This window comes from Sphaerodactylus townsendi, linkage group LG12, assembly GCF_021028975.2.
Source record: "Sphaerodactylus townsendi isolate TG3544 linkage group LG12, MPM_Stown_v2.3, whole genome shotgun sequence".
NCBI classification, from domain to species: domain Eukaryota; kingdom Metazoa; phylum Chordata; class Lepidosauria; order Squamata; family Sphaerodactylidae; genus Sphaerodactylus; species Sphaerodactylus townsendi.
Window position 1 is genome coordinate 23,541,343 of NC_059436.1, and position 113,770 is coordinate 23,655,112.

General features: G+C 48.3%; 4 protein-coding genes across 13 annotated transcripts; 1 reads left to right on the top strand and 3 right to left on the bottom strand.

Annotated features, from left to right (window-relative positions):
- Positions 1-14,157: 14,157 nt before the first annotated feature.
- Positions 14,158-30,541, bottom strand: ZW10 (zw10 kinetochore protein). Of its 2 annotated transcripts, none has more exons than XM_048512787.1 (16): positions 30,319-30,541; positions 29,158-29,292; positions 28,385-28,486; positions 28,195-28,272; positions 27,310-27,469; positions 24,709-24,858; positions 24,118-24,309; positions 23,737-23,900; positions 22,485-22,667; positions 21,324-21,562; positions 20,316-20,384; positions 18,836-19,005; positions 18,504-18,634; positions 18,234-18,365; positions 16,297-16,499; positions 14,158-15,163 (listed from the first exon to the last, which is right to left on the bottom strand). In XM_048512787.1, the coding sequence occupies exons 1-16, from the start codon at positions 30,454-30,456 to the stop codon at positions 15,043-15,045; spliced, it is 2,367 nt and encodes a 788-aa protein (XP_048368744.1). In that variant the 5' UTR covers positions 30,457-30,541; the 3' UTR covers positions 14,158-15,042. The 2 variants fall into 2 exon arrangements, with proteins under 2 accessions (XP_048368744.1, XP_048368743.1); XM_048512786.1 differs by having other exon boundaries at positions 20,316-20,387.
- A 2,316-nt stretch (positions 30,542-32,857) lies between these two features.
- Positions 32,858-54,378, bottom strand: LOC125441843 (G protein-activated inward rectifier potassium channel 4-like). The gene is made up of 4 exons (XM_048512788.1): positions 54,107-54,378; positions 38,938-39,217; positions 36,384-37,647; positions 32,858-34,131 (listed from the first exon to the last, which is right to left on the bottom strand). The coding sequence occupies exons 2-4, from the start codon at positions 39,154-39,156 to the stop codon at positions 33,761-33,763; spliced, it is 1,854 nt and encodes a 617-aa protein (XP_048368745.1). The 5' UTR covers positions 39,157-39,217; positions 54,107-54,378; the 3' UTR covers positions 32,858-33,760.
- Positions 54,379-61,776: 7,398 nt separating this feature from the next.
- CLDN25 (claudin 25) lies at positions 61,777-63,137 on the top strand. Its single transcript, XM_048513157.1, has one exon. It carries the CDS (start codon positions 61,839-61,841, stop codon positions 62,526-62,528), a length of 690 nt encoding a protein of 229 aa, XP_048369114.1. The 5' UTR covers positions 61,777-61,838; the 3' UTR covers positions 62,529-63,137.
- A 2,062-nt stretch (positions 63,138-65,199) lies between these two features.
- On the bottom strand, positions 65,200-107,274 carry USP28 (ubiquitin specific peptidase 28). Of its 9 annotated transcripts, none has more exons than XM_048512989.1 (26): positions 107,136-107,274; positions 101,849-101,926; positions 100,905-101,037; positions 99,907-100,024; positions 98,449-98,611; positions 97,610-97,696; positions 88,029-88,166; positions 87,185-87,258; positions 85,860-85,936; positions 84,693-84,841; positions 82,260-82,387; positions 82,008-82,103; positions 80,692-80,835; positions 79,634-79,839; positions 78,506-78,576; positions 77,052-77,280; positions 76,337-76,531; positions 76,032-76,171; positions 75,713-75,931; positions 74,504-74,599; positions 71,535-71,713; positions 70,806-70,884; positions 69,712-69,791; positions 69,338-69,461; positions 68,257-68,452; positions 65,200-66,553 (listed from the first exon to the last, which is right to left on the bottom strand). In XM_048512989.1, the coding sequence occupies exons 1-26, from the start codon at positions 107,205-107,207 to the stop codon at positions 66,378-66,380; spliced, it is 3,447 nt and encodes a 1,148-aa protein (XP_048368946.1). In that variant the 5' UTR covers positions 107,208-107,274; the 3' UTR covers positions 65,200-66,377. The 9 variants fall into 9 exon arrangements, with proteins under 9 accessions (XP_048368946.1, XP_048368945.1, XP_048368953.1 ...); XM_048512988.1 differs by having other exon boundaries at positions 85,860-85,939; XM_048512996.1 differs by lacking the exon at positions 74,504-74,599.
- Positions 107,275-113,770: the final 6,496 nt, after the last annotated feature.

The following is a 113,770-nucleotide window of genomic DNA, read 5'->3' on the forward strand; positions in this document are numbered from 1 at the left end:
CCTGCTCAAGCAGGTGGGGCGGAGGAAAAGGGAGCCAACTGGTTTTTTCTAAACTAAAACCTCAGTATTCAGGTTAAATTGCCGGGTTGGCACTTTGCGATAAATAAGTGCGGTTTGGGTTGCAATTTGGGCACTCGGTCTCAAAAAGGTTCGCCATCACTGTTCTATAGGCTTCTGGCTCTAGGGCAGCTCCCAGTAATTAAGGGGCCCAGCTGGGCGAGAAATCAGCCCATAATATAATTAGGTTCCTTTGCACTAAGGGAGGGCCCCATGTTCCTGCTACTCTTAAGCTGTTCCAGGCCAAAATGGTGGCACAGCTCTTGTACAGGACCTTTGCTGGATCTCAGTCACTTGTTCCAGCTCAATACAGTGGATGCAATCCAAATTTCTTAGGGCCACTCTTCAAATACTCCACTGCGCTGTGCATCCAACCCCATGATGCACCTGGAGGCAGGCATGCTACAAGTAGGAGCAAGGGTTTGCCTTTTATCTTTGTGGCTTAAAGTAAACTTTAGTTTCCAAGACCCTTTGATATTGTTGGATGACGTCCAGTCAAAGTGGTTCAAAGACTTGAGAAACTGGAGTTTTCTGCTCACGTTCTATTAGGGTTAGGATGGGATTGGTTGAAACAAGTCCTAAGGCAAAGACTCAGAGATATCGAGTGCTAGATTGATCTTGTGAGTTCGCCTGCCTTTACGCTGTACATCCTCACAGCAGCTGCCGATCTTTCATCTTTGGAAATTAACACCTCTAGAAGGTTGCCTTTACCAAATACTCTGCTACCATCAGCAGCTGAGGAGGGGATGTGTGGGAAAGTTCGTGGATCAGAAAGGCTACATCCGGGAGTTTTAGGAGGTTCGAAACCTTTGGAACATGTCACTCTCCACAGAGACTGCTTTTTTTCGTTCATTTTATAATTATTGTTACACACTAACAATAGTGTGGTGCATTGACCTCTGATGCCAGCCACAGATGCAGGCAAAAGGTTGTGAGGAAACGCAGATCCACCAGTGACCACGGCTGGCCACACAGCCCGCTGGAAAACCCACTCAGAACCAGCGTTGAATCCTCGAAAAGCCTTTCGAATCTGAAAAGCCAGCTTGAATCTGGAAAGCCTTCGACAATACATTTCTCCACAGTTTGTAATCTACAGGAGTTTGGCTGGAGCAGACTGTTTCCATGAGCAGCCCTCAGTCTGCAAGATCAAAGCCGCGGAGGGTCCAGGGAGACCTCTCGAAAGCATGCAGCAGCCCAAAGACATATGCCTCACCGTGTCTCCTTCTTTTTCTGCAGGAGTAACAGTGCCCAGACCACTGGTTTGATATAGCAGGGCAGACATGGCACTTGGTTGGAATTGGGAACAGGGGCTCTCCGTGGTGCACATCCCAGGCCGCCTTCTTGGCTGCCACCAAGGTGACAGAATTCCTGGATTGGATCCATCATGTCATGGGAGGTAAGTGGGTCACAGGGAGGGGGAAGCTGGACTTCTGTCTAAGAATTCAGTGGGTGGGACAGTGCATGCCAAGTCACATGCAACCTACATCTGCCCTGTAGGCATAAGAACACACTACAAGAACATAAGAACAAGCCACAGCTGCTGGATCAGAAACCAGAGTCCATCTAGTCCAGCTTCCTCTGCTACTCGCAGTGGGCCCACGCCAGGTGCCTTTTGGGAGTTCACATGTAGGATGTGAAAGCAATGGCTCTTCTATGCTGCTAAGTTGCTCCCGAAAGCACCTGGACTGTTAAGGCATTTGCAATCTCAGATCAAAGAGGATCAAGATTGGTAGCCATAAATCGACTTCTCCTCCATAAATCTGTCCAAGCCCCTTTTAAAGCTGCTATCCAGGTTAGTGGCCATCACCACCTCCTCTGGCAGCATATTCCAAACACCAATCACACGCTATGCTGAAGAAGTGTTTCCTTTATTAGTTCCTCCTAATTCTTCCCCAGCATTTTCAATGTATGCCCCCTGGTTCTAGTATTGTGAGAAAGAGAGAAAAAATTCCTCTCTGTCAACATTTTCTACCCCAGGCATAATTTTATAGACTTCAATCATATCCCCCCTCAGCCGTCTCCTCTCCAAACTAAAGAGTCCCAAACGCTTGCAGCCTCTCCCTCATAAGGAAGGTGCTCCAGTCCCTGACAATCATCCCTCAAGGTTGCCCTCTCTCTGCACTTTTTCTATCTACTTCAATATCCTTTTTTTGAGATGTGGCGACCAGAACTGAACAACACAGTACTCCAAGTGCTGGGTCAGCATTCACTGCTTTTTATATAAGGGCATGACAATCTTTGCAGTTTTATTCTCAATTCCTTTCCTAATTATCCCCAGCATAGAGTTTGCCTTTTTCACAGCTGCCATACATTGAGTTGACATTCCCATGGAACTATCAACTAAGACGCCCAAATCCCTTTCCTGGTCTGTGACTGATAGCACTGACCCCTGTGAAGCGTGGTAAGCGTGAAGCTCTTGGATTTTTTGCCCCTATGTGCAATTCTCTCACTTTTTACATTTTGCTACATTGAACTGCATTTTGCCATTTCTCTTAGCCCATCACTCACCTAATTTATCAAGGTCCGCTTGGAGCTCCTCGCAATCCTTTGTGGTTCTCACCACCCTACATAATTTGGTATCATCTGCAAACTTGGCCACCACACTACCCACCCCTACTTCCAGGTCATTTATGAATAGGTTAAAGAGCACTGGTCCCAATAGGCAAGAGATATACAGAGGTGGTTTGCCATCACCTGCCTTCTGTAGCAACCCTGTACTTTCTTGGTGGTCTCCCATCCAATACTAATCAGGGCTGACCCCTGGTCAACTTTCAAGCTGTTGAGATAAGGATAGCCTGGACCCTCCATGTCAGGGCAAAAGAGGAATAGATGTGGTTGCCCATTGCCTGTCTTTCCATTGTAACCCTAGACTTCCTGGGTGGTCTCCCTTCCAAGTACAAACCAAGACCAACTCTGCTTAGCTTCCACAAGACTGGGCTAGCCTGGGCAATGCAGCTCTAGGCAAAAATTCAGTGTCTTCAAGTCACAGCTGATTTACAGTGACCCTGTCAAGTTTTTAAGGCAAGGAACAGAGGTGATTTGCCACTGCCTACCTCTGCATAGCAGCCCTGGACCTTTTTGGGTGGTTTCTCATCCAGCTATTAGTAAGCAGGGCCAACTTGGCTTATCTTCCAGATCTGATAAGATCAATATAGCCGGGGCAATCCAGGTGAGGGTGTGCCCTAGAGTCACATGTCATTTAATCCATCACTGGAGCCAATTCAAATACCATTTGATGGAAAGTTGTGAGCAGTCTTGGACCTGCATATCCGAGGGACTGTGTCTCCCCGTATTGCCCCGTCAAGTCCCTCCACTCTTCAGAGGAGAGGTACCTGGCCTGAAAGACATTTAGCTGGCTTCCACATGGGCCCTGGCCCCTACCTGGTGGAATAGGCTCCCTAGGGAGATCAGGGCCCTGCTGGATTTGCAGTTCCCACAGGGCCTGCAAAATGGAACTGTTCCGCCAGGCGTTTCCATCTGGCCAGCTACGTTGATCGTATTGACCCCACATTTTCATCTTGGCAATTCGTGGGGGGTGGGTTTGTCAGCACCTGCTATTGTTATTGTTTCCTGTTTCATGGTATTTTATGGTTGATTTTATTGGGCGTTTCCCCTCACACCCTGATCCCCCCTATGCCGCGCGCTGCTCTCAGCGCACGGCATCCCAGGCACGCGCCCAGGCATCCCCACGACCCCGCGCCCGGGCGTCCCCATGACCCCCCTGTGGTGTGGAGTGCCCCGGGACACCACACTACTCTCCTCAGCGCATGGATTCCCAGGCACGCGCCCGGGCATCCCCACGACCCTCCTGTCGTGGGGAGTGCTCCGGGACCCCGCGCTACTCTCCTCAAGTAGCGCGGGGCTTAAGGTAAGTGGGGAAAAGCCCATTGTTTTATCCTTTTGTTGTTCACTGCCCCGAGCCCTGCGGGGGGGAGGGTGGTTTATAAATTTAATGAATAAATAAATGAATAAAATGTCTGATCTGCCCACCTCCTCCAATATCCACCCAGGTTTTTAAAAACTCTCCCCATGACCATATAGTAACAGACTTTGTGCCAAGTTCAGACAGCTTGTCTGTTTAGGTCTGTATTGCCTACATCAGGGGTCCTTCATGGGTGCCACGGTGCTGTCAACCCCTTGCCTGGCACCCGCCAAGTGTTTTTAGGACACAGGTGGGGCTAGGCAGGGCTTTTGCCCAACAAGGGTTTCAACGGCTATTGCTCAGAAACGTTGAGAAGCGCTGGCCCGCATGCACCGGCTGTGACTCTGAAGCAGAGAAAGGCCGTTCCAGACATCTAGTGACTAGAAATTCAACTTGGCACCTACTGTACGCAACTCCAGTGCCCCACCACAGACCCATGAGCTCATTTTATTATAACAAATGAGAGGAAAAGTGATCCCCTTGTTTGAGAACACTGGCAAAACAAATCGTCTTGTGATGCCCTACAGGAAGAACGTTCCTTCACCCAGTAGCTAAATTATAGAGGAAAGATGGAACTCCTTCATGCGTCATAGTAGATGAAAATGAAGAGAAGAAGAGGAGTTTGGATTTATATTCGGCTTTTCTCAATTGTAAGGAGTCTCAAAGCAGCTCACCAACTCCTTTCCCTTTCTCTCCACAAAACAGACACTTTGTGAGGTAGGTGAGGCTGAAAGAGTTCCAAGAGAACTGTGACTAAGAACATAAGAACTAGCCTGCTGGATCAGACCAGAGTCCATCTAGTCCAGCTCCCTGCTACTTGCAGTGGCCCACCAGGTGCCATTGGGAGCTCACATGTAGGATGTGAAAGCAATGGCCCAACATCACTCCGCAGACTGCATGTGGAGGAATGGGGACTCAAACCCAGTTCTCCAGATTAGTCCACTGCTCATGTGGAGGAGTGAGGGATTAAAATTGGTTCTCCAGATTAGAGTCCACAGCTCTTAACCACTACACCACACTGACTCTCTAGGAGACACAGGACTGATTTGGACAAGTTCTTTCCACACTGTCTGATGTGTGGCGGGACGCAGACTCTTCAGAAAATTTCAAGCCGTTTGAGACACTCGAGGGTCAAACACTGAGAAAACTGTCCTGTTGTCTTTCAGACCTATTAATGGCCGAAGGGCAATCCCAGAAAGGGAACCTCTCCCTTGGAGGCAGGTGGGGGCACAGCCTCAAAGCCAAGGCTGGGACCTGGAAGCTCAGAGAAGCCAGAGCTCCAAGAAGGAAGAATTTCCCACCCCACCTCGGCATCCCCAGAACTTCCTTCACTTTATTGTCTCTGAAGTTCTCCTGGACTGTTGGTTCTCCTTCTGCATCTGGTTTCCTGCTTCAAACTGACATCGTCCACTAGGGACTGAGCATCACTCCTTCCTCGACCTCAGAGTAAATCCCGGTTTGTTATTAAATACATTTTTGAAGTTTGGTCAGTTAACTGGACGAGCTCCCTCTTGTTTTCCGGATCCAAAGCCCTTCTCTGCTCCAGCTGCTGACCTGCATGTGAGAATGAGAAACTTCCTTTGTCATCACTTCTGCAAATTCCTTCCCTGTTGAAAGGTTATGCAAATCACCTGAGAGGTGATCCAGCAGCAATTGGCCTTCATGGGTGAGGTCATTCTTGCAACACGTTTGCATGATGTAGTGCCAAACCCTGAGCTGATGCAAATATTTAATCATTTTGCTTATTAGCTAAGGATCAAGGGGGGGGGGGGGTCATGACTGTGATTTTTCAGTCCCCTGGAAAATTGAATCTTTTTAGCAGGAGCTTTTCCTGAGGTTTGGGGCTTGGAGCTGGTTTACCCAAAAGGCAGAGTGTCCTTTTTCTATCTGGCCTTTCCTCCAAGGAGCAGGTAGAAATGCTGGCAATAGTCTTTCTGAGGGTGTCACCAGACTTCTGCCACAATGCCTGTGGAGACACAATCACCAAAAAGAACCAGCAACACAGAACGTGTTGGATAATCAAAGAAAACCGTGTTGAGGCTAAGAAACCACTTATGAGATAGCATAACTGATACCTACGGCTAGTACATTAGTCAAAATGTATTAACTCCCAACTACATTATTTTTGTGAAGCGAAAATCAAATATGATATTATTAAGTACAGCCCTTTTTGACACGGTTGAAGCTGCCATGCTACACAGGATTCTACGAACTGTGATTTAATCTTGAGGCCTGCATGTTACATATGATTCTTGGAACTGTGATTCAATCTTTAGCCTTGTTTGTTGCACGTGATTCCAGTTACTGTGATTCAACCTTTTGTTTACATTCATGGCATGTTTGTTATATAGAGCAAGCAGGCCTGTACTAAATATTGCGTTTGATTTTTGGGTTTACAAAAATTATATAATTGGGAGTTAATAAATCTCAACTAATGTACTAGCCATAGGCATTCTCTCATAGCCCTATCTGACAATGCTTGTGGGGTCAGGGGAGCAATTCAGCAAGTGACACATCAGGGCAGTGTCCGTTTCAGAGCAGACGGGGAGAAGTGTGCTCTGAGGCTGGAGTTGGTTTGCAAATTAGGGTGGGGGGAGAGAAGGGGCAAATTTGGAGATCGCATTTAAGAAGTCCCTATATTTCATATTCTGCGGTTCAGCTGCAGCCAAATTTCTGTCAAGTTACTCCAGGAAGAGGCAAGAGAACAAAGGGGCTGGAAATGTTGTGGAAGACCTCCGAGAACTTTCCTGTTGTGGGTGCCTTCTGGCTTTCAATCCCTGCCCTGGCCCTACAAGCCAGCCTTTGTCCGACCTGCAATTTTTACATCAGCCACATATATATTAGCAGAGTAGAACAGAAGAGACAGATTCTCAGTTGCTTTTTTATATATATGAGTTTACTGACTATAAAGCAGAGGTGTCAAACTCTGGCCCTCCAGCTGTTCATGGCCTACAATTCCCCTCAGTCCCTCCCAACATGAACATTGGCCCTACTGGCAAGGGCTGATGGGAATTGTAGTTCATGAACATCTGGAGGGCCAGAGTTTGACACCTGTGCTATAAAGGGAGGGTTACATGGAGATGAGAGATCCTTTCTTCCCTGTTACACATCTGCATTACTGTACGTTTGGTTACATCTTGGTGCCTATCTGCTGTCTCGTGCTCGTGGTGGTGGTGTTGTGTCAAACAAAGAAACAGATGGACGTGCTCACTAACGTGTCAGCAATGACTATCTCACTGACCAATAGCTTATCAATAGACCAGGTCACAAACAGTGACTTCAGCAACTTGTTTGCAGACAGTTAACCCTTTTATAGCTGAGCTGTGACAGACACCTGCAAACTCCCAACATGTCCTTCCGACTTGTTTTTTGATTTTTGGACCAGGCCTGGGCCCCACCCTGTCCTGCCATTCATGGGCCATCTCCTCCCAATGTGACCTAAATCTACAGTGGAAGCTCCCAAAATTTGTTTTGCCATTTTGAAATAAGAGGACTGGCAGCAATGTGCATCCAAACACCCCCAGCTTCAGGGAGTGGGATTTGCCCAGTTTTCCCTCCCGCTGCATCCAAAGAAACCTCTGAATTTTTGTTTCCATAGGGCAGCAGCAGCAGTGGTGGGATCCAAAATTTTTAGTAACAGGTTCCCATGGTGGTAGGATTCAAACTGTGGCGTAGCGCCAATGGGGCTGGGCGGGGCACGACGGGGGCGTGGCCGGGCATTCCAGGGGCGGGGCATTGCTGGGCGGGGCTGTGGCAAGGACGCAGCCGCTGCGCCGGTCCTTGGGCGGGAAACGAATGCACGCAGGCGCAGGCTGCCACGCACGCCGGTGCACCTCCTGCTAGACTGCTTCTAAGTTCTGCCCTCGCCTCCCTGCTGAGAGAGTGAGGGGGGGGGGGTGTAACTACAAGGCAAAAATCACGTGGCAAAATCACCAATTAGTAACCCCCTCTCGGCACACACAAATAATTAGCAACCTACTCTCGGGAACCTGTCAGAACCTGCTGGATCCCACCTCTGGGCAGCAGACCCTCAGGAATTGCATAGGTGGGGGGAGGGCCGCGGGGGCCTGCAGGGAGGAGGGAAGAAATTGTCAGAGATGATAACCCTTCTTCTGCAAACAGAAATGCTGTTTGGTCAGAGGAGCTACGCAGATGCTTACATCCTACGGTACACACACAGCAAATAAAGGAAAACAGTGAGGGGATGGAGCAGTGTTTTCTTTGACAGACTCTGAGATTATCAAGGAACGAGGAAGTGTCGAAGAAATCCTACTGTACACATAAAACGGAAGAGGCTGAAAACACCTCATGGGAAACTCAACAGGTTTTGATTGAAGCAGAGAATACTGGTTTGACGTGCCAAAAATCATAGGCTGGGAATCAAAACGTTCCACAGCTCGGCTGGGGTTACACGGGCCTGCGAAAGCAAACACCTGCCTCCGTGGGGCAAACCAAGCTGTTTGTGGTAAGCCACAGGAAGGAGAGGAGTCGGCGGTTGAAACCGAGGAGCCATAAATCTCAGGGGTTTGTGCATCTCTCGGCATCTTCGCCACTGTCTCAGAGAGAGAGTTCAGCTAAGGTTTCTTCTAGAGTTTTTACAAGGCTTGGTCCCTGACTCAACCCTGCACCCCAACCGGGTCACAGAAAAACTAAACTTGCATCTCCCTGCTCGGACAACCAGTGTGCTGGTCTGGGGCTGCGGAGATCTGTGTTCAAATCCCCTCCCTGTTATTCAAGCCCCTGGGGGACCTCGGCCCAATGCCCCTCTGCATCCAGTCCGCCTCATGGAGCAGTCATGAGAATCAAATGGAGAAAGGGAGTCCTGTACAGTGGTTGCGTTCTGGAAGATTGATGCATGATAAGAAATTGCTGTGGCATCGCCCGTAAGAAAAAAAACGGAACAGAAGCAAGAAATGTTCCTGACCCCATGGGGTGGCTGCTGTTAGCTCCTACAACTGTGTTGTCCTAAGAACGCAGAGATCTCCATTCCTACTTGTATCTGAGGAAGGAACGTTTGATTGGCTGCTGTGGGTTTTCTGGACTGTCCGGCCGTGGTCTGGTATTTTTTGCTCCTAAAGGTTTACCCGCATTCTATGGCTGGCGTCTTCAGAGGAATGTCACAGTCAAATGTGTTTTCTGTCCACGGCACAGTCGCATCTTACCGCGACTTGCCTCTGAAGTTGCCAGCCATAGATGCGGGTGAAACGTTAGAAGCAAAAACTACCAGACCACGGCCACACATCCTGCAAAACCTACAGCAGCTAATCGATTCCAATTGTGAAAGCCTACGACAATACACTGAAACTTTGACTCTCACACACTCATACCCTGAAAATCTTACCAGTCTCTAAGGTGCTGCTGGACTCAAATCTAGTTCTACTACAGACGACTTTCAGAGACTTACTGCAACTATTAGCTTAAGGCTACCCATGTGTCATAATTAGCCCCCCCCCCATTTGATCCTGCCATGTTTCCTGTCTTCTGCCCTTCTCCTTTTCTTCTCATTCCCCCTCCCTGCTGTGTTTATGTTTTTTTTCCACCTTGCTTCTCAGGCAATGCCTTATCCGCTCATGAGGCACCTGCTGTTGTTGTTCTGTGGAATGTTGGTTGTTTTAACCCCCCCCCCCCCCAGGGAGGCTGCTTTGTCTCTGGACCACAGGACTGGAGGGGTGCCATCCCCCTTGGGAACTGGGAGTCAAGGGCGGGGTGATATGGCATGGTGGATGACGTGGGGTATAATGGAGGCCTCGCTGCTGGTGATACTTAGTTCTGGCAATAGAAGTCTAAATGCTTATTCCTGATGCTGTTTCATAATAAAGAAATCCAACTGAATACCGAGTCTTGTTATTTAACAGTCCAGGGGCACGACACCATGTACCTCTACCAATGTTTCATAGAACTGGTATCAATCATGGTACCATCCACATCCTTCAAGGCGAAAGATTCCAATTTAATAGAACAGTTTGCATTTGGTACACAAAATGTACACGGAGCCAGCGCCAAACAACAAGGTCCTTCTCAAGAGCAGCGGCCATGCGGTTAGTCTAAGATGGCTCCCTCCTGGCACAACGTCTTCACCACAAAGTTCGCCAATCCAGGAAATCGCGCGTTGGTTTTCCGTGAGCTTTGGGGTGGTAGAGGAGAGGCAATGTTTAACGGCCAACTGGCCCCTTCCCACACACTGCCGCTCGAACCAGGCAACCTTGGCTGGCGGAGCTCCAGACCCGGCAGGCAACAGCGGGGAGGCTTTTCTTCTAGCAGGAATTACTGTTTAATGGCTAACTGGTTTTGGTGACCACTGATTGGACTGGTATTCTGTCCAGCTTTTCACCACCGGTTCAATTTATTTCTGGCCAGTGTTCACTGTGACACTGTCTGTCCTGTGAGCCACACTGGGTTGGAGAACACATTTCAAATGAGATGAAATAAAATGCCTCACCTCTGAGCCAGATGTCATCCTCAAAGGTTCCGGTTGCAGCTGCTGGGGACGGAACCTGCGACCTTCAGTACATCAAGGAGATTCTCCAGCAGCAGCGAGTCACGGCCCCTTCCCAGAGCCCTGGAGGCTCTTTGGGAAAAGAAACCCCCAAGTAACCAGTGGAAAGGGACAACCACGTTCCTGTGACCTACAAACTAGTGTTTCTCATGCCGAAGGCGACTCAACAGAAGCTGGATTTAAACCCAAGAGGAAATAATGCAGACAGCGTGGATATTTGGGTATACATTTTCAATACAACAGATGGGCAGCTCAAAGGAAACATGCACTGAATACGGCCAATTGCAGCTTATTCAGGGCAGCTGATATGTGCCTGCAACCATTCGTGTACGTAATGCTTACACCCACTGCTCAAATATCACATGGCACCTGTATTGGGGTTACCGCATTTAACGAGCTTGCTGAGTAGATCCAAGATTCCTTCTTGGGTGTTGCCAGTTGTGTAGGACACGCAGCCACGTGTTCAGAGAAACAAGAGCCTTTGAAACAAGAGCCTGGCGTCAGTCTTTTAAATTCTGGCGGCATCTCCACTTTATAGCTAAATAACCTACTTTTGTGCGCATTATGTTGTCTGAATCTTTTTCAAGAAATGGGTCGTATTTAATTTTGCAGAAAATCAGGTTAACTGGCAGTCCACTTGACTTGCTTTTCACACCGGAGAAACAACAAGCTTTTAGCGTGTGGCCCCAGAGACTGTTGAATATGGAGCTCAACAAATGGGGCCCGTCCCCATCGTGAGCGCCAACGGATTCTTCCCCCATATTGACAAATCTGAGAGGAAACTCAGCACAGTCTTGCATTTGCCATCTGCAGAAGACATGAACTTTGGGATCACACTGGAGGTAGCAAATTTTTTGGCAGAGCTCTTCAGAGTTAAAAATCAGAGAACGCCAGGTGGTGACGTCTTGCATTAATAGTTTATTCATTTTACTGACAAAACCTGTTTATTAATTCGTTAATTTTGTCATTTGTAAAGGGTCACTTGTTTGGGTCAGTGGACCGTAACAACCTATCTAACCAACTTGTGCGTGGCATCGTGCCCGATTATGGGGTTCTAGTTGCCGTTTCTTGCACAAATCCAGGGGACATCTGTGCTTGCCAAGTTCAGTGTTTTGCCTTCAGCAGCCCCGTACAACAAGTTCTTGCGAACTCCTAATCAGGGAAGACTTTGTTCATGCAGAGCTGGAGATCCTGAGTTTTTATCTCATGTTTGCTTTACTGTAATATTCATACTGAGTTGAGGAACTCTTTAATTGACCCTCATTTATTGAAGTTTAAAGGCCACCCTGATGAGCAACTAGTTTTATATCTTCTATCTGGCAAGAACCCTCATATTACTCATCAAAAAGATAGGTATTTCCTAGGGTCCGGGAATTGACTGTCAATAATCCTGGATAATTTCCTTTTTCCTCCTCCTTTAAAGTTTATGACTGTGCATTTGTGCATGATCAGTTTGCCTGATCTGGTTATGTAACTTGCAATAATAAAACGTCAGATACGATCTGAAGCCCAGAGGAAACCCTGCCTCCCCCTTGCAAACTATCCTAAAACAATGAAAGCATTGAAAGGTTAACAAAATACTCCTCTGATGTAGATAAACATGGTGGCGAGCCAAACATTTCATGGGAAGATGGAACACCCGATAAACCCCGCAGTTGTGATCGTGGTGCCTCTGCCTCAGCACAGAATGGTGGCCACTTCCGGGCTGTGGGTTCCATCCTCATCCCTTCATCCCAGCAATGCTCTTCACTACATAAGGCACAAACAGTTTAGGTATGGGCCCAGCGTGGAGAGAACCAGTGTGGGAGAGCCAGTGTGGTGTAGCGGTTAAAAGCAGGCGCACTCTAATCTGGAGAACTGGGTTTGATTCCCCGCTCTGCCACTTGAGCTGTGGAGGCTTATCTGGTGAACTAGATTAGCTTGTGCACTCCAATACATATGCCAGCTGGGTGATCTTGGGAGTTCTCTCAGCCCCACCCGTCTCACAGAGTGTTCGTTGTGAGGGGAGAAGGGAAAGGAGTGTGTAAGCCCCTTTGAGTCTCCTTACAGGAGAGCAAGGGGGGATATAAACCTAAACTCTTCTTCCCCCTGTAGGCTTCCTGGAAGACCTGACTGGTTCAGAGAAAATGGCATGAGTACGTGTCAGCCAGCCACTCTGTAGGCAGCAGCTGACATTGTTGATGCTTAAAGTTCTTAAACATTCAAATCACCCCACTAGAAAAGCAGCAGTAAGGAAACCTAACATAGAATCAGATGGTTACGAATCTGCGTTCTCACTCCCGGCACTGTGGCCCTTTTTTACAAGCTGATACAAGACCTCCTGTTCAACCAGCATGGCCTCTACACACAAGCTGGTGCCTGGTTTTTAGCTGTCAGGAGGTTAATTTTTAAACACTACAAAAACAATGTGTGTCTCTTTTATAGGCATTATTGAGATATCAGGCTGATCTTAAAACGTTTTATGAGACTTATCACCTTGTACCAGGATCAGTATGATCTTTTTGCTTGAAAAAAATAGCCCATCCCTTGAAGCAAAAATAGCCCTTGAAGCAAAAATAGCCCATCCCTTGAAGCAAAAATAGCTCATTCCATGTGGGGAAACCAGCAGTTGAAGCTTATCATGGCAGGGAAGAAACAACATCACCTGGTATTGGCTGCAGAATCAACTGAGATTAAAGGGGCAGACAGAGGGACTCATTCAGAAGGGAGCAGCCCACCCCTCTCTTTTCCCTTCACACTGGGAACTTCCATTTTGAAGACTTACGTTTGTACTTTTTTTGCTGTCAGGTCACAGCTGACTCACAGCGACCCCTGGTGGGTTTTTCAAGACAAGAGATGTCCAGAGGTGGTTTGCTGTTGCATCACATCCCCTGGCATTCCAGTATTCCTTAGGGCAGTGATGGCGAACCTATGGCACAAGTGCCAGAGGTGGCACTCACAGCCCTCTCTGTGGGCACATGCGCACAGAGTTCATCATGTGGGGGGGAGAATCACCCCCCCCCCACACACACACACACACACATCTAGGCTGGCCTGGGCCGCTGGGCACAATGCCCTGCGGCAAGCAGGAAGAACTCAGCTGGCAGGCCTGGTGCCTGTGCTCTGGGTGGCTGATGCCCGAGGGGGGGCAGAGGAGGCGGAGATGCTAGAGAGGCACAGAGCGGTGCGTGTGGGACTTGCTGAAGGCTAGAGCAGGCTGGCCCCTGCTTGAGCAGGTGGGGCAGAGGCAGAGGGGTGGGGTGGGGTGGAGGCACTGGAGCAGCGCAGGGCAGAGCAGTGGGTACACGCAGGACTAAAACCTCAATATTCAGGTTAAATTGCCGTGTTGGCACTTTGCGATAAATAAGTGGGTTTTGGGTTACAATTTGGGCACTCGGTCTCAAAAAGGTTTGCCATCACTGCCTTAGGGTCTCCCATTCAAATACTCACCGGGGCTGGGGATAAGTGTGTGTGACTGGCCCAAGGCCAACCACAAGCATCTGCAGCAGAGTGGGGGTTCGAACCTGGGTAGCTCAGATCCTAGACCTTAACACCTTAACCACTACACCACTGTGGCCCTCCTTGAAATTCATACCAAGCCTTGATTCCTCCGCCAAAAGCTTCCCCACGAGATTTTCCCAGCATGATTTCCCCTTCACTGTGACTCACGAAGGCTCGGAGTGAAATAAACATTAAGTCTTCAAGGAGTCTCGGGCTTTTGTTTTTATTATATAAAAAGGGCCCTCCACATCCCCAAAGACGAAAGGTTCCCATGTTAACAAAACAGCTCGCATTTGGTACACAAAACGCAGGTGGCTGGTTTGGGGAAGGGGGTGGGGGGTAGTGCTGCACAAACCAACAGGTGGAAGTTGAGAGTGTTCAGTTGTGGCCACTTCTGATGAACGACACGGCCCATAAAGGAAATAGAGCTGCTGTTTAGAAGCAGCGAGTCAACTTTGACCGTTTGGCACTTTAGAAGCCTTCGAAAGGCCGTTCAAGGGATTCTTCAAGTCTTGGGGGCTTCAGAGGCCAGTTGCAAAAGAGAGAAATGAGGTACCGAATGCAGAGGCCGCATCCCCTTGAAAGAAGCTGCATAGATGCTTGTCTAGAAGGACCTCCCAGCCAAGAAGTGCCTGAGCCCTCTCTCCCCCCTACCCCCCAGAGCAGAGGGGTGCCAGAGCTGACTGACTTAGAGTCCTCCTGGACCCAAAGAAGTTCTTCAAATACCCAAAGCAGAAAACAAAAAGTATGGGAAAGGTCTACCAACACTTCTGATGCCAAGGAACTAGAAGAGAAGTTAAAATGAGACAAAATTAGATTTTTCTCTGAGTGGCAAATGGACCGGGACCCTGTATTGTCAGGCACCTATCTTTGGGGGGGCCATGGGACAAGTGGTTGCCACATCGCTCTGGTGACTGCATTAGACGATGACAGTCTCACTTTCTTTGGGTCTCCAGGAGTACCTGCACACAAAGCCAGAGGAGGTCCTCAGGTGGAGAGGAAAGGTCAAATCCAAGGAGAAGGCCACGGCCCAGGTTGGCTGCCGGGCTTCCTGGAAGACGTTTCAGGTATAGAAGTGATGGTAAAGCTATTTGATTTTTGCCAGGGCAGCTGCCCTCCGCTCTGTGTTCTGGAACAAGGCTCGGATTAGATTCTTCACCTCGCTTGGGGAGAATTCAGCAGCCAGGGGCCCTTTGCTATCGGCCCACCTTGGGAGTGAAACAGAGAAAGGCGGTCATTCCAGAACGGCAGGGGAGGGGCCAGAAGAGACCGGCGCTTGGCACATTAAATGAGGCCTCAGAATTGTTCTGGTCCCCGGTGGGAAGGGGTTTTAACCCCTTGTCCAACCTACCCTGTCCCCCTGCTTCCCAGTTCCTGCTTTCTTTCTAAAACCCTTCTAAAAAGGGCACACGCAGAGAAGGAACAATTAAAAATCTCTCCCCAAAAGCAGAAGTAGCAAAAACGCCAAACTGCAGTGTTTGGTCTGTACCCCATTCCAAAAGTAGTATTTTCACAAAGGAAGCCCACGCTTTGAACAGGCACTCCCCTGTGGCAATCACTCCCCTCCCCTCCCCCCTCCCCAACCCTGCCTCTGCCAAGGCTTTGAACCAATCTTTGTCATTTAGGTCTTATACAAATCTAATTCCTGCTAGCCAACCAGAGCCCAGGGAACTCCATTGGATGAGAAGTGCTGAGCCATCCTCAGGTTAAGAGAAAGGTTTGTGTAAATTCTTGCCCAGGTTGCTCTTGTGTTTTCTCTTTATTCACAGAATCATAGAGTTGGAAGAGACCCCCAAGGGCCATCAAGTCAAACCCCCTGCAATGCAGGAACACAGAATCAAAGCACCCTTGACAGATAGCCACCCAGCCTGTTTAAAAACCTCCAAAGAAGGAGACTCCACCTCTCTCCGAGGCAGTGAATGCCACTGTCAAACACCCCTGACGGTCAGGAAGTTCTTTTTAATGTTTAGGTGGAACCTATTTTCCTGCACCTTGAATCCATTACTCTGTGTCCTAGTCCCTGAGGCAGCATAAAATAAGTTTGCTCCCTCTTCAAGATGACATCCAAATATTTCAACATGGCTATCATGTCCCCCCCTTAACCTTTGCTTCTCCAAACATCCCAGCTCCCTAAGCCTCTCTTCATAGAGTGTGGACTCCAGACCTTTTAGCATTTTGGTTGCCCTCCTCCAGACCCATTCTAGTTTGTCAATACCCTTCTTGAATTGCAGTGTCCAGAACTGAACACAATATTCCAGGTGAGATCTGACCAATGCAGAACAGGGAGGTACAATCGATTCCTGCACCCCAAACAGCTCACCAGAGTCTTTGCCACACTCACCGGTCCAGGATTTCTTGCAGACTGGCCTGCAAGACCAGCATGAGCTCCCTGAACATCATCCACTTGGGAACATAGACTGGGACTTCTTCTCTGAAGGGCCTGTTCTGCTCTTCTGCGTGCAGAGGAACAAACGCCTCGGGCCCTTCGTCCACCAGCATCTGGCAAAGCGTGTACAGCCTGTCTGCGTTCTCGGCAGAGATATCCTGCAACGTGGCACAAATCAAGCAAGTGAGGCAAATCTGAGTGACAAGATCATTTAGCTGCTTGCTGGGAAGGCCCTTCCAAATATACGTGCAATCAGATCCATCAATGGCTACCAGCCAGGTGAGTAGATGGAACCCAGGTGTGGCTTGGGAGGGACGGAGGGTCACGGAGAGGCCCTGGCCTCTATGCCCTGCCTGTACGGCCTGACCTGAGAGAGCCCATCTGATGCTCTTCTCCTCCCAATCCACTCCCCAGAATTCCATCTGGCTTCCCTCCTCATCCTGTCAACAGAGCAGAAGCAAACTGTCCCAAGCCATCCCCTTTCAGCCATTTTCTCGAGCGACGCAGCTGAGCTGTGGCTGCCTCTCACCACGCTTCAGGAGTTTGAAGACCGTGTCAGACACCTTTTTTCCTGCCATCTTTAATGTTTACTGTGTTTCAAAGTTTTTTTAGCTGGATTTATTCGGAAACTGGTTTTAAGGCTGTTTTAAATAATGTGCGCAAAGCTATCCTGAGCCCGGCTTAGGCCAGGAAGGGTGGGGTACCAAATGTCATTTAAAAAGTAAAATTAACTAATACTGTAGCCAGGAAAACCTATTCTTCACTGTACTTGGGGATTTTGCCATCTCCTGATTATTCACCGTCCTGCTTTCATCTCCTAATCAATCCACACCAACACAGAACCTATACGCTTGCCAGACTGAATGTTTTAACCTTCAGTTAGTTGTACTCTTTGGGAAGATTTCAAAATATCCCGTATATGGACAGACTGTGCTCTAGTAGCCAGTGCTGTATGGAAACTACATTACATTTTTAAAAATCGTCCTTTCTATGCCAATATTCAGAACAAATTTCTTAATACATCTTTAATCAAATGGAAGAGATTCTCCGATAAGAATAAGGTGTTTTTTTTTCCTTTTTAGTCAAAATTCTGATATAACGGAGACAAGGTGGCAAAGTTTTTACAGAAGGCCATAAGACTTCGGAAGTCTAAACTTTGATCTTGGGCTATCCTTGGACCCCATGTTTCTATGCTCTGTTTATATGCCAGTAAGGGTGTTGTGATGCAAAGTGCCAGCATGATGTTTCCAACACCCCCTTTCCGTATTCTCCATCTGCACCACCAAAATGTCTTATTTGGGGAGATGAAACAGCCTGAAGAGTCTGCAAGCGTCTCTTGCAGTAAAAATGATAGTGTACCTAAGTGATAATGAGGCCCTTTCTGGCCAGCCGGGAGACACCTGTCCCTCAGGAAATCCAAACAAACTCCTGGTTCAGGTTTCACCTGGTTCAGGTGTCACCTTTCCAATTCATGAGAAGGCATCTTAACCCCAAGTATGCAAACTGGATTGTGTGCGAAACCACCCCTGTGCCACTCCAAAATAAGCACAGCTGGTCTTACAAGTGGCAGGTGACACAGCAGGACCTTTCCAAATGCTTGGGAATTTGGCTCTCGTGTGCAGGGCGGAACCAAGGTGGCAAAAGACAAACTGGAGAAGTATGGGACACATGAAGTCACTTGAGACTGAATCAGATGGTCGGTCCATCAAGACCAGTTCTGGCAGCGGCTCTCCCCAGGTCTTTCCCATCATCTGCTCCCTGATCCTTTGGCAGGAGATGCCGCGGATCGAACCTGGGACTTTCTTAGTGCCAAGCAAATGCTCTGCCACTGAGCCACGGCCCCTCCCCTGCCACACAGAGCAGCCTCCTCCCATGAGCCGTATATCCCTCACCTCCAAGGTGAGGATCCGGGCGACGACCTCTGCCAGGGCGGTGTTCAGCAGAGTCCCCATGGCTCTGCAATAGACATTCACAGGAAGGATGCCCTGCCAGATTTTGCCAAGCCTCTTCAGTTGATGCAGGACCTGCAAAGGAACAGAGCTGTCTTGCAGCGAGGCGCATATGGGTGCCTCACAAGATCTGCCCGACACATAGAACTCACAAAGCCAGAGGCTCCGAGACCGTGCGCAGCACTCCCCTCACCCGACTCTGCCCCCAGTCACCTGCCGCACGGCTCTGTTTGCCGCTGCGTAGCTATCCTCGTCGTCCATGGTGGAGAAATCCCTGGCGCTCGAGAGTCTCTCCAGCAGTTCCCCCTTCTGCACTTGCATCTGGGCCAGGAAGCATTCGGTCCCTGAGGGACAGGGAGCGGGTGAGGTGGTCCTGGCAGCTCTGCCAGGATCCACAATACTCAGGGGAGGGGGGATTTCAGATCTACCCCAAATGTACTTTCTGAGATGCAGCACAACCCTGCAACCTACTACACCCCACCCCCCAGCAAGTGGCCCTTCCACTAAGCCAAGATGAGGCAAAGGCAAACAGGCTTTGGACTCACCGAGCCTTCTGAAGACGGGTACCAGGTCAACAAAAGTGGCTGTCCTGTCACACAAAAGGGCACCAAGGCGCCCCTGGAACTGGTGGCCCAGGGTCAAAAGATGGTGCGCTATGTACAGGCAGTTGTTGTGATGAATGGCGGCCAGCTGGGGCAACTTCTGAAGTTTCTCCCTAGCCAAGAGAGAAGAGGGGAAACAGCCATTCCTGCGCATTACGAGAATCACAAGCACAGTCTCCGTATTTTCCCTGGTACTAAAACAAGCCCAAGGAAATGGTTCCTGTAACCAGAGGTGTGTCCAGAAGGAATAGGGCTAGAGTAGGGTTTGCAGGGCAAAGAGGAAGAAGAGAAGAAGAGTTTGGATTTATATACCCCCGTTCTCTCCAGTAAGGAGACTCAAAGGGGCTTACAAATTCCTTCCCACCCACCACCCACAACAAACCCTGTGAGGTGGGTGGGGCTGAGAGAGCTCCGAAGAACTATGACTAGCCCAAGGTCACCCAGCTGGCATGTGTTGGAGTGCACAAGCTAGTCTGGCTAGAAGAGGGCTTGCAGGTCAAAGCAGGTCTGATTTGCCACAGGCCCAAAGTCACCAAGCAAGTTTCTGGGGCATAGTGGGGATTCAGACCTGGTCTACCAGATTCTAGTCTAACACTCTAACCACTACACCGCACTGAGACAGGCTGAAAGACAGGCCAGAGTAAACCAATGAGCTTCATGCAACTGTGGGGATGCTCTGACTCTCAGAAGATGAGGCCAATTTACTGGAGATCCCTGGCCCCTCAATGATGCGGCTGGCCTCCACTCGGGCCAGGGCCTTTACGGCTCTGGCCCCTGCCTGGTGGAACACTCTACCACCAGCTGTTCGGGCCCTGCGGGACCTTGGAGAGTTCCGTAGGGCCTGCAAGACCGAATTGTTCCACCGGGCCTCTCGAGAGACCAGCCGCTGAGGGTGCCCTGCTTTCATCCTCCCCCTGCTGTATAGGGTCCCTAACATCATCGGGACCCATCACTCTCTTGGGAGGGTTGCATATGGGTTCGTGGGATACTGTTTTAGAATGAAAATTTTAAACTTTATATATTTAAGTGTTTATATATGCTTTTATATTGTTCACCGCCCTGAGCCCTTTGGGGATAGGGCGGTATAACAAATCAAATAATAAATAAATAAAATAAAATAAAATAAAATAAAATGATGTCCCACAAAACCTCGTTGGTCTCGAATGTGCTACTTGACTGGGATTGAGCTCTTCCAGGGCAGACCAACCCAGCTCTCCTCTGAAACCACCCCGTACTGGTTCAAATTTCATCTTGGCGAAGGTCTTACCAGGGGAGTTTCGTAAGTCCTTTCGCCACATCCCCAATGTTTTGCGCCACTCCCGCACCATCCAGGAGACTCAGAGGAAGCCATCGCACAAGGATGAAAAACTCTGGCATGGATTAAAACCTCAGAAGCCCCCAGGAGCAGAAGCAAGACACTCACTTATGGTACATCGGCACAACGTCCCCGAACATATAGAAGATGTCCCGTACCAAGTAAAAGAGTTGGGCGCTGCTGCAGGAAGAAAGCAGAAGGAAGTTACTGGGGTCGCCCCTTCAATAGAGTTCACCTCCCACGTCTCTGGCAGATCCTTGCTTGCCCAGACTAAGCCAGTGCCAGCATGGGTACAAAGATCGCATGACCTGCCGTCTTCTGGGCCACTAAGAGACTTACACCAGGCCTACGCAGAAGGAGCCCCTCCTGGGCCAACAGCAGAGGTCTCTTCTAGCTGAAAGTCAATCAGAGGCCATCTGGATGAAAAACAGGGGCTCCATCAGCCCTGGCCCTTCTAAGCTGCCTTATCCTGTTGCTCCACCTGGCTCAACGTGGGACACTCCAAATGCTGGCACCTCTCTGGGGTCTTTCATGGCCCCCCCCCTCCGCATGAGGCCCTCCTAAACTTCAAGAGGCAAAATTTCCCGTGGCGCCTGAACCTCAGCGTGCCTATCCATCTGAACACCTGGTTGCACGTAAGAACGTCAGGTGGGAAATCACAGCTGGATCCAGTTGATCAAAACTGCTCCCCAAAACCGTCTGCTTCCGCCAAACCTCTGCATTCATTTGGCGCTCTCTCTCTCTCTCCCTTCCCTCCCTTCTGCTTTTCTCCCTACAGCTGGGACTCAAAGCAGGTTAAAACACAGTCGCTCCCCCCCCTTCTTCTGTTCTCTCATAACAACCACCCTGCGAGGCAGGCCAGGGTGAGAGTCTGAGATGGACACAAGGGCCCCAGCGAGCTTCCATGATGGAACAGGGAATCTGAAGGCAGGTTGCCCACAGTTTCTGTATGCCACTCTGCCCACCACACCACACTGCCTCTGCTTCTGCCTAAGTACTTCACCTGCAGAACACTTCAACCCCCAGAAAGAAGCCTTTTGTTACTCATTTCCCCCCCTCCCCCCCACACACACACCCCTCCCCCTGGGTTCATCCCAATCCATCTGGGGGCCTTACTACTGGTCAGTGCTGGCCGAGGCCTCCTGGAGCGTCTGGTAAGCCAGCGCCACCAGCTTCTGTATGGATTCGCTGATGCAGCAGGCAGGAAAGGAGAGGGTGCCCGGGCTCAGCCTGGCCTCGGTCTCCAGGTTCCCCCCTTGGACAGGAAGCGCCTTGGACGACACCAGCGCCCTCGAGTGGTCACCCGCTGCAGGGTCAGGGAGTTTGGGCAGAGCAACCGAGGCCTCCGGGGCGATCTGTGAGGACACAAGGAAGAGATGCTGTTGTGCTATTCGGCACATCCACAACATAACAACAGAGAACAAGAGACGGAGGTCCAGGCAAATTTACCATAGTGACCAATTCCAGAAGGGGAGAAAAAGTATTTGGCATTACAATTACTTACCCGTCTTTCTGGCCCAAGCTCCCCAGGAGCCTGGAACATGGGCCTTCTCTGCTGGGGCCCCTCTCCACCCCTCCCCGCGCGCCCAGACCATATGGCATGGGCTGCCTGAGAAGGCAAAGCTGAATCACTCGAGATGGCTTTTCTATGCAGGCAGCAGGGCTGTGCTGCACAAAATGATTCACGGAGCCACTTGGAGAAACGAGTCTGGGGCTGTGGCCAGCACCACCAATGTATAGCTTGCTGTAAAAAGGATCCTCGCATGCAATTCTGCACCCTGAACCAAAACCTCTTCCACAAACTTTGGAAAAATGACAAGAGAAACATACTTCGTGTTAGAACAGGAGAATGAGAAAAGCGCAGGGGTTCGCATATTCCGTCTGGGGAAACCAGAACATAAGAACAAGCCAGCTGGATCAGACCAGAGTCCATCTAGTCCAGCTCTCTGCTACTCGCAGTGGCCCACCAGGTGCCTTTGGGAGCTCACATGCAGAATGTGAAAGCAATGGCCTTCTGTGGCTGTTGCTCCTGAGCACCTGGACTGTTAAGGTATTTGCAATCTCAGATCAAAGAGGATCAAGATTGGTAGCCATAAATCGACTTTCTCCTCCATAAATCTGTCCAAGCCCCTTTTAAAGCTATCCAGGTTAGTGGCCATCAGCACCTCCTGTGGCAGCATATTCCAAACACCAATCACACGTTGCGTGAAGAAGTGTTTCCTTTTATTAGTCCTAATTCTTCCCCCCAGACATTTGGGAATCCCGCCGCTCGCCTACCTTGACGGTGTCATGTATTTCCGCCATCATCAAGTGCCTCGCTGTCGTTATCACGTCCTGGCACTTCTTGTCAGCGAAGTGGCGATTGACATTGCGGGCATAGGTCAGCAGGTCAGTGGAATCCTCCTTTACAAACTGCATTTCCTTCAAGGCCTGCTCAAACTGTTCCGTGGCATTAATAACCTGGAGGAAGAAGAAGAAGAGTTTGGATTTATATCCCCCTTTTCTCTCCTGCAAGGAGACTCAAAGGGGCTTACAAGCTCCTTTCTCTCCCCTCACCCCCACAACAAGCACCCTGTGAGGTAGGTGGGACTGAGAGAGCTCCAAAGAACTGTGACTAGCCCAAGGTCATCCAGCTGGCATGTGTTGGAGTGCACAAGCTAATCTGGTTCCCCAGATAAGCCTCCACAGCTCAGGTGGCAGAGCAGGGAATCAAATCCGGTTCTCCAGATTAGAAAGCACCTGCTCTTAACCACTACACCACACTGGTAGACACAGTCAGCCAAGGAGTACTGCTGACTGGGAGGGGGCAAAAATTGAGGGTTCAGAGGGGCTGGGAGCATCTGGAGACTTTGGGTCTAGGGGTCAGGTACGAGATTTCTCTGCAACTTGAACACTCATCTGTGAAGCTCTGTTATACCAAATCAGACCCTTGTGTCAACGCAAGTATTACCTACTCTGACTGGCAGCGGCAGTTTCACATCATGTCCTGCCTGGTCATTTGAACGGGAGATGCTGGGGATTGAACCCAGCACCTTCCGTATGCAAAGCAGAGGCTCTTCCACGGAGCCACAAACCCTTTCCCATTTCAACCAAAGATTCCACTTCCTGGACTGTCAATGCTTGCCTGCACCCCAATATGGCTTCTGGAACTTCAGGACAGCAGGAATCACTGCCCCAGACGGGAGCAGAGCGGCTCAAGCTACAACAGCTCTGACAGGCTTCCAGCTTGGATCCAATCCACTCCGCACTTGCATGCCATCCCTTATTCCCTCCCTCCCTCCCCTCCCCTCACTTGTCACCCCTCCCCCGCCCTTTGCTAGGGTGGGTGGGCCATGTCCAGATGCTGGGCCCCCTCCCTCGCATGCCATCCCTTTTGCCCTCCTCCCTCCCTCCCCTTCCCTTGCTTGCCATCCCTTCCCCTCCCTTCGCTAGGTTGAGTGGGCCATGTCCAGATGCCGGGCCCTCCCCCTCCCTTGCATGCCACCCCTTACTCACACAAGGCAACACAGGAGTAAGCCGCAGCGCTCACCTCGATGTACTGCCCCAGTTTGCTGCTGCTGTTTGGGATCGAGTGCACCAGGCAGTCGTAGGTGAGGCAGTCGGCCAGCTCCTTCCAAATGAGCTCTCCCAGCACCTGCGCCAAGATGGGCCCCGAGTCGCCCTCATCTTCAGCACACTGATCAGGAGGAACAGCTGGGGCCGACAGACAAGCACTCAGGTCAGGCACGGGAGAACTCTCAACCTTCGTCAGGAGGAAGGCTGCCCCCCCCCCCTTACAGGCCGAGGCATTCTCCCCTCCCCACCAGACAACTCCGTTTCAGGAGCCTCCGCCACATCTCCTGTGCTGGCTGTTCTCACGACCCGCCCCCTGCTCCCCCGCCCCTGCGCCAAAGAGCCTGATGCTCCGTACTCAACAGGTGTTTGTGGAGGACCTCGAGGACCAGCTGCAGCTGTGCAAACACCTCCACGGGGGAGGGGGGGCCCGGCGGGGCGCCCACGGACTCCAGCTGCAGCACGACGGCATCCGGCTGCTCCTCCAGCGAGGACTGCAATGACGGGTGGCAGATCAAGGGCTTGAGGATGTAGCTCAGCAGTAGCTGCCCTGGCACAAGAAAGGGGGAAGGAAGGAACAGTGGTCAGAACCCAGGGAGAACAGAGGCACACAGGAGGCCTGCAGACAGCACTGCCCTGGGGCTGGTTACTGGGTGCTCATATGAGTGGCAGACTTCCATCTGGTGAAATGCGCTCGTTTCCCCACTCCTCCGTATCACCCTGCTGGGTGAACCTGGGGTAGTCACAGTTCTGTCAGAGCTCTCTCAGCCCCTCCAGCCTCACAAGGTGTCTGTTGTGGGGAGAGGAAGGGGAAAGGAGTTTGTAAACCACCTTGAGACACAGGAGAGAAAGGCGGGGTATCAATCCAAACTTCTTCTCTTCTTTTTTTTCCAAAAATCAGATGCAACCTGCAGTCCAGAAGCCACCACTAAGACCAAAAATAACTTACCAAAGACCTTAAATCTGTAGTGGAGTTCGCCCAAGATGGCAAACCCCTGCAGCACCGACGTAGCAGATGGGTTGGTCCTGGCGTCCTCCCCGGGGAGTGATTTGCGCAACCGCAGCTCTGTCTGCAAGGCCGACTCCACACTGCCAGGTTCTAAACGAGGAAAGACACAAGCCGGCTCCTGTCACAGGGTGCATCAACCCAGGTAGCGTCCATGTTTTTTTCCTCGCCCAAGGTGTACTTAACTGATCTCACAACCTGATGGATTGAGACTGACACCAGAGATTCCAACTAAACATTGTGGGAAGAACTCCCTGGTCAAGCCAAAGTGCTGTTCTCTATTGGCTGGAATTCACTGCCTCAGAGAGGGAGTCTCTCCATCTTGGGGAGCTGGATGATTGTCAGGAGGCAGCTTATGAAAAGCAGAGGGCTGGACTTGATGGCCCTTGGGGTTTCTTCCAACATAGAATAATAGAGTTGGAAGAAACCCCAAGGGCCATCAAGTCCAGCCCTCTGCTTTTCAGGAACACACAATCAAAGCACTCCTGACATATGATCATCCAGCCTCTGTTAAAAACACTCCCAAGATGGAGAATGAGTTTCTCCAATGTCATGACTATAAGTACAGATGAACTAGTTTTATTTCTCCACTGCTGCATAAAATTTCAGGTCACACAGGTCAATTTTATATTTCCCAGCTTACAGATAACAATCCTGATATAAGATACAGTGTCGTCATGTTTTGTGCAGCAGCACTTGAAGTTCGTTGCAGGATGTCTGTGCTATAGCTTAATAAATACTTAATAAACCAGGCTTAATAAATACTAAAGTTGTCTCACTAGAGTGTACTGTGATCTACTAGCTGCAGTCTTTTATCTGTCCACTTTATTGCTGCCTCATGCCTCGTTTCCATCTACTACAACAGAACCTGTCGACCTCCTCCCCATAATCAGGCCCAGGTTCACCAAGATCGATTTTATTGCATTAGAGTAAACAGACGGGTGCACTTCAGAGTTTATGCTGAATCTAACATTCTCGCACAGAGCAGCACTCTGTGAACCCGCTATGAACTCCCTCCCCCTAACGGTCCCAGGCTGTGCGGTTCCTTCAAGGTCAGAACCCTGATAAGGGGCAGGCACTGCCTGGCTACAGAGAGAAAAACCGCTACTACCAGCCTTTAAAGAAAAACAGCCAAAGTACAAGCAAGAGTCTTTAGCGCCACGGTCCCCTGGACTCCCCTGGTCGTCGCACATGGCAAGACTTGAGGGGGTCATGACAAATATTTATGCTCTTATCCCCTCCCCTTTATGTGTTCATACTTTTTTTTGTGCCCCCAATTTTCTTCTGTCAATAGATTATTTTAGAGATATATTTGTAGTTGCACTATATTTTATCCTTTTAATTGTGGGTATCTACCATAGGCCGGTCTATTAGAAGAAGAAAAGAAGAGTTTGGATTTATATCAACCTTTTCTCTCCTGCAAGGAGACTCAAAGGGGCTTACAAGCTCCTTTCCCTCCCCACCCCCGAACAAACACTCTGTGAGGTGGGTGGGGCTGAGAGAGCACTGAGGAACTGTGACTAGCCCAAGGTCACCAACCTGACGTGTGTTGGAGTGCACAAGCTAATCTGGTTCCCCACGTAAGCCTCCACAGCTCAAGTGAAAGAGCAGGGAATCAAATCCAGTTCCTCCAGATTAGAGTACACCTGCTCTTAACCACTATGCCACTGCTGCTCCAGAGGACCAGCATTGAAACTAGGACCTTATACATGCAAAACTGACTCTTACATTCTTGGAAAAATCTGATGATAGGTGCAGAACTACCCCAAGGAAAGTTTCAGGGTCGCTGTGTTGTTCTGCAGTAGAACAGCAAGATTCCAGCCCAAAAGAATCTTAGAGACCAAGATTTCCAGAATGCAGGTTTTTCAGAGGCAAAGAAAAGTGAGATACGCAGGTATCTGAAAATTGTGTTGGCTCTTAAGGTGTTGGTGGACTCAAATCGCCTGGGAAAAATACAACTGTTGCCAGTGACTGCGTCTACTATGCTTCCAACACTTGCAAAGTGTTTTAAAATCTCTCATAACAATCCTGCAATACATGCCATCAAACCCACTGTTGTACAGGAATAAAAAAATTTCCAAGGCAATGAACGAACAAGGCCAAGAAATTTCCAAGGCAATGAACGAACAAGAATTTCAACAAGGATCTGAGCCTAGCCCTCTGGTCACAAAAACCCACAGGACAAAAATGTAGCATGGCTGTAAACAAATCTTAGGAGCTGCAATTCCCAAGCAGCTTTTTCCTTCCCTGGCACTTTCCCCTTTTCCCCAGGGATGTGCTGTCTGGTAGCGCAACTGTTAATTTCGAGCGCCACTCACTTGCCCGTCTTGCTTGATGAGACAACAATCAAAAACAAAGACTGCGCAGCTATCCGTGACATTAGGGCCTTAATCCTGCAAAGATGCACATGCCAAAAATAACAGGCCAAAGCAGCATTCACATTATTGTTTCCACCAGGGAAGCCAAATTCCTCCCACCGCCCTCCCCCCCACCACCACCAAGATCGACATATACATTTAAGCACAAACAGCACCCAAACAGCACCTTTTGACTGAGGAAGTTTCCACACTGCCAGCTGCTGCCACTCCTGCCCCAAAACGCCAAGGAGGTTCTCTGTCTGCGTTACAAGTTCAACGTGGAATGCTCTCAGAATCTTCAGCTCAAAGCCCCGACGGGACTCCATCAGCTCCAGACACCTCTGGGCCTGGCAGAGAGAGAGGGGGGAGAGAGAAAGAGAGAGCTCAGTAACTCCAGAGAAGAAGAAAAGAGTTTGGATTTATATCCCCGCTTTCTCTCCTGTAGGAGACTCAAAGGGGCTTACAATCTCCTTAGCTTAGCCTTAGGCTACCTGAAAGACCATCTCCTTCTGGTTTTTTCCCCTGTGTGCCAACTACAGTCATCAGGCAACCATCTATTGGCTATCTGGCCACCCAGGGTGGCCCTTCTGGCATGAACCAGAGCCTCGGCATTTTTCATTGTTGCTCTGACTCTGTGGAAAGAACATCCTTTGTCAGGGGGTTTTTGGGGAGGAAGGGTTGAATAGCAGCCATCTTTTAAGGGGGAAGAGAGCAAGGATCTGGTATTTTATCTTTGGTTTAGTTAAAACATCTTTGGGGATGTTGTAACTATTATAGTAAGCTGTCTTGAACCAAGAGGAAAGGCAAGATAAAAATGGTCGAATGGATGAGTTTGTGACTGGCCTAAAGAACCCAAAGATTGGCTCAAAGTTCTCTAATAACTTACGTCATGCTTTTGAGGAATGCTCTAAATCTGGATTCCCTGCACTGAGCAAGAGATGGATAAGATGGCCTCCTCCAGCTCCAGGTGCTCTCTATGACAACTCCCAGGGGGTGTCAAGCAATCCATTCCAAGAGTTGCCAGATCCCACCAGGGAAACACACACACAGTCTCCAAAGAACGCGGATGTACCTTCTTCAAGTGGCATGCGGCAGGGACATACTTCTTCTCTGGCAACAGGGCAGTGGACTTCTTCAGGGCAGAATCAAACTTTATGGAGGAAACGAAACAGTATTACACACAAATGCAAGAGGGGTTTATCTCAAAGTGTGCAGGAAGAACAAAGGGCAGAGGGGGAGAGGCAAGCACCCATTTCTTTCACCTCCTGCAGCTGCTTCAGCACACCCAGAATTAGGGTGTCTCTCTCCAGCTGTTGTTTCAGCTCTGTAAATTCTGCAATGGCCACATTGAGGTCCTGTTGAACCTGGGAAGAGTCACAAAAAACAATATAAGGTCCATCACAGCAAGGCTTTTTATACACAATTCACACCCCTGTGGCGGGGGGGGGGGGGGGGGCAGAAACCTGTCCACTCACTTCTAATTGCTATTTGTCAAACCAGTCAGGACAGCCACTAGAGACCATTCTATTTTCTATTAAGTTCCAAGTTACTGAATATAAACATTTTGAAAACACACTTGAATAAGTCAACACCTGCAGATGCCTCTTGGAGACGGAGATTTTAAAAAGCAAAAACATAGCCATAAAAACATCTGGCCTCCAGTGGGTTCATAAAAGGGGAATAGAAGAGCTGAAGCCAACTATAGTTTAATATTTTATGTATTTTAAATAAATTATATATATGATGTTTTAAACTTTTATTGTTGATGGAAACCGCCCTGAGCCTTTGGGGAGGGGCGGTATATAAATATAACAAATAAATAAATAAATAAAATACTGCAGGCAAAGAAACAAACAGTTAAAACAACAAAAATCACACACTGGGATACTTGAAAGCCAAAAGGGCAACTCTTGTTTATGAACATCTTATAATTTCCCAAGCCCATCTGATCGTTTAACTGGAGGCATTTTGTTGAGTACTTCCGTAACTCATCTCCAACATCTGGCCACTTCCAGGTCCCCAAAAACATGATCACCTCTGTTTCGATCACAGACTTCAACTGACTAATGCTGCTGGACAGCTCCTCTGCTTCAGACTCCAACTCTTTGGCATTCTGCATGCTGGGCAGGAACTCCACGTATCGTTCCTTGATCATGCAGCAAACCTCATCCTGGAATGACAGGAAGGAAAGTCACCACAAACCCACCTGTAAACCCAGAAAGAAAGATGGTCTCCCCCTTTTGGCATATCATGAATTTTTAAACAGGCTTTAAGGTTTTTAATAGGTTTTATGCATTTGAAAAGGGTTCCATTGTTACAGGCTGTAATTGTTTTTCAGGTTGCACTGGACTGGATGACTTTTAGGAGTCTTCTGTTGTAACGGGCCCTGAGACCTTCAGGTATGTGTACACTCAACATCTGAACCCTCCAAATCCTCTCTCAGCACCTTAGAGAAAGTGGGGAGCAGACCCAAATCAGGGCTGGGGCTAAGAATATTCAGGGTTTCAGGATCTCAAACTGTCCTTTCACAAGGAAGCTCAGTCTCTACTGTCGGACTGGCAAGAAGAGGCTGGAGAAGGATGGGTGGGCTGAGACGGTGCTGAGCCAGGGAACCAGTCGAGGACTGGGTCTCTCACCCAGACAGCTCAGCTGAGTAACAACAGAGCTGGCCCCTGGGCACGTGCTCAGAGGCCATCTTTCCCTGGTATTGATAAGTTTCCAGTAACTGCAGAAACTCTGCACATCCTCAGAAGCACCATTTATTACCACATGCGCCAGGACTCAACTCTCAGCATGTCTGCTGACTAAACGCCAGTTCTGATTGCCAACCTCCAGGCGGGGCTTGGAGATCTTCCGGAATTGCAAATGATCTCCAGGCAACAGATTAATTCCTCCGGAAAAACTGGCTGCTTTGGTCCCCCTGGCCTTGTATCCTGCTGATGTCCCTCCCCAAATTCCGCCCCCAAATCTCCAGGAATGTTTTAACATGGTGTTGGCAATCCCACCCAGAATCAAGAGGCAGGGCCCCCAGGACGACACTCTGCATATGCTCAGAAACATTTCCTTTAGAATAAGGATAGGAGACCAGCAGCCAATCGACAGGATCAGGACGGGAAGGGGGTGAAGACAGGAGGTGTGGGGGCGTGGTCCGGTTAAGCCCCGCCCACCCGGTTGCCCTCCCTGAGGCGCCGCCCACCTTGAGCTCCTCCACCCGCTCCGAGAGGCGGGCGATGCGTCGGCCGAGGCTCTCCTTGTCCAGGCGGCCCGAGGAGGCCTCCACGGCCTCCAGCACGGCCGCCACCAGCGACGAGCCCGGCAACTCGACCTGCGCCATGGGCGACACCGCGGACAGCCCTCCGTCGCCCGCGCAAGGCACCACGGGAAGAGAGAGGCGCGTCCGGCCCAGCTCGGCTTTTCCCGCCCACTCGGAACTACCACTCCCAGGGTGCACTGCGGCTTTCCCAACCGCAAGGCGTCAGCAACGTAGGCCGCACTTCCGGTCTCAGAGCTACTTTAGAGTGGGGTTTGCGCCCTGGGTTTGTTAACCCATGACGAGCCGGCCGGAATTGAGAGAGCGGTCATCCCCCACCCCCGCTAGATGTTAGTTGGTTAGGCAACTCCCTGCGCCCACAGAGGCCTTAGGAAAGCCTTTTTCATCTGCAGTCGCCCAAACTGCATTGTGAGGCAAATACCGGCCTACCTTACAAGGCTGTTGTAAGGGCTGGTGGTGGAAAGGGCAAAAACATCTTTCCTATGAAGCCAGGTTGAGAATCGGCACTTTTGAGGTTAGGTAAATAAAGACGGCGAACAGTAGACGTCACTTATGCCCTGGGGTGTCCAACGTGGAGAGAGCGACTTTTCTGACTGGTCAGTAATATGGCGCACCCAACGAAGTTGGTGAGGAATAGATTCAGGGCAGACAAGGGGAAAGGCTTTAGTACTCAGTAAGTAAATCAGTGATGATGCCCCCCCGCACAGACTGCTTTAAAAGGGGTCAAGGCATATTTATGGAGGCTGCTATAGTCCAGGTAAATCTGCATCTCCACTCCCTTATACTGAACCAGTCCATCAAGGTCAGCATTGCCTGCTCAGACTGGCAGCCACTCTCCAGGAACTCAGGCAGATAGTTGTCACATCACCTACCACCAGATCTGGACATTGTGGGGGTTGAACCTGTGGCCCTCAATCTGCCAAGCTGATGCTTTGCCACAAAGCCCCATCTCCTCCCTACTCATAAACCACTGGAATCTCAGGTGACGAGGCAGCATCACGGGACAGGTCTCAGTCTCTGTTCCCTCTTGGTTGGCCTTCCAGGGTCAACTGGTTGGTCTCTGTCTGTGATGGATTAGATGGCTAACAGGTCTGACCCAATGGTCCTTTTCTAATGTTCATAACTTTTAAGACCCTTTTACAATTGCGGTCATTTATTTCCAAATTGTTATAGTGTCAAGAGCTTCTCTGAGATGTCAACAGAATATACATTTAATAAATAAGCACATAGAAATAAATGGATTCCACACAGCAAGGATTGATTCAAACCTTTGTGCAGGGTGGGTTTCAGACTCTTTGAGAGATATCCGGCTGGCTACAATGAGAACCAGGGCTTTTACGGCCCTGGCTCCAGCCTAGTGGAGTTATGTCAGAGCCCTGTGGGAGCTATTGCAGTTCCACAGGGCCTGCAAAACGTGGCTGTTCCACCAGGCCTTTTCCATCAAACCAGCCGAGCTAAGTTAAATCATCTCCTTTCATCCTCATGGGTGGGGGATGGGGACGGGAAGAGGGCGAATAGTGATGATTATTTATTATCTGTTAGCTTTGCCATCGGTCTTTTGACACCGATTGACCTTTTACACTGAATGTTGTTTTTAATGTTTTATTCGCAATGTTTTATTGTTTGATATTGGATTTGTTTTTATGGTAATGATTTTACTGATTGTGTAATTGATTTTACACTGTGACCCGCCCGGGGCACTGTGGGGATTGGGCGGGATACAAATACAATAAACAATAAATATGTGGCTGCAACATTCCGCTCCAGGGTGATCCAGTAAAGTTCAGTAAATACAATATCAGTGGGTAAATATATAAAATAAAGCGTAGCAAGCACTGAATGGCTGCAGCAGGCGGGGGTCCCTGCCAGTCATCTACCCCCATGCTTCAACTTTCAGGTGGAGGGAAGTAGCATCAAGCCACAGTTTTAGCTTGAGACTGAGCCACAGATATGTTGTGCTGTTGAAAAGCAAGATGGTAATCTAGTAGCACCTTAAAGACCACCCAATCAGGTTTCTCCCCTTCCCATGTTGGTAAAGCTTATGGGCTTTAAACAGTAAGTCCACTTTTAAGAAATTCAAACCGTAAGAAATACTGAAAATAGTCCAACATTTTCTCCACAGTTCCAGGTTTTCTCCTCTTTCCTCCCATTCTAGGAAAAGATCCTACCACCCTCAGGAGAACACATGAAGCCGCCTTCCACTGAGTCTGTAAAGCTCGGTATTGTCTGCTTGACAGGCAGCAGCTGTCTAGGACCTCAGGCAGAGGTTTCGCAGAAGTCTACTATCTGAACCATTTGTAACCAGGGATTAAGTCTGGCAACTTCCGCAGGGAAAGCAGACAGTCTGTGAAGAAGCCACCGCCCCTCCCTCACCCATGCTTTCAAAGTGCTTTGTCTGGGCAAAACTCAGCATGCCTTTGGTCCTTACGGAAGCTCAGTTCCTTGCAAGACATCACACCTGGGGCTGTTCAAAACAAATATTTTATTTGCTTGTGGATGCCCTTCCCTTTCCCCCAAGTCCTTGCTACATGGCTTTGTGTAGACATAATCCCACTTAGCTGCAACCACAGCACAGACACCAGAAGATGAGTTCAGGAGCTAAAGGCAAAACGGAAGGAAGAGTCAGCTATACATGGGAAGGGGGGTGGGGGGAGATAGGGAGCAACATCCACCCAGAGTTCTGTATGGCACTGTAATAAGACGAGACACTTCCACTTTTTGTGCCGGAAGCTGTGATGGGGGAGGGGGCACAGAGGCACCAGGCACCTACAGTACATGGCATAGTAACGAGGGGCAGCCAGAGGATTCCGTGGGCTCCAGACAATTGGTGAGGGCTACCCATTTTTTCTTCCACCAGCTTCTTGCAAAGCAAACATTTCAGATCAATCCACAAGCTCCCAGGTCTGGCACGCACTTGGAAAACTGAACGACATTTCTTGAAAAATGTGACAAATGGCATATCCCACTCCTCAGAAATCGGCATTTCGTCAGCCATCCGCTTGCTTGGTTCCTGGTGTGGATTCCGCTTGCCAGAGACAGCTCCACTGTAACACTTTAGAGTGGTGGCTGGCTTTTGTTTGCATTGGACAGTATGATTGACTCGGCATGCAAAGAAGGATGTGAAGGATCTCCCAAAATCATTTAGTAGTAGGACAAGGGAATTTCTGTACTTTGGCTTTGTACATCCCTCGTGAGCGAGACAGCTTACCTGTCCACACAGGGCCAGCAGGGAGCTTAATATACCCGCTGCATGAGGAAGCAGGATGTTTCGAGAGGATGTGCACCTTTTCACCAACCTCACGGTTATCTGGCTCTTCTTTATTGCTGTTGAGTTGGGTAGAAACCTGAAGCCGTTGCTCGAGGTGGCTTAAATGTTGGCCTCCTGGTTCGGGTCCTCATAGCTTCTCTCCTCGCTGATGTTGGCGAAGTAGAGCTTGGAGAGGCCCTCCTCGCTGGGACCGTCCCCATGCCGGGGGTCGCTGTTGAGCTCTGTTGAAAGGCAAGGGTGCAACAGATGATCCCAGTACAAGCTGAGTGTCGATTGGTCCTGGGTCTCCATCGCTATCAACTCATACATTTCCCGTGCACTGGTTAGGGGGGTTTGGACTTCAAAGGTCTTCTCAAACCGAGTGTAATCTACACGGAAGGCGCCTTTCTCCAGAGACATACAGGGCTCAAAGCGATGGCCCCATAGGATTTCATCATCAGTGTACGACGTACGGGCTTGACACGTCATCCCTGCAAGAAAAGAACACGGGCGCTTCATAGAAGGTGAGACAAAACACCAGACTTAAATTCACCTAGGATTCAGTGTTGAACACGCTGTGCCAACGATCGAGGGCTGTTCACATTTCTTTTCTACCTCTATCACTGTGAACAACTGCATCTGCCAGACTGGCATGTCTCAGATAAATTTGATTGACTGCTGGGGTTTCTACCGTGTTTCCCCGAATATAAGACAGTGTCTTATATTAATTTTTGCACCCAAAGATGCGCTATGTCTTATTTTCAGGGGATGCCTTATTTTTCTGTGTTCTGTTCGTCGGGCATGCTTCCAAACAAAAACTTTGCTACGTCTTACTTTCGGGGGATGCCTTATATTTCGCACTTCAGCAAAACCTCTACTACATCTTATTTTCAGCGGATGTCTTATATTTGGGGAAACAGGGTATCATTTTGCGTACATTGAGTTGGTCCTATTAAGAGTTGCCCAGGCCAACCATACCTCACTGGATCTCAGAAGCTGAGCATTAATGTTGAATGTATTCTCGAAGGCTTTCACAGCTGGAATCACTAGGGTGTTGTCAGTTTTCTGGATTGTATGGCCACCCCATCCTAACCAGAGAGGCCCACTAGTGTCCAGTCTGATGTCCAGATAGAGAATTGGCAAAAACCTGGAGCATGGAACCAAGAGTTTTAAGGATATGACAACAACTTGTCTTTGGAACATTGTGGACCATTCTGGAAACACTTTCACTGGTTTAGGCTGTAGATTTTAAAAATATATATATATACTCTCCAAGTTGCTCATGCCACCTGCAATGAATCAGTCAAGTTGTTAACTAAACTCTTCCAACAATTTCAGATTGCCCAAAGACCTGGATCAAGGACCACCAGATGGCACCAAACCTCCTGGACGCAGGGGAAGCGGGGGGGGGGGGGGCTCTTGAGGCTTTGATGTGGTTCCTGAGTCTTTGCAAGAAATATTTTATTTCTATGCCAGAATATGAGCTCAGGGATAGGTTTGAATACTTACACATTCACACTCAGTATCTGGTTGCTGACTAGATTTACAGAGAAGCACTTTATATTTCCCTCAGCAAATATATTATCTTTCACTTAAACGGGTCCTCTTTTATCTGGTAAAAAGATAAAAGCTTTTTCATGGAATGAAATCATAGGATTCATTGGAATGAATCATAGAATCACATGGCACTTGGAATGAATCATAGAATCATGGCATCCACTGGAGCATAACCAAGAGGAAATATGTGCATAAACTACATTTTGGTTGTACCCAGATCACCAAGACCAGGGGTCTGCAACCTGTGGCGCTCCAGATGTTCATGGACTACAAATCCCATCAGCCCCTGCCAGCATTGTAGTCCATGAACATCTGGAGAGCCACAGGTTGCAGACCCCTGACCAAGACCCACAGCCCCTCAGAGTGTAAGTAGTGGCAACGGCCAGATTTGGGCAGTGGGGAGGGAAGCCCACATGCTACAGCGATTAAAATTTCTGACTAGGATTTGGAAGACCCAGGTTTGGATCCGCACTATTCCATAGAACCTCATTGGGTCACCTCCAGCTGATCACCGTCTCTCAGGCTAGCCTGCCTGAATTATGAGGATAGGGTGGAAGACAGAAGAATATTCTGAGCCACAGCTGGGGGAAGGGCAGGATTAAAACGTATGGAATAAAAAAGGAGGAAAATATTGCACAAACTGGTCTCTGAACCCTTTCCACACAATTTTTTTAAAAAAAACATTCTGAGGGAGTATATAAAATGTTTCCTCCACGGAGTTCCACATTGTTTAGATCCCCAAAGGTTTTATTTGCCTCCTCAAAATTTTTTAAATAAATTCCCCTTTTAAAACGATTCTCAGGCTAAAACGTTTTGAAAGCATCTTCAGTCGCACTACATTCCCCCTGCATCTGTTCCTCCTCAGCACCATTTTATGAGGTCACTCTCTGTCCCCTCCCCCCACCAGTCTGTTTATTTGCAGCATTCCTTTTTTATTTTATTGGGGGAGGCAATCTTAAAAATATCAAGGAGCAGAAAGTCGCAGCAGGAGGCTTTGAAGAACTGAAGCATCAATTCAAGACAGAACTCAAAACGGCGGGGGGCTCATGTAATGGCAGCCATGAATCACTTAAAGACGGTGAGTGCAAACATACGTCGTTATAAAGGGGTGAGGCACTGGAAACGTTTTGGAAATGTTTTAGGTGAATTGTGTGGAAAGGGTCAAAAAAGCTGCTCAGACACTTGCCTGTGGCTTCCACGATGCCTTCAAGAATGACGATGATCTCAAACTGCTCCCTCTTCAGAGCTTCTGCAGACATCTCCCAGAAAGGGCTCAGGTCATTGATGATGTGGCAAATGATCTGTGGCTCGACCAGGAAGAGGCGGTCCTCCCCCGTGTCATAGCCCAGGTTCAGCTCCGACTGCTCCAACGGGATGAACTCTCCTTCCTTCGTCTGCCTGGACTTGATCAGTTTGGCTCTTATCTTTGCATCCACCATGTGACTATCCCGCAGGTCTCCGATGCGGAACATCAAGCACAGTTTCTCATCCCGGTGAGAGATGACGCACTTCTTGCTGAAGATTAAGGTCTGCGCGCGCTTCTTGGGTCTGGAGATCTTCACGAACATGCACCCCACCATCAGGGCGTCAATCATGGAACCGATGATGGACTGCACCATGAGCAAAATGACCCCCTCCGTGCAATTGGCCGTCACGATCCGCGAGCCGTAGCCAATAGTCCGTTGACTTTCCACAGAAAACAGTAAGGCAGAAATGAAACTGTCGATGTTCTCAATGCAAGCCCCCCACTCGGGGTCCCCGATGTGGCTGACGTCGTCCCTCACCCAGGCATCAAAATAATATATAATCCCAAAGACCACCCAGGTGATGACGTAGCACATGCTGAAGACGAAGAGGAACCAGCGATACTTGAGATCCACAATGGTGGTGAAGATGTCAGACAGGAACCGCTTCTTTTCCTGGATATTGCCCAAATTCACCTGGCACTTGCCCATCTTGGTTACGTACCGCTGCCGCTGCTGCTTGTTACCCAGACCAAACTGCCGGTCATCGTCCATGAGTTTGCAGCGCCGGTTCTGCCCTTTTTCCGACGTGGGGACTGAAACGACACTGCGAGTCGGGGTTTTGCTCCGTGCGGAGTTGATGATGTTGGGCGAGCTGAGAGCGTGCTGCGGATAAAACCGGGTATTGAGGTCCCGCCACAGGGTGGATGGAGATGGTTCAGTTTTGGAGGGCCGGTGGTATTTGGGCAACTCGTCTGTATTGATGGAGACGCTGGGCCTGTGTTTGGTTGGCATGGCTGCGCCGTAAGGGGTCGGCTCCGCTGTGCTGTAGGCCCTCTGGAAAAGGACTGACCTGTCGTTGGGTATGTTGGAGCTGCAGGATACAGGGACGTAGTTGCATGTTAGGGCACTTTTCTTTGCGGTTGTGGTTTCCGGTTGCTGGTAGCTGTCATCTAGGGGACCCACAGGAACCGCCACCATTTCAGGCTGCAAGAGAAAACAAGCATATCAAAGCACATGCAACCCCGCTCCTGTTCCTCAATACTCTGTCCAGTCATCTGTATGGAGACCATCATGGAAGTTTCCGTTGAGTCAGAGGTTCCAATATGTCTAGCTAAAGGTCAGAGTCTCAAAATTATCATAAGTCCAGTAGCACAGCTTTAGATGACAACCCCTAATCTGGGGTTGTCGTAATCCATCGCGTAGCACTGGGTGAAAGGGAAAGGGGACCATTTCTCCCTTGGAATGTTCTTCCAGTTTCCTGAAAGGTGCTGATCTAATATAAGCACCGATTATGAGCAAACAGTGAGTTCAAGAATCACTTTTGGATGGATAATAGCATGGGGGCGAAATGCTTGACCACCCTTCTCTTGATGCCAATCTAAATTGGGTCCCTGAACCTCTGAGTTTTAGACAGAAGAGCCTCTGGGAGTGCCACTCACAGGATCTTCAGCATCTGTCTGATCCCTTAAAAAATCTGGGCGTGGAGGACCAAAAGGGCTCAGACTCTCACCTTGATATGTCACCATCTCATTCAACCCTGTTGTCCCTTGTGGAGAAATGTTTTAAGCAGAAGGCTAATCCTTTTCAGGGGAAAACACACACACCCTCGTTCACTGCGCCTGTTTCATCCCATCCTGCCAGGTAGCATGAATAAGCACCTCGACACTCAGTCATGCTGATCCGTCTGCCAAGAGGAAGACTGCCTGTTCATTCAATAAGATTTGCTCAGAAGCAGGCCAATCAGAAACAAGACTAAAGTTTAGAATGCTTTGGTCTATCCTTTTGAAAGTCAACAAGGCTGCAGTCCTGAAAATCCAACTGAAGGCCAACTGTCTTTCCCCCAAGAAAGCAGAGAGATTTCTATGGAAAAACTGGTCAAGGCTGCCCCCACCCCAGGGAGAGTCAAATTACAACCTTGAATTGGGATGATCTAATGGGGAAAGGAGGGAGGCAATTGCCTGCCTGTGTATAGAAAGCCTTCACTTCCTGGTTGGTCTCCCATCCAATTTACAACCAGAGCTAATCCTGCTTAGCTTCCAAAATCTGATAAGATTGGGCTCGCCTGGGTCATCTAGGTCACGGCAACAGACATTTAGAAGTGGTTTGCCTTTGCCTACCTTTGCGTAGCAACCCTTGACTTCCTGGGTGGTCTCCCATTCACTGTATAACCCAACTTATATTATAAACAGCTATTGTCCACCCTGCAAAAAAGAAGCTCCGGTTTGGGCAGCCACAGCCAAGAGCTGACCCGTCCAAATGGGCCCATGCACCTACCTTCTGAGGAAAGGTCCCATATCTGCTTGTGTCTGTGGGGTGGCGCGGGAGGTAAGCCAACATGTGCTTGGCTGTGGGAGTCTTCGCTGGGGGGATGGAGTTCCTTCGGCTCCGCGAGTCGTCGTTCATCAGCCGCCAGTCGCCCACGTTGTTACGGGGGCAGGCCTTGCTGTCCAGCTGCGAGTCCTCCATGTTGCCGCTGGGGGCGGGCAGTGGCATGGCTGCAGTGAGCCAAAGCAGGGCCTAGCTCCGAGCTTTACGCCTCCTCCGGTGGGGGGACCTTCCGCAGAAGACAAGAAGACAGCATGGGATGATTTCACCAGTGAACCAAAGGGGGCTGTGGGAAAGCTGGCTGGCTCTGTAATGCCCCCCAAAGCCCTAGTCTTCTTTCAGCCATTATAGGGTTGCCAACTCCAGGCGAGGAAACTCCTGGGCACATGGGGAGGTGGGGGAAACCTGCAGAGGGTGGGATTTGTGGAGGGGAGGATGCTCAGTGGGTTATAATCCCATGGTGTCCAGCCTCAAAGCCGCCATTTTTTTCCAAGGGACCTGATCTATGTCATCTGAAGAGCAGCTGTAATTTTGGGAGATCTCCGGACCTTACTTGGAGAATGTCATGAAGGTGATCTGGTGGTCTTCAATGTGCTCAGTGAGGAGAGGTTCAGATAAAAGGTCCACCTCTGTATACACAGCCAGTGTGGCATAGAAGGCAGAGTGTTTTACTGGGATCTGAGAAACCCAGGTTCAAATCTGGACTCATGCCACGGAAGCTAGTTGGGTGACCTTGGACTGGTCACACCCTCTCAGCCTCACCCAGTGATAGCGAACCTTTTCGAGACCGAGTGCCCTAATTGCAACACAAAACCCACTTATTTATCGCAACGTGCCAACGTGGCAATTGGGTCCCTGCACCTCTGAGGTTTTAGTTTAGAAGTTTAACCTGACTACTGAGGTTTTAGTTTAGAAAAAACGGTTAGCTCCGAGGCATGCGTTACTCGGGAGTAAGCTTGGTGCCAGTCAGTGGCTGCTTTGAAGCAAGCCAATGGGTGAATCACAACCCTAGGAGTTTTTACTCAGAAGCAAGCCCCATTGCCAGCAACCGAGCTTACTCCCAGATAAAGGATCACACTTTAGTTCTTCACATGAAAATCAGTGGGGTTTAACAGCGTTTAACAGGGTTACCTACACTGCTTCCCCAAATCTAGGTCTTAGGTTTAATACTAATAATCGAGACCAGCGGCCCAGGCCAGCCTAGATGTGTGGGGGGGGGCACTCTGTTTGCCCGTGCCCACAGAGGGCTCTGAGTGCCACCTCTGGCACCCGTGCCATAGGTTCGCCACCACTGGCCTAACCTCACACAGTTGTTGTGGGGGTAAAAAAGAGATGAGGGGAACAACGTAAGTCATTTTACAACTGCGCTAGGGAGAAAGGCAGGGTTGCAAATGAAGAGATTAAATAATTTTTATCCCACCCTTGCTGGAAGGTGTATAAGTGGATCTCCCTTCCTCATTTTAAACTCACAACCACCCTGTGAGGGAGGTTACAGCAAGGGTATACAACCAGCCTTTTGTTTTCTAGCAAGCTTCATGTGGGGAGGGACAGGAGAGACTCATGTTTCCCAGATCCAAAACGCCACCTACTACACTCAGTTTAGAGACTGTGGGGTCTCTTGATGCCAGTTTCTGGGTGGGAAATGTGGGGGGGGGGGGTTACATGGTTTCATGTGTTGGATTTTGCTTTGGACGGTTGCAGCTATCTACAGCCTCTTCCTTGATCAACACTCGGCTCCCAAACAAGGCAATTGCAATTAGAAACTAGTTTTAGTGGTATCCAGACCCCTAAGAATGAGGGTCTTAGTTGTGGCTCATCCAGAGGAGGAGAGCAACACAGATATGATGTTAAAGCACCAGAGGAGGGCTACCAAAATGGTCAAAGGTCTGGAATTCATGCCCTACTAGGAGAGACTTGGAGAGCTGGGGATGTTTAGTTTGGTGAAGAGAAGGTTAAGAGGTGACATGATAGCCATGTCTAGATATCTGAAGGGATGTCACGTTGGTGAGGGAGCAAGCTCGTTTTCTGCTGCTCCAGAGACTAGGACCAGGAGTACTGGGTTCAAGGTGAAGGAAAAGAGATTCCACCTAAACATCAGCAAGAACTTCCTGACAATAAGGGCTGTTCAACAGTAGGATGGACTACCTCGGAGTGTGGTGGAGTCTCCTTCTTTGGAAGGAGCTGCTCTGGAAGGACCTTCTTTGGAAACTAGATGCTGAACATCCCAGAAGAAACTCCCGAGTACCAAATGTCACATTTAAAAAAGCGTTCACGCATGGGTAGGGATGCCAGATCCAGGGAGATCACGTTGGTGAGGGAGCAAGCTCGTTTTCTGCTGCTCCAGAGACTAGGACCAGGAGTACTGGGTTCAAGGTGAAGGAAAAGAGATTCTACCTAAACATCAGCAAGAACTTCCTGACAGTGTGGAATGGACTACCTCGGAGTGTGGTGGAGTCTCCTTCTTTGGAGGCTTGTAAAGAGAGGTTGGATGGCTGTCTGTCAGGAGTGCTTTGATTGTGTGTTCCTGCATAGCAGGGGGTTGGACTGGATGGCCCTGGGGGTCTCTTCCAACTCTATGCTTCTATGATTCACCCAGCGGAAATCACAACAGAGCGTACTGAAGGCTATCTGTGATTCAGCGCATCGGCTTTGCATGCACAGGGTCCCAGGTCCAATCCAGTTTTTATAAGGCTCAGGTAGTAGTAGAAACGAAAGTCAATAGATCCTTTAAAGCTGCTGCTAGTCTGAGCTGGCCTCAAAGGGCCAAGGGTCAGGTGTTGAGGCTGTTTCAAGCATTCACCGTAGATTAATTTAAAATTGGTGCACCCTGCGCATCCTCAGCTCAAAGCCTCTAAGGCAATTTAACAAATAGCTTTAAAAAAAAAGAAATCAATGACGAAACCACCGCGCAACCACGTGAAACATCAGCCTTCTAACTGGCAGGTAAAATAATTAAAAGGAAAACTAGCTGCTGAACATCACAGAAGAAACTCCCGAGTACCAAATGTCACATTTTAAAAAGCGTTCACAGATGGGTAGGGATGCCAGATCCAGGTTGGGAAATTCCTGGAGATTTGGAAGTGGAGCCTGGGATCTCACTGGGATACGAGGCCATGGAATTACAGATCCCTGCTCCAAAGCAGCCATTTTCTTCCAGGGCACTGAGCTCTGTAGTCTGGAAATCAGCTGTAATTCTTGGGGATTTCCATGTTCCTTCTGGAGCCTAGCATCCCGACCGAGTCAGGCGAGCAGCCACAGTGGAGACAGCTGCTTGAACACAACAGAAAGGGACCACCACATACCCAACCTCTGTGAAGCAATGCCTCCGCCAAAGATCACAGCTGATGGGCAACTACACACAGGTTTCCCCATTCCTTGCGTCCATGCTCAAACTACACACGGAAGGTCTTGAACATGCAAACTTTCTACATTCAAATGAACAGGTGCGTGGTTTTGCACCTGCAGAGTTTCTGTGGGTTTCCTAATATCACCCTATCAACCTGTCTTATCAAGGTGTGAGACTTACATCGATCATGGTGACTGTGGGATGAAAACTCTGAATTGCGCCTCACGCAAGAGGCTGGCCCTTTCCGCACAAACTGTTTAAAACGTTTTGAGGCAGGAAATAAATTGTTTCCTCCATGGAGTTCTGCACTGGTTTTTCCCCCTTTGCTTCTGAAAACATTTTATGTCCAGCCTTAAAATGAACCCCATTTTAAAATGATTTTTTAGTTTGAAACCCTGGGCCTTTCCCCACTTACGGTTTGCAGCGCGCTACTCTCAGCGCGAGCGATTTCCGCTGCGGGGTTGTGTTCCCCACTGTCCCGCTCGAAGGTGCCGTTTCTTCAGCATCAGAAATGATGCGCGCTGAGGGGACATGAGAGCGCAGAGTCGGGGCAGCTGCGTTGTCGCCGCCCGGACTCGTGGGGAGCACCGCTGGACCACGTGCTATTTGGGGACAGTAGTGCGCAGCAAACGGCAAGTGGGGAAAGGGCCGTTCAAGACGTCTTCCCAGAGGAACGTTTTGCCCACATCTGCCAAGTCCATACAGCCCAGAAAACTCACAACAGCCAGATGATTCCAGCTGTGAAAGCCTTTGACAATACACTGAACTTGAGACAGTCAGACATACCTGTTTGCTGGGTATGAAAGGAAATTACCCAAACTACAAAGGAAACGTTGTGCACATTTTCCAGTCTTACTCTCCTTTGCCCAAATATACCTGATTTAGGCTGAGCAACTCTTAAGCATCAGATCCTATTATACTGTGGGAAAAGATCATTGCAAAAAGTTAGGAGGCTCCGCTGGGACCAGAGGCCTCGGCCTGCAATGCAGCCACATTCATTTCAGCACAAAGTAAACAGCCAATCTGCATTATTTGATGAATTGCCATAACGAGAAATCCCTGAGGCGTATCTAGGGAAAATGGAGCCTGGGGCACAATCTGAGTTTTCCGCTCCCCTTCCCCCCCAGGTCTACCACCCGAGGCTGGCGAGCGTGGCTCGGGCCCGGCACCCCCCCCCCCCCCCGCCCCGTGATTAGATGGCATGTGCCTGGGGACATGTGAAACTCCATGTCCCCATGGGCAGTACGCCCCTGAAAAATCCAGAGAGAGTTTCTGAAACAGATGGACGAGATGGGCCATCCAGTGACGCCTAGAAGTTGAACTGGCCTGCTACAGAAGAACACCTTTGACTGTCACCTACATAGAGTTGCCAGCGTTAAGGTGAGGACTGGAAATCTCCCGGAATTACAGTCTCCTGGTGATAGATATTAGTCTACCTGGATAAATGTCTACTTTGGATTGTGGACTCCAATGGCATGATAGCCTCCCCAAACCCTGCTCTGCGCAGTGTCCACCCCCACCCCCCCCCCGACCTCCAGGAATTTTCTAACCTGGAGTTGACAACTGAACAGTTACAGCTCAAACTCAGTGTAAGACATCATCAGTGTCCTCCAACCCCACCTGGTCATCTCTCACTGACAGACAGTGCCAAAAGACAGAACAACTTCTCTTGCAGCAATGAGGGTCCTAACAGAGAGAAAGCCTCCAGAGCAGACCCTGTGGCTAACCTAGATGCCAACTTTGTCCTGAAATACATGCAAACAACACGGCCCGATAACATCAGCTATGCCACTGCCGGCTCATCTTCCCAACATGATACATGCCGTCCCTGTGATGACAAACAGATCAGTCCCTATGCAAAAGAATAAACAGACACAAACCTGCCATTACAAACCGCAACGTTCGGAAACCAGGGAGGGGTGAATATTCTAGACTTCTGTGGTGTTTTGTTGCTGATCTGAAAGTCACTATTGTCCTACTAAGAACTCCAGAGCCAATGCAACATTTCTGCATTAGGATTCGCCGGTAAGTTCGATGCGATCTCCTCATGCGCAGAGGAGGTCTTAGCAAGGAATTTGGATTTCTCAGTCACTGTAGGTGCTAATATCTCACAGATCCCATCCCTTACAGATGTTAGTTCAACTACACTTCTTTAACTTCCGTTTGGATCTGCTTATCTTGTTTCATCCTGCACTATCCTAGATTAGATTTTACGTTAATCCTACTTTGCCCATCTAACGACAGTTGGGGACGGCCTTCGCTCACTCAGACTGAATTGATTACTCTTTGGATTGGATTTGGTTTTAAACCAGCTTCTCTTCGTAAGATCTCTCCACGCACACACACCCCACACAACTTTCTGTGCTGCATGTAAAGGTATTATCTAAATTAATGCACACATCCTGCCTCTAGCGAAGTCATCCTTGGCTCACTAGAGGTTCTGCTGAAATAAATTACGTTAGTCTGTAAGATGTCACAGAGGTCTTGTATTATTTGGCTGCTACTGACTAACACAGCAGTAAGGGGAGGGATGGTGGAAAGTGCAAGAGATGCTCAGAAGAAGAAGAGTTTTGGATTTATACCCCACTTTGCTCTGCTGCGAGGAGACTCAAGGTGGCTTACAAGCTCCTTTACCTTCCTCTCCCCACAACAGACACCTTGTGAGGCAGGTGGGGCTGAGAGAGTTCCGAAGAACTGTGACTTGCCCAAGGGTTCATTCCGCACATGCAGAATAATGCACTTTCAAACTGCTTTCAGTGCTCTTTGAAGCTGTGTGGAATAGCAAAATCCACTTGCAAACAGTTGTGAAAGTGGTTTGAAAACACATTATTTTGCGCGTGCGGAAGGGGCCAAGGTCACCCAGCAGGAATGTAGGAGCGCAGAAACACATCTGGTTCACCAGATAACCCTCTGCCACTCAGGAATCAAACCCGGTTCTCCAGATTAGAATCCACCTGCTTTTAACCACTACACCATGCTGGTAGTAGCTTGCCTGTGCTTGCCTCCCATCCAAATACTAACCAGCACCAACTCTGCTTAGCTTCACAGATCTGATGTGCAGGTTAGCCTGGGCCCTCCAGGTTAGAGATCACACAACTACCCACCTGGAATTAAAATAATGGACCTGAATTCTTTGAACTTGTTGGAAGTACAAATGCTAAGGACTGTACTTATTTCTCAAAATGCTTTGTACTACCTGCCTTTCCTCATGGTTCAAGGAAATTTACAATAATCTATAAAAACATTTCCAGTTTCCAGAATAAACAAACCCTCCCCTCCCCAAAAGATATCTGGCCTATTATAGCAGAATCCCAGAGGGAGAACTAATGCTGGTTCTTTGATAGGAAAAACACAAATGAAAATGGAAGAGTATTCAGAGTCCAGTGAAACCACTTTAAAAGTCCAGGCGTCCTGTGGGCAGTCCTCTCTGATGCTGCCTTTTCCAGCACATGTCAGTGGAGGAGGGGGCTGGGTCAAGCACAGCCCCCCCCCCCCCCATGTGTACAGCATGCAGGTTTAGGTAGCCTGCAGCCGGTTGTGCTGTAAAAAGCTGCAACATCAGCACAGAGAGTATGTTAAGAACATAAGAACAAGCCAGCTGGATCAGACCAGAGTCCATCTAGTCCAGCTCTCTGCTACTCGCAGTGGCCCACCAGGTGCCTTTGGGAGCTCACGTGCAGGAGGTGAAAGCAAGGGCCTGCTGCTGCTGCTGCTGCTCCCGAGCACCTGGTCTGCTAAGGCATTTGCAATCTCAGATCAAGGAGGATCAAGATTGGTAGCCAGAGATCGACTTCTCCTCCATAAATCTATCCAAGCCCCTTTTAAAGCTATCCAGGTTAGTGGCCATCACCACCTCCTATGGCAGCATATTCCAAACACCAATCCCACGTTGCGTGAAGAAGTGCTTCCTTTTATTAGTCCTAATTCTTCCCCCCAGCATTTTCAATGGATGCCCCCTGGTTGTAGTATTGTGAGATGTTTGAGCAGGGCTGGAGTCAAACCAAGCCTAAAGAAGTGAACAGATTGCTGCCACCCTACAGGCTCAGTTCTTGGATTTTAGGAAATTCAAGGCAGGCCAAAATTAACAGAAGACAGACAAACTGCAAGTCACAACCCAAGTTTGGGAACCAACTGTACACCAAGGAAATCTGTCACTCCAATTGGGAACGCTTGCAAGAGACCGGTTTTTCAGAGGGTAGTCATGTCGGTTTGTAATATAGAACAGCCAGTAGCACCTTAGGGACCAACAAAAAACCCCGGATATCAGCTTTTGAGACTCAAAGCTCCTTCAATCAGACACAAGTCAGCATGGAGATCCCGAAGTTCTAACCTCCCAAGTCAAAAGGTGTGTAGGATGTTGCAAAGAAGTGACACGGGATGCAGAGGTGCAACGCTCATTGTAATCATCTGGATTAAAGCAGAGGAGAAAGGCTTCGGGCAGAATTAGCATTTGTAGTGAGATAAGGGAGATTCAGTCAAGAGCATCAAAACTCCCTTGGTATGAGTCAAAATGGAGACCAGAGTCCTTACATAGCGAGATATAGTCCATCTCAGAAAAAGCTGTTAGTAGGGTTGCATATTCCTCCACCACAGAACTCAACACACCAGAGTTTCTTTGTTATAGAATGCCCCACTTGGGTCCTTGTGCCTACCTAGCCCAACTTCTTTCCCGTCTGTTTGAAAGGGAAAACACAGGGAACTAAATATGCTGTTGTATGAGGGTGCCATGTTCAATAATGCACAAAATAATGGTTTTTGACAAAGGCAGCGGGTAAAAATGAATGATAATTCTCATATTTGTTCAGGATGATATTCTAATGTGGGATTTTCTTGGCCACTGCACCTCAACTGCAAACATATTTTTCTGAGTCAGAGTATAGCAAGATAAGGATCCTATGATCCTATGTCAGAGTCCATTCCTCTGAATTTGTGAATGAAAAGAAAATGGGGACACTGTTACTCATCATTCACAGTTCTCAACACTCAGAACCAAAGATCCCCATTGTATTTCTTTAAGGTTTTCACGGCCAGAACCAACAGGCTGTTGTGGGTTTTCTGGATTGTGTGGCTGTGGTCTGTTAGTTTTTGCTCCTAACATTCCACCTATACCTGTGACTGGCATCTTTAGAGATATGTCATGATAAGATGTGCTTCTCTCTGTGGCACAATGTGTACTGGTGATGTGGTGGGGCATATATTTTGCCTACTTCACAGGTGGGAGAGGAGGGTGAGGCACATTTGCTTGTGTGGGTGGAGTTCACTTGTAGTTGGATTTGCAATTGCAGTACAAATTTGCAACTGCAATCACATTAGCATGTGTCCAGGTGGAGTTCATCTGCAGTTACATTTGAATGCCTCTGGTTTTGGTTTCTGGTGGGGTTTTTTTTAGTACTGGTAGCCAGGTTTTGTGGATTCTCAGACTTTCTTCCTTTTTGTTGAAACTACCCCAGTGTTTGTGGATATCAATGGCTTCCCTGTGTAGTCTGACATATTAGCTGTCAGAGTTGTCAAGAACTTGATAGAATTATAGAAATCATAGCATCATAAAGTTGGAAGAGACTACAAGGGCCATTGAATCCAACCCCCTATAATACAGGAATACACAATCAAAATGTTTTAGTATCTTCAGATAAGATCCTACGTCTGACTTGGTGAGCTTGTTCAGATCCCAATTCCCAGTCCAAATACCAACCCTAGAGGTCTATGCTGATTCCCTACCACCATGCCTTGCCATGACATCCTCTATGACCGTGATGGCGAACCTTTGGCACTCCAGATGTTATGGACTACAATTCCCATCAGCCCCTGCCAGCATGGCCAATTGGCCATGCTGGCAGGGGCTGATGGGAATTGTAGTCCATAACATCTGGAGTGCCAAAGGTTCGCCACCACTGCCCTATGAATTGTTAGTTTGGCGAGGGTCTCGAGCCTTCTAATCCAGGTCTCGAGTGCTTCCTCCACGCTGCAGTTCAAAGGGGTTGACCACTGAGCCAGTTAAATTTGTTGCATTCCATTGCCTGTATTCTTATAGTTCAGTGATGGCGAACCTATGGCACGAGTGCCAGAGGTGGCACTCAGAGCCCTCTCTATGGGCACATGCGCACAGAGTTCATCATGTGAGAGGGCGGAAAATCACCCCCCCCCCCCACCCACACACACACCCTCACACACACCAGGCCTGGGCTGCTGGGCACAACGGCCTGCGGCAAGCAGGGAGGACTTGGCTGGCAGGCCTGGTGCCTGTGCTCCGGGTGGCTGATGCCCGAGGGGGGGGAGGCAGAGGAGGTGGAGATGCTAGAGAGGCGCAGAGTGGTGTGCGTGGGACTTGCTGGAGGCTAGAGCAGGCTGACCCCTGCTTGAGTGGGTGGGGCGGAGGCAGAGGGGTGGGGTGGAGGCACTGGAGCAGCGCAGGGCAGAGCGGTGGGTGCACGCAGGACTAAAACCTCAGTATTCAGGTTAAATTACCATGTTGGCACTTTGCAAGAAATAAGTGGGTTTGGGGTTGCAATTTGGGCACTCGGTCTTGGAAAGGTTCACCATCACTGTTATAGTTCCTTACTGGGAAAGTCTTCTGTTGCCAGCTAGAACCAGCCAGGCCAGCAGGGGCTAAAAGCTAAGCAGTCTGCTGTCTAGGGAGGATAAGGAAATAAGTCTTTTCCTTGTGTGGTCATTCCCCCCCTGTATCCATACCAGATGGAAGGCTGGGAGGGCTTTTGCCTTTCCTGGTAGGGGATCTCACATTAATCTAACCTATGTTTAAATAATGGGCTTACAGCCAAACCCATGTTTGGTCAGAGTTTCTGCTTGTGTGTGGGAATGTGTGACTGTGTAATAGCAGATGGCTAAGCTAATTGTGTGACATAATAACACTGGCCAGGCTGTGCAGCCCTTCCCTTCAGGTTCACGGCAGGCCAGGCAAGTGTCTGCAGGCAGAGGGATGCAGAGGAGGGATGCCAACCTCCATAGAATAGAATAGAATAGAATAGAATAGAATAGAATAGAATAGAACAGAATAGAATAGAATAGAATAGAATAGAATAGAATAGAATAGAATCTTTATTGGCCAAGTGTGATTGGACACACAAGGAATTTGTCTCCGGTGCATATGCTCTCAGTGTACATAAAAGAAAAATACATTTGTCAAGAATCATAAGGTACAGCACTTAATGATTGTCATATAGGTCTAGTAAGCAATCAGGAAACAATCAGTAGTAATGAAAACATAAACATTCCAGGTGGGAATCAGCCATCAAACAATGGGGTAGGGGCACCTAAAGGTTTAACCAATGCCTCGCTGCACCAAACGTGTAAAGGTGTAACAGCACCTGTAAAACTTAATCTCATACACTCTCCCAAATAACTGTTTCTACTTTTCTAGATAATAACCCAACAAAACACAGCTAAGAACTCTATAGAAATTTTTTTCAATAAAGAAGAAGAAGAGAAGAGTTTGGATTTATATCCCCCCTTTCTCTCCTGCAGAAGACTCAAAGGGGCTTACAATCTCCTTGCCCTTTTCCCCTCACAACAAACACCCTGTGAGGTAGGTGGGGCTGAGAGAGCTCCGAGAAGCTGCGACTAGCCCAAGGTCACCCAGCTGGCATGTGGGGGAGTGTACAGGCTAATCTGAATTCCCCAGGTAAGCCTCCACAGCTCAGGTGGCAGAGTTGGGAATCAAACCCGGTTCCTCCAGATTAGATACACGAGCTCTTAACCTCCTACGCCACTCTGTTTTTGCCTTATTAACAAATATATGCAGCAGAAGCCTCTTACAACCCCTGGGCTTCTACTGTTAACAGAATCAACTACATACAAATATTCTTAACTACATACATATACATCAGGAAAAACTTCCTGACAATAAGGGCTGTTAGTGGAATTCACTCCCTCGGAGTGTGGTGGAGTCTCCTTCTTTGGAGGTTTTTAAAGAGAGGCTGGATGGCCATCTGTCAGGATTGCTTTGATTATGTGTTCCTACATTGCAGGGGGTTGGACCTAATAGCCCTTGGGGTCTCTTCCAACTCTATGATTCTATGTATGTTCACTATAATGTAGAGAGAGATATAATCTCCCAATAGGTTGTTACTTCAGATCTCCTTTTTCAAGCCCAGTTTCTGAAAATAATTAGAACGTATTTCAAAAGCAGACCCCCTTTTTCACTACAATACTATATAAACTAAACTCTCAAAACACTCACTCTATTTGGCTATTCCAAAGTGCATAGAGATGCTACATCTCCAAAGGTTTCCGTTTACTTCTGGGGAAACCTTTGGAGGTATAGCATATCTTATGCACTTCCAATACATTTGAACATTTGGTACAATATGTGGAAATAATTTTCTTTTTTTAAAAGGAATTTTCTTGAATGTTAAGCCTTGTGAAACTCAATGATCCAAAGCTATTTAGTGAGAACTCTAGGGAATAAGATGAAAAATGGGCCCCACTTTCCAAAAGAAACATGGGGTTTAATGCATTTAAATGAAGGAATAAATAAATAGAACTTCCCTGAGGAAGCAGCTCACCCTTGTCTGGGTGCAGAAGGTGAGTGTTCCTTGTTTGGAAATTCAGCACTGCAAGTCATCTAAATCATGGGAATGGAAAAGGCCATCAAGGTGCAGCCAACCTACAGCAGGGTGTGCAGAGGTACTTTGCTACTGCCTGCCTCTGCATAGCCACCCTGGAGTTTCTTGGTGGTTTCCCATCCAAGTATCAACCAGGGTTGACCCTGCTTAGCTTCCAAGACCAGACTAGTCTGGGCCATCCAGGTCAAGGTGAAATGCATATCTACACAATGGTTGTGTATGTGTATGACTGCTGGTGAACGCCCGGAACGAAAATTGTACACATTTTGATTAAAATTACATCATAGCACAGTGGGGCTGGAAACAGACCGAAGAGAGAACTGAGCACGGCCATAAGGTGGCCACAAAGCAAATTCTTTCTGACTTTCCAATGGAGTCTTGAGCACCTATACTAGCTCAGCAGCAATCCACAGAAAAGCGATTGGCCAGTAGAAAAGGGAGTGGTCCAGAAAATGTGGTCAACAATCAGCACTCTCTCCTGAGCAGTTGAGATTGGGGCATTTGACTTTTAGCATCTCTTTGAGCCTGACTCCTGGCCGTTAGCCACACATGCACCAAACGAAACCACAGCCAATGCTTCAGGTGGATCCAGGTGGCCACAAGGTTGACTCGATAACCTTGGGCAAGTCAATGGTTCTCAGTGCAACCTCTCTCACAGTGTCAGTGGGAGGAGTTCTCATTCAGCTGGGGGCCACTGTGCTGCACTTGTGAATAAACTCAAGTTCAGCAATCTCACATTGTAGTTTCCCTTTGAAACTGCTCTGTCTGAGGATTGCCACTCTTGGGTCTACAATGGAATCTCCTGTGAGAAGAGGATCCTTTTCAACCTACCACAAGACCCAGCACTCCAAAGGACATCTCCCTGAAGCCAGGTAGAAGGAGAGGAGGACAAGATTACTCTCACATGCATGCGCCAAGTTAAATCTTTCATAAACACTTTGTGTTTGGTTCTCCAGACAGACCCTTCATCATAAGCACCTTTTCACACACACAGGTAAGAAGTCTATGTGATGTTCAGTACATACTCTACACATTCTACAAATCCAAGCACTACAGTTTGTGGGTTTTCATTATTCACTCTAAATCAGGAAGATTGTTAGACTGATTAGACACTGGTGCTCTGTTCTGCAGCGAAGGTACGTTTCCTTCGGGGCAGAGATTACATTGCAAACGTGCTCACACTTGTGGTGCCAAAGATCCCAGAAGCCTTGCGGTTTCTGAGGGCAGGACTCCAAGTGTTTCCCCATGCTTTGAGGTTTCTACACCTTTTAGTGTGTTCCCCCTGCCAACTCCTCCTAGGTATTGCCAGGGGATTGATGGCTGGCTTTCCCCCCTCCCCCGAAAACAAACACCCTGTGAGGTAGGTGGGGCTGAGAGAGCTCTGCAGAGCTGTGACTAGCCCAAGGTCACCTAGCTGGCATGTGCTGGAGTGCACGAGCTAATCTGGTTCACCAGATAAGCCTCCACGGCTCAAGTGGCAGAGTGGGGAATCAAACCCGGTTCTCCAGATGAGAGTGCACCTGCTCTTAACCACTACACCACCAACCCCAAGATGATAAGAAAGATGGTCCATAACAGATACACAGAGAGAGCGATCCCCTCCCGTGACTGCATTTTAGGTTCCAGAGAGTTTATGGACAAGACAGTGACAGTGGGAGATGCCCAATTAGGAGGGTCCGCAGAGGAAAGAGGGGGAAGGGGTCTCCCATGGGGTTGCCTACCTGCAGGCTGGGTCTGAAATGCTTCGAGATTTACCACTGGTCTCCATTCTGCCGAGATCCGTTCCCATGGAGAAAACGGCAGATTTGGAGGGGGGGGGGACTTTGACATGATACCCTGCAAAGGGACCTTCCGTCTCAACCTTCACCTTCCTCCTTCCCCAAATCTCTGGAATTTCCCAACTTGGGAGTTGACCCTCTTCCTGGCCAGAAGAGTCAGCCAGGGCAAGTCCAGTCTCTGTGGAGGGAGTGGCCAGAAAGTCTGCAGGAGAAACCCCTCCTCACTCCCACCTGCATCTCCCACAGGGCTTTCCTGCACCCTGCCCGCCACTCCGATCCTGGCAAAATGCAAGCCACTTACTACAGCTTCCTACTTGCACAAACGTGTAGAGGTTTGAACCAGGGCTGCTGTCTCTTCCAAGTTCTGTTTAGTTCTTCCGCAAGAAGAGAACGAGGAGGACGCGTGCTGAAGGTTTCCTTTCTTTTTGCGGTTGCAGAAGCGGGCAGAACACAATGAGTTCCCAGGACACTTTACTTTGGAGGATAAACTGAATGGCATGACACCTCTGGCAGGGGATGGGGTGGGTTGGCAGATCCAGACAGGGAAACTCCTAGAGCCGTGGTGGCGAACCTTTGGCACTCCAGATGTTATGGACTACAGTTCCCATCAGCCCCTGCCAGCATGGCCATTTGCCATGCTGGCAGGGGCTGATGGGAATTGTAGTCCATAACATCTGGAGTGCCAAAGGTTCGCCACCACGGTCCTAGAGGTTTGTGGGTGGAGGCTGAGGAGGGAGGGGTTTAGAGAAGAGAGAGACCTCAACAGGGCACAATGCCATAGAGTTCACCATCCAAGGAATCCACTTTCTCCAGACTGATCTCTGAAGTCTGGAGATGAACTGTAATGCCTGGGATCCCCAGATCCCCCCTGAAATTGGCATCCATAATTGTAGCCCACTAAGTCCCTCTCCTCTCCAGACTCCACCTCCAACTCTCCAGGTGTTTCCTACCTGGATCTGGCAACACTACCTGCCACCCCTCGTGGGGGCTTGGAGGGATCTGGCAACGCTATGCTTGCTATGGAGGGCCAACTGTGTCTGCAGAGATTGGGGAGCTGGAACACCATCTGCCCCCCAGCATACTCATTGCAGGACTTTTACTTTAGAAAGAGACCACCCCCCTGCAGGCTCCAGCCCAGGCCAAAGGCTCCATGGCCAACTTCACAATGGGAAGTGCCTTCCAGTCGTAACCAAGTCATGGCAACCCTGTAGGGTTATCAAGGCCAAAGACATTCAGAGGTGGTTTGCCATTCTGTGCCTCTCAGCCCTTGTCTGTCTTAACGGTCTCTCACTAACCAGGGCCGACCTTTCTTAGCTTCCAAGATCTGATGGGAGTGGGCGAGCCTGCCCATCCAGGCCAAGGAATGGCCAATGTACCGTTGCAGCTTTGCCCGAAAGAAGCAGTGCGCTTACCCCATCTCCCTTATGGCGAGCGCTGCCAGGGCTGGACCCGGTGAGCAGCCACAGCAGCAGCAGCAAATCCCTCTCCTCCGCCCTGTGGTGGTTCCTGCGGGCCCTCCACAATGGAGAGTCGGTCCCCTCCAAGGCGCAAGGCAGGGCTTACGGCCGGCAGTTCATGGCGCTTCCGGGCAGGTCTCCATCCGTTCTGCAGAAGGCAAAATTTCCTCTTTCCCGGGAGGTGCCTTCGGAGCTGGTGGGGGAGACCCAGGGAGCTTGGCAGCAGCCTTTCAATCCTGCTCTGTGAGAAGAAGGTCACCCGTTAATCTGTCTCAATGACAGGCAGAATTACCTCAAGATGATTTAATCAGGCCCAGGCAAGGAGGAGAGAAGCCGGCCGGGAGACTCTGGGGCTCACGGGGTTAATCTTCCCGTTCCAGAGTTTCTGCTGCCCCAAATAGCACAAGGGGTGTCCAAGAAGCCCACCCACTGGATCAGCCAGCATTCCCCTTAAACTTCCAAGGAATCCAGTGTCCCTGTATGCTGGGGGTGGGGGTGGGGAGGGCGGTTGCCACAGTCAAACTGCATCCTAAGGCAGTGGAAGTCCTTGTGTGGGTGGGGGTGGCTCTGGGGCTTCTGCTCCAAGGAAGAGCAAAAAGCCACCTGCCCCTCCTGCTCTGTTTCGGGTCCTGCATCCAAACAAGGGCCACGGCTGCACCAGGAGCACCTACCCAGCAGGGAGATTAACAGGCTAAATTTACAGCTGCTTTATAAAAAACCCCGAGGAGGAAGCGAGCACATGGAGCAGCCAAGGAGGAAGTGGAGAAAGGTTGCTTCTGGGAGGGAAGGCCCACAGCCGGGGCTTACGGTTCCCAGCTCCAATAATTTATTTATTTATTTTTACTATTTTATTACATTTCCTCACCTTTTGGACTTGGGGTGGTTCACAACGGTATGCAAACAAGACACTATACCAGTGATGGCGAACCTATGGCACGGGTGCCAGAGGGGGCACTCGGAGCCCTCTCTGTGGGCACGTGCACACAGAGTTCATTATATGGGAGGCAGAAAATCACCCTCCCACACACACACACATCTAGGCTGGCCGAGGCCACTGAGCACGACGTGCAAGCACTGCGGTGAGCAGGGAGGACTCGGCTGGTGGGCCTGGTGCCCGTGCTCCAGGTGGCTGCTGCCCGAGGGGGGGGGGGGGCGCGCCGAGGAGGCAGAGATGCTAGGGAGGCACAGAGCGGTGCGCACTGGACTTGCTGGAGGCTACAGCAGGCTGCCCCCTGCTCAAGCGGGTGGGACGGAGGAAGAAGCAGCCAACCGTTTTTTTCTAAACTAAAACCTCAGCATTCAGGTTAAATTGCCATGTTGGCACTTTGCGATAAATAAGTGGGGTTTGGGTTGCAATTTGGGCACTCGGTCTCAAAAAGGTTCGCCATCACTGCCCTATACAATAACTATTACCCCTTAAAACAATAACTCAGTTTGAAATCCAGACGGCAGACTCTATGAATGAGCTCAAGAATTCCGTCAAGGATTGGAGAGAAAAGTTCCTCCTAGTGGTGGATGGAAGCTAGAATAGATGACAGTTGCTGCCTCAACCATATGCCTGGTGGAACCGTCCGACTAGGTCCTGCAGGGCCCTGGTGTCATTAATGAGACCAATATTGGGACTAATTGTTTTTTTCGTGAGGGTCTCCAGGTTGAGACCTCCTCCTCAACTCTCCTCCACCAGGGGGTTGGGCCAGCCCTCAAACAGCCCGCATCCTGGGAAACATTTGCAGAAAAGACTGAACAAGATCAGCAATGGCAACTAGAATGTAGCACCGGCGTGCAGGAAAAAGGTGAAATGTTGTCACCTGTCTAGAAAAGGCACAAAAAAATAAAGGAAGGGGGTTGGTGACCCAAATAGCCCTCTCCAAGACTGAAAATGGAAGGAACAAATTAACCCTTGGCCCTGGTATGTTCTAGCCCTGCAGCCCACCCTCTCCCCCCCCCCTACTGTTGACCTCTCTCTCAGCCAATAGGATGCCTTGAGAAAAACAGCACCCAACCCTCTTCTGCAAGGCCTAGTGTCAAAACAACTATGATTACCAACCTCCAGGTGAGGCCTGGAGTTTTTCCAGAATTACAACTGATCACCAAACTACAGAGATTGGATATCCTGGAGAACAGGGCTGCTTTGGAGGGTGGACTGCTATGGCTTTGTATTCTGTTGCAGTCGCCCCTCTAACCAAACCCTCCTCTCCCTAGGCCCTGCCCCCAACATTTCCGGGAATTTCCCAGTCCTAAAAATAGCCCAAGAAAGAATTAATGACACCCATGGCCTTTCCTTCCTTGAGCAGTAATTGAGTCTGGCCTCCCCCATATGGCATGTTGGCCCACCAGAATTCTACAGTGACCCTTTGAAGACCCCACATTAAAGCTGTCCGGTAGCACACATGCTTGCCTTCTGGGCAGGGACTGGAAGGGGATTTCCCAGCTCTAATTGGGATTTCCGTTGCCCAGGGATTTCCTCATCCCTAACAATGGCCACTGGAGCTGCTCATCTCTGTCCACAGAAGAGCCCCTTTTATTGCTAGAAAACGACAGAATCCCATGTACAAAAGAGTACGCCCAAACCCCTGTCAGCATTCCGGAGTGGTGCAAAATCCCCCACCTAGCCAGGAGAGCTGGATGGCTTGGTGTAAACCTTGAAGGGCTTTAAGGGCTCAACAGGTGTTGCAATATCAAAGCGCAGACAGCGGACAGTGGCTGGGGAAAGCGGCAGGCAGCATTTTAACTGAGCTCCATGCAGGGGGATGTAAAAATAGCAAAGGTTAACCTTTGCTTTATAAATAGCCACTTAGCCTGGCTTTTAAACAGCTCGAGGTTTATTAATACACATAGGAGCCTTTAAGCCATTAGACGGCGCTGCTGCCAGAATTCAGGTGAACTGAAGTAGGGATGTACAAAGAGGTCCTTTTCCCTTTGTCCCTGTGAGGTTTTTTTTTCATGTTTGTTGCAGAGTTCCTGATCTGTTTCCTTCTTTCACGCTTCTACCAAGAAATTGGTCTCCCCTCAAAAATCAGCTTGGAAACTCCCAACTGGTCCAGAACGGCAGGGCTTGGCTGCTGAAGGGAGTGAGACGAGACATGTGCATTGCTCTCTTCTTCAGATGACCCACTGCCTGTTGTCAGCCCAGTTTAGGGCCAGGACTGACCCATCCAAAGCCCTTCACTGCGCAGGCCCCTCTTATTTGTGGGACACCCCCCTGCCTACAGCCGTTGGTGGCGAACCTTTGGCACTCCAGATGTTATGGACTACAATTCCCATCAGCCCCTGCCAGCATGGCCAATTGGCCATGCTGGCAGGGGCTGATGGGAATTGTAGTCCATAACATCTGGAGTGCCAAAGGTTCGCCACCACTGTGCTACTGCAACTTTGCTCAAGTCAGCAGGGGCTACTGCAGATGCCAACCTCCAAATGGACAAAATCAACCACTACGCACCCACGTGCTGCTTCTGCCTTGTGGAATGGCCAGCCCGAGGGGGCCACGGAAGCTCCCACCCTCCTGGCATTCTGCAAATGCAAAACTGAACTATTGAAAAGGGCTTCTCTGCACATAGGGCTGCACTGCACAAAATGGTTTTACAGACTTGTTTGGATAAATGATTAAGGACTGTGGTCTATACTGCTGTGTATAATAGCTTTTTGTAGGTTGAATCCCATTTATGTCATTTATGTAATTTTTATGTGCCATGTGAATACTTAGGAGAGCCAGTGTGGTGGAGTGGTTAAGAGCAGCGGGATTCTAATCTGGAGAATGGGGTTTGATTACCCACTTCTCCACCTGAGTGGCAGAGGCTTATCTGCTGAACCAGATGTGTTTCCACACTCCTATATTGCTGCTGGGTGACCTTGGGCTAGTCACAGCTCTCTCTCAGCCCCACCTACCTCACAAGGTGTCTGTTGTGAGGAGAGGAAGGGAAAGGAGTTTGTAAGCCACCTTGAGTCTCCTAACAGGAAAGAAAGGGGAGCTATAAATCCAAACGCTTCTTCCTCTTATGCAATGCTTTAGTTCTTTCTGCTGGTTCTAAACTTCTAATATTTTAATGCATTGGCTACTGAAAATCCCATTTTTGTGATTGTACCGGCTCTCTATGTGTGATGATAGACTATAAATAACAAACAGTAAAAAGAATGTTAAAGAACTCCATGGATTTGTCAAAAAATTCATTGCAAGGGAACAAAATGGGGCAGAAAAATAAAATACTCCTGTTTTCAGTTTTCACAAGTTAGAAAAAGGACACAGAAACTGGGATTTCTGAGCTGATACATCCAAGCTCTACAATTTGTAGCCATCTGAGGCTACAGGAGTTCTTGATTTGAAGGACCAAAACACAGATTTTGCTTCCCTTGGTTTGTAAACTGATAACCCCCAGGTCACCAAGAAAGTGGTCTGTTTTTTTTAAATCTCCCAGGGCCATTTCAGAATTGGGGTGCTGTGTGGTTTCCGGGCTGTATGGCCGTGTTCTAGCAGCATTCTCTCCTGATGTTTCACCTGCATCTGTGGCTGGCATCTTCGACAATAGATTTCAGAGTTATTTGTCTGAGGTTTTAAGCTCTGTCAAACAGCTAACCCCCCCCTTATCTCACTGCAGCTGAGCTGCAAATTGCCTGGGCATTTGAAGATCCTAAGCCCTGCCCACTCGGTTCAACAACTGGTTACAAATGCAATAGACAGAGTTGCAGGTTCTGGGGTTGGGAAATACCTGGAGATTCTGAAGGTGAAGTCTGAGGTGGGGGAGGGCTTGGGAAGGAGAGGGGAGGGAACTCAGAGTATAATGCACTATCGTTCACCCTCCAGAGCAGCCATTTTTGCCAGTGAAAGTGATCTGGAGGTCAAACAACATAGCAGGATATCTCCAAGAGCCACTTGGAGGCTGACAACCCGGTTCTTTGATGCCTTTGCCTGAACACCCCTCTGAAACTACCAGATCAGGACTTTGGCTTCATCTCCTGTGCTAAAGGATTGGCAAGCACACTGGGCAGGTGTGAGGCATTAGGCTGACACCCTAAGTAGAACACCTGCTTTGCATGCCAAAGGTACAAACTCAAGGATTTCTAATGAAAGGATTTCGTGCTTCTCCAGGTAAAGGGATCAGGTAACAGGTGACGGGGAAAGACCTACCCAGGAAACTCTGGAGAGCCGCTACCTGTCAAGAGCCGAAAATGCAGAGCTAGAATAACTGGGGGCTTGACTCAGTAGAAGGCAGCTTCATCCGTGAACATAAGAATGTGGCTCAGAAGGATTCACCCATTTTCTGGTTTCTTCATGTATCGCAAGACAGAGTCCAGAGGCAGATCGGAGAGAGGCAGAGATGGGCCAGCTGGGATCCCACTTAATCAGGAAGCAAACTGCTTGCAGGGGGAGTCACACTCAAAAGTTTGTCTTCTTCTTGGCAAGTTTATACATGGGAGGATCAGGGGCGGTGGGATATAAAGGGACCACTGAGACCCATCCAGGAAGTTCTGCAGCAATGCTAACTTGGAGGGGCAAAGAAACATTTCTCCTTTCTGTATTTGTGGGAGGGCAGCCCGTGTGAGCTAATGGTTAAAGTGTCAGATGACCAGGCTTGAATTCCTACTTGTGCCCCTAGGTGGCCTTGGGCTAGTAGTCACACTCTCAGCCTAGCCAACCTCACTGGGTTGTTGTGAGGATAAAATGGAGGAGGAAAAGCTATGTTCTCTCCATTGGGGAGAAGTGCAGGCATACCAAATAACCAATGATACTGGTTTTTGGCACACCAAAAAAAGAACACAAGCAGGGCGGGGGCGGGGGGGGGGAAGGGGGGGGGCTCTGCCTTTTGAGAAAACAAATTCTGTAATGCTTATGACACAATTTACCTTTGTGATCTTCATACATTAAGAACATAAGAACATAAGAACTAGCCTGCTGGATCAGACCAGAGTCCATCTAGTCCAGCACTCTGCTACTCGCAGTGGCCACCAGGTGCCTTTGGGAATTCACTTGCAGGAATTGAAAGCAGTGGCCTTCTGCTGCTGCTGCTCCTGAGCACCTGGTCTGCTAAGGCATTTGCAATCTGAGATCAAGGCAGATCAAGATTGGTAGCCATAGATCGACTTCTCCATAAATCTGTCCAAGCCCCTTTTAAAGCTATCCAGGTGAGGGGCCATAACCACCTCCTGTGGCAGCATATTCCAAACACCACTCACACGTTGCGTGAAGAAGTGTTTCCTTTTATTAGTCCTAATTCTTCCCCCCAGCATTTTCAATGAATGCCCCCTGGTTCTAGTATTGTGAGAAAGAGAGAAAAATTTCTGTCAACATTTTCTACCCCATGCATAATTTTATAGACTTCAATCATATCCCCCCTCAGACGTCTCCTCTCCAAATGACATTCCCCACCATCTGACCCCAAGTAAAAGCAGGAAGACTTAACAGGGGTGGATGGTGGCCTCTGATAGAAACTGTCTGCTGCCCACCTGGGAAACACTCTCACATTCATTATTTACCTCCAAGCTCCAAAGGTTGCTTGAGAGGGTGGCATCGACCCACGCATTACACCAATTGTACAAGCTGTCCTCTGCCTTTGCCAGCCACACCTTGAACAAAGTGGGCACATCCCCTATGATGTTTAAACGACCGCCTGGACACTTGAGCAACAACAGCAGGTGCGACTACCTTCTCTGGGCCACCTGGATAATATAGCCCCTGGCAAACAGCCAGCCATTGGGAAGCCTTTGGGAACTGATAAAATCCAGCCCTGGGATCTGAGCGGAGGCTGACAAAGTATGGATAAAGGGACCTGACTGAGAGCAGAATTATGAGAGTGAGCATTTTCTTAGGCAGCTACCAGCTGGTCTTTGGGGGAAAGGGTCTGGATGGACTCCAGGGCTTCTCAGGATGTTACACACCACAGCCTCAGATTTTGGCAACTGCAACTCACCCTACAGTTTTCCTCTCTTTCTGTGCATTTGTTTGCGCTGTCCCTTCATCTAATTTTTCATCCATGTTTGTTTGTCTCCTTCCACAAGGACTACTGTTTCCTAGTTCATTACAGAGGATCTGAGCTTCTGGACTATTCAGTGCTTCAGCTGCCTAGAATGAAACTGGAATTAAAAAGAATGAGTTATACACTGGTTAAAAAGGTCTACTTGCTAAGACAGAAAGGCATGGGGAAGCATTTGGAGGGGGAAAAAACCCAATTCCGTTATCCAGCACTGGACGGAAGGGGACCAGTGTGGCCAGAGACAGAGAACAATCACCATCACCTAACATATCGGAGTTTCACACTACATGTTCAAGTACGTTATGTAACTTACACAAAACATATAATCTGTGCTGTGGTTTAGTGGACTCATTTCAGAAGTTTCTACATCTGCTACATTCATGCCCAGTCATGTACTGAAAAAGGGTGAGCCAACTGCTCCAATTTGGTGAGCCCAGAAACTAGTGCCCTTTGTGCACACAAAGGATTTCCAGCTGTGCCGGGCTTTGCAATTTCCAAAGGAAAGCAACACTACCATGACATGAAAAAGAATTCTGGCCACGCCCAGGAATTAATGTTATTAGCTTTGACTCCTCCCTTGCACTTCTCCTGTGAAAGCGAGCGCCAAATCAAAGCAACTTCATCTGCACCTGCAGGACATTCATGCTTCCCTAAAGGGGCTGCCGCAGAGCGCTTCTTGGCAAAGCTGGCTGCCAGTTGACCCCTCACAAAGCTCCAGGAGTATGGCGTTTTCTCCCAGCAGCAAAGTTCAGCTGGGGGGAATCTTTCTCGCCTTCTTTGGGTGGGTCTCCTCTTGTGCGACGACCATGGTGCCGTTCTGGAAGAAGCTGAACTTGGAGTTAAACGAGCTTGAAGAATGGAACGTGGGCCTTTGGCTTGCTTGTGTCATTCAAGACGAGGGCCCCCTGGAGTGTAAGCCCTACGACTCCCTGCTGGACTTGCCCCCGGTATTAAGACTAGCCAGGTTTTTAATGATTGCTGCCAACGGTCTGGGATTTATCGCATTCTTCCTCTGTCTTTGCGGGTTGAACTGTGTGAAGACAAAGAACAAAAATATTGAACTGAAAAAACGCCTCGGGGTGGCTGGGGGAGCCTTCTTCTGCCTCTCTGGAGTAATCACCCTGATTCCAGTCTCCTGGATTGCCTACAACACTGTACAGGAATTCTGGGATGAAACAGTGCCTGATATTGTTCCAAGGTGGGAATTTGGCGATGCTTTGTTCTTGGGTTGGTTTGCTGGGTTTTTCCTTATAGTAGGTGGCCTCCTTTTCATCGGTTCCACCTGCATGCAGGAGACCCACGAGCCACCCCAGCTGTTAGAAACCTACCCTTGGCTGGTGGCACCAAAGCCACTCATGCTGCCAAACCGCCACCAGTATAAAGCAACCAAAAATGCCGATCTTGTCATCTGAGCTCTGCGTACTGTGGGAACAGTGGATTCTCCACAAACATTTGAGGCTGTGAGAACGGTTTCTATTTAACTCAGACGGAGCTGTGCTTCTGAATCCTTTTGACTCTTTTGAAAAGAGACACTTTGTTTGGAAATCTGTGCCCTGAAGCAAGAAGACGGCACTATTCTGTCGCATTTTCAACCGTTAACAAGACTGCCTGCAGCACCCAAAAGTGAGCCTGAGAGAAAGAGTCATTGTGTCAAAGAGCAATATGATAGGGTGATTGATGTTCACCGTTAGCAGAACAGATGTATGCCAGTGTATGCAAACCTTTCTGGAAGACCGGAAACTTTTCATTCCTACCGTACAAATCAGTAATGGCAAGAGGGCATGGCTATGCACTGCAAAGAATTTCAGATGTGATTTGGGGCTGATGTAAGGTTGGAGCCATTGTCTACAGCCAGGTATCAAATTCAGCAGGTATTGTGAGAGCTTAAAGGGTGATTAAGTACTTAGAAAAAAAATGGAATGCTGCTATGTTTGCTTTTCACTAGACATGGATCAAAACTTGTTGCTTCAGACTTGCTGGCAGCAATTAAGAGATGCAAAAATAAAAATTGATTAACTCCATCTGGGACTGCTGCCATTCCTTCTCTTGGGCTGCATTCAGACATCACGATACACCAAAGATTTCATAAAATCCCAGTTAGGTGTGAAGTTTTGATGCATGCCAGTCAACAGAGTAGGATTTGTTGGCCGATACCAAATTGAGGTTTGAAGCTATATTTGTAATTAGCTTAACAACCACAGCTTGCTCCGCCGGGTTTGTGGTTACATTTGAATTCACACACAATCATCTACTGCAACCACTTAGCAACAGAGTTAGGAGGAGGACTGCTGTGGAGAAGCAAACCAACCAGGATTTGTGAGTATCTGAATGCATTTCAAGTTAATTTGGGATCAAATGTTTGATACAATGATGTGACCCTGTAAGGAAAAATTTAACAGCCAGATAGTCTTATTACAAGTTAACAAATTCCAGATATTAATTTTAGCATGTTTACAATTAACCCCTCACCACCTGCAAAGAATTAAGAACTGCTTTTCATTAGGAATGCAAACCTGATCATTACATTTAATAAAATTCAGAAGCGAGCAACAGTTTCACCCACAAAGTGAAAATCAGTTCTGAATTCCCCTCAACCCCCCTCCGCTCTGCAAACAGGGCACCAGGCTGATAACTAATAGATCTAAGAATGGTGCATGGGGCCACCGATAGAACAGGAAATAAACTGTTTCCTTAGAAAAGGAATAAAAGGGAAACTTCTGTTTACTCAGAAGTAAACAAAGGTCCCATTTCATGCTACAAAGTTCTGCCCAGGAGGATAGTTGTGGCTGGGTTTTAATGGCGAATCTAACATTAAGTGCCTTGTGGAGCACCAGTTTCAATTCTACATACAGTCCTTTGCAGACAAAGATGAATGCAAAAGCAGCCTACTGTGGAAGCAGCCTGAGGCTTGCCATTAAGTGTCAAAGTTCTAAGCCTGACTAAGCAGACGACAGACCTCCCGCAGTTTGCAATCACAGCGACACAGAGGGGTCTTTTCTTCTGACCACCGCCACTCAGTCGGTACAATTGTCTCAAATAGCAATTGAGAGGACATCCTATTGTTTTCCCCCAAACAGCTGCCAAGAGGATGAACAATTCTGTTTTTAAACACTGAGAAAGTACAGCCAGGAGGAAACATTATCATAAAGCTTTTTTTAAAAATCTAAGCTCATCAACAGCACATGCAAATACTTTCCTTGGACAGATTTCCAGGAAAGGTTGGATCATACACTTAATCTTATGACACCCAGACGCTCTATTATTTTAGGGCGGAGGTTCTGCTACGTTTTCTCCCAAGTATGAATTCTAAATCCACTGGTGCAAAACACAGCATGAGAGTTTCCTCGGTCATACACCCGAAGCAAAATCAGAGCACTAAGATCCCACTTTTCACTTCTGGTTGGCCACAGCAATACCCAAGGAGGACTGCCAAAAGTGTCCTGAGACAGACAAACAATGTTGGCCCCCAAATGCTCACTGCTCCAGTAACACTGCAGCAAGTATAGCACAGGGCTGTCCTCCACACACTGGCTCATCACCCCCAGAGATGGGAAGACCACCAGCACAAACATGAAGCCCATCTTCTCAAGCACAAAAGTCACAGGTGCCCTCATCTGGATGCACCAGGCTAGCCTGATCTGTTCAGATCTCAAAAGCAGGATCAGCCTTGGCTAGTACCTGAATGTGAGACCTCCAAGTAAGTCCGGGGCTGCAACGCAATGGCAAACCACCTCTTCCTCTCTTGCCCTGGAAACCCTACAGCAGGGGTCTTCAAACTATGGCCCTCCAGATTTTCAGGAAATACAATTCCCATCAGCCCTGCTACTTGGCCATGCTGGCAGAGGCTAATGGGAATTGTAGTTCCTGAACATCTGGAGGGCCATAGTTTGAAGACCTTTGCCCTACAGGGTCACCATAAATTGACTTCCCCCTGCCACAACAACAGGTAGGCCATGCCGAATGCTTTTGAACAGAAATCTGGCTGGCGATCTTTATGATACAAAGAGTTTGGATCAAGTCCCCCCACCCCACCTCTCAACACCTAGGTTCAGATTTTAAAAGTATCAAAGCAAACTACTTCAGTGTTTAAATAGGGCAAAATATTATTGCACTTTAATTATTGAAAAGGCTCATCAAATACAAATACTCCCATTTACACCCTGATTTGTCATCAGAATTCCAATAAAACAAAGGCCATTTAAAAACAGACTGGAAGATGCTGTGCTTCAGAAAGTGCACACTGTTAAAAGAGAAGGTTTCATACTGGACTGCAATACACAGTGTGTCTCAGATGCTACCCTAGTCATTAAATGCCGTGACTGACATGGAAGGAAATATTTTGAGGTGTCAGGTTTTTTCCCCCCTCCGAGCAGTGGTTTCCACCTCAACCCAAGCACTGGAATGACTTCAATGCTCCTGCCCGCGCACAATCTTGGCACCGTCCACATTTCACCTGGGGCAAAAGCCACCGCTGTGCTGGATGGAGTGCATCGGGTTTAAACAAACATTGCTCACAACAGAGGCTGCCGGTTCCTTCTCCCTGATGCCCAAGTTCTGTCAGAGGAAACACTGGCAGAACTTCTGTCCACAATCTACAGTGTTTGAACCCACTGAAAAAGAAATGTGAACATACATCCCATTCCATGACTTTTGCAGAAAATAAGGGAACCAGATCCTGCTCTGATCTCATGGAGCATGTATGCAAGGCATGAGTAGAGCACTTATCCCCATTCCTCACTGACAATGGCCACACGGCATGCACGGGCCCATCTGCACGCAGGGTTCACTGGTTACCTGTCATATGCGAACGGTGCATGCAAAGCCAACCAGTGCGTGTGCCAAGTTCACTGAAATGAAGTGGAGTGTGTGTGTGTGGAATTCCTAAAGGGAGTAAGTACTTTACTTATGATGAACATCATGTACAACTGAAATAGAAATTGGGGAGATCATGTGTAGGGTGTGCAGTATTTCATTTGAAACTTGCAGGTTCTTGCAGGAATAAAAAAAGGCAAACAGTATTCTAGGCAAGGACATGCTGTGAAATACTGGTGCATGCCCTCACTGAGTGCACATTTAAAAGCAGCAGCACCATAGTCTTCTCAGCCCTTTCCCAGGCGAGTTTTCTGTTCAACCCAGATGTCGGTTGTCCCAACAGGCGTCGTCTCTTCCCTCCCTACACAATCCTGAAAATGGGGAGTAGGTGAGCTCCAGATGTGGGGGATCTGTAGCCTCCAACGCTCCATACAGTATGAGCCTGCAGTTTAGCTGACTGTCACAGTGGAGGCCCTGTGGATGGACTCCATCACGGCTGCAAATCGGCTGCAGAGGTCGTAGGGCGAGTTGGGACGGATCTTGGGCGGCTCCTTCAGAATGACTCCCTCTGAAGAGCAGTCCAGCAGACGGGGCAGCAGCTCGCTCAGCTTCAACTGCAAGTCCTCTGAAAAGGGAGAAAAGGGACAAATTAAAAAGAGAGAGAGAGAAAAAAAATTCTGAACTAACAAGCTTCAAAGCCTGTGCTTTGATCACTGGATGAGACCCGCACCTCTGAAGCGCAAGCAGCAGACACACAACACACAACCTTTAACAGCTGACATTAGAGAGAGAAGGTGTGAAAAAGGGAGCAACAGCCGCAGAAGGCCATTGCTTTCACATCCTGCATGTGAGCTCCCAAAGGCACCTGGTGGGCCACTGCGAGTAGCAGAATGCTGGACTAGATGGACTCTGGTCTGATCCAGCAGGCTAGTTCTTATGTTCTTAAGGTGTTGTGAGACATGCTGTGAGTTCACAGCGCTTTAACACTGAGGGAGGGTTCACCAACTCTCTTCGCCTGATGCTATTCAGCCTCTGCTGGATAAAGTGAGCAGCATGCATCAGCTCTATTTACAACACACACACACTCGACAACAAAACAGCAGCCCTGCTAAATTAGATCAGCCCTCCATTTAGCCTTGGAATTGGCTTCACACAGCAGCCAACAAGGTGCCTCGGACAAAGGGCAAAAAACCCCCAGGGCACAGCGGACAAGAAGTTCCCCGGAGGCTGCCTCCCAGAAGTGGCATTTGGAGCCTCCGATTACTGAGGTTCCCTTTCGTCACTCATGTTTTAAATCCAAAGTTACAAAGACAACAGCTCATAAAACCGCCTCCTCCACCCCTCCGGTTCTCCTGATAAGTTACAAATCAAAGGCCGCGTGCGTCATAGCTGGAGTACTATCATTTTAAGTATTTTATAACCTGCACTCTATCCTCAACAGGGACCTCATGGCAGTCCACACCACAGGATCAAAATTGAACAGATAATAAAACTGATAAATACAAACAAATACAATAAAGCAGATTCCAATTGACATTCAACTGGTCGTCAGCTCTGGAACAAATCCTGACAGCCAATTCCCTTGGCTAATTAAATGCTGCACCAAACAAGATAATCCTGCGTGCCCTACGAAACCTTAACAGATCCTGCAAGGTATGAACCTCCACAAGGAGCTGGCTCCAGAGGCCAAGGGCAGCCACTGAGGAGGCCTTTGGCACAGTGGGGACGAACAGGCTGCTTATAGACCAGCCACCCACAGCAGGCCCTTACGACAGAGACTGAAGGGGCAACGGGGTTCATATCGGGAGAAGCAGCCCCGAAGATAGGAGGGTCCCAGGCCATTTAGAGCTTGGATTTATACCCCCACTTCCTCTCCTGTAAGGAGACTCAAAAGTGGCTGACAAGCTCCTTTCCCTTCCTCTCTCCACAACAGACACCTGGTGAGGTGGGTGGGGCTGAGAGATTCCCCAAAGAACTGTGACTAGCCCAGGGGTAGGGAACCTGCGGCTCTCCAGATGTTCAGGAACTACAATTCCCATCGAAGCCCCCCTACCAGCATGGCCCAATTGGCCATGCCAGAATACGGTGACCAGTTCTGGATGGAGAGCTGCTGGTCCCTGGCTACATCTGAGAGCCTGGATCCCTACCCCTGGACTAGCCCAAAGCCACCCGGCAGGAATGCAGGAGTGCAGGAACACATCTGGTTCACCAGATAAGCCTCTGGAACTCAGGTGGAGGAGTAGGGAATCAAACTCGGTTCTCCAGGTTAGAATCCCCCTGCTCTTAACCACTACACCACGCTGGCTCAGGAACAGAGAGGCTCCCCACCGTCCATATCTTTTCCCAGGTAGGAACACCAACGGCTTCTCATGATCTCAATGGCATCCAGGTCATCCCGAGAGATGTCGTTGCTTGTGATGAGGTGCATGCATGGGATGATCAGCTCGTTCAAGTGGTTCACGCCCTCGGCCACATACACTTCGTTGCAGCTTTCAAAAAGCGTTGCCGCAGCATCGTTCAACCTCTGAAGGAAAACAAGACGAGAAACAGTAGCATGTTGTTTGTGACACTCTGCAATGCTCTTGCACAAACACTGAACTTTGGGGCAGAGATTTGGTCATCCAACTTCCCCGAACAGGCATGGCCACCTCTTTAAAAGAAGAAGAAGAGTTTGGATTTATATCCCCCCTTTCTCTCCTGCAGGAGACTCAAAGGGGCTGACAATCTCCTTGCCTTTCCCCCCTCACAACAAACACCCTGTGAGGTAGGTGGGGCTGAGAGAGCTCCGAGAAGCTGTGACTAGCCCAAGGTCACCCAGCTGGCATGTGTGGGAGTGCACAGGCTAATCTGAATTCCCCAGATAAGCCTCCACAGCTCAGGCGGCAGAGCTGGGAATCAAACCCGGTTCCTCCAGATTAGATACACGAGCTCTTAACCTCCTACGTCACTGCTGCTACGCCATAGAATAAACCATATTTATTCTATGTATTCTGAATCTGTAAGATGGAAAAGGCTAAAAATCCAAGTAAAAATGATGCACACATCCTAGCTCTCATGTTAAAGGAAGCTGGTGCCATTGGCTGAGCAGAATAGGATACAACCTTCATAAAGCCATGATATTCACAAAGCAATAAAAACTGATTCATCTTGTTTCTTTAAAAAAATGGAGTGAAGGGACCAGCAGACACATTGGATTAGGTGGGTGACATTTCTACAGGTATTTTTAAAACCATTAGCAGGGGAAAGTCCCATCTTCATGCAACTGTCAGATCACATTGGAATGGGCCAAGACACACAAGTTTGATGCAAAGAAGGGGAAACAAATGTAGGCAGAAGCCAGAAGCTGACAGCCTGCCCAGGAAGAGGGGAGCAGAGCAAGGCAGGGCAAAAGACGGCCATTAATACCAACCAAGAGACACTTCCTTCTGTAGAGAGCAATCAAAGCTTCATCCACTCCTCTGTTGGGTCCCTTCCTCAGCAGGGTCGTATTGCTCTCATAAGCATACACTAGGTAGGTCAGGGACTCACAATACCTTACAGACAGAGGGAGAGAGTGTCAGTTCTAAAGAGTTGCTGCTGCTTGTATGAACATCATTTTTTCTAGCACCCAGACAGCCGGTCATATGCACCACCCCTTTGCCCCCCAACTCCTCTAGTCTGGTTGCCAGACTGAAGACACACGTCCAGTACTCTATACACCCTCTAAGCCCAACAGCCTAAGCTCTCTGTTGCTCCTGAACATCTTCAGCACCCCCATTTGGAAACAGGTTCACACCCTCTTACTTTTCATTCTGGTACAGCTCCAAGCCCGTCAGCAGGTAAACAGACACCTTGCGAAACAAACTGTAGTCCTCGTGCCATTTCTGTCCAAAAACAGCAACCGGTCAAAAAGAACAACGATGCTTGTCTTCTCACCACCTGCCCCCCACTGCTGGCTCCTCATCGGGCTGCTTTTCTTATGCTTTCGGACAATGCAGAACTCGCCCTCACTTCAAGACGATTATTTTTGGCACAGCCACTGCTTCTTCTTCTATTATTTCTATTATTATTATTATTATTATTATTATTATTATTATTATTATTATTATTATTATTATTATTATTATTATTATTATTATTATTATTATTATTAATTTATTTATTCGATTTGATAAACCTCCCTACCCCTGAAGGGCTCAGGGCAGTGTACATCAAAACAACAACAAGCATTATAAAACAAATCGAATAACCCCAGTTAAAAATACAAAACCTTAAAACTATAGCAGCAGCATCCTACAATAAATAGTTAATAATTAATAATAAGGGGCGTCTGGCATCACACCCCAGTGGTCAAAACCTGAAAGTGGTCAAATTCTGGAAGGGGGCTGGCAGATGGTCAGGTGCACAGCCAGTGAACAGGGCAATGAGAGGGGCGGAATCAGCGGCCATTTATCCCAGCCACTGTTTTTAGCTGACCAGGCTGGACGATCTGCCCAAGCTTAGCCTCACCTTGAAGGACAGGTAGGCCAAGCAGCATGCAAAACAGACAACTGCTCCCATCCAACATGCCTGCACTGCAGACAGAAAGCAGATGACTTGGGAGGAGGAAGAGGGCTCACGTTCCCTCGCGTTCTGCAGTTGTGCTCTGGATGTGGAGTGGAGAAAGCATGTGCACGCACAAGTCAAAATGGATCCATCGCCCCCAGAGGTTCTTTTATTTCCCAAAAATGGGCAGAGATCCCAACCCCTCACAGTGAGGCCAGTCAGTCCCAGTAGCAGCAGCAGCAGCGTCCGTTGTTATGTTAATCAGAACAGCAAAACCCCAGATGCAGTTTCAACATATCAACATCTAAAAACCAAGCCACAGAGCAGGCGCCCAGGGCCAGCAGGATGTCTACCTTGTACTCGTCCATGTCGATGTCCTCAGGACCCATGTCTTTCAGCTTGGCTCGTGCAACTTTCATAATGCTAATCGATCTGTGCACAGGACAAAAAAGTGGAGGAGGGGGAATACAGAAACAAATGACCGGAGGACACAGCCAGGGACCTGTCCTGACTTAGACAGCCCAGCTAGCCTGAGTTCTCAGAAGGTAAGCAGAATCAGTTGTAGCCTGTACTTGAATGGGAGACCACCAAGGAACTCCAGGGTGCTAGGCAGAGGCAGGCAATGGCAAACTATCTCTCTTCATCTCTTGCTGTGAAAACACTACAAGGTGACCATAAGCCACCTGCAACTGGACAGCAAAAAACCCGAACCAAAACAAAACAAAAACTCTTTTAAATCAGGCAAACATTTAGATGCTTAACTTGTTCTGCCCATGAGTTCCAAGCACTGTAGCATCTTGACTTTACAACGTGTAATGCAAGACAACTACGCTTTGCTGTTGCCAGGAAACATGGCAGGAGTGTTTGTTAAAACATTTTAGCAGCTTCACCTTACAGATCAGCCCTTCGGACTCCTGCCTCTTTAATTTTAGCTGTCAAAATTAAGCCCAAACAAAAATCTAAACAAGCCTCATGGGAAAGAGCTACAAGAGACCTCCCCCCCTCCAACCACACTCTACACTTATACATGACCCTGTGAGGCTGCTGCTGCTGCACCCTTCAGAGATCTGGGATGAACAAACCTTTCATCGAAGCTGAGGTTTTTGTCTGCAAACTGCTCCAGAAGAGTCCGCTCCACCACTCGCTTGGGAGCATTGTTCTGCAAGAGGTAAACTAGAACATGTTGAAGCCGAGGGTCACTCTGTGGAGTGGGAGTCTCTCTGGAGAGCAGATACAGTCGGGAATATTCTTCATGGAATGCCTAGCAAAGGCAAGAAATGGGTCTACAATTATTGACTCAGCCACTCTTTGGTAATATGTCCTTCAGCTCAAAGACACACATGAATCACAACCCTATAAGGCCTGACTGAAGTAGTTTGCCACAGGGAGGTTTTGGTCCGGTTTGGGTCTGAAACGAAGCACCATCAATGATACTGCACCCTAGTATTCCACTTTCTGCAATTCCCCCCCCCCCCAACTTTTGTGATCCTCCCTAAACCTGGTTTTGTATAATCGTTTGGGAAAGATTACTGCCACAATGCCTTCTCATGCTCTGTGGAGGGGAAAGTATGCGTCTTTGCAGGTTCCACCAACATTAGTGTCATTTTTTGCCTTAGTTTCACATGGCTCCCACTCCACCATCCTGTGCTACCAGAAGGCTTTAAAAAAAAACACATATATCAGTAGGGGTGCTGTGTGGTTTCCGGGCTGTATGGCCGTGTTCTAGCAGCATTCTCTCCTGACGTTTCGCCTGCATCTGTGGCTGGATCCTCTGAAGATGCCAGCCACAGATACAGGCGAAATGTCAGGAGAGAATGCTGCTAGAACACGGCCATACAGCCCGGAAACCACACAGCACCCCAGTGATTCCGGCCGTGAAACCCTTCGACAATACATATATCAGTAATTGGCATGTTACTCTGGGAGGGTCAACTACCAATTTTAAGATATGGCACTACGTCAATTACCAAATGCAAATACAGGGATATACTGCTACATTCTGAGACTGTCTTTCTCAATATGCCCCATTATGATAGTTGTTCAGCTTCTGCAAGTGTCACACTATAAGCATTCAGACCAACAGCTGCTCTGGTGTGGCTCCCACCCAATGGAATGGCTACTTTGATGACATCAAGAGGGCTTCTCCACTTTTCTCATTCTGCAGAAAAAGAACAGTTCAGGAAGGTATAAACACACAAAAGAAGAAGAGTAGAAGAAGAGTCTGGATTTATACCCCCACCTTTCTCTCCTGTAAAGAATCTCAAGGTGGCCTACAAACTCCTTTCCCTTCCTTCCCCACAACAGACCCCTTGTGAGGCAGGTGGGGCTGAGAGAGTTCTGAAGAACTGTGACTAATCCAAGATCGCCCAGCAGTATTGTAGGAGTGCGGAAACACATCTGGTTCACCAGATAAGCCTCTGCCACTCAGTGGAGGAGTGGGGAATGAAACCCGGTTCTCTAGATTAGAATCCACCTGCTCTTAACCACTACACCACGCTGGCTCTCAGTTGTTTTATACTGAAAAGAACCCTTGGCCCACCCAGGTCAGTCCTGCCCAATTGGATCTTGTCTACTCCAGGGTCTCTGACATCACCTGGTCCTTTTAACTGGGGATGCTGGGGACTGGGACCTCCTGCATGCAAAACAGAAGCTCTTCCACTGAGAAACAGACCCTTTGCATAAAACAATAAGGTGATAGCTTACTGTCTGTGGAAAAATCTACAGGCAGTTTTCAATGCATTTTTTTTAAAAAAGCAGTATCTTGTTCTTATCACATTATTTTCTAATCTCTGCAATCTAGTTTCACTACATTTGATATGTATCATTCTGTTTTATTGCCCGCTTTCTAATTCTGTAATCCAGTCTCACCCGGCTGTCGTAATACATTATTGCAGTATTTAACATTTTGTAATTCACTTTGAGCCTCAGCAAGATGGGAAAGCTGGAAAAGCAGTAAATAAATATTTGATTGACAGCAGGTCAATTTCCAGCACTGGGGACCGAACCCAGAACCTCCTGCATGCAAAACAGTAGCTCTTCCACGGTCATACAACCCGGAAAAGCGACAACACCCTAGTGCAGCGGTCTGCAACCTGCGGCTCTCCAGATGTTCATGCACTACAATTCCCATCAGCCAATTGGCCATGGTGGCAGGGGCTGATAGGAATTGTAGTCCATGAACATCTGAAGAGCTGCAGGTTGCAGAGCCCTGCGAGATTCCAACCGTGAAAGCCTTTGACAACACTTACTGGATCAGTTCGTAAAATAGTGGCCTTAGTTGCAAATAAACTCCAATGTCACAAGCAGGGCACTCAACTCTGAATCTTTCCGTCTAGACGCGGCATCCAACTGATGCAAGATTTTCAACTGTTACATGATCTTAGAAATCATCTCTCCATGTGAGTCGTCAGCATTTAAACACCAGCGGTAAGGACATTTAAGTACAGTAGAAGAGTTAAAAGTCATTCAGTTGTGCAGGTGTCTCAATAAAGGCATCAGATCTGGCTTACCTGATCGTGAAGAAATGGCTGTCACTTGCCTTCAAGGTACACAGCACATAGGTCTCAAGACAGACCTGGCCGAAAACAATCCCATCAAGAGCCAAGCTCTGGCCACTGTAACAACCATCTCCCTCAAACTGCTCATGCAGGAAACAATGCTCCCTCACTGTCAGGACTGCAGCCTCTGCTTCTACCTATACGCCTTGGTTGATACTTTCCCCAGACAAGACAAAACTGAACCCATTTACAGAAACCAGATAAAACCAATTAGAGTGGGCCAAAGGAAGTCAACCCTGATCCTTCGTGGACCCTAAACACCTTGTGATCTCTGGCCAGAGGGTATAAAAACCTGAGAGGCCTCCCCCTCCAGGAAACCTCCGAACTCCTGCCTCCTTGATGCCTCCCATCACAGGACATTGTCCCCCCATGACCAAAACCGACAAAATTCTGCACAAGCCAATCATCTGCTGTGGGCATCTTGCACAAAACCGCTGGAAGTTTCCCCTCCGAGACAAACAGGTGGGCGTGCCTGGGTTCAGAACAGAAGGTACCTTAACGAGCCCTGCTTCAGACCCATCCCGGTCAAAGGCCTGGCGGGCTTTAGCTATAGCCAGGATCACGCCCTGCATGGCGGGACTGAGCATCACCTGCCACAAAGAACAGAGAAAGGTGGATGGGGGGGGGGGCAAGGGAATAAAGGTAGGGAGCGGGGAGAGACGGTTGATGAGAGACGAGTATAAAGACAAGCTTTCTGGATCAGGCAGACAAGCCAGGGTCTATTGAGGAGACTCATTCCTATAATGCAGTGATGGCAAACCTTTTTGAGACCGAGTGCCCAAAGTGCAACCCAAAACCCACTTATTTATCACAAAGTGCCAACACAGCAATTTAACCTGAATACAGAGGTTTCAATTTAGAAAAAATGGTTGGCTCCGAGGTGTGCATTACTCGGGAGTAAGCTTGGTGGTAGTTGTTGGCTTTGCTTTGAAGCAACCATGCAACTCTTCGAAGGGATGAATCATGACCCTAGGAGGGTTTACTCATAAGCAAGCACCATTGCCAGCAACCGAGCTTACTCCCAGATAAAGGTTCGCGCTTTAGTTCTTCGCATGAAAATCAGTGGGGTTGAACAGTTTTTAACAGGGTTACCTACACTGCTTCCCCAAAACTAGGTCTTAGGTTTAATTCTAATAATCGAAAGCTCCAGCCGGCCCAGGCCAAGCCTTAGATATTATTATTGTGTGTAGGGGGGGGCGATTCCCCCCCCCCCCCACATGATGAACTCTGTTTGTGCATGCCCACAGAGGGCTCTGAGAGCCCCCTCTGGCACCCTTGCCATAAGTTCGCCATCACTGCTATAATGCATCATGCTTGGCTTCCACAAATGCAGATTTTAGAAACCACCAGAACACCGTTGACTATGACTGAACTGTGACCGCATGCACCACGAGATGGTCTGTGATGAGGCAAGCAAGAAGCGCAATGCACTGTTGCTACACACAACTAATGAGTAAGTGATGTGCCCATGTGCTGTGGGTCAGTGGCCTTCAAGCCATACCAATGGCTCCTATGTGGAAAGAGGATGCAGAAGTTCAGAGCAGCATCAAGCAGTGCAGTGATGCTAACACACAGCGCAGTGATGCTAACCCCAGACACCCCGTTCACACAGCACACAGAAGCATCAAAGCAGCCAGACCTGAACACTTCACACACTGCACAACACAGGCCGAAGCACTGGCTGCACTCTGCCGCCTGCCTACCTCCTCATTATAGCCATCCGCGTCCGACCTAACTAGAATCTTGCCCACACTGGGGATCTCCACTTCAGAGACCTGAGAGCTGGGTGGGGCAGGGGCAGCAGGTGCCAGCCCCACCGCATCCTGCTCCTCTTCTGCCTGAGCTGGAGGTGGGTTGGCTTCTTCCAGGAATTCCTTTGCTGGTTCTGCCTCCTCAGACTGTGGCAGGGTGAGAAGGGGAGACTGTGGCAGGGTGAGAAGGGGGGAAAAAAAGAATGGAACCAAAGACACAGATAAGCAGGAAGGCTGAAATTAGAAGAGACAGGTAGCAGGTGGTTCACACCTTGTGGAGAGCTGCCTCCCCTCCGCTCTTCATATAGGCATCAGCTGTGTTGGCAATGGCTTGAGAGGTCTGGTCCATAGAGATCACAGCGTGATCGAAGGATGCAGGGCATGCCGCGTGTTCAGAGGTTGAAGATGAATCTAAGAAAAAGAGATGGGGCCTACTGTTGGCTTTCAGGAAGGCAGAGGCAGGCGGGCGCATCAGCCATTGGGAGGAGGTGCTCATGCCCGGTGGTGTCTGGCCAGCTGCCCACAGCTCAAGCGAAAGGGCAGGAAGTGCTCACCCCAGGAATGAGTGCCTCTCACCCTGGGTAGAGTCTGTCGACAGATCTTGGGAATCAATCGACGACAGCGGCTCGACCTGGGGGATCTTGCAGGACTGCTGCTCCGCCCACTCCGCCATTTCCTGCTCAACCCGCCAGTTGTTCTCTTGGATGTATTGCTGCAGTTCTGACCTCAGAGTTTCCGCTTCCCTCTCGAAGTGCCCACCGTCGTCCTCATCTGACGGGGAAGAAAAGGAGCCAGAGGGTGCTCATCTGCTCTCACACCCTGCTTCTGACATCAGGGAACAAGGAGACGGTCACCATGGAGTCATCGGGTGCTCTGGTTATTGGCACTCAGGGCTCTTTGCAATTACTTGGGCAGGCTGGACAGCACCTCAAACCTTGGCCGTGGAGGCTTATCATGTGAATCCAAGAGATAGAATCACAGAGCTCTTCTCCAACCCTCCACTAGACAATCTATTCTTTGTAGAAGGATCTATGGCAGGGGTCTGCAACCTGTGGCTCTCTAGATGTTCATGGACTACAAATCCCATCACCCCCTGCCAGCATGGCCAATTGGCAGGGGCTGATGGGAATTGTAGTCCTTGAACATCTGGAGAGCCACAGGTTGCAGACTCCTGATCTATGATCTTTCTACAAAGGAGATGACCCTAAGCCACCAACCGAGACCAGGCACCTTGTTGAACTCTTGTTGACCAAGCCAAGAGCTGCTCTGGCAAGCATTTCAGTGCCATTACCTGCAGCAGAACGGAAGAGCGCTTCGTTAATGTACATCAGGCAGTAGGCACTTGTGTTCTTCAGGCCTCCAAAGGAGTCCCTCTCCACCTCTTCCCAGGAGGCCTCCGTCACAGAGATGTCGTTATACCTGAGCCAGGTCTTCTGCGGTTGGTTGTAGATGTAGGCCCAGTAGTGGCCAGCGTTGGCCTCGCCTTCGTGGACAAGGACAGCATGCAAGTGGTAAGGGACCTGCAAAAGATGCAACACCCCCCACACACCCAAACAGGCTTTCAGGCTCGTTTTTAGCAGGCGAAGTAACATGACCTCAGGAGAAATCCAACCAGAGGCATTCCCAGCTGCTGTAGGCCTATAACAGCTCCCCATTCATAAGTCCTAGCTTGACAGGCAGATTCCTTCCTTCCCTGCTGCAGCAATATGCCTTGAGAGGATAGGAAGCAACACTAAAGGCCTGCTGCAACAGCACAAATTTGAGGATCAAACCCAATCGATCAGGACACACTGAGGTGACTGGAATCTATGGTGAACTGCCAATCACTGGAAAGGAAGGAAGTTGCAGGACTTCATAAACATAACCAGACTTTTAAAAATGTAAGACTTGCTGAGAACAGGAGCTAAAAGGCAGGTTCTGCACAACCCAAAATGTTCCCGGCATATCAGTCTGGATGTTACAAAGGAAAAGGGCAGAAGACTCTCAGAGCAAGACCAGAAGATTTAAAATTATGTGTCTTTCAACTAACAGGCTGCAGGGACCCAGTAGATTGTTTCTAAGAGGAGTAATGGTACCAGTGGCAAGAATGGGAATTAGTGCCAGGCATAAAATTAGGAAGCCATTAGCAATCTTACTGCAAAGCAACCATTGTGACATTTGCATGGAATTATACAGAATATTTAAAGATAAATACACATCTAACTTTGCCTGGAGCACAAAATGTAAATGGCTTTAGCACAGGAGCTGGCAAAACAGCCAGGGACCCAGAGGGGGAGCAACTGACAGACGGCTGCCGCCGCCACTGCTCAGTATTTTGGTGGAGGCTGCTGAACACCCCCCTCTTCGGTTCTATTTGACAGACAGGAGAGACTTCTTTTTGGGGCAGGGAGGGAGAGAAGATTAAGGAGGCGCAGCAAGAGACTGAACATCCATTTGCCAGCAATCAAGGCCATGAGACGGGAGGGGGGGCCACTCCACTAGCCCACTCAGATACGTCATATGGAAGAGATGTCATCCCAGAATGCTGCTAGGCTGGAAGGAAGAGAAACTAGACTGCATCCATAAGCTGCTTTGGTGGTTCTTCTGGACTGGAGCGCAGGACAAAATACATCATACAAATGGATTTTGGCCCCCCAAATTAAGGTTACCCCCCCCCCCCCACCTCATACACAAAGAGTAAACGTCTGGCTTGTTAGGGCCAGCAAAATGATACAGAAGATCCCAGTGAGAAGTCAGACCACCTACCTGATTGAGGGAATGATCCACATACATCAGCTCAATGGACTCCGCAAGTAGGACCATGGAGTTCTGCAGGCCTAATAGCCAAAACAGCATTTTCAGTACTTATAGCTGATGCTACTGCATCCCTTCCTTTCACACTTCTAATTCCACTGCCAATTGCAGTCTGAATACATGTTGGGGTGCATGCACACACACTCTTGCAGCAAAAGGCATGCAGGTAATGCAGGGGTCGTGTATTGCATGTCCTCCAGAATGCAAGCTCTCTCTACTGCTCAAGGATAGTAGTCTCTAGAACGGAGGAAGTTCAATGGTCACCTGCACTTGCAACAGCGTGTATCACACACAAAAGGAATCAAGGAAATACAAAGGATGCTTAATCAGATTTTATCAGCGTGGAACTGTTTGCACAAACAGATATCTGGTACAGACAAGTCTCATCTTAATCAAGCTTCTACCCATCACAAGTAGAGAAAAATGCAGAGGCAAGGTCTGTTAGCAGTTCCAGTTCAACCCTCTCCACAGAGAACTTCCAACCCTAATGGCTATTTCTCCTGCCTCCATTCCTGCTTCACCTTCAACACACAGGCTTCCAACACTCACAGCATTCTTCCCACCATTATAGTGCACCCTGCAAAGATCCAGAGACTTGAAAGAAAATGTGCAAAATCAAAATAACTCCATTTTTGATAGACTGTGCTGAGAGATATAGTGTGGGCATTTTCTTGCATCACAGGGTTTAAGGTCTGCAATGATCGCACCCTAAATCAGTGATGGCGAACCTTTTGGGCTTGGTGTGTCAAAAGTTCAGAAATGCCTAACTCTGCTGGCATGTCACCCCCCCCCCCCCCCCGCAACACGCCCCAAACAAAACAGGCACAATTCTTTACATATTAATTCATTTTAAAAATAAAGCTTAATAATGTGTTATATTTAAAAAGTCAGGAAAAGTTACAAAAATGACTCAAACAGGTAGAATTGTTGTTGTTGGGTGCTGGTGAACGCTCACGTGTCACCCAAAATATTGTGGCATGCCATCTCTGACATGTGCCACAGGTTTGCCCAACTAAGTGATCCCAACTAAGTCACTGCCCCACATCCACAAGAAGAATTCACTACATGAATGGCACTGACCTTGAATGTCCTGCTCCACCTCTTTCCTCCACCGCTGCAGGCAGGTCATGACGAGATGCATCTCATCCTCTGTCCCCACCCGGGGAGCTGGATACTCTGGCACCTCTGCAGGTTCCCAGGAGAACGGGGAGGGTCTGTGTACTTGTTCTGGGCAAGAAACAGCTACAGGATTTTCGCCATTTTCAGTAGTTTGTGTTATTGTCACCCTATGAAGTAGACAGGCAGGAGGATCGATGCTACTGTTTACAACCACAGTAGGCATCACTTTAAACCAGCAGTGTTAAACATCTGGCCCAGGGGACGAATCCAGCCCCTTGAGAGTGCTTATGAGGCCCGTGAGCCAGCTGAGGCAGCCCCCCCCCCCCCCCCCCCCCCGATTAAGAAGAAGAAGAAGAGTTTGGATTTATATACCCCCTTTCTCTATTGTTAGGAGAGTCAAAGGGCTTACAATCTCCTTTCCCTCCCCCCCCCCACAACAAACACCCTATGAAGTGGGTGGGGCAAACTATTCTGGTTCACCAGATAAGTCTCCACAGCTCAAGTGGCAGAGCAGGGAATCAAACCCGGTTCTCCAGATTAGAATGCACCTGCTCTTAACCACTACACCACGCTGGCTAGAAACAGGGAGGAAGGTTTGCCTCAGCAGGCTCACCGGGCTGATAAACCCTCTCAAGCTGAGGAAGCCACCCCTCAGCGACAATCTGGGCTGGGGAGCCTGCTGGCGGTTCACCAGCCAAGGCAGCCACCCCCCACACAAGGCCCAGTCCAACTAAGTCATATTTATGTTACATAGGGCCCTCATAACAAATGAGTTTGACACCCCTGCTTTAAACTGTGCTATCGCAAGTAAGCAGAGTAAGCAGGGGAAATTATGGCATCCTGTGACTTTGTAAAAATATTTTAGGCAAAGGAGACAGGACTGACTGATCGAAAAGTTTTTACCATACTTGTAATCTGCCTTGGATCCCAGTGAAGAAACCTAAACTATAAATGGAAATGATACCGAAGACCTGACGAAATCAGCCTCCTGACCTTCAAATGGACAGCCCCACGTTTACCTGCCATGCATGGGAGCCTCTCCTGAAGTGCAGCCTTTGGCCTGGGGTTCTGCGGCTGGAGGCCTTGTGCTTGCAAACTCAAGAACATACAGAAGCATCTCCCGCAACGGGAAGCGATCTTCACCGGATCCATATTTCATATATCTTTAAAAAAGCACAGGAGATCAGTTAAGTGAATCCCTATTATCTTAGTGTTAGATTAACAGGAACAAGTAGAGGCTTAATTAGTGACCAGTTTCCCTTTGCATCTTTGGCATGTCCGTATCCTCACAGGTTTTGTTAGCCACATGGCCAATGCTAGTATTGCTTTATAGGATGTCTGCGTGATTTATTTTGCTCAGCACTCGAAGATGCTAACAAGGATCACACAGGGAACCACCAGACAGTTGCCTATTTAAACCTCAGGTAAGTGCTCTTAAGAAGGGGAACGTCAATTTATAAGATGTTTTAAAATTGAATCTATGAACTAGGATATCACTGGCACAAAGTACAACACAAATGGACCAAAAAGGGGAGAAGGGGGAAGCAGCATTACATCTGCATAAAAGACACACACCAGTGGGAATAATGTGTTTGGGCCACAAACGTGCTCAACTGGGAACTCAGGATTCACGGTCCCATTCAGCTGGATATTCTGCCCCATTGTAAGCATCTCAGTAATTTGAGCATTGCAGCTTGCTGTGCACTCACTGCTGGACAGAAGCAAGATCCCCAAAAATAGACACAAGGACTGTGCAACTCCACCCTAACCCGCCTGCAAGCCGGAACCTCCCAACAGATAAACCTGCTGCTACTAGGTTGGAAATGGATACAGTAATCTGGAACAGCCCCTCCCCAGCATACCTTCAAAAGAACGTTCATGGTCGGCCTTTCCCAGTCCTTCATGCTGCATGATATCAAAATGACTGTAAAGAGGGGGAGATCCCTGCTACACTGTCTCTCACCTAACACCATGGTCAACCTAGTTAAGTCATACTTGCTCACTGACTAAAAGAATAAGACTGGGTGTGGCATGGGGATTAGAGTAGACTAGGACCCTCAAAGACAGGGTTTGAATCTCCACTCGACCACAAAAGCTCATCACAATCCTTCACCAAATTTACATCACAAGGTTGCTGTTTGAGGGTAAGCTAGAGAAGGGGGAAGTGATTTGGCCAACACTTTCAATCCTGATTAGAGAAAAAGATGGGATTTTTTTTCAGTAAGTGTAAAAAAAGGAACAAGGGATAATGCTGGGAGTTGTCAATGGCTACTCCCCCCCAGATATAAATACTGCACTCTGTGTGGAGACCACATTTGAAAAACTGACTACCTACCTTTCCAGTTTCTGCTGCAGAAGCGTTACCTGATCCTTCAGCTTCGTGATTTCTTCTCTTCTGCTCTGAATAAATTCTTTGTTGCTGTACAGGAACCTAAAGAAGGAATCTCTGCTGCATGAAGTGTGTATAGAGGGAGGGAGGGGACCCCTCCTCAGTACTGCAGGACCAGAGCAAAGCCTGAAGCTCCCAGGTGAGGGTGATGTTAAGAAGGACCCGAGGGGTCATTTTGCGTGCTCCGCCGCCACTTACCTGTCCATATAAATTACTTGTGAGAATTCTAACTTGTTGTGTATCTTCTCTGGCTGTCCAAGTGACTGATTGAACTCAAACCGGGAAAGTTCAAAGGTCAGCACTGGAGGGAGTTTTGTGAACCAGCGCTGCAACACAAGCAGATACAGAAAGGCTTTGATATGACAGGAGGATGAATGGTTACAAGATTCTGACACAGAGCACATGTACACACACGCAGGTACAGGAAACATTTACAATGCAGCCGATAGAAATATTCATCTCAGAAAGTAATGCCCAGTCCCCTGGGGGGGGGGGGGGCATCAATGTTATCATTCCAAGAGACAGTGCCAGTGAGTCTTTATTTCAGAGTAGATCTGGGCTACCTTTGGTATGTGCGTTATCCACCTACAAGGCTTAACGTTCTCAGTAATCACTGCCACCTATTTGGAAAGTCTTTCAACAGCTGCTCTAAAAGCCATGTTGGAGAAACTCGGCCAACACTTCTGACTCCGAGGCTTTTAATAGACTTCCACCATCAACTGCCAAGGAAGCCTCGCCTGACGGCAGAACACACCCTCCATCAGGAGCTATTTGTAGCCAGCCGGTCCATTATGCTTTTAAAATCCTAGACAGGAAAGGGGAGTCCAGTTGGTCTGGAAAAGGAGGGACACTATTTTCAATCTTTTACTATTCTTCAATCTGTTTACTGCCCTATGGGGTTTGATTCTCTCCCACCCCGCATCTGAGTGTCATGCTCAATGAAACCCCAAGAAGGTTTTTACACTTCTGAGACTGACTTCTGGACTGACTTCAGGGGTCTCTTTGACACCAGCAATTAATGCGTACCTTGTTTGTCTGAGGGCAGACTTTAAAAAAATCATCAGCACTAAAAATAGCCCAAGGTTTAATCTCACCTCTAAAATGTGTATTCTGAGAAAGAACCAAGAACCCAAATAGACCTCTTAAAAGCATCCTCTTAGAAAATCCTTAGAAAACCAGTGATACACACAATATGGAAGAGAAGACAGCTAACTCGGATTGACTACAACAGCATTCAAACTCCAGCATCACCATTTGTCTTAAAAATTCACCTTCCCTGGCCTGGGGTTCTGGGGACTTAGAATAATGCTTTCTTGCTAGCCCCACATTTTCTGCAACAGTCTCAAAAATAAAACTCCACTATCTATACACAGAGGGCCAGCTTCCTATGAAAATCAGTATAACGGAAGGATTAGGCTGACATTATATAATCACAGACTCAAATCAAGTGTTTGTCCAACTGCTACTTCAAGACAGCTAGTGAGAAGGAGTTCACCCCCTCCCTAGGCAGCCGGTTCCACCGTTGCACAACTCTCAGTGGAATCCCCCCCGCCTCTAATATCCACTAAGGCAAACATTAGGTAAATTTAGACTCAAATGTCTGTCCTGCTATGAAGTTTGCCAGGTAACCTTGGATCAGTCCCACTAATCTACCTCATGAAGTCTGCTGGGTCCTCTCAGAACTTTCTCAGCCCCACATATCTCAAAAGGTATCTGTTGCAGGGAGCAGAAGGGAAGGCTCTGAGACTCCTTAAAGCTAAAGAAAAAGCAAGGCATAAAAACCAACTCTTCTTCTAAACTTCTTGGAGGAAGAGTGGGATTAAACCATGAGACTGATCAATCAGGACAATAACAAAGATAACTAGTTATGTTCCCACCTCTTCAGCTACCCTGTTTTCCTGGACACAAGACTAAAGCAGCAACTACGGATCAAGCCTGCACAGAAAGGCCTCAGGAATTTCCTCCAATTTCAAATTCCCTCTTTTGAGATCTTGTATGCAAAATGCTGTCAACCTTTCGCCAGTTGTAGGACCAAGAAAGGATTTGGGGAAGGAGCGGACAAGAACAGCATTTTCAGTCTTCCCAATGCACTCTTCGCTGTGCATTTATAAAGCCCAGTTTCACGTCACTTGAAATATGTCAGAGAGAAGCAGGATGTGATTGAAGAATGATTTGAAATTAGAAAGGCAGATCAGAGAAGAATAAAAAATGAGAATGAAATTGAAGCATAAACTTAGAGGGGAAAATATAAATTATGAAAAAGGCATACCATAAAGCTAAGCACTGTACTTTTACCCTCTGAAAATATGGAGGCAGCTGCTCTCCCCCTACTCGGGTACAGGTAGGCTTCAACAAAAAGAGAGAGACTTTACCACACTTAAAAACACAAGCAGAAACCTTCCCAAGGCAAGTTTCCCAAGGCAAGTTACGTTGGACCTCAGCCATTTTACAAAAGAAGCCTGCTAGCTTTATGTGTCACTCCAACACTCGATCAAAAGCAATGTACGTTTCATGGGACCTCAACCACATGGGCTTAACAGGACTTTTCATATGTTTCCACATGTGTGAAGTTCAAGTTGGCCTTCATTTTATGGCTGCTAATCAAAAAAGGCAGAATTATGCACCACTGACCTCTTGCCCATATTTCACCGACTGATCAGATGGCGGCGATTCGGCCTCCCGCTCCACCATGGCTCCTTCCAAGCACTCGTTCAAGTTCTTATAACCGTTCACCTGCAGGGGATACTGGCCAAAGGTCTCGATTTTGGAGAAGGTCTTGCCTAAATACAGGGGTCGGGAAACAAAGAGTCACTGGAAAAGACAATCACGCTAGAAAAAGCTGAAGGCAGCTGTTAAAGAGAGTGACCCAACGTGAGATAGACGGACTCAATCAAGGAAGTCCAAGACTCCAGGCTGCAGCCAGAAGAGCAGATTAAGGAGCTGCTCCTCAGAAAGGTGCAGATGTCTTACAGAACACTGATCCACACAGCTCAGTGTTGATCAGCAGTAACTCTGTACTGTCTCAGGAAGGGACTATCTGCGCAGCCTGGCTATCTGATTGAGCTACACATTAAATTCACAAAACACACTAATGTTTGTTATAAACCACTGGTTGCATGAAGGTTACATCTGCAACGTTTTCATCCTGGTATGTACAGCTCGTATCACTTTTAAATGAAGACATGTGTAACAAAGGAGAGCCAATCAACATGGAAGATGAGGCAGGAACTCTGTTACAAGTTTGCTAAGAAGTCTTAAGACACAATTAGGAAAACACTGTCCCTATGTCATATTCAAGAAATGAAAGCAAGCATTTTGCATGTATTACAACACTGTCAACGTGAAACAATGTACCCACAATATCAGCGACCTGCTTAAACAATTAGTTCTCAGAGATCTATTGTTTTATTTACCAGAGATCTATGTTTTGCCCTGTCCTGGATAGCCCAAGCTAGCTGAATCTCATCAGACATGGAAAGCTAAGTAGAGCTGGTCTACGCAGAGACAGGCAATGGCAAACTACCTTTGCATTTCTTTTGCCCTGACCTGGATGCCCCAGGGTAGCCCACTCATAAGGTCTTGGAAGCTAAGCAGAGTTGGCCCTGGATAGTATTCAGGTGGGAGACCACCAGGAAAGGCCAGGGATGCTACACAAATCCGGGCAATGGCAAAAGCACTTCCGAATATCTCTTGTTTGTGAGAACCCCCGTGGCGTCGCCACAAGCCAGGTGCAACCTGATGTCGAGAAGAACTATTTTAAGGTCAGCAGTAAAACACTCAGACATGATAATTACTTACCTTCATGAATTCCTTCAGTTAAATAAGTCCCATAAAAAAGCTGAACCATTGGGTTTTCAGACTTGTCCTGAGGGGTACTGCTGAAGACACAACAAGTACCACGTAAGCAAGGATACAGATTGCACAATTCTGACGGCTGGCTGAAAACAGTATCTAAGGCTCCACTTTTAAACACAGCTAGGAAAGACACAGTGGTGTAAATACAAGATAGGAGAAATGTACTTAATACCGATTTCTGAGGCCCCTTCCGCACACGCAAAATAATGCATTTTCAAACCACTTTCACAACTGTTTGCAAGTGGATTTTGCCATTCTGCACAGCTTCAAAGACCATTGAGAGCAGTTTGAAAGTGCATTATTCTGCATGTGCGGAATGAGCCTCAGTTTATGGGGGGGGGGGGAATCCTGCCTAAATGCAAATGCCCACTGAGGTGATCTGCTTGAGCCTGGGCTGTTGTCTGGACTGCAAGATGAGGCTCTTCATGCAAAGGGCTCCCTGCTTACAGAAAGCAAAACAAGCACGCCATGAAGATGAGGTCAGAACCGTCAAAGTGCAGCATGGGAGAAAGCTTGACCAGCATGTTTTTTAACTGCCAAGGCTGTTGAGGGGGGGCTCTGCTCCCCTCCCCCCCTCCCCACACACACTCCTGGTATGTTTTCTGGACCTTTCAGTCTCCCTGGAGCTGCTATCTGCCTTGTCAGGGAGCACACAGAAATGACAGGGATCTGCAGGTTTCCCCCGAAAGGGCAAACGGAAGCATCTGAGCTCCATCCTGCTGGGGCAAAGTGTTAAGTACCCCCAATCACACCTGCTGTTGTTAATTTTTCAAGTGTTTTAATGTTTCTTATGTCCACCCCCTTGGGGACCAGAGATCAGGTGGAAAGGAGGTATAAGAATGTTTTAATTCAATTAAAAAGAAGTCTTGTGCTGAAAGGTGCCACTGTGAGCAGAACAGCACATGACAACAGAGGTGAACAGGAAGCATTCAAAATGGTCATCTGATCAAATGTCCCCCTTCCCCTGAAAAGAAAGTTTTATTGAGCATGAAACAAAAGCTAGAACTTTTAATTTAAAGGTTTCATCACTGAAACGTCTTCTTCTTTCCTGGAGCCAAATAACGCCCATGAATCAAAGAACACCTATCAGCAGATAGTGAATAAGTGGTCCAAATGCAAGAAACTCGTCGTAACACTGAAGACAGACACTACCCTCATGAGAAATAACTGGCTTAATCTCACGAGTGCCCAGCCCAATGAAAAGATAAAGCTGGCAGTTTGGGGCCCTGCCATCTTGCGAATTGTGAAAGCCATGTCTTGGGACTTACTTGATGTCCACAGCTAACTGGAAAGTATCCTCCAGCCAGTCCAGGAGTTTGTGCGTGAACTCGCTCACATCTTGCTAAAAAGAAGCAAGGATTAGAGAGTCAAATATCATCAAAAGGGGAGCAGGGGACACATCTGCTAGACAATGGAAAGAGAGCCTCCCCAACAGTTCAGCAGAGATCAGCCAAAATACACCCAAGTGCAGGCAAAGAAGGCCGGGAGATTTCACACAAATCTTGAAAGGGAAATGCACTGGTTCTTGCTGGCTTATAGATTTTGCCTGTCCAAACCAATGGCTGCTCTTCATTCAACAACTTGCCATTTTTTAATTGTATGGCACTTTGGAGGTTTGCGGCATGAACAGTGAAAGTCAAACGATACAGGATGGCAGCTGACCGGAGCACAAAAAGTACTGCGCAAGCAGCAAGCAGCAGTTATGTGGGCCTCCCCCCTGCAAAAAATTATTCATTCCCAGCAGTGTTTGTAGAATAAAAGTAACATCTTTCCAGAGGTTTGAATCAGGAAGCTCTTTTCCAGGATGTTCGATGAACCGATTTACCTTATCAGTCTCCAGCCAGCATGGCCAGTTGGCCATGCTGGCAGGGGCTGATGGGAATTGTAGTCCATGAACATCTGGAGAGCCACAGGTTGCAGACCCCCGATGGGGAAAAAAAAGGCTGTCTGGCATCAGGTGGAAAAGTGCAGGAGAATGCTTGACAACAACCTGGCACAGACTGGATATGATGAAGGAACAGCCTCATCTAACGGAATCCTGAGAAAGCAGGGATTTGGGAAAGCTGTGGGCAATATGACAGCACACAAGAAAGCAGAGGAGTGAGAGTTTACCTGCTGCTCATCAGGAGATCTGAACGCACCCCTCAGAAGTTCAAGTGCTGCTGTGGGGTCTACAAATTTGCGGATCGTTCCCAACATTAAAGCGAAGAGACACTGGAGTTCCTGCATAAACGCAATGTTCCTCTTTTTCTGCAAAGAGAGAAAGCGCAGAGCATTTCAGAGAAGGGACAGTTAGGAGCAGGCCTGGGGTGACAAATATCAGCAAGTGGTAACAAATGACAGGATGGCTAGTCCGCAAAAATCTGTTACGGAAAATGCAGTTGAGAAGGCAAGTTTGCTGGCACCTAAGGATGCATTTGCAATGTGCTCAGCTTGTGGATTAGATCAACTTGAGTGAGCACCCCATCAGGGTGTCACCCCAATACCTAGATCACATTCATGATACCACCCGAGTATCTGGTACGTTTACAATTTCAGTGCATGAGGGTCCCTAGTTCAAGTACACTGTGCCCCCCAATCCTACCACACAACACAACTTCTATCAGATTCAGAAGGGCACGTGAGATTACACAGTCATAGACTCACAACCTTTAGTTTGGAGAGGAGACGTCTGAGGGGGGAATATGGTTGAGGTCTATAAAATTATGCATGGGGTAGAAAATATTGACAGAGATAAATTTTTCTCTCTTTCTCACAATACTAGAACCAGGGGGCATTCATTGAAAATGCTGGGGGGAAGAATTAGGACTAATAAAAGGAAACACTTCTTCACGCGCTAAACGCGGTGATTGGTGTTTGGAAATATGCTGCCACAGGAGGTGGTGATGGCCACTAACTCTGATAGCTGCTTTTTAAAAAGGGGCTTGGACAGATTTATGGAGGAGAAGTCGATCTATGGCTACCAATCTTGATCCTCCTTGATCTCAGATTGCAAATGCCTTAGCAGACCAGGTGCTCGGGAGCAGCAGCAGCAGCAGCCCATTGCTTTCACATCCTGCACGTGAGCTCCCAAAGGCACCTTGTGGGCCACTGCGAGTAGCAGAGTGCTGGACTAGATGGACTCTGGTCTGATCCAGCAGGCTAGTTCTTATGTTCTTGTGTTCTTAACCTGCCTTGTCCCTTTGTGTTTTTTTTAGAATTCTGACCCTTCTGCGTACCAGGTCTCAATTCTCTTTCCCAGAGACACGGCAACTCAGTTCCCTTTTCAACCACCCCTCACCCAGATACTTCCCTGAGCTATCAGTTTAGGGAACAAAGGATTGCTTCCCTTTCATGCTGCCTCACTGGTTTCTGTATGTAGTTTCTTCCCCCAAGACAGTTCACTCAGTCAACAGGGAAGAACGAAAAGGAGTTACCTCTTATTCAAAACTTAAAACCACTGTGGAGTATTACAGGCGCATTGATACAACATTTCTCAACACTTTTCTCCAATCCTCTCAATTGCCAACTATCTTTCTTACAGGCAGCTTAGGATTCACACGCTCAGACTCAAACCGATTTCCCACTCACATAGTTCTCTGCTTCAACTAACTCTCCACTCTGCCAACTTTCTTCCAGTTCTCATTGGCTACACTCAGAGAAGCAGAATACTGGACCTACCAGTCACATACCTGTGGTCTTGTCCAGCTGAATTTTTAGATATACTTCAGTAATGCTGCATTTACCATTTTCAACAAGCCCCCATGGCATAACAGAAGCCCTCAAATACATTATTAATTACACTGTCACAACATACCTATATAGGTGTTAAACTCGCGGCCCCCTAGATGTTATGGACTACAGGCAGGGGATGATGGAAACTGGAGTCCATGCTGATGCTGGCAGGGGATGATGGGAACTGTAGTCCATAACATCTGGAGGGGCGTGGCCAAATGTGTTTTTACCTCTGTTCCTGCCTCACAGTAGAATACTGCTGCAGTCAGTGGAGAAAGAACATTTAGCAGTTCCTCAGTTTCTTACTCCTCCTTCTTTGTAATCTTATTCTGCCTCCAAGGATGAGAAGCTGATCAGCAAAATCTGCTGCAAGCCCTGCCTACTCTTTGTTTACCCCATACTCTCCCTGGGGAAAATTCTCTCCCTGGAGACCCTCCTTGCTGTCAATGTCCCCACCAACAAGTGCTACAGGCACCAAACTTGTCTTCGCCTCCTAGGACTGCTGCAATCCCAGTCCAGCATCAGGGCTCTGTTTTACCTGGGCACGCAGCTGCACTGCCAAAGAAAGGCCATCTTCATCTCCTGATCAGCCAGGTTCCCAGACACGCAGCTCTCAACTGCTTCCACAACATCTCTGAGACACCAAGGTCACAGAGCCTGTCAGAGCATAAGTCTGATCTACAAAATCTAAATGACAGGTGTCATATGACCACCTCTGTATGACAGCCTCTTTCTGGAGCTAATTGGAAAGGTATTCTGATTGGTGGATGAAATGCATATAATGCAGCAGTGTGCTATGTATTGTGAGACTCTTGTCTTCCTGCAGTCTGGCGAAGCACTTTGACAGAGAGAGCAACATTGCTGTGAACCTAATAAAGAAGGACCGCTTCTGGGAAGCTGATATAGCTGTGTGCGTCTTAGTTCCTGCTGTGTGTTCCAGTGTGAGTGTTGCACAAACTCTGCTATCTGGGGTGTGAACCCCGCTTCAGTACCGCACCCCTTAACAGAGCCAAGGAGGATTTTCCCCACTGAATAGCACAGCTAAGTCTGGGGGATCTAAACAGAACTCTACAGGGTTGTTTTTTTCCAACAGGATCAGATTAGCAACTAACAGACAGGACCAGCTGACCAGTGTGGGCCGTCCAGTCAAAACAGTTAGCCTAGCAGCCAAGAAGGAATTTCCCAGGGATGCTTCTTCTGGTCAACCAAAAGTGCCAAACCTAGACACACTGTAAAGGATTCAATGGTGTTGATGAGCGGGTCAGCCGCCTGGCCTTGACTACATTCCACAACCCGGGCGATGGGCCAGCTTCTGCGGCGGAGACCTTATCTCTGCGAGGGAGATGAGACCTCCGTTCCCATGGGAATCCGGGAGGGGGGATGGGATGGACAGAGTTATAACCTGTGCTTCTGGCGGGAGATCTTATTCCTGCCACGGCGTGTACGTGAGCTTTCTAAGATGTCTGAATAAACGGTCTTTTACACCCAAAAAGCCTTTTATTTCTGCTTCTATGGAATTCCTTACATTGTGGCAGGAAACTTTCATTCACCTATCTTCCTAGTGCAGTGGACCTCTGGTGTCTCGGCATGGAGAGGTTGAATATTCCTGTGGAAGGCGCGGTAGCCCCCAAAGAGGGCTCCGAGCTTTCCCTTCTGGATTTGGAGGAACCGGCGGGAGAACGGGTCTCGCTGGTAACTCTTTCCCGCCCCGTGATCGACATCGAAGTCTTCCCTTACTTCGTTGGGATCGAGGGACTCCAGGAGACGACCATGGGGACCCTCTACATGAGTCGTTTGGGGCGCTTGTCTATGGATCGAGCCTGTGGATCGATATCTGCCCAAGCTTCCTCGTATGGATTAGCAAACCTCAGATGCAACCTGTCACGGAGGAGACGGGCCTGACCACCTTTCATGCGGCAACACAGGAGTCCATTGAAATCGATTCCTGGATCTTCGCATTTTGGTGATGCTCCTGCAAGAAATCCACCGCGGGCATAGCACTGGGGCCCGGCCCGGCGCACTTCACCGTTGAAACCGGGACTATATCGGGATTGGGAGTGGTATCCGCATTTCAGCCCGGATCGACCCCCCCCAGATCCCGGATCAGCAGCTGCACCTGAAGTGCCCCGGGGAGCCACCGGTGGGCACGATGTCCCACGCGCTCGATGCCGAAGAGGAATCCGAAGAAGTCTGCATTCCCATCCGATTCCATTCCCTCCCATCAAAGGAGAGAGCTGGGATGAGGAAAGTGGGTCGACTGCGCGATGCCCAAGAAGCATGGGGCCCGTGAACGCCAGCTATGGGAAGAGGAACGCAGAGGCAGCTGCAGCAAGAGCGTGAAAACCTGCAAAGAGACCGGAACAGCAGCGAAGAAATCCAACTCAATTGGACCGCGCTAAGCAAACTTCGCTGCAACGGCAATATGTGCAGAACCTATCAGTCCATGATAAAAGTCCTGAACACTCCAAACTGGACTCCTTACAGCTGCCAACGCTGAAAGTCGTTTCAGGCCTTGGCGTACGCGAAAGTGCGAACTAACTGCAGCTGTTCAACGAGATCCAACTGGCCAAACTGGAACAGAGAAAGCAGCTTTGCATGCTAATTCAGGATGCATTGACTCGCTAGAGGAGAGAGAGCTAGCCGCCTTTGGAGAGGGAATTGAAGAAGCAGCAGAACAGGATGCCCTGTTGGAGCGTCTACGCTGTCACTGGTACAGCTACAATCTAACGCCAGAGGGGCGACGCTGCTGGGTCCTGCTACCGCTGCGATCTGCCACTCTTCCAAGGACCGGGTTCCCACCAGAACACTCAGCTGCACCGGGCGTTTGGTGCCCCCCACCTCTCCACCGGATTCCGCCCCTGCCCCTGGCTAAGCTGCTGCTCAATCCTGCGCGAGCTGCCGCCCCAGCTGCATGCTTTCAAGGGCCGTGAGAGAGAGTGATATTACAGACTCTCCAATACCTGCTCCGCTTCGGATGGGGACCCGCTTTTCCCCAAACTTCCCTTTACTTCATCCTTACAACCTCGGGATGCCTATTCACTATGGAGGGACTATGACGCATTTATACCCGGGTCTGAACGCTTAAAAAATCACGTGGACATCGGTTCCGGCTCTTTGGATGGGCGGCAGCCGACTGGTTTGTGACTCTTTGAATTCTTCGCAGGATGAGGATATTTCCAGACGCGACGGTGTCGGGCTGTTCCTCCAAGCCTTAAGGGCTCGCTTCCAAGATCCGGTGCTGAAAATGAAGCTATCCGCACCATCAAATCTATTCAGCAAGGCAACCGCTCGTTTGCAGAATTTGCCCGTGAATTTCAGGCGGCGGCTGCTCGACTTCTCCTGAGTGGCCTGGAGCGGATGAAAGGTGAACACTTCTCGGATGCTGTCGACGGCAAACTGCGTGAAACGGTATTTTTAATTCGGATCCCCTGCACTATTGCTGATTGGATCGAATTGGGATCCCAGGTGGCGCTCGCTTTGAGTACGCTCGTGCCGGGGCTTCACGCCTAAAACCCGCCACTACGCACCACCACTGCGCACTACCGCCAAGCCTCCAGCAGCTCTACCGAGACCACCTCCGAGCGCCGCCGCCGGCTGGGATTGTGTCTTTACTGGCGGAGGACCGGTCACCTAGCTGCCAACTGCCCTAAAACAGAAGCTAACCGCTCCGGCCGCGCGCACCCCATCTGCCAAGCCACCACGCGAACTGGCCGCCCCCAACAGGCTCGCTCTAAGGCAGTTACCGAAGGCGCACTCCAGAGGAGGGGAAGCAGCTGTTTGCCTTTCTTCAGCCCCATGGACATGGGTTCGACTCCAGACGCGGTGAGTGAAGGCAGCGCTCCCATTACGATTCAAGCGTTTCTGGCCAACCCCGCTAAGCATACTCGGATTATAGCCTCAGCCCTTGTAGATTCTGGGTGCTCCCATTGTTTAATCGCGGCCCCAGGTGGCGGAGGAACTAGGTCTAGACCGAGTCCCCTGGCTAAGCCCATACCGCTTCACCCAAATGGACGGGCAGTCCTCTCGGGAGCGAAGGACCGGCCCAGTTCAAAACGCAACCGTTCTCCTCCGCTGCGCTGACAATTGGGAGAAAATTAGTTTTATTCTGGCGCCAGTGGCCAAACACTCCATAGTTCTGGGCATGCCATGGTTGTTGTTGCATGAACCAAAATTCATTTGGAAAGAAAGGATCTTAGAATTCACTGACCCTCCCTGCGGAGAACACATGAATTGGGGAAAACTCGGCTTCTCCTGACATACCCCGCTTCCTCAGCGATGCACGCCCTAATTGCTCCCGATTCTACCGGCATTCCACCGGCTTACCAGGATTTAGCCAGAGTATTTCAGGAGCAAGAATGCGATCAGTTGCCACCCCATAGAGACACTGACTGCAAAATCGTAATACAGCCAGGGGCGCAACTGCCCAAAGGTAGAATCTACCGCATGAGTCCCAATGAGGAGAAGGAACTTCGTGCCTTCTTAGACAAGAACCTCGCTCGCGGGTTCATACGGCGGGCTACCAAACACACACATGCTGCTCCTGTATTGTTTGTTAAAAAAAAAAGATGGGTCTTTACGGCTCTGCACAGATTACCGAGGACTCAATGCGGTCTCCCTGTCCAATAAATACCCTTTGCCATTAATCAAGGACCTTTTAGACGATTGGGGCAAGGGACGATCTTTACTAAGTTGGACTTGAGAGAAGCTTACTACAGGGTCAGAATTGCAGAAGGCTATGAACACTTGACTGCATTTAACACAAAGTTTGGACAGTTTGAATACTTAATAATGCCATTCGGGTTAAGTGGGGCCCCCGGAGCTTTTATGGCCCTTATCAACTAAGTTCTCCATGATTTATTGTACAAGGGAGTAGTGGTGTACTTAGATGACGTTTTAATTTATTCACAAACCATGGAAGAGCATGAAGCATTGGTTCGGGAAGTATTGAAACGTTTGCTCAACAACTCCCTCTTTGCCAAACTTTCTAAATGCTGTTTCCACCAAACCTCTATCGACTATTTGGGTTACCGGATCTCGCCCGAGGGCCTAAAAATGGATCCTGCTAAGATTGATGCAGTCCTCCAATGGCCTGCCCCTACCAATCGAAAGGAACTCCAATCTTTCCTAGGTTTTGCTAATTTCTATCGTGACTTTATACCCCAATTCGCTGAACTGACTCTCCCACTCACAGACCTCTTACGCACTAAGGGCAAAGATCCACAGACTGCCAAGCCCGGGGCCCCCCTTCCCTGGTCTAAAGAATGTCAGACAGCCTTTCAGCTTTTAAAATCTGCTTTTACTACCGAACCTATCCTGAAACACCCTGACCCAGATCTCCCGTTTGTGGTTCACGTGGATGCCTCGGACAAAGCGCTTGGGGCAGCCCTGTTGCAGAAAAATAAAGATGATAGGCTGGTTCCGTGCTTATTTATCAAAGAAATTCTCCGGGCTGAGCTCATCTGGACTGTAGGGGATAAAGAGACTGCGGCCATCAAAGTAGCACTCTCCACTTGGCGCCACTGGCTGGAGGGGGCTAAACACCCCTTTCAAGTTTGGTCGGATCACAAGAACTTGGCCGCCTTCCACCCCCCTCAAGATGTCCGCTGGTTAAACTTCAAGCAATGCATTTTTTTTCTCGCTTCTCTTTCATCTGTCCATTTTTTTCCCCGTGAAAACCAATAAACTGGCTGGATGCGCCTTGCGCCTACCCGAGGGGGGTGTGATGCTGCCTTACGGACATCTCACGCGCACTGTTCTCTCCTCCTCCCACTGGGGCTGGCTGTCACCCGATCTCAGAGATCGCCCACTCCTTCTCTGCCCATTCCCAGGCCTGGTCTCTCCTTTTCCTACCGGAACTCGAGGAGGCGGGCTGCGCCGAGCTACCAGCTGAGGAAGGTGACTCCCCAATTGCGCCTGGAGAATGGTGGTGTTTGGCGGCATGGGGATTAGTTGGTAACGCGCTCTCCTCCGTAGTTGCAGGTGCTCGAGGCCTGTCATGATGCTCTCCGCTGTTGGACATTTTGGCTTCCTAAAAACTCTGGCATTTGGCCCTCGGCCGGTCAATACTATTGGTGGTGCCAGCTGACGCTAGCGACATTGAGACGTATATTAAAGGTTGCTCTGTTTGCCGAAGCGGAAGCCAAGAACGCTCCGAAAACCCCATGGTCTGTTGAAAACCTTCCCGTGGCCTCCCGCCTCTGGGAAGTTTCATCTCCATGGATTTTATTTTCACGGATTTACCAGGAAAGTCAGGGCAACACGGTCTTGTGTGGGTGGTGGTGGACTTCTTATTTTCTTAAACAAGCTCTATTTTCATCCTTCCATGTGCTTCCATCCCTCCGGCCCCCAAGTTGGGCGCCAAGCCTGTTCATTCAGCATATTTATCGCCTTCAACATTCCGCCCTCGCTATAGCATAGTGGTCTCCCCACCGCGGGCCCCAATTCATTTTCCAAAGTTCTGGAAAGCTTTTTCTAGGTTTGTTAGCGCCTCGGCGTTGCCGCCTCTACCATCGCCCAAAGTGACGGTGAGTCAGGAGAGAAATCCTTAACAGAACCCTGGAGCAGTATTTACAAGTTGAAATAGCATCCAACTACCACCAAGACACATTGGTGCGTAGCTAATTCGCTTGCAGAATCACGCCACAATAATGCGTGTTCATAGCGCAGTACAAAAAAAAAACCCCTTCGAAATTCTGTAGTCATGGTCGGTCCTTCCTCCTCGCTGTCGCGAACCATTCCTCAAGTGAAGCATTGAATCCTCCGGAGTTTCAGCAGTGGATTTCTATCTCTGGCTCGAGGGGTGGAAAATGGTCCAGACTGCTCTTACAGCAGGCTAAAGACTCCCAAAAAAAACTTCAAGCGATAAGCACCGCTTCGATTTCCCTTTGCAGGCGGCTTCGGGTCAAGTGTATTTGTTCGGAACCAAAAATCTCTCAGAGACGGCAGCATAAATTTTCAAAACTAGGCAAAAGATTCGTGGGATCCTTTTTCAGGATTACTAAAGTGATTAGATGATGTTCACTGCCCGATTGGATTCGGGTTGCTCTTAATTCTCTAAGTAATATCCATCCTGTCTCTCCATTCCAGTTTACTCAAGGAGGTCTCCCCTGCTTCCGGGATGTTCTTGGCACGCACCTTCACCGACTATTATATTGATGGCTCAGTTAAGCATTACTGCAATTGACGCCATCCTGGACTTTCGCTTTAATCGCACACGCTTTTGCAATATTTAGTCTCTCTGGGTGGGTATTCCTCTGGGTATAAATCAATGGGTTTATTCCGGAAAATATTGACGCTCTCACTTCATTTCTTCGTTTTCTTTCCATCAGCGACCTCTCCAGCACAAACCTGGGGGGGAGAAGTCCTTTAAGGGAGGCATGAGTGTAAAGGATCTCAATGGTGTTGATGAGCGGGTCAGCCGCCTGGCCTTGACTACATTCCACAACCCGGGCGATGGGCCAGCTTCTGCGGCGGAGACCTTATCTCTGCGAGGGAGATGAGACCTCCGTTCCCATGGGAATCCGGGAGGGGGGATGGGATGGACAGAGTTATAACCTGTGCTTCTGGCGGGAGATCTTATTCCTGCCACGGCGTGTACGTGAGCTTTCTAAGATGTCTGAATAAACGGTCTTTTACACCCAAAAAGCCTTTTATTTCTGCTTCTATGGAATTCCTTACACACACTGGAAAGTTATTCCATGAGAACATCTGGCATTCACTGCAACATTCAGAAAAAACTGTGCGGACGCAGAACACTAAAATGTGAGAGGTTAGGGTCAGGTCTGTCTGCTTCTAGAGGTAAGTCTGAACCTAGCTTCAGCCTTTATATTTTCTGTAATTTGTAGTCGCCAATACATGGCACCAAAATCCAGTCCCCTGCTATCCAATTTTACACAAAGCCCAATGAACTGCAAGATCTTTTTTTTTTGGGGGGGGGGGGGGGGGAGAGAGGACCCTGCAGTTACTCAGAAAGCACTTACACTGCGGCATACACAATTTTCAAGTACGCTTTCTGGAAGGGAGTAGCCAAGGACCAGCTGTCGGAATTCTGTCAAGTGGAAAAGAGACTGACAAAAAAAAATGAAAATTAAACCATTACCTTTTTTGATCAAAGCAATCTTAGTTCAGCACACACATCACCCTTCGAAAATTATCAACTGTCATGGTAGCTTCAGACGTTATGCATTTCCTAACCAGAAAGCACTTGGACAACAATAAAAACACAGACTGCATTATTGCTCAGGTGCTCAGCTCTCCCACTCATATCAGTGGGACTGGAGGATACCTTCATCCTAGTGACAATCCCTTGTGACAAGGTACATTCACCCTCTCCAATGCCTGCATTCTGTTACAGGGAAGTCACCTGCTCTTCTCCCTCCCTCATGAACAGGGGTCCAACTCTCCGTTCTCACTCCCCATCTCACAGAAGGCAGCAGGATGGTGCCAAAATGTCAGCCAAACTTTTTAGCAGTGACACTTGTTGATTTATCATACATAGGTGACATATGAACCACATAAACAAATTGCAAGTGGGAGCCATAATAGCAGCTGTGCTTTTTGCATATGTCTTTTGCTCACTATATCAAAGCACTCCAAAAGAAACTACATTCTTCTAGGCTGGGAAAGGCAATGGCAAACCACCCCCATAAACATAGTCTGCCTAGTTAGTAAATGTTGTGATGTGACATCACCCCATGGGTCAGTCAAGTCCAAATGTTTGCGGACCTTTAGCTGGAGTCATTCAAGCTGCACTTAAAAAGAACAGGCTAACTAGTGCTACAAGCCTAAAAGGCACTCCAATATATTAGTGCCAACATACCTGTATGACAGCACTGAACCAGCAAGTATTTCCAATGTTTTTCATTCCTACTGGCCAGTAGTTCACCCTTCTCCACCCGTTCTGGCTGAGGTTCTCTCCCCAAACCTCACATCGCTTTCTTTTGGAACGGTTTGTACTTTCATTCACACATGACTCGTGAGCTCTGCAGAAAACACAGTACGCACAAAAAAATGAAGGAACCATGTTGTAATACCAATTGTTTCAAACTCCTTTTATTTATTTAATTAATTAATTAATTTATAATCATTTTTATATACCGCCCCTCCCCCAAAGGGCTCTGGGCGGTGAACAACACAATAATAGCAATTCAACAATTCACATTAAAACCCCAATTAAAACAGCGGATTAAACAAATTTATCGGCATCCAGCATAAAACTCCATAAAACTTCATAGGCAAGAAGTTGGAAAGAACAAACCCAGAGAGTTGGGCCCTGTAAGTTAAGGGTCCAGAGTGTAAAGGGGGGAAGAGGAGGGCGTACATCAGTGGCCGGCCTCTCCGAACGCCTGGTGGAACAATTCGGTCTTACAGGCCCTGCGGAACTCTCCAAGATCCTGCAGGGCCCGGATAGCTGGTGGTAAAGTGTTCCACCAGGCAAGGGCCAGGGCTGTAAAGGCCCTGGCCCGGGTAGAGGCCAGCCGCATCATTGAGGGGCTAGCCTGCAATGCCACTTCTACTGCTCTTGATGGGACATTCCCAAGCATCCGGAAATGCAGAAGTGCCTCTGGAAAAGATGGCTCCTTCCCCCCCCCCCCATACTCCTGCATTTAAGAGCAAGAAACCAATTCTGATAAGTTCAAAGACTGCCATGATCAGCTCCATGAGGGTGTGAGCGTGGAAAGAAGGATACCCGTGTTCATTCAGCGTGGATCACCCATAGTATGCACGCATGGGAAAGTTTGCTGCAACAGATACATCCGAGTTATATGAATATATTACATGGAATATGGCAAATAGACGTATCTGTTCCAGGAACAGAACAGACCATGTAGGACAAGTATTAGAGGTGAACAGGTTGTTGACAAAAACAAAACTTGGGTGAAAAAAGAAGAAGAAGAAGAGTTTGGATTTATATCCCCCCTTTCTCTCCTGCAGGAGACTCAAAGGGGCTTACAATCTCCTTGCCCTTCCCCCCTCACAACAAACACCCTGTGAGGTAGGTGGGGCTGAGAGAGCTCCGAGAAGCTGTGACTAGCCCAAGGTCACCCAGCTGGCGTGTGTGGGAGTGTACAGGCTAATCTGAATTCCCCAAATAAGTCTCCACAGCTCAGGCGGCAGAGCGGGGAATCAAACCCAGTTCCTCCAGATTAGATACATGAGCTCTTAACCTCCTACGTCAGTAAGGACAGTGCAGATGACCCCCCAGCATGCTTTATAACTGAAGGTCCTTTATTGAAATGTAGGGAGGTAGAGTCAAAAGAGAAAATATATGGCATACCCATTCTCTGTTGCATTAGGATTCCTTAGTATGACGTGAAGAGTAGGATACTCCTGGATTCTCAATGGGATGGCTTTCTGCAGATCAGCTTCGTTATGAGCCACGGAATCAACAGTACCTGAAAACAAATGCAACTATTAGTATCAAGGAGAGATAAAGGTGCTCCCTCAGAGCAAAGACACCCTTTTCCTAACACTCGTTTCTACAGAAAAGTGGCAGTTAAACACTTATTTGCTCCCCTCACCCACAGAACTAGCCAAAGGGAACAAAAGTTCCATATGAATTCCATGGGCACGCCTGAATGTCTGTGGAGTGTTGGATTAGAACCATGTGCATGAAGGCAGTAAAATAGCAGGCTAGTAACCAAGCTCATTTTCCTCATTTAATACAATTGTTCTGTTCTCATCCACATAGTCAAATAGCTACAAAACATTGCACTTTTCAGGTTCCTTTCCAGTATCACATTTTTTTTGGTTTATGTCATTAACAGCCTCCCGTTCTCACTGAAACTGAAGAGGAATTACATAGTGTAAGACAATACAATCAACCCATTAATCATTTCAGCAGCAGACAATGTATGTACTGTCGAAGGCTTTCACGGCCAGAATCACTGGGGTGCTGTGTGGTTTCCGGGCTGTATGGCCGTGTTTCAGTAGCATTTTCTCCTGACGTTTCGCCTGCATCTGTGGCTGGCATCTTCACTGAAGATGCAGACGAAACATCAGGAGAAAATGCTACTGCAACACGGCCATACAGCCTGGAAAACCCACAACACCCCAACAAATATACTGTACTGTAAACTGTTTTGAACCAAGAGGAAAGGGGGAGTATAAATTCTTTTAATATGTCAATAAAGCAATTTGCTTCCACTTAATCCTCACCAGAGCAGTCTGTACAACTCAACTGAGCTTATGAGACTGGGTTTTTACATCCTGCGTCTAACCTTCCTGAAAAGGTGTACCAATGCTAAGAGCATTCCAAGTGAAGAATACACCTACCGGTTGCTTGTTGTTTGTGAACAGCGCTCCCTTCATAGCCAGATGATTCTGCAGCACAATCAGGCGGGCCTGAATCTTTCGCATGACCCTCCGTGAGCATTTCAACAGCCTCCCTTAAATCCCAATTGGCAGCCTCATGACAGAAAGGACAAATTGGGAATGTAAACATTGTTTAGCAACGCATCCAATCCAAATATCAAAACGATTTACTGTTTAAACGTAATAAGAAAGGATAAGGGGGAGCAGAAGCATCCTAATTAATGATAAAATGCACAATTTTATCAATCATGTAATACATCTAATTCTGACGTATACCCGTATATACCGGCGTATAAGACGACTGGGGGTATAAGACGACCCCCCCACTTTTCCAGTTAAAATATAGAGTACCACCTGCTCAGTACCACCCACTCAGTACCTGGCATATAAGACGACCCCAGACTTTACAGATGATTTCCCAGGGTTCAAAAGTAGTCTTATACGCCAGTATATACAGTACTTCAATCTGCAGATAGATACCTGTGGATACTTAAATCTGCAGACAGGGGGCAAATTCAGCAGGATTTTCTGTAGACTCAGGAGACCCCCTAGACATGAAGAAAAATCTGAAAATTGGGGAAAAAATCCTGGAGGGATTAAATCCCTCCATTTATCATGGGGCATCTGGAGAGAGTTGGTAAGGGGGCAAGAAGAGAGCTGATGATCTGGTAGGGGGGTTGAACAAAGAGCTGGTGATATGGAGAGAAGGGCAAGCACAACTCAGAAATAAAAGGCAGAGTGGAAAGAAGATAAGGTTTTAGGAAGGAGGAAAAGAAAAGGTTAAAAGGAGGGAACAAAAATGGTGCGTGGGAACAGAGGCAGACAATTGAGAATACTGAAGCCTGAACTAGTGGCAGGAACTTCTGCAAGACAGCTAATGTTTATGCCAGCAAAAGTGTACTCACTTTCAGGGTTTCGTGAAGAGCTAAAGGATCGTGAATTCCAGTGATCTCTCTCAGCTGGTTCACAAGCACGCCAGAGTTCTACATTAAAACAAGGCCAAGAAAGAGAACACATCAAGAAGATAATCTCAACTGCACATCAAAGGCTGAACAAGACCTAAATAAAGATCATTTTGTTATAGAACCCTTCGGATTGTTAAAGCATTTAAAAAAGAAGTTCCAAAAGAATGGGTGAGCCAGCTTTACAAATATATAAATTGTTACAAGTTCACCTTAAGGCTTCTAATTCAAAGTAAGCGACACTCAGGTGAATGTGCTTTATTTCAGTCCTATTCAACTGTTCTTTTACACGGGCACATCATCCCCATTTCTAAACAAGGAATATGCTCAGGTGGATTCCTACAAGGATCTCTTGTACATATGATCATTCACATTGAAGCCCCCTTTACTATGTTGAGTGCAGGTAGCTGGGAAATGAGTGTGAGGGAATGCCAGTTCTGTATTCTACCGTCTCCCTGTAGGCCTAGAACTCTGATCGGGTGTGAGAGCTGCCAAGCACACACCCACACTGATATGCTGTCAGTAGTATCAATATTATAATCTGCTCTGGACCAAAAGCCTGTGTCCTCAAGCACCAACAGGGCTTAATGAAAGAGAATTCCGCCTCTCCCATTTTGTGCCCTGCTGCTCTCACTTTAACCTGACTTACAGTTTTCTAACAGACTTGGGCGCTCTTTATAGAGAAGAGATCAGCCAGGCCTGTGACAGAACCCTTCAAATGCCACAGAACTCAGCCTACAGGAGAGCAGGCTAGCGGCCTGTGTGTTCGTTTCCACCCAAAAGCAGCAGCACATACAGGGGGACATATAAGGAGCCCATGGAATTTGAAGGGGTTTGAGGAAGAGCTATTTTAAGCTGACTGCACATGCCATTTCAGTTTGTCATTTCTCACTCGCAACAAGGTGCCAGATAGGCGCAGAACTCCACACCCGCTTCACCAAACTGCCTGACAACCACCTGGTCAACAGAGTCACCATTGTCTTTCCTGACCATTTTACAGATCCAAACATTAGGCAGACAAGGGCATTTTACGGTACAGTAGAATCAAAGCCACCCTGTGACAACCCCGAAGAGTCAAGCAGCTGTCTCCAGGATTCCATTCAGCTTCCCTGCTCAGCAACCAGGTGCTATTAATTCCCAAGGTTTTAAAAGGGGAATGACCAGCAGTAATTTTTAGGAGGACGAAGAAAACACCCAATGTAATGCCTTGTTTCAGAAGATAAGCCCACTAGGCATGGATCAAGTATTTATTAAAATACAGACATTTCATTTTCCCTCATGGCTCAGGGAAGTTTACACAATTATAACTTAAGATCAACAAAATAAAAACACAAATAAACCCCTTCCTCAAAAACGATGCCTCAAGTGGACAAACGGTGCCATTAAACACACTAGAAAGCAAATGCCCTTGTGCCGCCTCTTGAACACGTCTGAAGAAAACACCTCTCACATCTTCATAGGGCAGTGATGGCGAACCTTTTCGAGACCGAGTGCCCAAATTGCAACCCCAAACCCACTTCTTTATCGCAAAGTGCCAACTTGGCAATTCAACCTGAATCTTGAGCTTTTAGTTTAGAAAAAACGGTTGGCTCCGAGGCGTGCGTTACTCGGGAGTAAGCTTGGTGGTAGTCGGTGGCTTTGCTTTGAAGCAACTATGCAACTCTTCAAACGGGGGAATCACGACCCTAGGAGGGTTTACTCAGAAGTAAGCCCCATTGCCAGCAACCGAGCTTACTCCCAGGTAAAGGATCGCACTTAAGTTCTTCACATGAAAATAAGTGGTTTAACAGGGCTTACCAGGGTTACCTACACTGCTTCCCCAAAACTAGATCTTAGGTTTAATGCTTATAATCGAGCCCAGTGGCCCAGGCCAGCCTAGATGTGTGTGTGTGTGGGGGGGGGGGGGACTCTGTTTGTGTGTGCCCACAGAGAAGGCTCTGAGTGCCACCTCTGGCACCCGTGCCATAGGTTCACCACCACTGTCATAGGGAACCTGTTCCACAAAGTAGGAGCTCCAGCAGAAAATGTCTGGGGCCAGGTGGGCTACCTTAAGTGAAGGAATAGCCACAGAGTGCCAGTTTGGACACTGTAGGCACCAAGTGGTAGGAGACAGTCTCTTAGGCAGGCTGTAAAGGTCAAACCCAAAACCTTGTATTGGAACTGCACCAAGCTGTTTTACAGTGAGAAAGGGGGAAAACTCTTTTCCGGGACTTCAAAAATCTAGCTACAGTTACAGGCTAAGGCATCCAAAGCAAAGTGTAACTGGCATTAGCATGTGTAGGCAAGCTGCAAAGAACGTCTTAAATAATACAAACACTGTCATTCCTCAGCAGTGTTTCAGATCTGCCTGCTCTTCATTAAATCATGTAATCTCATCTTGAATGACATCATTGAAATTAGTGCTTGATGATGCTTACCAGACATTGAAACAACTCACTAAAAATGAACAGATTTTCATTACAGGGCGGTATGGTACAGTATTAGTCACCTTAAACAAAATTAGAAGTGACGCAAAACTTCACAACAGAGAACTACTAAAGAATGCCTTTTTGAATGTTTGCTTTCAAACAACAACAAAAGACGCATGCATGAAAACCAGAACACAAGAGGCTCATAATTTCACGAGGCTCATAGTTTCATATTGGCTTTTAATGGTGATAACTGACTGGAATTTTAATTGTACTATCATTACTGTAAGCCACCCTGAGCCCGAAAGGGGAAGGGCACTCATGAAGCCCAATTAGTAAATAAACAACAAATAAACATAACACATTAAATACTTCTCTTTTGAAAATACATTTCCCTCCAAATGAAACTCAAATCAACAACATTCTGTTTGAAAACATTGTATTTTGCATTTTTCCCTCTGAAAATGTCTCCTGGAAAGATTAATTTTAATGCCAGCTCCACAACTGGATTTTCACGTTCAAGAGATCCCTTGCTTCACAGCATTCCACTTCTTGAGTTCACAACTATCTTTTCCAACAGGAACTGTGGATTCCAGAATAACCTCTCTTCTGTATTTCCTGCTATTTCCACAGTTACACTCTGCCAATCGGTCTACTAGCAGTAGTAGTTTTGCCCCTATTAGGATCATATAATTTACTCTCTTTTTTTGCACAGTGTAAATGTGCCACTGCTTCCAGGTCTTAGTGTGGGGCTATGACTGCCACAAATCATCAGCAAACCAGCCATTTCCCAGGGTACTAGACAACCCTGGTGAATGGCTGTGTTTACTTGCAGGTGCTAGGGTAATTCCCGTCCCTGACAGAAAAGGTGTTGAAGGTGAGCAACAGAAGTTATAAACATCTTGATCCAAGCAGGCTTAGTGCTAACCCAACTGCAGAAGGACCTCTGTAACTACTGGTGGAAGTAACAGAATCTGTCTTCCTGGATTGGCACCTCTCAGGCTTTAATTGCCAATTAATTAAGGTTTGTGGATTGCACAAGAGGTTATGAGCCTCTCCACACTTGGCACCTTCTCTGGGCAGTTTTACGCACATAAGGGGGGGGGAGGGGGGAGACCAGGTTGGGCAGAGCACAGAAATGCTTCCTATTTTTTCTTAGTTACAGAAATGCAGTTTGAACATTTTGCTATAAGCTTAAACAAAAGGTTTCTTAAAAGCAAAACTGCTAAAAAAAACCCAAAGCGCATTCAGTGTGGAAAGGGAGGGGAGGTCATTTTTCCAACACAAATTCAACTGAAACTAAAAGTCATAAGCAACAGATTTGAAATTGCCTTATATTGCTAAAACAAACAAACCTGGCCTTTCCCATTATGCTTAGTTCCACATTCCCTGGGCCTTCCCTTACAGTTTTATGACAGACTCCTGAAACTGACATCTGCAGTTCCACACATCCCTATATTTGGGAGGGGGGGTTGAGAGGGAGATTTCAGGATTGCAAGAAAGAGAAAGGGGATTGTGGATAACAACCACCAACTGAGGGGCCCATATCTATGAGAAATTCCTTCCTGGGGTTGTTCCAATGGTGGAAGACCATAAACGTTCACACAAGAGGCGGGGGATGGGAGTTGAATAATGGGAGCAAGATTTAGGATGCACCCCAAATCAAGGGAGTTTAAACCTTTCCCCTTCTCATTGTTAAGAGTCCAATCTGGGACTGAAATCACACCATCTCAGTGAAATTAACACACTGCCATTCACCCCAGCGTGGTGTAGTGGTTAAGAGCAGGTGGATTCTAATCTGGAGAACCGGGTTTGATTCCCCACTCCTCCACCTGAGTGGCAGAGGCTTATCTGGTGAACCACACTCCTACATTCCTGCTGGGTGACCTTAGGCCAGTCACAGTTCTCTGTGAACTCTCTCAGCTCCACCTGCCTGACAAGGTGTCTGTTGTGGGGAGAGGAAGGGAAAGGAGCTTGTCGGCCACTTTGAGTCTCCTTACAAGAGAGAAAGGTGGGGTATAAATCCAGACTCTTCGTTTCTCTTCCCTGCCTGTAATGTCTAAAGAAGAACCCAAACCTGAAATAGTTGTTACTACTTTGGGCCTCAGTTCCTTTTTTCTCAGTATCTTTTTCCATGGTCATAAAACTACACTTGGAGCTGTTTGTGCTGCTCCCCCCAGTCCCAGCACAGGTGCTGGCAAAACCAAGAGGCAGGAAAGCCCAGCAGGAGCGCAACAGCATCTCCACCCCACCCTACCCCCCACTTCCTAAAACCGAGTCTGGACACGCACAAATTGAACAAGAAAAACAGTGTTCATCTTCGGCTGAGCCCTCCTCCGCCTCTTGCTTCTTGCTCCCGAGGAAGCGTCAGCAGCAGCAGCAGCAGCAGCAGCTCAGGATCCACCCCTACAACCGAGGGCAGAAAAGCCAGAGAGCCCACCGCCAGGAAGGGGGCGGGGAATGGGGGGGGGGGTGAGAACTAAAAAGAAGCATTAAGAAGAGATGTTTTAAACGGGGGAGGGGGGATTTGGTCAGGTAGGAACTTCTAGAGCTCTGCTGCGAGGAGCCTGCTGAACTTCAAAGGGGCCGAAAGCCGGGTCCCCCTCCCCCCAGCTGGCTCTCCCCCCTCCCCAATGAGTCTTTTGAAACTGTTCCAAGAGGACTACCCCCTCCCCAGTCTAAGGAAACCCACCCCAGGAGCTCTCAAGACCCCCCCCCCCCACCCAAGGAGACAGGCGAGGGGGGAGGGTCTGTCCTCTCCCTGGCCCCTCCCCCACGGCAAAAGTGGCGGGGAGCGAATGCGACCCCTCCCGGTGCCTCACCCTCGCCTGGCTCTCGGCGGCGGCGGCGGCGGCGGCCCCCTCCCGGGCCTGCTGCGGCGACTCGGCCGTCATGGCCCCCCGTCCCGCTGGGCTCCCGACCCCTCAACGAACGGGCGGCCGCGAAAACCCCGCCCCGCCGCCACGCCCCCTTCTTCTGCCTCCCTCTCCGCCACGCCCCCTCGCCCCCACTGGACGCAAACCCGGCCGCGCCGCCTGTCAATCACACGCGCGCCGGGCCCACGCCGGCTCCTTAAGGCGGTCTTGTGCCCGCTCGCCCCGCCCTTCCCCTCCCCCCGCGCGGGAAAAGGCACGGCACGCGAAGGAGGCCCCGCCCACCTCCCACCTTCGCCCCGCCCAGCGGGCGCCTCAGTTTCCCGCCATTTGCTCCGTTTTTCTCCTCAGACGCGCGCTTTTCCGAGAACCTCCCTTAATGTGGGGACCGTGTGCGCTTTCCATTTGTTTCAATGGAGGCCGCCCAAATAGAGAGACGGGGTGGGGGTGGGGGGTGGTGTAGTGGTCACAGTGTCAGTGGTTCACACTCTCAGCCCAGCCTACCTCCCAGGGCTGTCGTGAGGATGAAATGGGGTGAGGGGAGAATGATGCCGGCCGTTTAGGGTCCCCATGGGAAGAAATGCAGGTTACAAATGAAGCAAACACAAATAAAAGAAGTAGGGGGTCTGCAACCTGCGGCTCTCCAGATGTTCATGGACTACAAATCCCATCAGCCCCTGCCAGCATGGCCAGTTGGCCATTATTATAAACCACAGGTGTCAAACTCGTGGCCCTCCAGATGTTATGGACTACAGTTCCCATCATCCCCTGCCAGCACGATGCTGGCAGGGAATGATGGGAACTGTAGTCCATAACATCTGGAGGGCTGTGAGGCTGATTTGAAACAGGGCTCTTCTAAGGGGAGGGGGCAAAAAGGTACAGGTTTAGTGGAGCAAAAATGCGGCACCAGAATATGCGAGCGGCACTTGCGGGCAAAGACCTCTTTTTTGTTTTATGGTCCGAAGGGTTCAAGGAGCTGTGTCCTCCAGGGAAAATGATCTCTGACGAATGGTGATCCACTGTAATTCCAGGAGAGCTCCAGACCCTGCCTGGAGGTTGGCAGCCCAATGTGCACATAGTGAGGCCAGATTTTATAAAAAGACTTTTTGTTCCTGTGTCTGGTGCTGAAACCTCTGCCTTTATGGGCTCTGCCTCATGAAACCTTTAATATTTCTGCTTAATTGCTTTCAACATTTCCACTGTCTGGCACTCAGAGTAGCTTACAGAAGCAAAAATAAAATCAAAAAGCAACCCAAGACTTCCAAAACATCCGGGACAAATTCAGTGAATCAGATTTGGGAGGGCTGAAAATTTGTTTTACAAATCCACGGAGCCATGAAGCGTGAAACACGGACTCCTTTCTCCCCCTTTGGCAAAGAGATTTACTGTCACTTTCAAAGTGCCCAGTGGGAATTTTGACTCCAAGTGCTGTGGTGATTTTTATAGTCATTGTAAGCCATACAAAGGAAACAAAAAGGAAGCTCCCTCGAGGAGCGCGAGAACAAAGTGAGCGAATACAAGAAGATATATCAAAAACATATTCTGAACTGCAAATTGAAAACGCTGGCTGAACTCACAATGTGAACAAATGTGACCACTGTGCAGTTGTAAACAAGATTCAACGCACCCGTAACAAGTGGGTAAATGCAAAGAAAACCTTAACAGACCTTTTTGTGGGTACTTTGTTTTTTTTCTTTGTGCGGCACACAGCACTGAAGCAGCCACATTGAGAAGGAAATACAAAAACACTTCCTGTTATCTGTTTGTTTCTCACAGCAGTTTTGTGAGATCAATCTGTAATGGGCTTGTTCATGAGAAGAAGAAGAAGAAGAAGAAGAAGAAGAAGAAGAGGAAGAGGAAGAGGAAGAGGAAGAAGAGGAAGAAGAAGAGGAAGAAGAAGAACAGGAAGAGGAAGAAGAAGAAGAAGAGGAAGAAGAAGAGGAGGAGGAGTTTGGATTTATATCCCCCCTTTCTCTCCTGCAAGGAGACTCAAGGGGGCTGACAAGCTCCTTTCCCTTCCTCTCCCCACAACAGGCACCTGGCGAGGCAGGTGGGACTGAGAGAGTTCTGAGAGAACTGTGACTGGCCTAAAATCACCCAGCAGGAATGTAGTTCACCAGACAAGCCTCTGCCACTCAGGTGGAGGAGTGGGGAATCAAACCTGGTTATCCAGATTAGGACCTACCTGATATTAACCACGACTCAAGGAGAATTACCAGGATGCCTTCAATTTCTGAAAGGTGGCTTGCAGCAGCAGGAGGCCTGGCGATCTCCTGGCATTACAACAGATCTCCAGGAGACAGATCAGTTCCCCCAGAGAAAACAGCTTCTTTGGAGAGTGGACTCTGGGCTTACTATACCACACTGAGTATAGTAAATCCTCTCCAGGCTCAGCCTCCAAATCTTCAGGAGTTTCTCCAACCTAGAGTTAGTAACCCTAGCATGCAGCCTTTGAATTTTTGCAACTCTTGCCTTACCAGAACATACTTTAGTCAAGCTGAGATATCCTCAGAGAGAGAGCCAAACACACAATCAGTTTGGCTCAGTTTGTTTAAGATTTGCTCTCCCTAGAAGGAAGAATGTGACAGCTATCCAATTTCTATCTGCCAAGCTATGCACTGGCCATTATGTTCGGCTTGCATTAATCTTCTCAGCATTCTCTTGCAGGGGCACATATGCCTCTTTGTCACCTCTGACAATGCATGGAAATGCAGTTTAAAAATTATATTGCTGCAACTCAACGTTTTCCTCCAGCACTGCTCAGAATTCAAAGCATCCCAGTCAAGAATACCTGGATTGGCCCCCAGGTGGCAGTCTGACTATATGAAATGAATGCAACAGCAACAGTTCTGCAAAAACTTTTGGAGAACTCTCCATTCACTTTACTTTTACTTTACTTTGGGCTTATATCTCACCCTACGCTGGCTGAAGGCCGGGCTCAGGGCGGCTCACATACAAACAACGTAATACAGTAAAAATCAGCTCAATAACAATTTAAAAACCAAGCCTTTACATACAATTTAAAAAGCTTTGGCACCAGTAAAATTTCCAAGTAGGTTTTCCAAGAAGGGTGGGAGGAGATTATGTAGTTTTTAGCTCCCCCTCCCCAAACCTAACCCATTCAATAAAAAGGGGGCAGGGGGGAAGGGGAGGGGAGCAAAGGGGGAGGGGTTAGGAGGAGGTAGAAAGGAAAGGAGGGAGGCCAGTCAAGATGATAGAACTGAAGCTACCACAACCATAAAACATCTGTCTTACAGACCCTGTGGAACTGCACTACATCCCAAAGGCCCCTGGGCCCGTGCTGAAAATTGCCTGGTGCTGGTTCATGCTGTGATGACACTGGGGGTCTTTTGACCTTCTTTCAGGCTTGATTTAAATATAAGAGTCATAATGAGGTGAAGCTTAACCTGTGTGAGTTTGCATAGAGTGCTGTTTAAACTGGGCTGGTATCTAAGCAAAACATTGACATGCACCTACCTGTTAACATTTAGTATATCATTTTTTTATCCTGCTTTTCCTTCAAGGAGCTCAAGGCAACTTTCTTGCTTCTTCCTTCCTCCACATTGCCCTCACAACAGCCTTGTGAGGTAGGCTAAGCTAAAAGAGAGCAATTGGTCTAAGGTCACCCAGTCTGGTAGGGTAGGACTTGAATTGAGAGTGATCTCAATATGCCCTGGTCTCCTCTTATTTGCAGCATCCAGCTCATGAGCAAAGAGTTTATGTGCATAAGAAGTGTACAGGTGCATTCTTCATCTCCAGGATCAGACAGTGGTTAGCTAAGAACAGGGAGACCTATTTGAATGGGGTTCAAATCCCCCCTCTGCCAGCAAACTCACTGGCTAATCTTTGACCTTTTATTTCTGTCTCTCCTACCTCACAGGATAATTGTGAGGGTAAAAAGGAGAACGAGGGAATTTCCTTAATGGCAGGGAGAAGTTAAGAAGGCCCAGCAAAGACTGTACTATCTGAGACTTTTAAGGAAACAACAACTGGATGGAAAACTCCTGGTGTCCTTTTACCGCTGTGCTATAGAGAGTGTCTTAACCTACTGCATCTGTATATGGTTCTCCAGTTGCACAGTGGCAGATAGGAAGGCGCTCCAAAGGGTGATCACTACTGCTCAGAGGATTATCGGCTGCCCTCTCCACTCCTTGAAAGAACTCTACAATTCCCGAAGCCTAAAAAAAGCCCAAAATATTCTGAGAGACCCGTCTCATCCAGCACACTCTCTTTTTGAACTGTTACCATCCGGCAGACGATACAGGTCTATCAAAACTAGGACAAAGAGGCTTAGAGACAGCTTCTACTCTAGAGCTGTGGCTATGCTAAACTCTGCAGCTTCATGTTGATGTGTTTGAGGCTGTGGAGGGATGGGTGGAGGAAGGGGAAAGTGAGGATGGGATATGAGTCTGAAATTGTGTGCATCGAGGAATGCTGCTGTAAATTTCGTTGTGCGTGCACAATGACAATAAAATGCTTATGCTTATGAGAGATGAACTTGTGAAGGGAGCTTGGAGTACTATTCCTAAGCCTCTTGCAGCCAACTAACCCTTCATGGGACACAGCTCACAGAGAGACAAAAGCAGAGGGGGCCACTGAAATTGGGGGTCCCACTGGGAGCTAGACTGCGAGCCCACAGGGACTGCAGCAAGCCCTTGAGCTGCTTGTTCCCTAAGCCTGCTTTGTATCCTAGCACTTTTCTCCAACAATATAACTGGTATAATTTCCTTTGCATAACATCTAGCATCTCTGAAATACTCTTGTGGTCTAAAAGAACACTGACATGGATCATTCTCTCATAGAAAACGTCTTACCCATTCCTAGTCAAGTGGCGCTCGCTTGATAATGTCTTGAAATAACAAGGCACCCCCTCACAGCTAGCGCATTAGAATTCCTCCAAGATATCCCGCACCCTGTGAGCTGCAATAAGTCTTCTTCCTCTCATGCTGATGGGATCAAGAGAACACATCTTCACAGAACGGACCGCATTAAATTTCCAAAGAAGCTCCTTCTAGTGGTTCCTTTGAGGGACTGCAAAATCTGTGAAGTGCTTCACCCAACGTGTGATTGGTGTTTGGAATATGCTGCCACAGGAGGTGGTGATGGCCACTAACCTGGATAGCTTTAAAAAGGGCTTGGACAGATTTATGGAGGAGAAGTCGATCTGTGGCTACCAATCTTGATCCTCTTTGATCTCAGATTGCAAATGCCTTCGCAGACCAGGTGCTCAGGAGCAGCAGCAGCAGAAGGCCATTGCTTTTCACATCCTGCCTGTGAGCTCCCAAAGGCACCTGGTGGGCCACTGCGAGTAGCAGAATGCTGGACTAGATGGACTCTGGTCCGATCCAGCTGGCTTGTACTTATGTTCTTATGTTCTTATCTGGAGACACCCTCCCTCTTCTGAATGTTGCTTTTAAAATAATGTGCTAGGGAGCAAGGCCTGAATTGCTGAACATATTTTGTCCTTGTTCAACCTGTCCCAACGAAGTAGTGAAATGCTCTCCCTAGGGTTGACAGCTCCGGGTTGAGAAATACCCAGATAATTTGGGGGGTGGAGTCTGAGAAGGATGGGATTTGGGGAGGGGCCAAACCTCAGCAGGGTATAATGCCCCATAGAGTTCTCCTTCCCAAGGAGCCATTTTCTCCATGTGAACTGATCTCTGTTGCTGGAGATCAGTTGTAATTGCAGGAGAAGTCGAGCTACCACCCAGAGGTTGGTGACCCTAGATATCCCAGAACTTCTTTGTAAATGCAGTGTCCACAGAACCCAAGGAGTACATTCTGAGAAGAAGACCACTTGATATGTTTGTAATATACCACTACAGAGCATGTGAGTTACTGTTGATGGCAAAACAATATAGCTTGATATTTGGGAGGATGTGGTTCCTCATTTGAAATTCCTCTTCCCTTCCTCCACATCCCATCTTTGCCTCTCCAGATGTGGTACTTGGATGAGAGGGAAAAATCCTACTTCTCCCCCTGAATTTGTACATCTGTCATAATTCCCATCATTTTCAGCTTGGCTGCTGAGGGAGTGAACAAAGGAAGCTGGCGATTAACTTCAAAGAACTTTGTTGGCAAGGAATAAAGATATTTAGGGCCTATTTTGTGAACTAATTGCATTTGCATATTTATGGGATTTACTGATATAGCAGTAATTAAAAACTATTTAGTAGTCTTAAAGGACACATAACTCAGTTGCTGTTTGCATAATAAACACGTCCCTTATAACGTTTATTATGTTTGCATAATAAACCTTTCACCATCTTGATAATTCAGACGGCCATTCTGGAGGGGCCGTGGCTATATTTGTGGTGTAACTCTTGAGCAAAATGTAGGATTCTGCAGAGCTGAAGCAAGAGGAGGAGAGGGAAGGAGGGATACAATCCACCCACAAGTTCAGTTCCAGTGAAATGAACTGATAAGATTCTAAAAGGGGTGGGAAAGAAACATGCCAGATTCACACGTACTCCTACTAGCACCAGCTTGTAAGATTTGGATGAGACCTTTATCTTGCCCACCATTACGTACTTTTTCTTGTCTACAGTTACTGAACAGATAGGAAATAGAAGTCAGACTTGCAC

What these genes read in the sequence shown, in the direction of transcription:
- ZW10 (XM_048512786.1), bottom strand. Translation starts at nt 30,456, where the DNA reads ATGGCGCAGGTCGAGTTGCCGGGCTCGTCGCTGGTGGCGGCCGTGCTG. An exon ending in AACTGGGGCAGTACATCGAG is followed by an intron (nt 22,668 to 23,736) that starts GTGAGCGCTGCG and finishes TTCTTCCTCCAG; the next exon opens with GTTATTAATGCCACGGAACA. An exon ending in TCGGCCAGCACTGACCAGTA is followed by an intron (nt 20,388 to 21,323) that starts GTAAGGCCCCCA and finishes TTCTTCCTGCAG; the next exon opens with CAGCGCCCAACTCTTTTACT.
- LOC125441843 (XM_048512788.1), bottom strand. Translation starts at nt 39,156, where the DNA reads ATGCCACTGCCCGCCCCCAGCGGCAACATGGAGGACTCGCAGCTGGAC. An exon ending in ATGGGACCTTTCCTCAGAAG is followed by an intron (nt 37,648 to 38,937) that starts GTAGGTGCATGG and finishes TTTCTCTTGCAG; the next exon opens with CCTGAAATGGTGGCGGTTCC. An exon ending in AGGCATCGTGGAAGCCACAG is followed by an intron (nt 34,132 to 36,383) that starts GCAAGTGTCTGA and finishes CTTTTCTTGCAG; the next exon opens with GGATGACGTGTCAAGCCCGT.
- CLDN25 (XM_048513157.1), top strand. Translation starts at nt 61,839, where the DNA reads ATGGCGTTTTCTCCCAGCAGCAAAGTTCAGCTGGGGGGAATCTTTCTC.
- USP28 (XM_048512988.1), bottom strand. Translation starts at nt 107,207, where the DNA reads ATGACGGCCGAGTCGCCGCAGCAGGCCCGGGAGGGGGCCGCCGCCGCC. An exon ending in GGTTCAGTGCTGTCATACAG is followed by an intron (nt 97,697 to 98,448) that starts GTATGTTGGCAC and finishes TTTTTTTGTCAG; the next exon opens with TCTCTTTTCCACTTGACAGA. An exon ending in GGTGGAGCAGGACATTCAAG is followed by an intron (nt 78,577 to 79,633) that starts GTCAGTGCCATT and finishes TTTGGCTATTAG; the next exon opens with GCCTGCAGAACTCCATGGTC.